The 119,807-nt window shown below is 51.8% G+C and overlaps 3 protein-coding genes across 11 annotated transcripts in view; 1 reads left to right on the forward strand and 2 right to left on the reverse strand.

Moving 5' to 3' along the window:
* The first annotated feature begins 6,498 nt into the window (after positions 1 to 6,498).
* Positions 6,499 to 51,315, forward strand: RCBTB1 (RCC1 and BTB domain containing protein 1). 2 transcript variants are annotated; one of them, XM_068165288.1, is made up of 14 exons: positions 6,500 to 6,666; positions 7,103 to 7,171; positions 17,677 to 17,847; positions 18,887 to 19,037; positions 19,959 to 20,125; positions 26,810 to 26,968; positions 29,229 to 29,336; positions 30,485 to 30,627; positions 37,024 to 37,214; positions 41,662 to 41,788; positions 42,850 to 43,001; positions 43,697 to 43,827; positions 50,350 to 50,499; positions 50,592 to 51,315. In XM_068165288.1, exons 3-13 carry the CDS (start codon positions 17,704 to 17,706, stop codon positions 50,488 to 50,490), a joined length of 1,614 nt encoding a protein of 537 aa, XP_068021389.1. In that variant the 5' UTR covers positions 6,500 to 6,666; positions 7,103 to 7,171; positions 17,677 to 17,703; the 3' UTR covers positions 50,491 to 50,499; positions 50,592 to 51,315. The 2 variants fall into 2 exon arrangements, with proteins under 2 accessions (XP_068021390.1, XP_068021389.1); XM_068165289.1 differs by lacking the exons at positions 50,350 to 50,499; positions 50,592 to 51,315 and adding an exon at positions 48,502 to 50,343 and having other exon boundaries at positions 6,499 to 6,666.
* A 3,290-nt stretch (positions 51,316 to 54,605) lies between these two features.
* Positions 54,606 to 95,575, reverse strand: PHF11 (PHD finger protein 11). Of its 8 annotated transcripts, none has more exons than XM_068165290.1 (12): positions 95,477 to 95,575; positions 91,968 to 92,133; positions 86,314 to 86,424; positions 82,904 to 83,038; positions 81,596 to 81,703; positions 79,981 to 80,114; positions 73,022 to 73,068; positions 68,563 to 68,621; positions 67,439 to 67,505; positions 65,883 to 66,005; positions 64,918 to 64,989; positions 54,609 to 55,500 (listed from the first exon to the last, which is right to left on the reverse strand). In XM_068165290.1, the coding sequence occupies exons 4-12, from the start codon at positions 83,009 to 83,011 to the stop codon at positions 55,361 to 55,363; spliced, it is 858 nt and encodes a 285-aa protein (XP_068021391.1). In that variant the 5' UTR covers positions 83,012 to 83,038; positions 86,314 to 86,424; positions 91,968 to 92,133; positions 95,477 to 95,575; the 3' UTR covers positions 54,609 to 55,360. The 8 variants fall into 8 exon arrangements, with proteins under 8 accessions (XP_068021398.1, XP_068021391.1, XP_068021392.1 ...); XM_068165291.1 differs by having other exon boundaries at positions 86,272 to 86,424; XM_068165296.1 differs by lacking the exon at positions 54,609 to 55,500 and adding an exon at positions 62,984 to 63,077.
* Positions 95,576 to 98,535: 2,960 nt separating this feature from the next.
* Positions 98,536 to 119,807, reverse strand: part of SETDB2 (SET domain bifurcated histone lysine methyltransferase 2) — a gene marked incomplete at its 5' end in the record, with an annotated part of 260,530 nt that continues 239,258 nt past the window's right edge. The window contains 14 exon segments of the mRNA XM_068165279.1: positions 98,536 to 98,587; positions 98,677 to 98,872; positions 101,961 to 102,049; positions 103,174 to 103,496; positions 105,563 to 105,671; positions 105,954 to 106,038; positions 108,238 to 108,466; positions 110,208 to 110,377; positions 112,837 to 112,956; positions 115,084 to 115,166; positions 115,168 to 115,461; positions 115,463 to 115,658; positions 116,758 to 116,842; positions 118,470 to 118,528. Of these exon segments, the coding sequence (XP_068021380.1) occupies positions 98,755 to 98,872; positions 101,961 to 102,049; positions 103,174 to 103,496; positions 105,563 to 105,671; positions 105,954 to 106,038; positions 108,238 to 108,466; positions 110,208 to 110,377; positions 112,837 to 112,956; positions 115,084 to 115,166; positions 115,168 to 115,461; positions 115,463 to 115,658; positions 116,758 to 116,842; positions 118,470 to 118,528 (1,960 nt within the window).

Consider the following 119,807-nt stretch of genomic DNA (forward strand, 5'->3'; position numbering starts at 1 on the left):
CTGGATGAGGTGCTTGGTGCCATGGTTTAGTAGTCAGAGGTCTTGGGTGACAGGTTGGACTTGATGATCTCTGAGGTCTTTTCCAACCTGATTGATTCTATGATTCTATGAAAACACTGAGTCCAGCCCAGACAGAGTGCACAGCATTGCACAGGATTCTCCCAGACAACATGTGACAGAATGAGAGGACACAGTCTCAAACTGTGCCAGGGGAGGTTTAGGCTGGATGCTAGGAAGAAATTCTTCCCAGAAAGAGAGATTGGCCATTGGAATGTGCTGCCCAGGGAGGTGGTGGAGTCACCATCCCTGGAGGAGACTGGATGGGGTGCTTGGTGCCATGGGTTAGTTGATCAGATGGTGTTGGGTGCTAGGTTGGACTCGGTGGTCCCTGAGGTCTTTTCCAACCTGGTTAATTCTGTATTCTGCTTCTGGAGAAGAAGAGAGGAAAAAAAGAAAGAAAGCAAAAGAACTAAAGCCAGAATAAAGAACACCACTGGGGCACAGTGTTCCTGCAGACTGCTTCCAGGGTTTCTGTGGCACAGAGCAGAGTGGTTAATGGGCAAACAGATGCCAGTGCCTCTGTGTGTGTGTGTGTATATATGTATAAATGTATGTATGGTTTTCCATTCTCCTTCTCTATGTACTGAAGTGCAGCCTATCTTCTCTCTTCAGTGGAAAGAAGCTGGAGGTGGGGAGGAAGTTCTTCCCCATGAGAGTGGTGAAGCCCTGGAATGGGTTGTCCAGGAAGGTGCTTGGGGCTCTGTCCCTGGAGGTGTTTAAGCCCAGGCTGGCTGAGGCTGTGGCCAGGCTGATGTAGTGTGGGGTGTCCCTGCCCATGGCAGGGGGGTTGGAACTAGCTGATCCTTGTGGTCCCTTCCAACCCTGACTATGATTCCTGCCAATTATGGGGTGCAGACTGTGCCTACAGAGCCTGCTCCACCCACGGCCACGTTACAAAAGCAGAGTGTTTCCAATAAATAATACATGGGGAGCAATTGCAGGGCTGGTTTAAGGGAGAATGAAAGGAAAGAAAGTAAAAGCAGATGAGATGAGCTCTGAGTGAGTCTATTGCTGGAACAAAGAGGCTGGCTGCTAAATAATTCAGGAATTGTGCTGAGAGATGAGCACAGCCCCTACTCCAGCTACATCTTATCTGGGCAGAAGAAATGTTCCTGCCTTGTGTTTCACATCTCCACATTCACAGGAGCAGAGCCAGTGGCCACTAATTCCAGTTATAATGTCACAGAATTTCAGTGAATGTATTTGTTTCAGTTTCTTAGGCAGATATTCCCCTGTTTCCTAGGTATGACAGTATCAGTCAGGGTTGGAAGGGACCACAGGGATCAGCTAATTCCAACCCCCCTGCCATGGGCAGGGACACCCCACACTACATCAGCCTGGCCACAGCCTCAGCCAGCCTGGCCTTAAACACCTCCAGGGACAGGGCCCCAACCACCTCCCTGCACAACCCATTCCAGGGCTTCACCACTCTCATGGGGAAGAACTTCCTCCTCACCTCCAGCCTCAATCTCCCCACCTCCAGCTTCATTCCATTCCCCCTAGTCCTGTCACTACCCGAGATCCTGAGCAGTCCCTCCCCAGCCTTCCTGGAGCCCCCTTCAGATACTGGAAGGCCACAATGAGGTCACCTGGGAGCCTTCTCTTCTCCAGACTGAACAGCCCCAACTCCTTCAGTCTGTCCTCACAGGAGAGGTGCTCCAGCCCTCTGCTCATCCTCCTGGCCCTGCTCTGGACACCTTCCAGCACCTCCAGATCCCTCTTGCAATAGGGGCTCCAGAACGGGAGGCAGGACTCTTAGCCCTCAGAGTCGAAGGTTTTGGATGCAAGATTTTGTTTGATTCTTTGCTCTTAGCTTTTGTCTTGGCTTACATGTTTGGGACATTTTATAACCTAAATTAAATGTTTTAAAAGGATACCAGAAATTATAGAAAGAGAGATTGGCCACTGGGATGTGCTGCCCAGGGAGGTGGTGGAGTCACCATCCCTGGAGGTGTTTAGGAAGAGCCTGGCTGAGGCACTTGGTGCCATGGTTGAGTTGATTAGATGGTGCTGGGTGATAGGTTGGACTCAATGATCTCTGAGGTCTTTTCCAACCTGGTTAATTCTATTCTAGTCCAGTCTAGTCTAGTCTATCCACAAGAACAAAAGCTACAAACTGATCTTTGCTACCTCTCTGGTAAAAGGGGTTAAAACCAAGCAAACAATCGAACCCCTGAAACTAAAGCAAACAAAACCCAGCACCAAATTGTGGCTGTTCAGGATCTGCATTTTACCTGGCTGGCCACCGAGTGTCACCCTCGCCCCGCACGTTTCCCAGTGCAGAGCCTCTCTCCATGGGAATCAGAGCCCCTGCCAAACCACACAGGTCAGAGCTCCTGCTTTGATTAAGGGCAGGACTTCCCCCTGTAGAGCCCTCAGGCCTGTGGCACCCTTTTGCGGCTGGTTTGCTTTGAAACAGGTTTTGCCGAACACGGGACCAGGGCTGTGGCTGTGCTTTGTGTCCCTGTTCTTTCACAACACAGAAAGCTGATGGTGAGGACTGCAGGGCAGAAAGGCAATAAAATGGCTACTGCTGGCAGGTGACATTAGAATCATAGAATCAATAAGGGTGGAAAAGACCTCAGGGATCATCAAGTCAAACCTGTCACCCAACACCTCAGGACTAACTAAACCATGGCACCAAGTGCCACCTCCAGTCCCCTCTTGAGCACCTCCAGGGATGGTGACTCCACCACCTCCCTGGGTAGCACATTCCAATGGCTAACAACTCTGTCAGTGAAGAACTTTCTCCTCACCTCCAGCCTAAACCTGCCCTGGCACAGCCTCAGACTGTGTCCTCTTGTTCTGGTGCTGCTTGCCTGGGAGAAGAGACCAACCCCCACCTGGCCACAATCTCCCTTCAGGTAGTTGTACAGAGCAAGAAGGTCTCCCCTGAGCCTCCTTTTCTCCAGGCTAAGCAACCCCAGCTCCCTCAGCCTCCCCTCACAGGGCTGTGCTCCAGACCCCTCCCCAGCCTCCTTGCCCTTCTCTGGACACCTTCAAGTGTCTCAATATCCTTCTTAAACTGAGGGGCCCAGAACTGGGCACAGGACTCAAGGTGTGACCTAACCAGTGCTGAGTCCAGGGGCAGAATGACCTCCCTGCTCCTGCTGGCCACACTGTTCCTGATGCAGGCCAGCTCCAGATTATTTTCCTGTCAGATTTAGCTGGCATCATACCCCAGGCCTCTGCAGTTTGAATGAAAACAGTTACCCAAGGGATGGGGAAAATAACTCTGAATGAGGAGGAGAGAAACACTCCAAAGAGTTCTCTTCTTTTAATCTCCTTTAACAGGTCACTGAGAGCTGCCACCATGACTCTTCACTGTGGTCATGTGTAGAGCTGTAGATACAGAATGGACTTCATAATCTGCAACTGCCAAGACTATAAACTCTCCTGAGATTAGATTTATCTGTGATCATACACACCTTCCTTATCTCCAGCTTCAACAACCTAGGGAGAAGAGGAGACTCAGGGGTGACCTTATTGCTCTCTACAACTACCTGAAGGGAGGCTGTAGACAGGCAGAGGTTGGTCTCTTCTCCCAGGCAGCCAGCACCAGAACAAGAGGACACAGTCTCAGGCTGCACCAGGGGAGGTTTAGGCTGGAGGTTAGGAGGAAGTTTTACACAGAGAGAGTGATTGCCCATTGGAATGTGCTGCCTGGGGAGGTGGTGGAGTCACCATCCCTGGAGGTGTTCAGGAGGAGACTTGACAGGGTGCTTGGTGCCATGGGTTAGTTGTTTAGGTGGTGTTGGATGATAGGTTGGACATGGTGATCTTGAAGATCTCTTCCAACCTGGTTTATTCTATTCTATTATTCTATTCTAAATGCACCTGGCTGGGTGCTTGTGTTCCAACACAAGGATTAGGTTTCCATGGAATGTAACTAACACAAGCCTGTTCTACCTTACTGAATGGGATCAACCTTATGTTAGCACAGCTTCCCCTTTGCACTGTTTCCTAGCAATGCCAGGAAAGGCACTTGTCCTTGACAGATGATGCCTTTGCAGCCCCACAAACAACAGCTGGCAATAAGTGTTGTGTATGTTGAGTGCACCCTCAGCAAGTTTTGAGTGCACCCTCAGCAAGTTTGAGTGCACCCTCAGCAAGTTTGCTGATGACACCAAGCTGTGTGGTGCAGCAGACAGCTGGAGGGAAGGGAGGCCATCCAGAGGGACCTGGACAGGCTGGAGAGGTGGGCACAAGCCAACCTCATGAAGTTCAATAAGAGCAAGAGCAGGGTCCTGCATCTGGGTGGAGGCAATCCCAGGCACAAATGCAGGCTGGGCAGGGACTGGCTGGAAAGCAGCCCTGAGGAGAGAGACTTGGGGGTGCTGGGGGAGGAGAAGCTCACCAGGAGCTCTCAGTGTGCACTTGCAGCCCACAAAGCCAATCAGATCCTGGGCTGCATCAGGAGAAGTGTGGCCAGCAGGGCAAGGGAGGTGATTCTCCCCTCTGCTCAGCTCTGGGGAGACCCCACCTGGAGTCCTGCCTCCAGTTCTGGAGCCCCTATTGCAAGAGGGATCTGGAGGTGCTGGAAGGTGTCCAGAGAAGGGCCAGGAGGATGAGCAGAGGGCTGGAGCACCTCTCCTGTGAGGACAGACTGAAGGAGTTGGGGCTGTTCAGTCTGGAGAAGAGAAGGCTCCCAGGTGACCTCATTGTGGCCTTCCAGGATCTGAAGGGGGCTACAGGAAGGCTGGGGAGGGACTGCTCAGGATCTCAGGGAGTGATAGGACTAGGGGGAATGGAATGAAGCTGGATTGGGGAGATTGAGGCTAGATGTGAGGAGGAAGTTCTTCCCCATGAGAGTGGTGAAGCCCTGGAATGGGTTGTCCAGGGAGGTGGTTGGGGCCCTGTCCCTGGGGGTGTTTAGGAGCAGGCTGGATGAGGCTCTGTCCAGCCTGATCTAGTGTGGGGTGTCCCTGCCCATGGCAGGGGGGTTGGAACTAGATGATCCTTGTGGTCCCTTCCAACCCTGAATGAAACTATGATACTATGAAACTATGTCCCCATTCTGGCCCTTTCAGAGCTTCCCATGGAGACTCTGATGACCCTTGTCCACCTATCTTCTCATTTATGCCTTCTCTTTGTCTTGGCCCAGAATCTGCACAGCCTATTCAGCAGTCCCTTCCTGATGCCAGCTAAAGTCACTCAACAGCACAGCGAGCAGGAACTTGGCAGGGACAAATCTCATTTTGCCCTGGACCTACTGCTGTGCTTTCCATGTCTCACATTCCAGGGGAGAATGTCTTCAGCATCAATGATTCCTTCTCGGAGCAACCCACCCAGACTTGGTTCCTGGATACTGACATCGATGTTTCTTTCCTCCTTTTTATTCCTAAAATAGTTTTCTCCCAGATTTTACTACCCCTGGATGCAGAGTGACACTTCCAGTGGGCTCTGTGCTGCTGCTTTGTTTCAGATTGATCAGCTCCTTACTTCTCTGTGCTTAGTACACATCTCAGTTGCCTTCTGACCCTGTGCACAGCCAGGAAAAGAAGCAAACGTTAAGGCAAACGGAAGCTACTTCCTGGTAACATTGTGCAACAAAAGAGCTCTCTGGGGACTGCTGGGCTTCAGCCTTCTCTTTCCTGGATCCGTCTCCACCGCGCTGCGTCCTGCTTGACCTGCGGGTACAGACACCGAGCTGAGGAGAGACGAGATTATGGCAATGCTAAATTCTAGCGAGTGCTTATGTGCTGGCTAACCCCCTTTGAATCGAGAGCAGACTTGATGGTGACTGTCAGGAGACCGCTAACGCAACCTCGTAAGCTGCAGCTGCTTCCAGGAGCCAGCCGGAGGTACACCCAGCCTGAGTCCTGCCGCAGCCCTGCCAGATTCCGTCTGCTTGCAGGCAGGGGTGGCTGCAGGGGAACTTCGACCAGGACGTGGGGGCAGAACGCTGCCATCGGTCTGCCCCTGCCACGACTCCTCCGTGCGAAGCCAGGCCGTGGAGCCGCTGGCCAGGCCCTGTCGGCCAGGGCGTTCCGCCCCGAGGCCTCATAGGAGGTGGCGACGGAAGAAGCCCCCGGGCGCGTTTCAGCGCCGGTGTGGATGCCAGCCGGGGCAGGGGAGCTGCGCCAGGAGAGAAGCCGCAGCGGAGGCTTTGTGACCAGCTGGGGCAAGCCTCGGCGGCGCTGCCGCCCCAGGGCACGGAGAGGGCAGAGGCCACGCCCGCAGCGGCTCCGCCCTCTGGGCAGGCCAGGGGAGGGGAAGAGGGGCAAGGGCAGGGGTGTCTCCACGTGGCCCTGTTTACGGCGTCCAATAAGCGGTGAGGAAAGGGAGGGAGAGCCGCCGACTGCCGGTGACGTCACGGCGCGCGCGAACGGTCAAGCGGGGGGGCGGCCCTCCAGGGGCTTTGCGTCACGTGACGCGCTTCTCTGCCCCCCCCCTCCCCCCCCCCTCCCTCCCCCCCGCCCCCTTCCCTCCCTCGGCTTCGCCTCCTCCCGATCTCGCCGCAGTCACATGCGCGGCGCCCTCCGCGCACTGCCTCAGCGCTCTGACGTGCGGCGCGCTGGCGGCCGCGGGGGGTAGCGGCTGCAGCCAGGCTCCTTCGGAGGCAGCCGGAGCTCCCAGCCCGCCCGAGGATGCTGCCGCGGCTGGGTGAGGAGCGCTTGGTGCGGGTAGCTTCGGGCAGCGGGGATCCTCCCGCTCCTTGCGTTTCCGTTAGGCTGCGGTTTGGCGTGGGCGGGAGCAGTCGGCAGGGGGAGCAGCTGGGCTGGGGGCACCGCAGAGCCCCCCGGTGAGGGCGCGCAAGGCTGGGTGCTCTCCATCCGAACGGAGGAGGGGGAAAGGTCTACTCCATCTGAACGGGGCTCGGCTGGGGATCCTCCCCCGGTGGCTTGGCGGAGCTTCCTCTCGGTCTGCCCGTGGCTTTCTCCCCCGCAGCTGGCAGGGTCCCTTCCTGCCTGGCGTAGCGCAGTGTGCTGCTGCAGTTGCTTGGGGGTTTTTGTTTCGTTTTTTTGCCGTGGTTTGGGTTTGTTGCGGTTTGTTTTCCCTGATTCACAGGGTTTCGTTTCATCCCTCCCTTTATTGGCAGCTTCCTGAGGACTGGCAGCTGGCTTACCGAAAGAAGAGCTCAGTAAGGCTGAACTTGAGGATCTCTGAGGTCTGTTCCATCCTTATTGATTCTGTGATTCTCGGACTTTTTTTTTCCCCTTCTTCTTCTTCTTCACAGGGCTTTTTGTGAATAGCTTTTCCTCAGTTTTCCATGCAGCTCTACTGCATAAAATTAGTGATTGAGCGTTTGCTCTTTTAAAGGACCTTTCAGAGCTCCAGTTTGGACACTTTAAGTGAGCTCTTTGGGGAAGCACGTTGTCATGTCAGAATAGAATAGAATAGACCAGGTTGGAAAAGACCTTTGAGATCACTGAGTCCAACCTATCACCCAACACCATCTAATCAATTAAACCATGGCACCAAGTGCCTCATCCAGGCTCTTCTTAAACACCTCCAGGGATGGTGACTCCACCACCTCTGTGGGCAGCACATTCCAATGGCCAATCTCTCTTGCTGGGAAGAATTTCTTCCTCACATCCAGCCTAAACCTCCCCTGGCACAGCTTGAGACTGTGTCCTCTTGTTCTGCTGCTGGTCCGTCATCTGGTGGCTGAAGGTAAAAGGGACTTTAAGTCATTAAAGCTCGGGGAGGACTTATGAGGAAAAGATGCTGAACATCGGAGCACAACGTCTTTTAACAACGTTTGGAAGATGCAATAAGTATTTAGAGCAATCCCAGGCACAGATCCAGGCTGGGCAGGGACTGGCTGGAAAGCAGCCCTGAGGAGAGAGACTTGGGGGTGCTGGGGGAGGAGAAGCTCACCAGGAGCTCTCAGTGTGCACTTGCAGCCCACAAAGCCAATCAGAGCCTGGGCTGCAGCAGGAGAAGTGTGGCCAGCAGGGCAAGGGAGGTGATTCTCCCCCTCTGCTCAGCTCTGGGGAGACCCTACCTGGAGTCCTGCCTCCAGTTCTGGAGCCCCTATTGCAAGAGGGATGTGGAGGTGCTGGAAGGTGTGCAGAGAAGGGCCAGGAGGATGAGCAGAGGGCTGGAGCACCTCTCCTGTGAGGACAGACTGAAGGAGTTGGGGCTGTTCAGTCTGGAGAAGAGAAGGCTCCCAGGTGACCTCATTGTGGCCTTCCAGGATCTGAAGGGGGCTCCAGGAAGGCTGGGGAGGGACTGCTCAGGATCTCAGGCAGTGCTAGGACTAGGGGGAATGGAATGAAGCTGGAGGTGGGGAGATTGAGGGTGGAGGTGAGAAGGAAGTTCTTCCCCATGAGAGTGGTGAAGCCCTGGAATGGGTTGTCCAGGAAGGTGGTTGGGGCCCTGTCCCTGGAGGTGTTTAAGCCCAGGCTGGCTGAGGCTGTGGCCAGGCTGATGTAGTGTGGGGTGTCCCTGCCCATGGCAGGGGGGTTGGAGCTAGATGATCCTTGTGGCCCCTTCCAACCCTGACTGATACTATGATACTATGAATGCTTTCCTTTCCTTATCTATGTAGGTGTAGTAATCATGAGGTCTTGGGTGACAGCTTGGACTTGATGACCTTTGAGGTCTTTTCCATTCTGTGATTCTGTGTCTCAGACTGAAATACAGGCATTGCTTTAGGAGGTATCTTTTCCTGAGTGAATGAATAAGTTTCAGAGGTGTTCAAGAGGGGATTGGATGTGGCACTTGGTGCCATGGTCTAGTCATGAGGTCTGTGGTGACAGGTTGGACTTGATGATCTTTGAGGTCTCTTCCAACCTTAGTGATACTGTGATACTGTCTTGTTTTGGTTGGTGGATGACAACATCCTGCTTTTGGGCATGCCTAAACCAGCTTTGTGTTCAATAGTATTCTTCTGTGTGGTGTGTTTTGTTGCTTCTATCTCTTTCATTTGGTGTCTCAAAGCAAATAGATCTGGCTGTCAGTTCTTAGACCAGCAGGTTTCTCTTTTGCTCATAAAAGGCATCTGATAATGAATCCTGCAGTGGTTTGAACACAGATTTTTGTCACAGAAATCTTGCCTTGTGTAAGGCCTAAGGAAAGTAAGTTATCATAGTCAGGGTTGGAAGGGACCACAAGGATCAGCTAGTTCCAACCCCCCTGCCATGGGCAGGGACACCCCACACTGCATCAGCCTGGCCACAGCCTCAGCCAGCCTGGCCTTAAACACCTCCAGGGACAGGGCCTCAACCACCTCCCTGGACAACCCATTCCAGGGCTTCACCACTCTCATGGGGAAGAACTTCCTCCTCCCCTCCAGCCTCAATCTCCCCACCTCCAGCTTCATTCCATTCCCCCTAGTCCTATCAATACCTGAGATCCTGAGCAGTCCCTCCCCAGCCTTCCTGTAGCCTCCTTCAGATCCTGGAGTTAAGGCATTGCAAGATCTTTTTGTTGACAGGGGGAAAGCTGCACAAATACCACTTGGTTCATGCCTCTGATCAGTGGCAACAGTAGGTATTCAGTTCTAAATGTATTAATCTCTTCACAGCTTTCTGAAAATGTTGTCTTAGGGAAAAGTAACAAATGTTAGAGGTTGTGGCAGTGATGCTTACGATTCTCACAAGGTGGAAACAGAGTTTCAGTAATAATGCAGTCTCAAGCTGTGCCACGGGAGGTTTAGGCTGGAGGTGAGGAGAAAGTTCTTCCCAGCAAGAGAGATTGCCCATTGGAATGTGCTGCCCAGGGAGGTGGTGGAGTCACCATCCCTGGAGGTGTTCAAAAAGGGACTGGACGTGGCACTTGAAGCCATGGTTCAGTTAGTGCTGAGGTGTTGGGTGCTAGGTTGGACTTGATGATCTCTGAGGTCTTTTCCAACCTCATTGATTCTATGATTCTGTTGTTCCCAAGGTTTTTCTTAGTGCTGGAATATGAGATTAAAAAACCAAAAGCTGAGGAAACATGAGGGAGATTGGGGTTATAGCTAGAATTTAGTTTGTTTTTTCTTGGTTGGGATGTACTTAAAAAGAGATCTAGTGTGCTAGTCACTTTGTGTGGTGCTGAAGCCAGATAGCCCAGCAGGGAGGTCATTCTGCTCTTGGACTCAGCACTGGTTAGGCCACACCTTGAGTCCTGTGTCCAGTTCTGGGCTCCTCAGTTCAGGAAGGAGGTTGACTTGCTGGAAGGTGTCCAGAGAAGGGCAACAAAGCTGGGGAGGGGTCTGGAGCACAGCCCTGTGAGGAGAGGCTGAGGGAGCTGGGATTGCTTAACCTGGAGAAGAGGAGACTCAGGGGAGACCTTATTGCTCTCTCTAACTCCCTGAAGGGAGGTTGTAGACAGGCAGAGGTTGATCTCTTCTCCCAGGCAGCCAGCACCAGAACAGGAGGACACAGTCTCAGGCTGCACCAGGGGAGGTTTAGGCTGGAGGTTAGGAGGAAGCTCTATACAGAGAGAGTGATTGCCCATTGGAATGGGCTGCCTGGGGAGGTGGTGGAGTCACCATCCCTGGAGGTGTTCAGGAGGAGACTTGATGGGGTGCTTGGTGCCATGGGTTAGTTGATTAGATGGTGTTGGATGATAGGTTGGACATGGTGATCTTGAAGGTCTGGTCTATCCTATCCTATCCTATCCTATCCTATCCTATCCTATCCTATCCTATCCTATCCTATCCTATCCTATCCTATCCTATCCTATCCTCAGGGCTGTTTATAGTTCCTGCAGGCAAATGGGAGAAACGAAGGCCTGAGCCTGCAGTTCCTTTCCTGTGTAAGTCTGCCCAGCTAGAATAAGCTGCAGCACTGGAGCCTGAGGAAGGAGTGAAGCAAACAAACATGTGATTGTATTCCCACAGCCTTTGCAAATCAGGAGATAATCTTTGAGGAGCTAACTGTAGTTGGTTTGTTGCAATGACAATCGGTACTGTTTCCCTGGTAGGATGTTGTGTTAGGTGCTATTGTTCTCTGCAGCCAAGCTTTGTTTAGCTGAACTATAAACTCTGTTAAGCTTTATCTAAAATCATCTCACAAAGCATTTTGTAAGCACAGCTTGGAATTTTATTATTATTGGCGTGTTTTTTTTTGGTAGTTTATTTCCTTGGGGGGTAAGGAAGGGATTCCTGTTCACCTGCAAGCATGGCTGAGAGCTGGCCTGCACACTTTGTGTTTGGAAAGCAAATTAGTGAAAAGGGAAGGGGATGGATTGGAATGGGATGGATTGGAATGGGATGGATTGGAATGGGATGGATTGGAATGGAATGGGATGGATTGGAATGGAATGGAATTAACCAGGTTGGAAAAGACCTTTGAGATCGAGTCCAGCCTATCACCCAACACCATCTAATCAACTAAACCATGGCACCAAGTGCCTCATCCAGTCTCTTCCTAAACACTTCCAGGGATGGTGACTCCACCACCTCCCTGGGCAGCACATTCCCATGGCCAATCTCTCTTGCTGGGCTGAATTTCTTCCTCACCTTCAGCCTAAATCTCCCCTGGCACAGCTTGAGACTGTGTCCTCTTGTTCTGGTGCTGGTTGCCTGGGAGAAGAGACCAACCCCCACCTGGCTACAACAAATTTCCAAGCTCACTAGCCTGAGTTGGTAATTGGACTTGAAATTAAGAAGGCTTGAGGTGCATTCAAATCTGTTTAGGTTGGACTTGATGATCTTTGAGGTTTCTTCCAACCTTAGTGATACTGTGGTTGTGCCCCAGGACTCTGCACTGGTTAGGCCACACCTCGGGTCCTGTGTCCAGTTCTGGGCCCCTCAGTTTAGGAAAGATGTTGAGTTGCTGGAAGGTGTCCAGAGAAGGGCAACAAAGCTGGGGAGGGGTCCCTGTGAGGAGAGGCTGAGGGAGCTGGGGTTGCTTAACCTGGAGAAGAGGAGGCTCAGGAGAGACCTTCTTGCTGTCTACAACTCCCTGAAGGGAGGTTGTAGCCAGGTGGGGGTTGGTCTCTTCTCCCAGGCAAGCAGCACTAGAACAAGAGGACACAGTCTCAAGCTGTGCCAGGGGAAGTTTAGGCTGGAGGTTAGGAAGAAGTTCTTCACAGAACAGTAATGTGCTATTGGAATGTGCTGCCCAGGGAGGTGGTGGAGTCACCATCCCTGGAGGTGTTTAGGAAGAGCCTGGATGAGGCACTTGGTGCCAGGGTTTAGTTGATTAGATGATGTTGGGTGATAGGTTGGACTCGATGATCTCAAGGGTCTTTTCCAACCTGGTCTCTCCTATCCTTTCCTCTCCTATCCTTTCCTCTCCTATCCTTTCCTCTCCTATCCTTTCCTCTCCTATCCTTTCCTCTCCTATCCTATTCCTATTCTATATACAGAGCCCCAAGTTTGATCTTATGCCTTTTATACTAGTAATGAATTTCAGGTCTGAGTGCTCTGTAGGTGACAGATAATCCTGAGGAGGGCTGCTGCCGTGTTGCAGGATGTCCAGTGCAGAATGTCCACAGCAGCTTGAGAGGTGATACATTGAGGCAGCTATTTGTGTACAGGTTGAAGCCACTTAATTACTGTTGACTCCCTCTGTGACATTTGCCACTGTGTTGCTCTTGCAAACTTGCAGTGAAGGGGCAGTGATTGCCCAGCAGCAGGGTCCAGGCTTCTGTGCCACTATCAGGAAAAAGTAAACAATAAGCTGAGCTCTCCTATTGGTGCAGTAAAGGAAGGGTGAGTGAAGGACGCTGCTTCTTTGTGCCACTACTTGCAGTGACATGACTGAAGCTCCTAGAGCAGCCTTCCATAGCAAGGATTTGCCCAGGGGACAGTCTGGCCCCCATGATTAGCCAAACCTTACACAAGGATAAAGTTTTGAGTGTGGTTGGTGTGAGAGGTCTGCTGTTGATGGTGTCTGCTCGTGTCTGGAAAGCCTCTTGTGCTCGAAAGCCTTTCTTTTAGCTGCTGGGATTGGGTTGTGTGACAAATATACTGGGTTTGTGTGACAGATGTACTGGGTTTGTGTGACAGGGTTTGAGGGGTGGGAGGGGGTTGCTATAGTGGTGTAAGAAGCTGCAAGCAGCTTTCCCTGTGTCTGATGGAGCAAATGCCAGCCAGCTCCCCAGCAGGCCTGCTGCTGGCCCAGGCTGAGCCCATCAGCAGTGGTTGTAGTGCCTCTATGATAACATATTTAAGACAGAGAACTCTGCAGCTGTGTCCAGAAAGGAATAGAATAAACCAATATTTAGAATAAACCAAACCAGGTTGGAAGAGACCTTCAAGATCATCACCTCCAACCCATCAACCAATCCAACCCACCCAAACAGCTAACCCATGGCACCAAGCACCCCATCAAGTCTCCTCCTGAACACCTCCAGGGATGGTGACTCCACCACCTCCCTGGGCAGCCCATTCCAATGGGCAATCACTCTCTCTGTGTAGAACTTCTTCCTAAATGGAGTGAGAGTGTGGGAGAAAGCAGCTCTGCAGCCACCAAGGTCACTGAAGAAGGAGGGGGAGGTGCTTCAGCCCCTGGAGCAGAGATTCTCCTGCAGTCTGTGGTGATGACTATGGTGAGGCAGGCTGTCCCTCTGCATCCCATGGAGGTTAGGAGAGGAGCAGATGACCATGAGCTTTTTGTTTGATTTCCTTTCCCCTGCCCAGCTGGGGAGGGGAGGAATAGAGCAGCTTCAGTGTACACCCAGCAGCCAGCCAGCCATGATACCCAGCTGAGGAGTAGGAAATGCAGCATGACTTGCATAGGTCCTGGAAGTGTTTGGAAGGGTTTTGCCAGAGAGGAGTGCTTAACTGAGCCATCCAGTAGTGGGAAGTAAGCCAAGCTGATTGAAGGCCTGGTGCAAAGATCAGCAAAGGAGGGGTGACTGGTTTTGTACTGGTGTTGTCTGGGCTAGAGTCAATTTTCTTCACAGCAGGTGTTGTGGGGCTGTGGGTTTTGTTTGTGCTGAGAGCACAGGTATGATTTTGTTCCTGCTAAGCAGGACACAGGCTGGTTCTCATCCCACCACACCAGCTGGGAGTGCACAAGGAGCTGGGAGGTGGCACAGCCAGGACAGCTGACCTCAGCTGACCAGAGGGATGGTCTGTGCCATGTGACATCATGCTTAGCACACAAAGCTGGGGAAGAGGAAGAAGAAGGGCAGGGACAGGCAGAGTGATGCCATTTTTTCTTCCCAAGTAACTGTTATGCATGGTGGAGCCCTGCTTCCCTGGAGGTACTCAGAATCATAGCATCAGGCAGGGATGGAAGGGACCACAAGGATCAGCTAGTTCCAACCCCCCTGCCATGGGCAGGGACACCCCACACTACATCAGCCTGGCCACAGCCTCAGCCAGCCTGGGCTTAAACACCTCCAGGGACAGGGCCCCAACCACCTCCCTGGACAACCCATTCCAGGGCTTCACCACTCTCATGGGGAAGAACTTCCTCCTCCCCTCCAGCCTCAATCTCCCCACCTCCTGCTTCATTCCATTCCCCCTAGTCCTAGCACTCCCTGAGATCCTGAGCAGTCCCTCCCCAGCCTTCCTGTAGCCCCCTTCAGATCCTGGAAGGCCACAATGAGGTCACCTGGGAGCCTTAAGGGACTCCTAATGACTGTGCTCAGAAGAACAAGTCATTGCTCTCTCCTTTTAGTTGATTAATAGTGTCCCACATTAAAGCATTTGCCCAAGTGAGGTAACAAACTTCCCAGCTCACTAGCCTGAGTTGGTCATTGGACTAGAAACTAAGAAGGCTTGAGGTGCATTCAAACCTGTTTAGCTGTGTAGGATGCTCAGTGGCCTTGGCATCAGGCAGGCTTTCAAAGTCTGTTCTCCAAAACAATCAATTATGGATGTGCAGTCTGGAGCCTGGATGCTTTCAAGGCCTGCTTCAAGTGTGGAACAGAGCAAAGTTAGGCTCTTAGTGAGGGAGGTGCCTGCAGAGCAGAGCTGGCTTTGTTGGAGCAAGCTTGTGAAATCAGATAAGGAGACAAGCCTGGGGTTTGTCTGCATTGTTGGTACACATGCTTGTAGTGTGACCTCAGCACTCCTGGAAACAAACCCAACCGACCAAAAAAAGCCCCAAAGCAGAACAAAAACCCAACCAACCAGCCAAAAAAACCCACAAAACAAACCAAAACCCCAACCAACCAAACCCCACAAAACCCAACCCCCAAAACTGCTCTTCCAAAACCATCTGTGCTGAGCAGCCTGTGTTTTAGTAGAGACTGCTGGTCTTGAGCTGCTTTTCTCTTCATAGTATCAGTCAGGGTTGGAAGGGACCACAAGGATCATCCAGTTCCAACCCCCCTGCCATGGGCAGGGACACCCCACACTACATCAGCCTGGCCACAGCCTCATCCAGCCTGGCCTTAAACACCTCCAGGGACAGGGCCCCAACCACCTCCCTGGACAACCCATTCCAGGGCTTCACCACTCTCATGGGGAAGAACTTCCTCCTCCCCTCCAGCCTCAATCTCCCCACCTCCAGCTTCATTCCATTCCCCCTAGGCCTAGCACTACCTGAGATCCTGAGCAGTCCCTCCCCAGCCTTCCTGGAGCCCCCTTCAGATCCTGGAAGGCCACAATGAGGTCACCTGGGAGCCTTCTCTTCTCCAGACTGAACAGCCCCAACTCCTTCAGTCTGGCCTCACAGGAGAGCTGCTCCAGCCCTCTGCTCATCCTCCTGGCCCTGCTCTGGACACCTTCCAGCACCTCCAGATCCCTCTTGCAATAGGGGCTCCAGAACTGGAGGCAGGACTCCAGGTGGGGTCTCAGCAGAGCTGAGCAGAGGGGGAGAATCACCTCCCTTGCCCTGCTGGCCACGCTTCTCCTGCTGCAGCCCAGGATCTGATTGGCTTTGTGGGCTGCAAGTGCACACTGAGAGCTCCTGGTGAGCTTCTCCTCCCCCAGCACCCCCAAGGCTCTCTCCTCAGGGCTGCTTTCCAGCCAGTCCCTGCCCAGCCTGCATTTGTGCCTGGGATTGCCTCCACCCAGCTGCAGGACCCTGCCCTTGGTCTTGTTGAACCTCCTGAGGTTGGCTTGTGCCCACCTCTCCAGCCTGTCCAGGTCCCTCTGGATGGCCTCCCTTTCCTCCAGCCTGTCTGCTGCACCACACAGCTTGGTGCCATCAGCAAACCTCCTGAGGCTGCACTCATCTCTTGGTTGTCATCACAGTGTTGAGAACCAAGCATCCAAAGCAAAGGGAAGAGGCTCTCCTGTGGTTTTACTGATGTCCCTACCTGATACCCAGGCATCCTCAAGAAGCCTGACTTGGAAGCATCAGAGCAAATAAGGGGATGGGGTAGGACTGGAGCAAACAAAGGAAAAGGAAAGAGCTGGATGCTGATGGGGAGGATGGCATCTGGATAGAGACTGCTTGTCTTACTCACTGAATGATTCCTTAGCCTTTGTTTGTTTGCTGTGGGGTTCATTTGGTTGGTTTGTTTGGTGGTTTCTTGTGATTTGTCTGATGTCAGTGACACTCTGTGACATTCTCCACCTCCTTTCTACGTTTCACAAAACCTTCTGGCATCCCTGAGCATGGATCATAGATTATGAATGGCACAATCCCTTCAGAGTGTGAGCAGTTCTTATGTGCAGGCCTGAAGGCTTAGATAAGCTCTGGATGTTTGTGTTGGTTGCCAGCCTGGTTCTTGAGCTGGTGCAAATGTCCTGAGGAGAGTGGGAAGCAGGAGCATTGTGGAAGGATGGGTTGTGCACAGCTGTCTTCACTTGCAGGTGATGTCTGTACCCAGCCATATTCTCAACCTTTAATGTGCTCCAGCCTGGTTCCAAGTAACTGATGATGACAGCTTTGCTTAATCACTTTTCCTCTGATGTGCTTCACTGCTTAATTTTACACACACATGAGTGGAAGGGAGTGGAGGGGAGTGGAAGGGAGTGGAGGGGAGTGGAAGGGAGTGGAGTGGGAGTGGAAGGGAGTGGAGTGGAATGGAAAAGAGTAGAATGGAATGCAATGGAATGGAGTGGAGTGGAGTGGAAGGGAGTGGAATAGAATTAACCAGGTTGGAAAAGACCTTTGAGATCATCAAGTCCAACCTATCACCCAACACCATCTAATCAACTAAACCATGGCACCAAGCACCCCATCCAGGCTCTTCCTAAACACCTCCAGGGATGGTGACTCCACCACCTCCCTGGGCAGCACATCCCAATGGCCAATCTCTCTTGCTGGGAAGAATTTCTTCCTAACCTCCAGCCTAAACCTCCCCTGGTGCAGCTGGAGACTGTGTCCTCTTGTTCTGGTGCTGGTTGCCTGGGAGAAGAGACCAACCCCCATCTTGCTACAACCTCCCTTCAGGGAGCTGTAGAGAGCAATGAGGTCTCCCCTGAGCCTCCTCTTCTCCAGGCTAAGCAACCCCAGCTCCCTCAGCCTCTCCTCACAGGGCTGTGCTCCAGACCCCTCCCCAGCTTTGTTGCCCATAGAATAGAATAAACCAGGTTGGAAGAGACCTTCAAGATCATCATGTCCAACCTATCATCACCTTCTCTGGACACCTTCCAGCATCTCAACATCTTTCCTAAACTAAGGGGCCCAGAACTGGACACAGGACTCAAGGTGTGGCCTAACCAGTGCAGTGTCCAGAGGCAGAATGACCTCCCTGCTCCTGCTGGCCACACTGTTCCTGATCCAGGCCAGGCTGCCTGGAAACTCTTTTACTGCATGTTGATGAAAAGTGCAAAACTAAACTTTCTAATAAACTTCTGTTTTGTTTTGTTGTTTGTTTTTTTTACAGCCATGCCATCTTGCTTGTAGAAACATCATGACCCACAGCAGCATCATGGTGGATGTAGGCAAGTGGCCAATATTTACCTTGCTGTCCCCTCAGGAGATCGCCTCCATTCGCAAAGCCTGCGTCTTCGGGACCTCAGCCAACGAAGCCATATACATTACCCACAGTGATGAGGTAAGGTGCAGCACAGTGGGACATGCAGGCTCTGTCATCTTTATTGATGATCTGGATGAGGGCATTGAGTCCATCAGCAGTAAATTTGCAGATGACACCAAGCTGGGGCAGGAGTTGATCTGCTGGAGGGTAGAGAGGCTCTGCAGAGGGACCTGGACAGGCTGGGCAGATGGGCAGAGGCCAAGGGCAGGAGATTGAACACCTGGTGCTCTGGACACCTTCCAGCACCTCCAGATCCCTCTTGCAATAGGGGCTCCAGAACTGGAGGCAGGACTCCAGGTGGGGTCTCCCCAGAGCTGAGCAGAGGGGGAGAATCACCTCCCTTGCCCTGCTGGCCACACTTCTCCTGCTGCAGCCCAGGCTCTGATTGGCTTTGTGGGCTGCAAGTGCACACTGAGAGCTCCTGGTGAGCTTCTCCTCCCCCAGCACCCCCAAGTCTCTCTCCTCAGGGCTGCTTTCCAGCCAGTCCCTGCCCAGCCTGCATTTGTGCCTGGGATTGCCTCCACCCAGCTGCAGGACCCTGCCCTTGGTCTTGTTGAACCTCCTGAGGTTGGCTTGTGCCCACCTCTCCAGCCTGTCCAGGTCCCTCTGGATGGCCTCCCTTCCCTCCAGCCTGTCTGCTGCACCACACAGCTTGGTGTCATCAGCAACCCTGCTGAGGGTGCACTCAGTGCCACTGTCCATGGCACCCACAGAGATGTTGAACAAGCCTGGTCCCAGGAGTGATCCCTGAGGGACTCTGCTTGTCCCTGGCCTCCACTGGGCCATGGAGCCATGGACAGCCACTCTTTGGGTGCAGCCATCAAGCCAGTTCCTTATCCATCTAGTGGTCACCCATCACACCCATGTGCTACGAGCCTGGAGACCAGGATGTGGTGTGGGACAGTGTGGAAGGCTTTGCTGAGCTCCAGGGAAAGGACAGCAGTTGCTCAGAGTCCATGGCAAAACTCTGTCCTGGCTTTATGGAGCCCTGAACATTTCCACCTTGGTACATGCATATGTTTCAATCACTTGAAATGAATATTCCTCTGTTTTCCAGGTATTTGTTTTTGGACTGAACTGCAGTAACTGTTTGGGCACTGGAGACAACCAGAGCACCATTGTACCAAAGAAATTAGAAGCCTTGTGTGGAAAGAAGATTTGCAGCCTCAGTTATGGAAGTGGCCCCCATGTTGTACTGTGCACTGAAGGTAGGAAATGCACAGTTAGCACAGAAACAGGGCTTGAGTTCCACTTGCATTCAGCCAGAATGGATTAAGGTGTCATTGCAGTGGGTTAACAACTGGGTGATGTGCACTAAGAAATTCTCTTCAGCCTTAAGTGGGACTGAAGGTATTCTCTGAGAGGTAAAGTGAGCTTTGATTTCCATTATCTTGCAGCTGTAGGGTTTGACTCTTGTAATTTATGACCTACCCCTCTTGCCTGTGCACCTTCAGGTATCTCCACAGCAGATCTAGAGGTGAAGCTGTGACATGTTGATGCAAACTGCTTATCATAGTATCATGGTATCTGTCAGGATTGGAAGGGACCACAAGGATCATCTAGTTCCAACCCCCCTGCCGTGGGCAGGGACACCCCACACTACATCAGCCTGGCCACAGCCTCAGCCAGCCTGGGCTTAAACACCTCCAGGGACAGGGCCTCAACCACCTCCCTGCACAACCCATTCCAGGGCTTCACCACTCTCATGGGGAAGAACTTCCTCCTCACCTCCAGCCTCAATCTCCCCACCTCCAGCTTCATTCCATTCCCCCTAGTCCTAGCACTCCCTGAGATCCTGAGCAGTCCCTCCCCAGCCTTCCTGTAGCCCCCTTCAGATCCTGGAAGGCCACAATGAGGTCAGCTGGGAGCCTTCTCTTCTCCAGACTGAACAGCCCCAACTCCTTCAGTCTGGCCTCATAGGAGAGGTGCTCCAGCCCTCTGCTCATCCTTGTGGCCCCATACAGCAATATGTGATTTCTTTTAGCCTGCAGGTGATGCTTGTAACAGTTTCACCCTTTGTTAATGTCCTCTCCCTTGCATGTTGCCATTTGCTGATTACTTAAGAGTTCTGTCTCAGCCTCTTTGGGTTTTGCTGTGGCTTTTCTCACAAACCTCACATGTTTTTGCAGATGGTGAAGTGTATGCCTGGGGACACAACGGTTACAGCCAGCTGGGGAACGGCACAACCAACCAGGGCATTACTCCTGTTCAAGTTTGCTCAAATGTGTTGGTAAAGAAAGTCGTGGAAGTGGCTTGTGGCTCTCATCATTCCATGGCACTGTCCTTTGATGGGGATGTAAGTTGAAACCTCTTCACAGTCTCACAGTATAACGTAGGTTGGAAAGGACCTCGAGGATCATCGAGTCCAACCTATCAACACAGACCCCATGGCTAGACCATGGCACCAGGTGCCACATCCAATCCCCTCTTGAACACCTCCACGGGTGGGGACTCCACCACCTCCCTGGGCAGCACATCCCAATGATGAATGACTCTCTCGGTGAAGAACTTTCTCCTCACCTCAAGTCTAAACCTCCCCTGGCACAGCTTGAGACTGTGTCCTCTTGTTCTGGTGCTGGTTGCCTGGGAGAAGAGACCAACCCCCTCCCGGCCACAGCCACCTTTCAGGTAGTTGTAGAGGGCAATGAGGTCACCTCTGAGCCTCTTCTTCTCCAGGCTAAGCAACCCCAGCTCCCTCAGCCTCTCCTCATGGGGCCGTGCTCAAGGCCTCTCCCCAGTGTTGTTGCCCTCAATGTCTCTCAATGTCCTTCTTAAACTGAGGAGCCCAGAACTGGACACAGGACTCAAGGTGTGGCCTAACCAAAGCAGAGTCCAGGGGCACAATGACTTCCCTGCTCCTGCTGGCCACACTATTCCTAATGCAGGCCAGGATGCCATTGGCCCTCTTGGCCACCTGGGCACACTGCTGGCTCATATTCAGGTGGCTGTCAATCAGGCACCCCCAGGTCCCTCTCTGTTTGGCAGCTCTCAGTCACTCTGACCCCAGCCTGTAGCTCTGCCTGGGGTTGCTGTGGCCAAAGTGCAGCCCCTGGCACTTGGACTTGTTGAATGCCATCCTGTTGGCCTCTGCCCACCTGTCCAGTCGGTCGAGGTCCCTCTGCAGAGCCTTTCTGCCCTCTAACTGACCAACCTCTGCTCCTAACTTGGTGTCATCTGCAAACTTGCTGATGACTGACTCGACCCCCTCATCCAGATCATCAATGAAGTTGTTAAAGAGGTCAGGGCCCAGCACTGATCCCTGGGGCACACCACTGGTGCCTGGCTGCCAGCTGGCTGTGGCACCATTCACCACCACTCTCTGGGCTCAGCCTCCAGCCAGTTCCTAACCCAGCTCAGAGAGCTGCTGTCCAATCCACGAGCTCACAGCTTGGCCAGGAGTTTGCTGTGGGGGACAGTGTCAAAGGCCTTGCTGAAGTCCAGGCAGACCACACCCACAGCCTGCCCCACATCCACCAGGCAGTCACCTGGGCATAGAAGGAGATCAGGTTGTTCAGGCAGGATCTGCCCTTCCTAAATCCATGCTGGCTGGACCTGAGCCCTTGGCCATCCTTCAGGTGCAGTTATTGCCCCCAGGATAATCTGCTCCATCACTTTCCCTGGCACTGAGGTCAGGCTGCCAGGCCTGGAGTTTCCAGGTTCCTCCATCCGACCTTTCTTATGGATGGAGACCACATTGGCCAGTTTCCAGTCATCTGGGACCTCTTCTGTGAGCCAGGACTGGAGGAAAATGATGGAGAGTGGCCTAGCTAGCACATCCGCCAGCTCTCTCAGCACCCTAGGATGGATCCCATCTGGTCCCATGGACTTATGAGTGTCCAAGTGGCTCAGCAGATCTCTTCATCTCCTTCTCAAAGTGGATGCCCCATGTGACCTTGCTGGTTCTTTCTCTGCAGTGTACTTGCACCACAAGCTTTTCTCTTGCTGCCTCAGACTAGCTCAGAAAAATCACTGCCTGCAAACCTCAACCAAAAACCCCTGACCAACCCAACCACATAAACAAGGCAGCAAAACTCCGTGGCTTTCACTTATTGTATGTCCCAGAGGGAAGCTTGTGTCACTTACAGGTGGAAGAATGGTTTGTAAGGTGCACAGTGGAATGTTGTTACTGGCTTGCAGGAGTTGATCTGCTGGAGGGTAGAGAGGCTCTGCAGAGGGACCTGGACAGCCTGGACAGATGGGCAGAGGCCAAGGGCAGGAGACTGAACACATCCAAGTGCCAGGTTCTGCACAGTGACCACAACAACCCCATGCAGTGCTACAGGCTGGGGGCAGAGGGGCTGGAGAGCAGCCAGGCACAAAGGGACCTGGGGAGACTGGTTGAAAGCAGGCTGAACATGAGCCTGCAGTGTGCCCAGGCAGCCAGGAGGGCCAATGGCATCCTGGCCTGCATCAGGAACAGTGTGGCCAGCAGGAGCAGGGAGGTCATTCTGCCCCTGTACACTGCACTGGTTAGGCCACACCTTGAGTCCTGTGTCCAGTTCTGGGCCCCTCAGTTTAGGAAGGAGGTTGACTTGCTGGAACGAGTCCAGAGAAGGGCAACAGAGTTGGTGAGGGGCTTGGAACACAGCCCTGTGAGGAGAGGCTGAGGGAGCTGGGGTTGCTTAACCTGGAGAAGAGGAGACTCAGGGGAGACCTTCTTGCCCTCTACAGCTACCTGAAGGGAGGTTGTAGACAGGCAGAGGTTGGTCTCTTCTCCCAGGCAGCCAGCACCAGAACAAGAGGACACAGTCTCAGGCTGCGCCAGGGGAGGTTTAGGCTGGAGGTTAGGAGGGAGTTGTACACAGAGAGAGTGATTGCCCATTGGAATGGGCTGCCTGGGGAGGTGGTGGAGTCACCATCCCTGGAGGTGTTTAGGAAGAGACTTGATGGGGTGCTGGGTGCCATGGGTTAGCTGTTTAGGTGGGTTGGATTGGTTGATGGGTTGGACATGATGATCTTGAAGGTCTCTTCCAACCTGGTCTATCCTGCTCTCTTCTATTCCTCTTCTATTCCTCTTCTATTCCTCTTCTATTCCTCTTCTATTCCTCTTCTATTCCTCTTCTATTCCTCTTCTATTCCTCTTCTATTCCTCTTCTATTCCTCTTCTATTCCTCTTCTATTCCTCTTCTATTCCTCTTCTATTCCTCTTCTATTCCATTCATTAGGGGGTATATTGAGTTGTTTGTATTTGCTGGTTAGTGCTTAGTCTGTTTCTTGCAGTCTTCATGATTTCCACACTGTTGTTATGAAAGAATGTTGCTCTGCACACCTCTAAATACCTTTGTGTGTAGCTAATGACAGGTTTGGTTTACATCCAAGCCTGCTTTGTGCTCTTTGTTTCCATGGATGAGGCTGTGTGTCCTGGGAAGCATGCACCATTAGTTTCCAGTTAGTCAGATTTGACCAGTCTGTGTGTATCTGATTTCAGCTGCATGTTACTGCGTGGAGGGAAGCCTGGATTCAACAAAAGCAGAGTTGTCATGTTAAAACCTTCTGTAAGGAGAAAGTTCTCCATAGAGAGAGAGATTGGCCATGGGAATGTGCTGCCCAGGGAGGTGGTGGAGTCCCCATCCCTGGAGGTGTTCAAAAGGGGGTTGGATGTGGCACTTGAAGCCATGGTTTAGTTAGTCCTGAGGTGCTGGGTGCTAGCTTGGACTTGATGATCTCTGAGGTCTTTTCCAACCTTATTGGTTCTATGAAATGGAATTAAAATGGTTACCACAATGAAAAATGGATCCCACAGTGCTTTCCATCCTGATAATGGGAACAGGTCTGTGTTATGCTTCAGTATGGAGTCATCATACCACAGGATTAAAAATTAGCCAAGCACTATTTTGAGCTTGGGGTAGAGGCATTGACTTAAGTGATCTGTCTTGTATCTGAGCCCACACTTGGGGAGGAACTTAATGTTGTCACATTTAGCTTGGGTGAACTCAAAAATTTGGTGCATGTGAGGGAAGGAGAGGGTGTACATGTATCAGTTCTGCCCCTGGACTCAGCACTGGTTAGGCCACACCTTGAGTCCTGTGCCCAGTTCTGGGCTCCTCAATTTAAGAAGGACATTGAGACACTTGAAGGTGTCCAGAGAAGGGCAGCAAAGCTGGGGAGGGGTTTGTAGCACAGCCCTGTGAGGAGAGGCTGAGGGAGCTGGGGTTGCTTAGCCTGGAGAAGAGGAGGCTCAGGGGAGACCTTCTTGCTCTCTGCAACTGCCTGAAGGGAGGTTGTAACCAGGTGGGGGTTGGTCTCTTCTCCCAGGCAACCAGCACCAGAACAAGAGGACACAGTCTCAGGCTGTGCCAGGGGAGGTTTAGGCTCATAGACAGAGAGATTGACCATTGGAATGTGCTGCCCAGGGAGGTGGTGGAGTCACCATCCCTGGAGGTGTTTGAGAAGAGCCTGGATGAGGCACTTGGTGCCATGGTGTTGGGTGATAGGTTGAACTTGATGATCTTGAAGTTCTCTTCCAGCCTGGTTTATTCCTTTCCCTGTCCCCTTTCCCTGTCCCCTTTCCCTGTCCCCTTTCCCTGTCCCCTTTCCCTGTCCCATCTGTCCCCTTCCCCTTCTGTCCCCTTTCTGACTTGATGGGGTACTTGGTGCCATGGGTTAGTTGTTTAGGTGGTGTTGGATTGGCTGATGGGTTGGGCACGATGATCTTGAAGGTCTCTTCCAACCTGGTCTGGTCTATTCCATTCTCATGAAGTATCTGAGCCCACACTTAGGGAAGGTCTTAATGCTGTCATGTTTAGCTTGGTTGAACTCAAAGTTTTGGTGCATGTGTGGGAAGCAGCGGGTGTTCATGTATTAAGCTAGTGACCAGCTGCTGCATGTTAGCTGCCTGTCATGGCCATGCTGTCTCTTGTGATAAATGTAATGTGCTTCAAACCTCAACGGGAGCAGAGATGTTCCTTTGTATTTACCATGGGTATATGCAGCTTGCTGGCCATTGTGGCTGGTTAATGTACTGTAAATCCACCCCCAGTGTACTTTCCAGTAGCTTACTCTCTTTGTGCTGTGGGATTTTATCTCTGCCAGGATCAATAATGCTAAAAGCAGCAGAACTGTGTTAAGCAGAGCTTGATTTGCAGAAAGAATGGTCTGCAGAAAACATTCTCATGGTATAGTATCATAGTATAGTATCACAGTATCAGTCAGGGTTGGAAGGGACCACAAGGATCATCCAGTTCCAACCCCCCTGCCATGGGCAGGGACACCCCACACTACATCAGCCTGGCCACAGCCTCATCCAGCCTGGGCTTAAACACCTCCAGGGACAGGGCCCCAACCACCTCCCTGGACAACCCATTCCAGGGCTTCACCACTCTCATGGGGAAGAACTTCCTCCTCACCTCCAGCCTCAATCTCCCCACCTCCAGCTTCATTCCATTCCCCCTAGTCCTAGCACTGCCTGAGATCCTGAGCAGTCCCTCCCCAGCCTTCCTGTAGTTCCCCTACCCAGGGCACAAGCCAACCTCAGGAGGTTCAACAAGACCAAGGGCAGGGTCCTGCAGCTGGGTGGAGGCAATCCCAGGCACAAATGCAGGCTGGGCAGGGACTGGCTGGAAAGCAGCCCTGAGGAGAGAGCCTTGGGGGTGCTGGGGCAGGAGAAGCTCACCAGGAGCTCTCAGTGTGCACTTGCAGCCCAGAAAGCCAATCAGATCCTGGGCTGCAGCAGGAGAAATGTGGCCAGCAGGGCAAGGGAGGTGATTCTCCCCCTCTGCTCAGCTCTGGGGAGACCCCACCTGGAGTCCTGCCTCCAGTTCTGGAGCCCCTATTGCAAGAGGGATGTGGAGGTGCTGGAAGGTGTGCAGAGAAGGGCCAGGAGGATGAGCAGAGGGCTGGAGCACCTCTCCTATGAGGACAGACTGAAGGAGTTGGGGCTGTTGAGTCTGGAGAAGAGAAGGCTCCCAGGTGACCTCATTGTGGCCTTCCAGGATCTGAAGGGGGCTCCAGGAGGGCTGGGGAGGGACTGCTCAGGATCTCAGGGAGTGCTAGGACTAGGGGGAATGGAATGAAGCTGGAGGTGGGGAGATTGAGGCTGGAGGTGAGGAGGAAGTTCTTCCCCATGAGAGTGGTGAAGCCCTGGAATGGGTTGTGCAGGGAGGTGGTTGAGGCCCTGTCCCTGGAGGTGTTTAAGGCCAGGCTGGCTGAGGCTGTGGCCAGGCTGATGTAGTGTGGGGTGTCCCTGCCCATGGCAGGGGGTTGGAATTAGCTGATCCTTGTGGTCCCTTCCAACCCTGACTGATACTGTGATACTATCATCAAGTTCAACCTGTAATATCTGAAAGAGGTAGACTCTGTGAAGACATTCCATAACAGATCATTAAAGTTGTTGTTCTTATGGTGACTGAAAGGAAGAAGACACAGACCTGCCTAGAACTGAAATTTTCACAGCATCACCAAGGTTGGAAGAGACCTCAAAGATCATCAAGTCCAACCTGTCACCACAGACCTCATGACTAGACCATGGTACCAAGTGCCACATCCAATCCCCTCTTGAATACCTCCAGGGACGGTGACATCCTGGCCTGTATTCCTTTTCCCAATACTATTTAGACAGCCCAGCACTGTGCTCTTTGTCTTACAGCCTGACATATTTAATATGGAAGTATTTGCCTTTTGTTTCCTGCTGTAGCCAGATGCTCTGATGCTGTAGCAAGCAGCTGAACAATGTGCTGTGTTCATATAGAATAGAATAGACCAGACCAGACCAGGTTGGAAGAGACCTTCAAGATCATCGCGTCCAACCTATCATCCAACACCACCCAACCAACTAAACCATGCAACCAAGCACCCTGTCAAGTCTCCTCCTGAACACCTCCAGCTAGATCAGCCCTTTTTTGCTGTCTTGAAAGTGAATTTAAAGCATTTTAGCTTCTTAAACAGTGTGTGCACTGATGTTGGCTGTAGCTGGGTCAGCATTTGTTACCATTACTGTTATGAAGGCTTCAACTGCAGTTTGTTTGTTTCTTTCTGTGGACAGCTGTATGCTTGGGGCTACAACAACTGTGGTCAAGTTGGATCTGGATCTACAGCAAACCAGCCAACTCCTCGGAGAGTTTCCAACTGCCTGCAGGGGAAAACGGTAGTCGGCATTGCTTGTGGCCAGACCTCCTCCATGGCTATAGTGAACAATGGTGAGGTAAGCTTTGCTGCAGTCTGCTCTTCTCTTCCCCAGCCCTGGGAGGTTAAGGTCTGAACATGGAGAAGTGTTGACATGGAGAGGTCAAGTTATAGAATGGAATAGAATAGACCAGGTTGGAAGAGACCTTCAAGATCATCGTGTCCAACCCATCAACCAATGCAACCCACCTAAACAACTAACCCATGGCACCAAGCACCCCATCAAGTCTCCTCCTGAACACCTCCAGTGATGGTGACTCCACCACCTCCCCAGGCAGCCCATTCCAATGGGCAATCACTCTCTCTGTGTAGAACTTCCTCCTAACCTCCAGCCTAAACCTCCTCTGGTGCAGCCTGAGACTGTGTCCTCTTGTTCTGGTGCTGGCTGCCTGGGAGAAGAGACCAACCCCCACCTGGCTACAACCTCCCTGCAGGGAGTTGTAGAGAGCAGTAAGGTCACCCCTGCGCCTCCTCTTCTCCAGGCTAAGCATCCCCAGCTCCCTCAGCCTCTCCTCACAGGGCTGTGCTCCAAACCCCTCACCAACTTTGTTGCTCTTCTCTGGTCTCGTTCCAGCAAGTCAACCTCCTTCCTAAACTGAGGGGCCCAGAACTGGACACAGGACTCAAGGTGTGGCCTAACCAGTGCAGTGTCCAGGGGCAGAATGACCTCCCTGCTCCTGCTGGCCACACTGTTCCTGATGCAGGCCAGGATGCCATTGGCCCTCTTGGCTGCCTGGGCACACTGCTGGCTCATGTTCAGCCTCCCATCAGCCAGCACCCCCAGGTCCCTCTCTGCCTGGCTGCTCTCAGCCACTCTGACCCCAGCCTGTAGCACTGCCTGGGGTTGTTGTGGCCAATGTGCAGCACCTGGCACTTGGATGTGTTCAATCTCCTGCCCTTGGCCTCTGCCCATCTGCCCAGCCTGTCCAGGTCCCTCTGCAGAGCCTCTCTACCCTCCAGCAGATCAACTCCTGCCCCCAGCTTGCTGTCATCAGCACATTTACTGCTGATGGACTCAATGCCCTCCTTCAGATCATCAATGAAGATGTTAAAGAGCACAGGGCCCAGCACTGCTCCCTGGGGGATGTATCAGAGTTATTGATAACTTCTGTGAGATCACTTGTGATAAAACTCAGTAATTAACTGGAAGTGGTGGCTTACAAGCATCCCTTCTCATGGCAGAGACTGTGCTGGGAGGTAATTCTTAGTGAGCCTCCAGCTGCAAGGACTCAAACAGCTGTATTAAGCATGTCTGTCTTCATGTTTCAATACATTGCTCAACATGTGTCTTAGTTAGATCTTTGGAAAGTGAGCACCATTAAACACTTGTTCTACAAGAATACACTGATTGAGCTGGCTTCCTAAACATACTGCTTGAGTGGCAGCCCCAAAACCAAACCAAGCTCTTGAGCATTTCCCTAGCACTGCACAACTACTTTGTTTCATCTGAGTTTATGGTGTTGTCTTCTCTTGTTTGCAGGTATGAGCTGTGGCCTAGATTTTACTGCATTTCACTAATCTGACTACTTTTAACCAAGCATTTTCTGCTTGGCTAGGCCACTCCTTGAGTCCTGTGTCCAGTTCTGGGGCCCCTCAGTTGAGGAAAGATGTTGAGTTGCTGGAAGGTGTCCAGAGAAAGGAGCAGGGAGGTCATTATGCCCTGTGCTCAACACTGGTTCTGGCCCCCTCAGTTTAGGAAGGAGGTTGAGCTGCTGGAAGGTGTCCAGAGAAGGGCAACAAAGCTGGGGAGGGGTTTGGAGCACAGCCCTGTGAGGAGAGGCTGAGGGAGCTGGGGTTGCTTAGCCTGGAGTAAGAGGAGGCTCAGGGGAGACCTTCTTGCTCTCTACAACTCCCTGAAGGGAGGTTGTAGACAGGTGGGGGTTGGTCTCTTCTCCCAGGCACCCAGCACCAGAACAAGAGGACACAGTCTCAAGCTGCACCAGGGCAGGTTTAGGCTGGAGGTGAGGAGAAAGTTCTTCCCAGCAAGAGAGATTGGCCATTGGAATGTGCTGCCCAGGGAGGTAGTGGAGTCACCATCCCTGCAGGTGTTCAAGAGGGGATTGGATGAGGCACTTGAAGCCATGGTTTAGTTAGTGATGAGGTGTTGGGTGACAGGTTGGACTTGCTGATCTCTGAGGTCTTTCCCAACCTCACTGCTCCTCTGAAATAGCATACTTCCTTAATAAGATGTACCTTTTGACTTGTGCTTGCTACTAGGTCTTAAGTGCTCTACCCATCTGGAGAGCAGTGGCTTAATTTTGTTCTCCTTTTGCACCCAGGTCTATGGCTGGGGTTACAACGGGAACGGCCAGCTGGGACTGGGCAACAACGCCAATCAGCTAACACCCTGCAGGGTGGCAGCCTTACATGGGGTGTGTGTGCTCCAGGTATGTCTGACACAGAAATGGAAACCCACTTCTGTTCATGTGGTTAGCATCTGCTGAAGCTGTAGCTTGAAGGATCTTACATCTACTTCCAGATTGCACAGTCCCAATACTGAGCTTCTTTGGCTCTTGTAAATCAAGATACTAGGCTTGCAAACAGTGCAGTTCAACTGCTAGATGCTTACCTTGGTAAATAGTCTGATTGATTTCAGGCAAGCTGGTGTAACTACCACTGAACTGTGCTTGGGACACAAATGACATAGTATCATCATAGTAGCAGTCAGGGTTGGAAAGGACCACAAAGATCATCTAGTTCCAACCCCCCTGCCATGGGCAGGGACACCCCACATACATCAGCCTGGTCACAGCCTCATCCAGCCTGGGCTTAAACACCTCCAGGGATGGACCCTCAACCACCTCCCTGGACAACCCATTCCAGGGCTTCACCACTCTCCTGGGGAAGAACTTCCTCCCCACCTCCAGCCTGCACCTGCCCACCTCCAGCCTGCACCTCCCCACCTCCAGCTTCATTCCATCTTGGTTACAAAGCTGAATGAATTCAATGCACTTGGCAAACCCAAGAAACACAGGGGTGTTCAAAATGGCTTCTACATCATTGTTCTAATGAGCTCTTCAGAAGGGAGTGGAGAAGAAGGGCCAGGAGGATGAGCAGAGGGCTGGAGCACCTCTCCTGTCAGGACAGACTGAAGGAGTTGGGGCTGTTCAGTCTGCAGAAGAGAAGGCTCCCAGGTGACCTCATTGTGGCCTTCCAGGATCTGAAGGGGGCTCCAAGAAGGCTGGGGAGGGACTGCTCAGGCTCTCAGGGAGTAATAGGACTAGGGGGAATGGAATGAAGCTGGAGGTGGGGAGATTGAGGCCCCATCCCTGGAGGTGTTTAAGCCCAGGCTGGCTGAGGCTGTGGCCAGGCTGATGTAGTGTGGGGTGTCCCTGCCCATGGCAGGGGGGTTGGAACTAGATGATCCTTGTGGTCCCTTCCAACCCTGGCTGATACTATGATACTTCACATCAGCCAGAGTAAGGTAATGAAGAATGCCTGGGATATTTCACATCAGCCCTAGCAAGGTCCTGTGGGGGATGGTTTTGTTCCTCACCTCTGTTTTGTTTCGTAACCCTCCTGCATTTGCTTGCAGATTGCCTGTGGCTACGCGCACACGCTAGCACTAACAGATGAGGGTTTGCTCTATGCCTGGGGAGCTAACACTTATGGGCAGCTGGGAAATGGCAATAAAAGCAACCAGCTAAGTCCGGTGCAGATCATGATGGAAAAAGAAAGGTAATCCTCCTGAAGCTGTCTCTGGATTGATAAGTGTGTGTCATGCAGTCTCCAGCACTGAAAGCCTGTGTGTGTAGGCCTTGCTGAATGGTTTGTCTCTTGTTCATGTTAAGGGCATAAGAAAGGATGGTAAGGTCTTGTTTGCTGTGGGCTGAGTGCTGTTCCATGTCTGTAATGGTTACTGAAAGCAAATATACTTTGTGTGTGCCTGGTTCTGAAAGATAAAGAGTGTTAGGCTGTTCTGAGTGTGAGTCCTTTGATTCTGAATTTGGAGCCCAGAAATGGGTAAGGCAAGCTTTAAAACTGTGTCAAGCTCTGCACTGAAGAGAAGAAAAACAGTTTAAAAGCAAAAGGTGAGGAAGGAAGCATCACCTCTGTAAGAAGTGACATGTAAAGAAAAAAATCCCCAAACACTTCCTGAAAGGCTGATAACAGCCTTCCAAGTGCAGGCCAGGGATGAGAGGAATCCCTCAGGCATTGGTACTGGGACCAGGCTTGTTCAACATAGGATAGGATAGAATAGGATAGGATAGAATAGGATAGGATAGGATAGAATAGGATAGGATAGGATAGAATAGGATAGGATAGGATAGAATAGGATAGGATAGAATAGGATAGGATAGAATAGAACAAACCAAACCAGGTTGGAAGAGACCTTCAAGATCATTGTGTCCAACCCATCAACCAATCCAACCCACCTAAACAACTAACCCATGGCACCAAGCACCCCATCAAGTCTCCTCCTGAACACCTCCAGTGATGGTGACTCCACCACCTCCCCAGGCAGCCCATTCCAATGGGCAATCACTCTCTCTGTGTAGAACTTCTTCCTAACCACCAGCCTAAACCTCCCCTGGTGCAGCCTGAGACTGTGTCCTCTTGTTCTGGTGCTGGCTGCCTGGGAGAAGAGACCAACCTCTGCCTGTCTGCTAACTCCCTTCAGGGAGTTGTAGAGAGCAAGAAGGTCTCCCCTGAGCCTCCTCTTCTCCAGGCTAAGCAACCCCAGCTCCCTCAGCCTCTCCTCACAGGGCTGTGCTCCAAACCCCTCCCCAGCTTTGTTGCTCTTCTCTGGACACCTTCCAGCACCTCAACATCTTTCCTAACCTGAGGGGCCCAGAACTGGACACAGGACTCGAGGTGTGGCCTAACCAGTGCTGAGTGCAGGGCAGAATGACCTCCCTGCTCCTGCTGGCCACACTGTTCCTGATGCAGGCCAGGATGCCATTGGCCCTCTTGGCTGCCTGGGCACACTGCAGGCTCATGTTCAGCCTACCATCAACCAGCACCCCCAGGTCCCTCTCTGCCTGGCTGCTCTCAGCCACTCTGACCCCAGCCTGTAGCACTGCATGGGGTTGTTGTGGCCAATGTGCAGAACCTGGCACTTGGATGTGTTCAGTCTCCTGCCCTTGGACTCTGCCCATCTGTCCAGCCTGTCCAGGTCCCTCTGCAGAGCCTCTCTACCCTCCAGCAGATCACTGAATGCACCCCCAGCAGGTTTGCTGATGACACCAAGCTGTGTGGTGCAGCAGACATGTAGAGGGTAGGGATCTGTCCTGAGGGACATTGACAGGCTGGAGAGGTGAGCCCATGACAACCTCAGGAGGTTCAACAAGGCCAAATGCAAGGTCCTGCATCTGGGTTGGGGCAATCCCAAGCACCGATATAGGCTGGGCAGGGACTGGCTTGAGAGCAGCCCTGAAGAAAAGGACTTGTGCATGCTGGTGGAGGAGAAGCTCAACAGGAGCCAGCAGTGAGCACTTGCAGCCCAGAAAGCCAATCAGATCCTGGGCTGCATCAGGAGAAGTGTGGCCAGCAGGGCAAGGGAGGTGATTCTCCCCCTCTGCTCAGCTCTGGGGAGACCCCACCTGGAGTATTGCCTCCAGTTCTGGAGCCTCTATTCCAAGAGGGATCTGGAGGTGCTGGAAGGTGTCCAGAGAAGGGCCACAAGGATGATCAGAGGGCTGGAGCACCTCTCCTATGAGGACAGACTGAAGGAGTTGGGGCTGTTGAGTCTGGAGAAGTTGACTCTCAGGAGACCTCATTGTGGCATTCCAGTATCTGAAGGGGGCCTGCAGCAAAGCTGGGGAGGGTCTTTCATGGCTGTCAGTTAGTGATAGGGCTGGGGAGAATGGAGCAAAACTAGAAATGGGTGGATTCAGATTGGATGTTAGGAAGAAGTTGTGCCCCATGTGGGTGGTGAGACACTGGCACAGGTTGCCCAGGGAGGTGGTGGAAGCCTCATGCCTGGAGGTGTTTAAGGCCAGGCTGGATGTGGCTGTGAGGAACCTGGTGCAGTGTGAGGTGTCCCTGCCCATGGTAGGGGGCTTGGAACTAGATGTTCCTTGAGGTCCCTTCCAACCCTAACAATTCTATGATTCTGACAAGCAGGCCTGCAAACAGAGCTGCATGTGCAAGTTTGCTGGAGCTGAGGGCAGGTGGTGCCACTTCTACTGGCATTAGCAGTTAGTAGTCTGCAGTTTCAGTTTCCTGGTCTCATAAAAGAAAAACACCAAGTCTTCTCCACTCCATTTCAGCACCCTTCTCATTTTCATATTTGGGATGACTCTTCTGTTGTTTACCTGCAAACTTGGACCTCAGTCCCGTTCTCTGGGCCCCTGTGTATGCCTACAGCTTAATGTACCTCAGTTTGGAAACCTCTTAAGTCTATAAACCTCTTAACCTGTAAATCTCTTCATCTGTAATCTCTTAACTGGGAAATGCTTGAGGTTTAGCTTTCTCCTCCATTTCTGAGCTGTCTGGGAAGTCATCCCTCTCTTTTTGCCTATTTTTCACACTTAATGGCTGCACAGGACTGAGATGATATAAAAATGGATGGGGGGAAAAGGAGAAACCACTGAGGTGAGGCTGACCTGTTTGGGAGTTGGGAGACCCAGTTCTGGGCCCCTCAGTTTAGGAAGGAGGTTGACTTGCTAGAATGAGTCCAGAGAAGGGCAACAAAGCTGGGGAGGGGTTTGGAGCACAGCCCTGTGAGGAGAGGCTGAGGGAGCTGGGGCTGCTTAGCCTGGAGAGGAGGAGACTCAGGGGTGACCTTATTGCTCTCTACAACTACCTGAAGGGAGGTTGTAGACAGGCAGAGGTTGGTCTCTTCTCCCAGGCAGCCAGCACCACAACAAGAGGACACAGTCTGAGGCTGCACCAGGGGAGGTTCAGGTTGGATATTAGGAAGAAGTTCTACACAGAGAGAGTGATTGCCCATTGGAATGGGCTGCCTGGGGAGGTGGTGGAGTCACCATCACTGGAGGTGTTCAGGAGGAGACTTGATGGGGTGCTTGGTGCCATGGGTTAGCTGTTTAGGTGGGTTGGATTGGTTGATGGGTTGGACACGATGATCTTGAAGGTCTCTTCCAACCTGGTTTGGTTTATTCTAAATAAAGGTTATTCTAAAGGAGGAAACTGACACAAGCAAAGCAAAAGTAAATACTCCTAAAGCTGCTGAAAGAGAAATGTGTGTGTTTGCAAATCCAGCAACTGTGTCTCCTGAGTGATTTAGTTCTTGAGAGAACTAAGGGCAGCTGCTGCACTTAGAGTTGTCTCTGAACTCAAGCATAGCATTATAATGATATCGTATTTATAGTAATATAGAGAAGGCCAATGGCATCCTGGGCTGCATCAGGAAGAGTGTGGCCAGCAGGAGCAGGGAGGTCATTCTGCCCCTGGACTCAGCACTGGTTAGGCCACACCTTGAGTCCTGTGGCCAGTTCTGGGCCCCTCAGATTAGGAAAGATGTTGAGGTGCTGGAAGGTGTCCAGAGAAGGGCAACAAAGCTGGGGAGGGGTCTGGAGCACAGCTCTGTGAGGAGAGGCTGAGGGAGCTGGGGTTGCTTAGCCTGGAGAAGAGGAGGCTCAGGGGAGACCTTCTTGCTGTCTGCAACTCCCTGCAGGGAGGTTGTAGCCAGGTGGGGGTTGGTCTCTTCTCCCAGGCAGCCAGCACCAGAACAAGACGACACAGTCTCAAGCTGTGCCACGGGAGGTTCAGATTGGATGTTAGGAAGAAATTCTTCCCAGCAAGAGAGATTGGCCATTGGGATGTGCTGCCCAGGGAGGTGATGGAGTCACCATCCCTGGAGGTGTTTAGGAAGACCCTGGATGGGGTGCTTGGTGCCATGGTTTAGTTGATTAGATGGTGCTGGGTGCTAGGTTGGACTTGATGATCTCAAAGGCCTTTTCCAACCTGGTTAATTCTATTCTATTCTAAACCTGGCATCTGTTCAATGACTAAAGGAGGAAGAAAATGTCATAGCACTTCTGCTTGGAATCTAAGGGAGGAATAAGTCACTTGAACTTACTCATCTTGCTTGAGCTGGCTCCCTTGGAAACAGTGCTGTGAGTGCTGCCAGCTCTCACTTCCAATGAAGCATATTAGTGCTGCTTCTCCTGCTTGTTTCATTTCTATCACTCTTGGGTCATCTATATGTAATGCTGGTGATAGTTCCTTAAAAGGTGCTGGTTTGTATCTTGAAGGATGTTGCACATACAGCTTGCAAGGACATTTTGGACTATATTTTGTGCTAGCTGAGAGGCCAAAGTCAGCTTCCTGAATTGTGGTGTTAGGTATATGCTTAACATGTTGTCCTGCACATGTACTGTATGTATATGGTGCATGTGCTGTACATGTGATATAGTCTGTGTTCTACTATGCTTTTTAGGTGTAGTATAGTTACTCTGAGGAGAGGAGAGGAATGGAGAGGAGAGGAGAGGAGAGGAATGGAGAGGAGAGGAGAGGAATGGAGAGGAGAGGAGAGGAATGGAGAGGAGAGGAGAGGAATGGAGAGGAGAGGAGAGGAATGGAGAGGAATGGAGAGGAGAGGAAAGGAATGGAGAGGAATGGAGTGGAATGGAATTAACCAGGTTGGAAAAGACCTTTGAGATCATCAAGCCCAACCTATCACCCAACACCATCTAATCAACTCAACCATGGCACCAAGTGCCTCATCCAGGCTCTTGCTAAACGCCTCCAGTGATGGTGAGTCAAAATAAGGATCTGTTCTGCTCAGGAAAGAGAGTTTGGGGAAGGAATTAGTCTAGGGGGTCCATAAAATAATTGCTTTGTGAAGCCTCTTGCTGAGATGCTGAAAAATGTCACTGTTGCATAGGAGTTAGCAAATTGATACTGGTGGGAAGCAGCCTGTTTGTCTTTTGCCTGCCAGCAATTATTGCTATGCATGCTGAAAAGGATTGTAGATGATTTCTGTGCTTCCCTTTGAAATAGTTCTTGCACTTGAATTACAGGCTGGGTGTTAAAAACAGCTTTTTGCCTAAAAAGCTAAGTCTTCATGCATGCTGTTATGTAGAGGAACAAACATTCTGCTGTGTCTGTTCTCAGATTGCTTGGAAGGATACTTTATTTGTCCCAGTTGATCTGTTCCTGGCACAAAAGCAAGAAATCCTCTGGTGCATTTTTAGCATGGAGAGTAAACAGGAAAGCACAGCTTTTATGTTGAACTCATGCTGGAACTTCCTCTGGGTTTTGCATGTTCTGTGAACAGAGCCCCTGGAAATGCTTCTTTTAATGGAAGTAGAATAGGATAGGATAGGATAGGATAGAATAGAATTAACCAGGTTGGAAAAGACCTTTGAGATCGAGTCCAACCCATCACCCAGCACCATCTAATCAACTAAACCATGGCACCAAGCACCACATCCAGTCTCTTCCTAAACACCTCCAGGGATGGTGACTCCACCACCTCCCTGGGCAGCACATTCCAATGGTCAATCTCTATTTCTATGAAGAACTTCTTCCTAACCTCCAGCCTAAAGCTCCCCTGGCCCAGCTTGAGACTGTCCTCTTGTTCTGGTGCTGGTTGCCTGGGAGAAGAGACCAACCCCCACCTGGCTACAACCTCCCTTCAGGGAGTTGGAGAGAGCAAGAAGGTCTCCCCTGAGCCTCCTCTTCTCCAGGCTAAGCAACCCCAGCTCCCTCAGCCTCTCTTCTCCATTCTTGTAATGTTTCAGCTAGCAAGATAGGGATTGTCTGAGCAGTGGGAGAATTCCTATTCCTATTCCTATTCTATGAGTCACCATCACTGGAGGTGTTTAGGAAGAGCCTGGATGAGGCACTTGATGCCATGGTTGAGTTGATTAGATGGTGTTGGGTGATAGGTTGGACTTGATGATCTCAAAGGTCTTTTCCAACCTGGTCTGGTCTATATTCTATCCTATCCTATCTTATCCTATCCTATTCTATCCCATCCCATCCCATCCCATCCTAATATCTGACTGCAATCTCCTCTAGAGGCATTGTGGGAATGTCATTGCAGTGTCACGTTCACGCCAGACGAAGCAGTGCAGCAATGTAGATGCATCGTGTCCTTGGTTGTTATTGCGATGAGGCCTTGGGAAAGTCATTTCATTCTGTACCCTTGTCTTCTCTTTGCAGGGTTGTGGAGATAGCAGCCTGCCACTCCGCTCACACCTCAGCTGCCAAGACCCAGAGTGGGCAGGTGTACATGTGGGGCCAGTGCCGCGGGCAGTCGGTGATCCTGCCCCACCTGACGCACTTTGCCTGCACTGACGACGTGTTCGCTTGCTTCGCTACCCCTGCTGTCATGTGGCGGCTTCTCTCAGTAGGTGAGAGCCAGTTCCAGTGGGGCAGCTGGGGCTGCAATCTCTGTGCACCTTTGTAGTGACCAGTACAGTGTTCTGCCCCTGTGGCAGGATGGATCTTGCTTTAAGGACAACCAATGACTATAACTAGTCCTTTTGCCTAGGGTTTTTTCCTTCTTGTTAAGAAAGCAGGCTGCTTCAGCAGCTAAGGATAGGCTTAACTAGATTGCTTTTGGTTACCTCTATACATCTGGAGAGGACCCAGTTGTCCCATTGCACTGTGAGTGGTGGGGATTTCCTATATATGGATAGGATAGGATAGGATAGGATAGGATAAACCAGGTTGGAAGAGACCTTCAAGATCATCGAGTCCAACCTATCATCCAACACCACCTAATCAACTAACCCATGGCACCAAGCACCCCATCAAGTCTCCTCCTGAACACCTCCAGGGATGGTGACTCCACCACCTCCCCAGGCAGCCCATTCCAATGGGCAATCACTCTCTCTGTGTAGAACTTCCTCCTAACCTCCAGCCTAAAGCTTCCCTGGTGCAGCCTGAGACTGTGTCCTCTTGTTCTGGTGCTGGCTGCCTGGGAGAAGAGACCAACCTCTGCCTGTCTACAACCTCCCTTAAGGTAGTTGTAGAGAGCAAGGTCTCCACTGAGCCTCCTATACTCCTCTTCTCCAGGCTAAGCAACCTCAGCTCCCTCAGTCTCTCCTCATAGCTGCACCTTGGGAGGTTTAGGCTGGAGGTTAGGAAGAAATTCTTCCCAGCAAGAGAGATTGGCCACTGGAATGTGCTGCCCAGGGAGGTGGTGGAGTCACCATGCCTGGAGGTGTTTAGGAAGAGACTGGATGAGGCACTTGGTGCCATGGTTGAGTTGATCAGATGGCGTTGGGTGATAGGTTGGACTTGATGATCTCAAAGGTCTCTTCGAACCTGGTTTGTTCTGTTCTGTTCTATTCTGTTCTGTCCTGTTCTGTTTTCTGTCTTGTTTTGTTTGTACAACTTTGAACCCTCTCTTTTTCCTTGTCATGTTTTTGTTTGTTTGTTTTGTTGCATGTTTTGTCTTGGGTGAGGGCTAACTCTTCCTGAAGGTTGTTGTTCTACTTCCAGTTATGATTGCTCTGCCAAACCCAAACCAAACCAAGGCTCAATCACTCAGGATTGGCTGTGGGGAAGTAGAAATCTGCAGGCTTTCTTAAAGGAAAGAATGTAAGGTATTTGGAGTGAAAGTTGATCTGCTGCATAGCTCAAGTTAAGCTGATGGCCTAGAAAACAAAATCACATGAGCAAATGGATGGGGATTAGAGCATGGTTTAATCAGCCCTGATGAGACACAGGTTCTGGGAATGATCCATGCATCAGAGAAATCTTTTGTGGCACCAACATGACATCTCTGTTGCAGCAGCTTGTTGTAGCAGTATTCCTTTTGAAGTGCCAACTGATTCAGCTGTCTGTAATGGTGAGGAGTAAATCATGGATTGTATGTGCTTGAGCAGTATGTGGGCCTGTGGGACACAGGAGCCATCCTGTTCTAGTGGCAATCCATTTCTTTTCCATACCTTGCTGCTTAGAAGCCAGGTGGTGTGAAACACCCTTTAGAGGTGCAGCAACAGAGGCTTCACATAGTGGGTCAAATGAAATTGTCTAAAACCTCAGAGCTCTTCTTTCACCAGAAGCCTTAGCCTGCTTCTGCTGCAGACTTCCAGAGGCACAGAATGGGACCTCTGTAGGGCCAGTGCCATAGCCTTTAATACAAAGAACTGCCAAAGAGCTGTGATATCTCATCTTTAATCCACTTCTGAAACTGCTGAGGTCCTGTGTCCTTGTTTGTACCAAACCCACATGATCTGCTGTCTCTCACCTTCATCAGCCCTGATATTGGATTTTGTGTTGTCATAACTGACTGTAATGCTGTGAGTGATAGTTCATGATGGTGAGCTCTGGCAAAGACCTTAATCATACCTACCTGAAGGGAGGTTGTAGACAGGCAGAGGTTGGTCTCTTCTCCCAGGCAGCCAGCACCAGAACAAGAGGACACAGTCTCAGGCTGCACCAGGGGAGGTTTAGGCTGGAGGTTAGGAGGAAGTTCTACACAGAGAGAGTGATTGCCCATTGGAATGGGCTGCCCAGGGAGGTGGAGGAGTCACCATCACTGGAGGTGTTCAGGAGGAGACTTGATGGGGTGCTTGGTGCCATGGGTTAGTTGATTAGGTGGTGTTGGATGATAGGTTGGGCATGATGATCATGAAGGTCTCTTCCAACCTGGTCTATCCTATCCTATCCTATCCTATCCTATCCTATCCTATCCTATCCTATCCTATCCTATCCTATCCTATCCTATCCTATCCTATCCTATCCTATCCTATCCTTTCCTATCCTTTCCTATCCTCTATACCCAGTCTGCCAGCACAAGAAAGGGGCCAACTGGTGACATGTTTCCTTATTCTTTAGGCTCAGATCACAGTGTGTCAGTGTGGCTGAAGTACTGCACACTGTGCCTCCAGTGAGTTGCAGCTGAGGCTGTAGGCTCACTCCCATTACCTGCAGAGACCACTTAGCAGGTCGAGGTTGCAGACCTGGGCTGACCCAGCACTAGTGCTGGCAGTTTCACTGGTGGTGCCCAGGAGGAACAGGAGAAAGGAACTTCTCTAGGTACTTTCCTGGGTGCTCTGCTACCTTTGTGCAGTGAGCTGAATCACACAGTGGAAGGGATCTCCGGAGGTCATCCATTCCAAGCCCTCTGCCAAAGCAGGATCACTCAGGGTAGTCCACACAGGTATGCAGCCAGGTGGGGTTTGAAAGTCCCTAGAGAAAGAGACTCCACAGCCTCACTCTGCAGCCTGTTCCAGTGCTCTGTCACCCTCACTGTAAAGAAGTTTCTCCTTATGTTGTGGTGAATCTTCTGTGTTCAAGTTTGCAACCTTTGTTCCCTGTCTTATTACTGCCCACCCCCAAAAAGGGCTGGGCCCCCTCCACTTGACACTCACCCCTCAGATATTTATAGACACTGATCAGACTCCCCTCTCAGTCTTCTCAAGACTAAACAGCCCCAGGTTTCACAGTCTCACAGTATCACTAAGGTTGGAAGAGACCTTGAGGATCATCAAGTCCAACCTATGAACACAGACCCCATGACTAGAGCATGGCACCAAGTGCCACATCCAATCCCCTCTTGAACACCTCCAGGGATGGGGACTCCACCACCTCCCTGGGCAGCACATTCCAATGGCCAATCTCTCCTTCTGGGAAGAACTTTCTCCTCACCTCCAGCCTAAACCTCCCCTGGTGCAGCTTGAGACTGTGTCCTCTTGTTCTGGTGCTGCTTGCCTGGGAGAAGAGACCAACCCCCACCTGGCTACAACCTCCCTTCAGGTAGTTGTAGAGGGCAATGAGGTCTCCCCTGAGCCTCCTCTTCTCCAGGCTAAGCAACCCCAGCTCCCTCAGCCTCTCCTCACAGGGCTGTGCTCAAGGCCTCTCCCCAGCCTTGTTGCCCTTCTCTGGACATCTTCAAGTCTCTCAATGTCCTTCTTAAACTGAGGGGCCCTGAACTGGACACAGGACTCAAGGTGTGGCCTAACCAAAGCAGAGTCCAGGGGCACAATGACCTCCCTGCTCCTGCTGGCCACACTATTCCTAATGCAGACCAGGATGCCATTGGCCCTCTTGGCCACCTGGGCACACTGCTGGCTCATATTCAGGCAGCTGTCAATCAGCACCCCCAGGTCCCTCTCTGTTTGGCAGCTCTCAGCCACTGCCCCCAGCCTGTAGCTCTGCATGGGGTTGCTGTGGCCACAGTGCAGCACCTGGCACTTGTTGAATGCCATCCTGTTGGCCTCTGCCCATCTGTCCAGTCTGTTGAGGTCCCTCTGCAGAGCCCTTCTGCCCTCTAACTGACCAACATCTGCTCCTAACTTGGTGTCATCTGCAAACTTGCTGATGACTGACTCGACCCCCTCATCCAGATCATCAATGAAGATGTTAAAGAGGTCAGGGCACAGCACTGATCCCTGGGGCACACCACTGGTGCCTGGCTGCCAGCTGGCTGTGGCACCATTCACCACCACTCTCTGGGCTCAGCCTCCAGCCAGTTCCTAACCCAGCTCAGAGTGCTGCTGTCCAAGCCAGGGGCTGACAGCTTGGCCAGCAGTTTGCTGTGGGGGATAGTGTCAAAGGCCTTGCTGAAGTAAGGCCTGTTTCTCAGTCTCTCTTCACAGGGGCCATGCTGAAGTCCCCTAATCATCCTTGTGAGATGGGAAGCACTGCTGCCTTTGGCTTTTGTAGAGCCCACAGGAAGGGGTGTTGGATTAATTCATTCTCACCACCTTACCCTTTCAGCCAATGGAGCTGACCCATTCTCTTTGGCATGCTCCTAGCTGATCTGCCAGCCTTAGCTGTTGATGTGTGTGTGCCACTCAAGATGTTTAATCCAGTTGGAATTGTTTCTTTGCTTTGAAACTGCAGAACACGAAGAGTTTTTAACGGTGGCAGAGTCCCTGAAGAAAGAGTTTGACAGCCCTGAAACCTCAGACCTAAAGTTCCGGGTGGATGGGAAGTACATCCACGTCCACAAAGCTGTCCTGAAAATCAGGTAGTGGTTGTGTTTCACAGCTCTTCTTTCTGCTGAATAACCTTTCAGTGTCACACCTAAAGGGGGAAGGAGAAAGTGAAGGCTAGGGAGGAACCCCTGAACCTGTGCTATGCAGCATCTGAGTAGCCACAGTCACTTTGAATGGGTTGTGAAAGGAGCTGGATCAAAAGTCGTGGCTCAAAGTGCTCCATGTTCAGTTGTCACTCAGCCTGTTTGTGGTTCCCAGGGTAGGATCTTCTCTTAAGTGTGTCTGATTGCAATGTAGACACAGGTGTTCCTGCAGCGTAGCTCAGATGAAGAGCTTTATCTTTCTGCCTAAGGATAATGCTGCCCACAGTATTAGAAGCTGGGATGTGGAGCACTGGCTGTGATGGGGTGTGGCAGAATCATAGTATCACAGTATCAGTCAGGGTTGGAAGGGACCACAAGGATCAGCTAGTTCCAACCCCCCTGCCATGGGCAGGGACACCCCACACTACATCAGCCTGGCCACAGCCTCAGCCAGCCTGGCCTTAAACACCTCCAGGGACAGGGCCCCAACCACCTCCCTGGACAACCCATTCCAGGGCTTCACCACTCTCATGGGGAAGAACTTCCTCCTCACCTCCAGCCTCAATCTCCCCACCTCCAGCTTCATTCCATTCCCCCTAGTCCTATCACTCCCTGAGATCCTGAGCAGTCCCTCCCCAGCCTTCTTGTAGCCCCCTTCAGATCCTGGAAGGCCACAATGAGGTCACCTGGGAGCCTTCTCTTCTCCAGACTCAACAGCCCCAACTCCTTCAGTCTGTCCTCACAGCAGAGCAGCTCCAGCCCTCTGCTCATCCTCCTGGCCCTGCTCTGGACACCTTCCAGCACCTCCAGGTCCCTCTTGGAATAGGGGCTCCAGAACTGGAGGCAGTACTCCAGGTGGGGTCTCAGCAGAGCTGAGCAGAGGGGTGAATGATATATGTCATATACCTGTGAGCATCGCAGAGTGCCCCAAGAACGCATTGCAGGAGGGCTGTGATGTCACACTCATGTGTTCATATAACAGTGTTCCAGATGCTGTCTTTGTCTCTTAGGTGTGAGCACTTCAGAACCATGTTCCAGTCATACTGGACTGAGGATATGAAGGAGGTGATAGAAATAGACCAGTTCTCTTACCCTGTGTACCGTGCCTTTCTTGAGTACTTGTACACAGACAGCGTTGACCTCCCGCCGGAAGATGCAATAGGTATTGCCTGCACTCCAACTGTGTCACAAAGCAGCACCCAAAGCCTGAGGTGGGGACCCAGAAGAAGTCTGTCAGTACAGGCTTCCAGTCTAGCCTGCAGGGGATTTTACTGGTGATTGATGAAGCTGTCATTAAAGAAGCTGCTGTGGCAGACTGCAGCAGAAGCGTTGCCTAGAAGCAAGCCCTGGGTGGCGTTTTCAGTCCTGGGAGAGGAACTCTTTCTGTGGGTTGAAATGCTGGCATGTTTTTCCTACATTGAGTCTGTCACTGTTTATAATAGCCAAGAGGATAATAGGGTAATGTGCAAGAATCCCTGCAGGTCTAATAGGGGAAACTTGGACAGCAAAGGGCAAGCTGTAACCCAAGCAGGGGTTTTTCCCCGGGCAGCCTTTGCTTGTGCCGTGGCCCTCGTTCTGTGGCAGCAGCACCCTTGCAAGCAGTGAGCTGTGCAGCTCCATGGAAGAGCTTGCCTGTTTGCAGAGATGAAGGTGATTGCAGCATGAGGTAACAAGAGGCCTTTCTCCCTGTGTAATGGTGAAATGCACTTCTCTGAGGAGCAACCTGCTTGCAAAAAGCATGTGGCAGAGCACTGCCTGTAGAATACAGCTGCAGTCTGTGCTCCAGGGGGCACAAAGTGGTGTTGAAGGACCAGAGGCTGTTCACACAGGCTAATGAAGATGCTGTTTCAATTGCAGGGCTTTTGGACTTGGCTACTTCATACTGTGAAAACAGGCTGAAAAAGCTCTGCCAGCACATTATCAAGAGAGGAATTACTGTGGAAAATGCATTTTCCTTGCTCTCTGCTGCTGTCAGATACGATGCAGAGGTAACTTCTAAACTTCAGTGCCTTCAGTAGTTGGGCTGCTGTCTGACAGACTGTGGGGAAAAGCAGCCCACTGTGTTCTCCTGCAGGGCCTCACTCACTAGCAGATAATACTGCTGCCCACTTTTAGAGGCTTAGAACGTTGGACTGTGTTTGCCATGAGAGGTAAATAGACTTTTTGGGGGGGGGTTCCCCATAAACCAGTACTGGGAAGGTGATATCTATAGATTACTTTAGTCCCAGGCTGAGGCCTGGTGTCTGTAAATGTTTGCCTTGCTTGATATTTCTGAAACTTCTGGGTGGGAAGCAGGCTTGGAAGCTTGAAGTCAGATGTTTTGCAACAGGAGAGGAAGGACTGTTCAATGCCTTCACTGATGGTCTGGATGAGGGGATTGAGTCAGTCATCAGTAAGTTTGCAGATGACACCAAGCTGAGAGCAGGAGTTGATCTGTTAGAGGGTAGAAGGGCTCTGCTCTGCAGAGGGACCTTGCCAGGCTGGACAGATGGGCAGAGCCCAACAGGATGGCATTCAACACGTCCAGGAGCTGGGTGCTGCACTTTGGCCAAAGCAACCCCATGCAGTGCTACAGGCTGGGGTCAGAGTGGCTGAGAGCTCCCAAACAGAAATGAACCTGGGGGTACTGGCTGACAGCTGCCTGAACATGAGGCAGCAATGTGCCCAGGTGGCCAAGAGGGCCAATGGCATCCTGGCCTGCATTAAGAACAGTGTGGCCAGCAGGAGCAGGGAAGTAAATTCTGCCCTTGTACTCAGCATTGGTTAGGCCACACCTTGAGTCCTGTGTCCAGTTCTGGGCCCCCTCAGTTTAAGAAGGACATTGAGAGACTTGAATGTGTCCAGAGAAGGGCAACAAAGCTGGGGAGAGGCCTTGAGCACAGCCCTGTGAGGAGAGGCTGAGGGAGCTGGGGTTGCTTAGCCTGGAGAAGAGGAGGCTCAGGGGTGACCTTATTGCTGTCTACAGCTCCCTGAAGGGAGGTTGTAGCCAGGTGGGGGTTGGTCTCTTCTCCCAGGCAAGCAGCACTAGAACAAGAGGACACAGTCTCAAGCTGTGCCAGGGGAAGTTTAGGCTGGAGATGAGGAGAAAGTTCTTCACTGAGAGAATTGGTAGCCACTGGAATGTGCTGCCCAGGGAGGTGGTGGAGTCACCATCCCTGGAGGTGTTCAAGAGGGAATTGGATGTGGCACTTGGAGCCATGGTTTAGTAGTCATGAGGTCTGAGGTGACAGGTTGGACTTGATGATCTTCGAGGTCTCTTCCAACCTTATTGATTCTATGATTCCATTCTATGGTTTCATGGTAAAAGGTTGTGATGCTTTGCCAAGCCTCATGAATTCCTATTTCTGTGGAGGTGAAAGGAAAACCAAATGTAACAAAAAGCTCCTGCAAGATGCAAACCCTAACTCTGAAACAAGGGCTTCACTGCAAAACAAAGCCCATGGCATTATGGAAGGCAGTCTCCTCAGCCTTAAGCTGATCATTTGTAAGGCTGTGTGTTGTGTGCAGTGCCAGAGGATGGTAGGGTTGAGGGTTGAGTGCACTTGAGGTGGGTGTTTTTTTGGTTGGCAGGCTGGTTTTCTGTTGGCTTTTTCTGCTCTGTTTTGGCTACAGTGAAGTACACTTGCAGTCCTTATGGTGTGCTAATGCAGTGGCAGGGTAGGGCCAGGGGAAGTTTAGGCTGGAGGTGAGGAGAAAGTTACTCACAGAAAGAGTTATTGGTCATTGGAATGTGCTGCCCAGGGAGGTGGTGGAGTCACCATCACTGGAGGGGTTCAAGAGGGGATTGGCAAATTTGCAGATGACACCAAGTTAGGAGCAGATGTTGGTCAGTTAGAGGGCAGAAGGGCTCTGCAGAGGGACCTCGACCGACTGGACAGATGGGCAGTGTCCAACAGGATGGCATTCAACAAGTCCAAGTGCCAGGGGCTGCACTTTGGCCACAGCAACCCCATGCAGAGCTACAGGCTGGGGGCAGAGTGGCTGAGAGCTGCCAAACAGAGAGGGACCTGGGGTTGCTGATTGACAGCTGCCTGAACATGAGCCAGCAGTGTGCCCAGGTGGCCAAGAGGGCCAATGGCATCCTGGCCTGCATCAGGAACAGTGTGGCCAGCAGGAGCAGGGAAGTCATTGTGCCCCTGGTTAGGTGGCAGAATTCTGCATTGGTTAGGCCACACCTTGAGTCCTGTGTCTAGTTCTGGGCCCCTCAGTTTAAGAAGGAGGTTGAGACACTTGAAGGTGTCCGGAGAAGGGCAACAAAGCTGGGGAGGGGTCTGGAGCACAGCCCTGTGAGGAGAGGCTGAGGGAGCTGGGGTTGCTTAGCCTGGAGAAGAGGAGGCTCAGGGGAGACCTCATTGCCCTGTACAACTCCCTGAAGGGAGGTTGTAGGCAGGAAGGGGTTGGTCTCTTCTCCCAGGCACCCAGCCCCAGAACAAGAGGACACAGTCTCTGGCTGTGCCAGGGAAAGTTTAGGCTGGAGGTGAGGAGGAAGTTCTTCACTGAGAGAGTGATTGCCCATTGGAATGTGCTGCCCAGGGAGGTGGTGGAGTCCCCATCCCTGGAGATGTCCAAGAGGGGATTGGATGTGGCACTTGGTGCCATGGTCTAGTCATGAGGTCTGTGGTGCCAGGTTGGACTCGATGATCTCTGAGGTCTCTTCCAACCTTGGTGATACTGTGAGACTGGATGTGGCATGTGGAGCCATGGTTTAGTTGGTCCTGAGGTGTTGGGTGACAGGTTGGACTTGCTGATCTCTGAGTCTTTTCCAACCTTATTGATTCTATGATTCTGTGACCTGCTTTGTGGTCCTGATAAATGCTGAAGACAAACCATGTGTGAAAGGAGGGGAAGGCAAGTGAAACTCCTCTGCTGTCCAGTGTCTGGCCTTACTGCTGGGTCCCTAACCTGAGCTAAGGGGGAAATGCTCCTGGCTGGGCTTTGGCTGTGTGGATGTGGCACAGGATCTGTGCATCATCTCTGCAGCTTTGTGTTTGGGTAGTTTTGAACTTGCTGCTTATGCTTGCAAAGCAATTTTCATAGAATCAATAAGGTTGGAAAAGACCTCCAAGATAATCAAGGCCAACCTGTCACCCAACACCTACCTCATCACCACTAAACCATGGCTCCAGTTTTGGCTCTCAGTAAATCAGCTTAGTGTTTTTCCTTCTATTTAATACCCAGAAATTGGCTTGCAGGTGCCCTGACTTGTTTCAGAGCCCTGCAGTGTGTTGCTTGTGTGATACACTTTTACCCAAGGGGCTGTGTTAGTGCCTGCATTGTGGCTTCAGCTCTGCTGTGAGAAGCAGTTTCTTGGGGGGGAGTTAATGGAAAGCAGGAAGATTTCCAGGGATTAGCCTTAGAAGGTTGTTTGCCTGGTGGGTCTTCAGTGTGTGATTGATTCTGCATGTTCAGGGTGGGGGAAAGCCAGTTCCTATGCCTTGGCTATGCCTCACTAGCTAAACAGAACTAGAAGTAGTTAGAACCCTAGGCATGAATAGAATAGAGTAGAGTAAGAGTAGAGTAGAGTAGAATAGAATAGACCAGACCAGGTTGGAAAAGACCTCAGAGATCATCAAGGCCAACCTATCACCCAACACCATCTGATCAACTAAACCATGGCACCAAGTGCCTCATCCAGGCTCTTCCTAAATGGTTCCAGGGATGGTGACTCCACCACCTCCCTGGGCAGCACATTCCAATGGCCAATCTCTCTTGCTGGGAAGAATTTCTTCCTAACCTCCAGCCTGAACCTCCCCTGGCACAGCTTGAGACTGTGTCCTCTTGTTCTGGTGCTGGTTGCCTGGGAGAAGAGACCAACCCCCACCTGGCTACAACCTCCCTTCAGGGAGTTGGAGAGAGCAAGAAGGTCTCCCCTGAGCCTCCTCTTCTCCAGGCTAAGCAACCCCAGCTCCCTCAGCCTCTCCTCACAGGGCTGTGCTCCAGACCCCTCCCCAGCTTTGTTGCCCTTCTCTGGACACCTTCCAGCAACTCAACATCTTTCCTAACATGAGGGGCCCAGAACTGGACACAGGACTCAAGGTGTGGCCTAACCAGTGCAGTGTACAGGGGCAGAATGACCTCCCTGCTCCTGCTGGCCACACTCTTCCTGATGCAGGCTACATCAGGGAGAGAATGAGGAGAACGAAGGGTTGGTTGTTAGTAAAAAGTGGGTTGTACATGCAGTGACACTAGATGGGAGCTTGACATTGCTTGGGTGATGTAGAATAGGATAGAATTAACCAGGTTGGGAAATACCTTTGAGACCATGGAGTCCAACCTATCACCCAACACCATCTGATCAACTCAACCATGGCACCAAGTGCCTCATCCAGGCTCTTCCTGAACACCTCCAGGGATGGTGACTCCACCACCTCCCTGGGCAGCACATCCCAATGGCCAATCTCTCTTGCTGGGAAGAATTTCTTCCAAGTGCCCCCTCCAGTAGCTCATTTGAAGGGCTGTGCCTCTGGAAGGCAGCAGTTAAAACCAGCTGCTTCACCAGGTTTAAATTACCTTCCCTACCTGACCATCCCCTGGCCTTTCTGTTGGTGACTGAACTGAAGTGCCTGCAGTTAGGTCAGCTCTGTCTTCTCAGTGTAGCATTCCAACTTAACAACTGGATGTACTTTGGTGCCTTTATTCACTGCAGCCAATATCCAATACAGGTTGCTGGGAGTGCCTCCCCTGCAGCTCAGACTCAGCCTTTGCTTACTCAGGACTGAAAGTCATCCCGAGTTCCTGGCCAATCTTGCTGTTTGTTGTATGCTTCTGTTGCACTGGAGCTTGGAATATGATTTAAAGCAAGCAAACAAATAAAGCAGTGCCAAATGTTGTCCTGTGTATGATCTAATTCTGTTTCCCATAGTGGTTTGTTGTGTTACTCCAGAGCAAAGAGCAAAGCAAGCCATCAGTGTTCAGTTCTAATGAGCTTGTCTCTTTCTGTTGCACAGATGCCACACAAGCCAAGATCTGCAGCTTCAGAATGCCTGCCTTTAAGGCCAGGATGTCTTTAATACTGTTGCTGTGTCAAGAACTCTCCCTGGCACACAGCTGCTCTAGCTCTCAGTATTGACCTGAAGTGCAAAGCATGAGTATCAATCAGTCTCTCACACCTCATGTGGCTTGAAGAGCTCTGCAAGGTGGTTGTGCTTCGCTGCAGTGCTGCTGAGCAGCTGAGGAAGGCTGTGCCCTCTCCTCAGGGCTAGCCTACAAACACAGAATACAGAAAGGAGAAGGGAGAGGGCAGCTGCTGTTTTGTAAGGGCTGCAGCAGCCTCCTTATGGCAGCTTAGATCTGCACTACAAAGTAAATTTCCTCCTTGAAAGAGGAGCTGGGAGCAGTCACTCTGAGTGGGAAGCATCCTGTGGTCAACCTTAGCTTGACAGTGCCTGTGTCTTGTTTGTTTGGACATCCTTTCCCTGTGACATCATGGGGGGGTGCAGTGATGACTGTGAGGCCTTCCCAATCCTGACATGGAAAGCACTGCCAGACAGGCTCAGATACCTGCAGCAATTACTGTGCTGTACTCTGCTGCAGCACTTCTTTCTGACTCCTTCTGGGGACCCCTGTGCAATACTGTGTGTAACACTGAGCCTGTTTCTAATGCACAGCAAGGCCTTCTGCCTAAGCTTGGCTTTAAAGCTACCCAGTGGGCACACACTTGCATGGAGTGTGATGATGTGCAGCTTCAAGGCTTTGCCTCAGACCTTAACTAAGCAGAAAGCCAAGCTGCCTTACACACAGAGTTTACACAGTCTCAGGCTGCACCAGGGGAGGTTCAGGCTGGAGGTCAAGAGGAAGTTCTACACAGAGAGAGTGATTGCCCATTGGAATGGGCTGCCTGGGGAGGTGGTGGAGTCACCATCACTGGAGGTGTTCAGGAGGAGACTTGATGGGGTGCTTGGTGCCATGGGTTAGTTGTTTAGGTGGTGTTGGATTGGTTGATGGGTTGGACACGATCTTGAAGGTCTCTTCCAACCTGCTCTGGTCTATTCTATTCTATTCTATTCTACTCTACTCTACTCTACTCTACTCTACTCTGTTCCATTCTATACCATTCTATTCCATTCTATTCCACTCTACTCTACCCCACTCTACTCTATTCTATATTATGGAACAAACCAGCTGCACTTCCTAACTCCACACAGCCTTCAGGGTGTCATCACTTGTCTTGGGTGCTCATAGCCGTCAGTGAATGCAGCTGAAACTCAAGTGGAAACCCTTCCTCTGTATGTATTGCTCAGAACAGCTGCCTGTTTGTGTCTGCAGCTGTGCAGTAGGAACCCATTGTGATTACTTTCCCCCCTGGTAACCATCTGGCACGGGCAGAATTCTTCCCTCTGTGTGTGTGTGTGTGTGTGTGGGGAGAAACGTTGACAGCCATTGGGTTTGCCAAGTTGTCTGCCAGAAGTGAAGCACAGGCAGGAATTTGTGGCTGCATGTGTGTGTCAGTGCTGAAAGCAAGGATAATAAGGTGTGTTTTCTCCATTTCATTTTGTTTCTTTTCTGCCTAGGACTTAGAGGAGTTCTGCTTTAAGTTTTGTGTCAACCACTTGACGGAGGTGACGCAAACCACAGCGTTCTGGCAGATGGACGGGCCCCTGCTCAAGGAATTCATTGCTAAAGCCAGTAAATGTGGAGCCTTTAAGAACTGAGATGAGGCTGTAAGTTACAGGTGCTGGTAGGGGGGTGGGGGGGTGGGGGCTGCAGGTACAATAGGGCTGTCACAATCCAAGTGTCACCTGGTCTCTACCAGAGGATGCGGAAAGGCCGCAGTGAAAACCAACATCTTGTCTGCTGGAGGGCGAAGCGCTGCGAGAATGGGAGGCAGAACATCAGCTTGCTTGTAGCAGACCTGGATGGGGGAACCAGCTCCACATTCAAGGTGGAGAGAAGAAGCACTGCAGTGTGCAAAGGATACCAGCTGGGGGCCAGGACTTGTCTTTTTAGCTGTAGGAAATCTTGGTTCTAGCACCACCTGTTCATGCTTTCAGTTCGCTTCTGGGGGTTGGAGAATAGTCTGACCCGAGCCCCTGAATCATGTCACTTAAATCATGAACCCCCTGTGGTTGTAGGAAGGCAAATGGCATGGATCTCTTACTGCAGTTGCAGGGCTGTGAATGAAACCTGCCATTTGCTGTGTGTAATTTAGCCAAGTGTAGTCAGTGCTTAGGAGAGTGTGCAAAAAGAACACAGCCTTGCCTAAGCCAGGGGCTCTGAAGGAAGGGGTGGCAAGCAAATCCAATTGGAAGTAAACCTTCGTGTTTGATTGTACTTTAAGTTGTAAGATGTGCTGTGTGTAATCTGTTCAAGCATATTCACCATGGCTAATGGAGAAAATTCCCTCTCCCCTGACTGCAGATGCCATTGGTTCCCTTGGAGGGGCAGGGATACCCTGGTCTGAGAGTGAGGGGTGTGCAGCTTTTCAGTGTTGTTAGAATTTAAAGCAGATGTAATAAATGTCACTTTTTTATACCTGGTCACTGGCAAACTTCTTTGGGCTCCTGAGAAGGTCACAGGCTGCAGATGTCGACCACAGCGTGCAAGGTGCTTCATAAGAACCAAACAACCACCCACCCACCAAAAAACAAAGCCAAGACCAACCCAGCCCTACAGGTCATGTATTACTGAGCCTTGCTCATTTCACTGGGCTTGACAAACAGCCATGGGCTTAATAGAATATAGAATAGACCAGGCTGGAAGAGACCTTTGAGATCATAGAATCAATAAGGTTGGAAAAGACCTCAGAGATCATCAAGTCCAACCTAGCACCCAACACCTCAGGACTAACTAAACCATGGCTTCAAGTGCCACGTCCAGTCCCCTCTGGAACACCTCCAGGGATGGTGACTCCACCACCTCCCTGGGCAGCACATCCCAATGGCCAATCTCTCTTGCTGGGAAGAACTTTCTCCTCACCTAGAGCCTAAACTTCCCCTGGCACAGCTTGAGACTGTGTCCTCTTGTTCTGGTGCTGGCTGCCTGGGAGAAGAGACCAACCTCTGCCTGTCTGCAACCTCCCTTCAGGGAGTTGTAGAGAGCAATGAGGTCACCCCTGAGTCTCCTCTTCTCCAGGCTAAGCAACCCCAGCTCCCTCAGCCTCTCCTCACAGGGCTGTGTTCCAAGCCCCTCACCAACTTTGTTGCCCTTCTCTGGACACCTTCCAGCATCTCAACATCTTTCCTAAACTGAGGGGCCCACAACTGGACAGAGGACTCAAGGTGTGGCCTAACCAGTGCAGTGTACAGGAGCAGAATGAGAGTTGTTCACCATTGGAATGTGCTGCCCAGGGAGGTGGTGGAGTCACCATCCCTGGTGGTGTTCAAGAGGGGATTGGATGTGGCACTTGGTGCCATGGTCTAGTCATGAGGTGTTGGGTGACAGGTTGGACTTGATGATCTCTGAGGTCTCTTCCAGCCTTGGTGATACTGTGCTGCTGCTGGCCACACTGCTCCTCACTTCCAGGAAAGAACAAATCTGTGTTCAGGCAGAGATTTAGACCCTGGTCTCTACCATCTGTGGATTTGGGTTTCTTTCACTAAGCCATCCCTGTGTGACTGCAGCCTTGCAGCAGGTCAGTACAGCCATACACACCTGCTGCTTGTGTTGGTTCTACAGCAGAGAACCTGCAGCTTCAGGCTTGCACCTTAGGTTTAACTGCAGCTCTAATTTGGTCTCTAAGTCTGGCAAAGCCTGGATTTTTGTCTTGTTGATTGAGGCCAGGGAGCACAGCATTAGGAGTTCAGTCTGGGATAGTCTGCCAAAACACTTCCAAACCTGTCATCAATGTTTCTGATCAACAGCCTGGCTTCTGTTGCAAGCTCTGGGCCAAAGGTCTAGCTTGGCAGGGATGCCTGAACAGAAATGTTCAGGACTTGTCCTCAAAGCTTCTCTGAAGCTTTTCAGCTTGTTGCTGCACAGAATCAGAGCTCATGTGAGCTTCCATGTCTTTCCCATGCCAGCAGAGTTGCACTTCTTTGTCCCCTCACAACAGGATAATCCATGCTCCATGTCCATACACTTTTGGTCTAGGTGGGAGTTTTCTAGGCTGAATGACTGAGTGGCATGTGAGTCCTTGGCTCAAAACTGGTTGTGTTTGTAGTCCTGCACAGCCAGCAGGCCTGAGCTGTATAAGCAGGTAAAAACACCAGTGTTGTGTTCTGTGGGCAAAGCTAACAGCTCTGCCCCAAGATCTTCTGTTCTGGGAGCTTGAGGTCTCTTCCAACCTTAGTGATACTGTGATGCTGTTGTTCAGGGCTTGCTTATCTCCACCTTCACACAGGACAATCTCTAGCTATGGATAGCCAGGGAGAGTACAGCTGCTTTGAGAGGGTGGGGCTGCACCCTGTCATGAGCTGGGTCTGATGGTGATTAGGAGAATGGCTGAGGCAAGGTGTGGTAAATGGTGGAAAGGTGATGCAGCAGCTCCTCTGTAACCATAAAAGAGGGTTATCAGGAGTAGCCAACATGGATTTACCAAGGGGAGATCTTGTGTGACTGAGCTGATCACCTTCCATGTAACTATGCCCAGCAGAGCAGTGGCTGCCATATAGCTTACCTTCAGTGAGGCTTTTGATACTGTCTCCCATAACAGCCTCGTGGAAGAGCTCAGGAGATGTGGCACAGAGGGCTGGTCAGTGAGGTGGGTTGAAAAGTGGCTCCACAGCAGAGTTCAGAGGGTTGGCAGCAGTGGGATTGTCAGAGGGTTGTCAGAGGGTTGTCAGCAGTGGCACAGAGACCTTGGAGGCCTGTGGCCTAGTGGTGTTCCCCAGGGATCAGCACTGGGTCCAGTTTTGTTCAGTGTCTTTATCAGCAATCTGGATGAGGGGATTGAGTGTAGCCTCAGCAAGCTTGCTGATGATACAAACCTGGGGGGTGGCTGACACCCCATAGGCTGTGCTGCCATCCAGTGAGACCTGGACAGGCTGAGAGCTGGCTGCAGGCAAACCTCATGAAGTTCAATAAGGACAAGTGCAGGGTCCTGCATCTGGGGAGGAATAACAGCAGGCACCAGGACAGGCTAGGGGCTGCCCTCCTGGAAAGCAGCTCCACAAAGACCTTGGAGTGCTGGTGGGCAGCAAGTTCTCCATGGGACAACACTGTGCCCCTGTGGCCAAGAGAGCCAATGGTATCCTGGGGTGCATCAAGACAAGTGTGTGCAGCAGCTCTAGGGAGGTTCTTCTCCCCCTCTGCTCTGCCCTGGTGAGTATGGTGAGTATTGATGAGTACCTGGAGTACTGTTTCCAGTTTGGGGCTCCCCAGTTCAAGAGAGACAGGGATCTGCTAGAGAGAGTCCAACAGAGAGCCACAAGGATGATGAGGGAGCTTGAGCACCTCCCCTATGAAGAGAGGCTGAGAACCCTGGGGCTGCTTGGTCTTGAGAAGCCTGAGAGGGGATCACCTGAGGGGTGGGTGTCACGTGGAGGGGGCCCAGCTGTTTTCAGTGATGCACAGTGATAAGACAGGGCACAATGGATGCAAGCTTGAACACAGAAGGTTTCAGCTCAACATGAGGAGAAACTTCCTTACAGTGAGGGTGACAGAGCCCTGGAGCAGGCTGCACAGTGGGGCTGTGGAGTCTCCTTCTCTGGAGAGTTTCAAACCCCACCTGGCTGTATTCCTGTGCAGCCTACCCTGGGTGATCCTGGTTGTGGCAGGGGGGATGGGACCCAGTGATCTCTGGAGGTGCCTTCCACCCTCTAACACTCTGTGTGACAGCACACTCCCTCCTCCACCCTGCCCTGTGCACCAGTGCTGCCAGTGAGCAGCAGCAAAGAAGAGGGTTTTAAGAAAGTGATGTATTTGGGTGAGTTACCCTTTGGTAGCTAAACAATGCTTGCTTCTCTTGGTATTCAAACAGTTTTGCTAAGACAAAACACAGGGGAGTGGAATCATTATCATGTCTTAATGGAGTAAGGAAGACACAGTCCACTGCTTGATCCATTTTACATGTTGTCTGGAGCATGATGCTCAACCATGTCTGGTCTGCCTGCCAACACTGTCTCATCACTGCCACTGCAGCAGAACTAAGTGATCCCTGAAGCAGTCACTCAGGGACCACCACCACCAGAAGACATTCCTGGTCATGCTTCAGGAGCCTTCTGATTTAAGTGCAAGCTCTGCTAATTTATCCTCTTTGGAAAGCCAAAGCAGCAGTGTGGTCCTTAAGCCACCACTGGAGACAGTGAAGCAGCCAGCAGCCAGTCAGGAAGGTGCTCCCATGGTTAAACTGGCTGTGGGAAGTGTTCTGTGGCAGTTCACGCTCCCTTGGCCTTGGAGAACGAAGTCTTGCTGAGCATTAAAAGGAAGAAGCCCCAGGTGGGGTAGGAGACTCACTGATCCATGATTCAAGCTGAAGGGACAACTTACAATTATTGCAACTGTGAGGTATAAAAAGGAGTAGAACACCCAGTCCTTGCTCGTGTCCTTATCATGGCAGGGGAGGAGAGGAATTAGTGCAGACACCAACCAGCTGTGCTCTATGGTTCCTATCATGAGAAGACACTGACACCGTTCCAGGGAGGGTTACTCAGACACGGTGCTGGATGTACTGGCACTGCTCTCTGGGGGGGGAAGGACGACCTCCTTCAAGTCCTGCAGGAGCTCAATCTTGTTATCCAGACTTTTCCTGCTTTCCAGAAGCTCCTGGATTTTCAGCTCTGCTCCTATTAGGAAAGAGGAAAGGGACAAAAGCTTTTATTCATATGCAACTATTAGCAATTCAAAAGGCAGCTTACATCCTGATGAACGCTGCAGAGGCTACCACTGCTTTACTTTAACCCACAGAACAGCTCTGCCTTTCTGAGGGAAAGTCTTTAGTATCATAGCATCAGTATCACAGTATCAGTCAGGGTTGGAAGGGACCACAAGGATCATCCAGTTCCAACCCCCCTGCCATGGGCAGGGACACCCCACACTACATCAGCCTGGCCAGAGCCTCAGCCAGCCTGGGCTTAAAACACCTCCAGGGACAGGGCCCCAACCACCTCCCTGGACAACCCCTTCCAGGGCTTCACCACTCTCATGGGGAAGAACTTCCTCCTCACCTCCAGCCTCAATCTCCCCACCTCCAGCTTCATTCCATTCCCCCTAGTCCTAGCACTACCTATTCTCTAGTTTTACACCCTTGTATGTTTGGTCTCCTCCTGAAGAGATGAGCTGTGTGCTGTGGGAAGGAGACCAGGTGAAGTATCAGAGAGTCAAAAGAAAACACAAGCAGTAGAGCTGCACACTCTGTTCAGCCAGGTACTGTGAGCTGACAGTAGCACAGTATCAGAGTATCATTCAGGGTTGGAAGGGACCACAAGGATCATCCAGTTCCAACCCCCCTGCCATGGGCAGGGACACCCCACACTAGATCAGCCTGGCCAGGGTCCATGGAAACCATCGCAGCAGATGTGACAGTCATAGAATCAACCAGGTTGGAAAAGACCTCAGGGATCACAGCTCACAGGATGTTAGGGGTTGGAAAGGACCTCTGCAGATCTCCCAGTCCAAGCCCCCTGCCAGAGCAGGAGCATAGAATCCAGCACAGGTCACACAGGATCATCAAGTCCAACCTATTACCTAATACCTAACACCTCCTGACAACTAAGCCATGGCTCCATGTGCCACATCCAGTCCCCTCTTGAACACCTCCAGGGATGGGGACTCCACCACCTCCCTGGGCAGCACATCCCAGTGGCCAATGACTCTTTCTGTGAAGAACTTTCTCATCACCTCCAGCCTGAACCTCCCCTGGCACAGCTTGAGACTGTGTCCTCTTGTTCTGGTGCTGGTTGCCTGGGAGAAGAGACCAACCCCCACCTGGCTACAACCTCCCTTCAGGTAGTTGTAGAGAGCAAGGAGGTCTCCCCTGAGCCTCCTCTTCTCCAGGCTAAGACATGTTTTGACAGCACATCCTGTCCTTTACAAATGAGGTTAACCCCCCTGCCTGAGGTACCCCCCCCTGCCTGCCTGTGTTTCTGCTTCCCTTTGCTGCATTCACCTTCCACATGTCACAGACTGTTGCTGGGAACTCACTCAAAGGCCTTGCTAGAATCCAGAAGCATTACCACAACCTTGCACTGCTAACGGCAAGGTTTAAATGAAGCACTTGCCTTGGTCACAGAACACAAGAGGTGTCTGTGACCTCCAAGCAGGGTAGTGAACAAGTTTTCCCTCACAGTGGGGTGGGACCACAAGAGTTTGAGTTAAAAAACAAAAGTCTTGGTTGTTTTTCCCTCTCCCAAACCTGAATGTGCTGTTTGCTTTCTGTGTGGGAGGGAAGACATTGAAGGAGAGCTCCAAGGTTGCGATGGGTGGAGTGGGGAAAGTAACTCCAGCCATTTACTCCTCTTCATTCTGAACTGCAGAGCCTGAGCCATCCTGTCTTGGTTTAAGGAGCAAGACAGCATCTTGTTATACCACAACATCCCCACCCCCAGCCCAGGGAGCAAAAGAAAATGCTCTCACAGAATGGGAGTGAAATACAGACTTGTGTTCAAAATTATAGAGAGAACACAGAATGTATCCCTCCAGAATACACACTGGGCTGCATCAGGAGAAGTGTGGCCAGCAGGGCAAGGGAGGTGACTCTCCCCCTCTGCTCAGCTCTGCTGAGACCCCACCTGGAGTACTGCCTCCAGGTCTGGAGCCCCTATTCCAAGAGGGATGTGGAGGTGCTGGAAGGTGTCCAGAGCAGGGCCAGGAGGATGAGCAGAGGGCTGGAGCACCTCTCCTGTGAGGCCAGACTGAAGGAGTTGGGGCTGTTCAGTCTGCAGAAGAGAAGGCTCCCAGGTGACCTCATTGTGGCCTTCCAGGATCTGAAGGGGGCTACAGGAAGGCTGGGGAGGGACTGCTCAGGCTCTCAGGCAGTGATAGGACTAGGGGGAATGGAATGAAGCTGGAGGTGGGGAGATTGAGGCTGGAGGGGAGGAGGAAGTTCTTCCCCATGAGAGTGGTGAAGCCCTGGAATGGGTTGTCCAGGGAGGTGGTTGGGGCCCCTGTCCCTGGAGGTGTTTCAGGCCAGGCTGGATGAGGCTGTGGCCAGGCTGATGTAGTGTGGGGTGTCCCTGCCCATGGCAGGGGGGTTGGAAATGGATGATCCTTGTGGTCCCTTCCAACCCTGATACTACTGGTACTATGATACTATGAAATAGAAGGCACAGTGTATACACTGTACTGATACTGTGATACTACAGAAATCCACACTGTCTGCTACACACCAAGAAAAACCTCCCCTCCCATCCATGCCTGAATACTCAAGGCCTTAGTGCTCTGTTCTCCTCCCTCCACCACCAATACATCCCCTACATTAAACCTCACAAGGCCAAGATTGTGTCTGTAAAACCACCCTGGCCTCTCAAGGTCACAGTGAGACCCAAAATCCTCCCCCACGCCTGATAAGCACTCAGGCCTTCCCGGGAGGAGAGGCAACAGAGAGCCAGACAAGAGTATAGCTTGCTGATGAAGGGAGAGCTGAATCGTGGGGCAGAATAAACAATCTACGCTTTCCAGGCCTCCTCTCAACCCTTCTGGACCTCCTGGGGGTCTTTCACTCTGTGCTCCTTCAAGGCATCTAGCCTCAAACCATAACACAACCTGAACTGGGACTGGAAACAGCCCAGCCCCAAAACACACCACAGAAAACCAACAGGTCAAAAGAGCAGCAGCAGCAGCAGGAGGAGCAGCAGCCGCAGCAGCCGCCGCCTCCTTTGGACTTCTGCCTCCCTCCTGCTGCAGCTCCTTGGTGCAGAAACCCCAACGCTGCTGCTGTTGTGTGTGCAGGTGGGGGCTGTGTGCAGGTGGGGGCTGTGGGTGGGATCCTGGCCTGTATCAGGAAGAGTGTGGCCAGCAGGAGCAGGGAGGTCATTCTGCCCTGGACTCAGCACTGCTCAGGCCACACCTCGAGTCCTGTGTCCAGTTCTGGGCCCCTCAGTTTAGGAAGGAGGTTGACTTGCTGGAAGGTGTCCAGAGAAGGGCAACAAAGCTGGGGAGGGGTTTGGAGCACAGCCCTGTGAGGAGAGGCTGAGGGAGCTGGGGTTGCTTAGCCTGGAGAAGAGGAGGCTCAGGGGAGACCTTCTTGCTCTCTACAACTCCCTGAAGAGAGGTTGTAGCCAGGTGGGGGTTGGTCTCTTCTCCCAGGCAACCACGACCAGAACAAGAGGACACAGTCTCAAGCTGTGCCAGGGGAGGTTTAGGCTGGAGGTTAGGAAGAAGTTCTATACAAGAGAGAGAGATTGCCCACTGGAATGTGCTGCCCAGGGAGGTGGTGGAGTCACCATCACTGGAGGTGTTTAGGAAGAGCCTGGATGGGGTGCTTGGTGCCATGGTTTAGTTGATTAGATGGTGCTGGGTGAAGATGTTGGACTTGATGATCTCTGAGGCCTTACCCAAGCTGGTTAATTCTATTCTATTCTGTAAGGCTTAAGGCCAGCCACCCCCATCAAGCCCCAGCCCAACATACCAGACACAAGACTGGAGTATGTGGCAACTTATATCGGCCCTTTGAAACCCTCTCATGGGAAAGCTACATTCTGGCAGCAAGTTTCAGGGTTACACATGGCCATGGCTACCAGTCCTGCCACAGGAGCTCTGAAGCAATGGTTCAGTATCCTACCTATGCCTGGTTGTATCCAGAGTGACAATGAATCACTTCACAGCACCCACAGTGCAAGACTGGGCACAAGAAGAAGGAATTAAAGGGTGTTGCATAGCCCTGTGGTAGCCTCAGGCTCATGGTGCAGTCGAGTGGAGCAATGGTCTGATTGAAAGACACGCTGCTGTCTCAAGGGACAGCTGGGACACATGGCTGGCACCAGCAGTTGTCACTGTCAGCAGCTGGTGGGGAGCATATGGAACCCCCCAAATCCAAGCATTTTGTCCCATGGAACCAGTAATGGGTACTGGCCATGCACCAGATGCACAAAGCAGTAACTCCCTACCACAAAGAGAGGTGAACCAACCTGCACTCATGAAGTCACCATCCACTGGCATTGTGCCCATGATGCTGGCAAACCCTAGAGGCTTACAAGCCTGAGGAGCCTCAGGTGGGAATGAGGCAACACACTGCATGAAGTGTTGGGTGGCTAGTCTCCACTTCCTAAGTGTGAAGCCTGGTTTCTCCGAGGCCAGCTCTTTGTCTCCTTACAGAACAGAGACCACCTTGAAGCTCTGTGGGTAGCAACAGAGTCAGAAGCTAAGGCACTGAAGATTCAGCCTGAAGAGCGAGATGAATTTGCATCACAAGGGGGCGATGCAGACCACCACCACTGACCCTGAATGTCTGTGACTTCAGGCAGAGCACTCAGAGCAAGTGTTGCTCGGCCAGGATTGAAGTGGGGATGAAGAGTTTGGGGGATGCTGCTGTGTGGGATGGTGATGGGCACTGTCTTGGCCCCTGTACACTGCACTGGTTAGGCCACACCTCGAGTCCTGTGTCCAGTTCTGGGCCCCTCAGGTTAGGAAGGAGGTTGACTTGCTGGAAGGTGTCCAGAGAAGGGCAACGAAGTTGGTGAGGGGTTTGGAACACAGCCCTGTGAGGAGAGGCTGAGGGAGCTGGGGCTGCTTAGCCTGGAGAAGAGGAGGCTCAGGGGTGACCTTATTGCTCTCTACAACTACCTGAAGGGAGGCTGGAGACAGGCAGAGGTTGGTCTCTTCTCCCAGGCAGCCAGCACCAGAACAAGAGGACACAGTCTCAGGCTGCGCCAGGGGAGGTTCAGGCTGGAGGTGAGGAGGAAGTGCTACACAGAGAGAGTGATTGCCCATTGGAATGGGCTGCCCAGGGAGATGGTGGAGTCACCATCACTGGAGGTGTTGAGGAGGAGACTTGATGGGGTGCTTGGTGCCATGGGTTAGTTGGTTGGGTGGTGTTGGATGCTAGGTTGGACACGATGATCTTGAAGGTCTCTTCCAACCTGGTCTGGTCTATTCCAGTCTATTCCATTCTATTCCATCTTCTCTTCTCTCTTCTCTTCTCTTCTCTTCTCTCTTCTCTTCTCTCTTCTCTTCTCTCTTCTCTTCTCTCTTCTCTTCTCTCTCTCTCTTCTCTCTTCTCTTCTCTCTTCTCTTCTCTCTTCTCTTCTCTCTTCTCTTCTCTCTTCTCTTCTCTCTTCTCTTCTCTCTTCTCTTCTCTCTTCTCTTCTCTCTTCTCTTCTCTCTTCTCTCTTCTCTTCTCTCTTCTCTTCTCTTCTCTTCTCTTCTCTTCTCTTCTCCTCTCTTCTCCTCTCTTCTCTCCTCTCTTCTCTTCTCTTCTCTTCCCTTCCCTTCCCTTCCCTTCCCTTCCCTTCCCTTCCCCTTCCCTTCCCTTCCCTTCCCTTCCCTTCCCTTCCCTTCCCTTCCCTTCCCTTCCCTTCTCTTCTCTTCCACACAAAGTCCTAGGTTAAGATTGTTCTTGAGTGCAGTCTGGGAAATGATGACTGACAACGAGCATGAAACCTCACTGGGACTGTACCCCTTTTAAGTTTGGAGGCAAGAGGTGACTGCCCACCCCTTCAAGGAGCCCAGTCAAGTTATGACTGTGGGCACCAGGGGGATGGGGGCAGATTCAATCAGACACCTCCTCCCCAGCCGCATCGGCAGACAGCGGTGCCCCTGCCCTGTCCCAAGCTGCATGCTGACGCCAGGTGCAGTAAGGCAAAGCCCCATGCTGAGAGGCAGGAAAGGAGGCCAGCCAGAAAGATCACCTTTGTCTCTTTTGTCGGCTTGAAGTGCTCTCTAATGACTGTGATCACACAGTATCACTTAGGTTGGAAAGGACCTCGAGGATCATCGAGTCCAACCTATCAACACAGACCCCATGCCTAGACCATGGCACCAAGTGCCACGTCCAATCTCCCCTTGAACGCCTCCAGGGATGGGGACTCCACCACCTCCCTGGGCAGCACATCCCAATGACGAATGACTCGCTGGGTGAAGAACTTCCTCCTCACCTCGAGTCTAAACCTCCCCTGGCGCAGCTTGAGACTGTGTCCTCTTGTTCTGGTGCTGGTTGCCTGGGAGAAGAGACCCAACCCCTTCCTGGCTACAACCTCCCTTCAGGTAGTTGTAGAGAGCAATGAGGTCTCCCCTGAGCCTCTGCTTCTCCAGGCTAAGCAACACCCAGCTCCCTCAGCCTCTCCTCACAGGGCTGTGCTCAAGGCCTCTCCCCAGCCTTGTTGCCCTTCTCTGGACACCTTCAAGTCTCTCAATGTCCTTCTTAAACTGAGGGGCCCAGAACTGGACACCGGACTCAAGGTGTGGCCTAACCAGTGCTGAGTCCAGGGGCACAATGACCTCCCTGCTCCTGCTGGCCACACTATTCCTGATGCAGGCCAGGATGCCATTGGCCCTCCTGGCCACCTGGGCACACTGTTGGCTTATATTCAGGTGGCTGTCGATCAGCACCCCCAGGTCCCTCTCTGTTTGGCAGCTCTCAGCCACTCTGCCCCCCAGCCTGTAGCTCTGCATGGGGTTGCCGTAGCCAAAGTGCAGCACCTGGCACTTGGACTTGTTGAATGCCATCCTGTTGGCCTCTGCCCATCTGTCCAGTCAGTCGAGGTCCCTCTGCAGAGCCTTTCTGCCCTCTAACTGACCAACATCTGCCCCTAACTCTGTGTCATCTGCAAACTTGCTGATGACTGACTCTACCCCTTCATCCAGATCATCAACGAATATGTTGAAGAGCACAGGGCCCAGCACTGATCCCTGGGGCACACCACTGGTGCCTGGCTGCCAGCTGGCTGTGGCACCATTCACCACCACTCTCTGGGCTCAGCCTCCAGCCAGTTCCTAACCCAGCACAGAGTGTAGTGGTCCAATCCACGGGCTGACAGCTTAGCCAGCAGTTTGCTGTGGGGGACGGTGTCAAAGGCCTTCAAACTCGACTGGGAAGGGAAAACCAGAGTACTGCAGAGGGTTTGACCCCATTGCTTTTGCGCTCTCACTCCACGTGGGAGCAGTTTCCAGCAGGCAGGAGCAATCTCCCTGCTGACACGGGAACGTAAAGAGAAATCTCAGCCCTCTGCAAAACAGCTTTTGGGGAGTACAGTGCTGGGTCCCCGGGGAGACTTTTTGCCTTCCCTACATTGAGTGCCCAGGGAGTTTTGGTTCATCTTTCCACCTGCTGTACTACTCCAGGTCATCTCTCACCTGCCCAGCTGTAACAGAATTTCTCAACCACCAACCAAATTTGTAGTTTTTATTACAGATCTAAAGGTAAATAAAATCCGAGTTTGTTTTTATAACTCTCCTGGTTGCTCTCTCTCCTTCATAACAGGGTGACCTACAGGTGGCAGAAAAAAGGTGGTTAATTTCCTTCCCCCCTCCCCCTGCAGCGCCACTTGTAACCAGCACGGGTTTCATTTCCTTTGCACAGGCTCATTTGAAAGGCTCCTCCTCTTGGAGCAGTTTGGGAAGCAACCTTGAGGTGTTTCTGTTGCTGACCTTGCCATTGAAAGCAGGCCAATGGTGTCAGAAAAGAAGAACCTCAGCATCAGCTAATTAAAACCCATTTCCCTTTTCACAGGGACAAAGTAAATCAGAAGTCAGAGCAAGGTTGCTGTTGGGCAAGTCTCCCTCATTTCCCATTCCGTCTTAGCATTCACCTTGTTTATAGCAGCTGAGAAAGGGGTCCAAGCCCCAGAGCCTCTTTCCACACTGCTGCTCCTAAGGAGGTGAGGAGAAGGAAGGTGAGGAGAAGGAAGGTGAGGAGAAGGAAGGTGAGGAGAAGGAAGGTGAGGAGAAGGAAGGTGAGGAGAAGGAAGGTGAGGAGAAGGAAGGTGAGGAGAAGGAAGGTGAGGAGAAGGAAGGTGAGGAGAAGGAAGGTGAGGAGAAGGAAGGTGAGGAGAAGGAAGGTGAGGAGAAGGAAGGTGAGGAGAAGGAAGGTGAGGAGAAGGAAGGTGAGGAGAAGGAAGGTGAGGAGAAGGAAGGTGAGGAGAAGGAAGGTGAGGAGAAGGAAGGTGAGGAGAAGGAAGGTGAGGAGAAGGAAGGTGAGGAGAAGGAAGGTGAGGAGAAGGAAGGTGAGGAGAAGGAAGGTGAGGAGAAGGAAGGTGAGGAGAAGGAAGGTGAGGAGAAGGAAGGTGAGGAGAAGGAAGGTGAGGAGAAGGAAGGTGAGGAGAAGGAAGGTGAGGAGAAGGAAGGTGAGGAGAAGGAAGGTGAGGAGAAGGAAGGTGAGGAGAAGGAAGGTGAGGAGAAGGAAGGTGAGGAGAAGGAAGGTGAGGAGAAGGAAGGTGAGGAGAAGGAAGGTGAGGAGAAGGAAGGTGAGGAGAAGGAAGGTGAGGAGAAGGAAGGTGAGGAGAAGGAAGGTGAGGAGAAGGAAGGTGAGGAGAAGGAAGGTGAGGAGAAGGAAGGTGAGGAGAAGGAAGGTGAGGAGAAGGAAGGTGAGGAGAAGGAAGGTGAGGAGAAGGAAGGTGAGGAGAAGGTTCTTCACTGAGAGAATCATTAGTCATTGGGATGTGCTGTCCAGGGAGGTGGTGGAGTCACCGTCCCTGGAGGTGTTCAAGAGGGGACTGGATGTGGCACTTGATGTGGCACTTGGTGCCATGGTCTAGTCATGAGGTCTGTGGTGACAGGTTGGACTCAATGATCCTCGAGGTCTCTTCCAACCTTGGTGTTACTGTGATACTGTAACTGCTCCTGCCTTCATTTCCATTTCACCCCAAGCATGCTCAGCTTGCTTTCCAAAGCACTCCACAACTGTCCCTCGGTCCAGGTAAGCTCTGCTCAGAGTGCTTAATGCTCTTAATTGAAACACAGCATCTGGCCTGAACGGCGTTCAGCAGACAGCAGCAAAGCTGTGCTGCAGGCAAACTGCCAAAGGGAGGCTGTGGAGAGCAGGAAACAGCCTGCAGAAACGGGAGAGCAGAGCACCCTCGTGGAGAGGGAAGTTCCTGCTCTCTGGGGCAGAGGCCTTTTGGTCTGCTAAAGCTGTGTAGCTGTGACTTGCCTCCCCGTTCAGGTCAGCCAGATCTGACACTCTGCACTTCTAGAGATCCAGGCAGGAACGGCTTTAACTCGATTGTTTACATGATGCTGAGCAAAAAGAAACCTCCTTGGAACATCCATTTTCCACAGTCATGCTATCACAATCCAGCTGGCAGTGCTTTGGGGCTGCTCTGACCTACCTGAATGAACATTGGTGAGGATGTTCTCAAAGAGGCCGCAGTCGAAGAGCGACGTCACTGTCTCCTCATACTCTGCAGGAAAAGGAATTGGACTTGAAATACTCAAGAGCAAAGGTTTACAGAACCCTTGTGTTAACATCAACCTCTGAAGAACTGCAAAACAGTAATCACTTTCAGCACACAGAATTAACCAGGCTGGAAAAGATCTCTTGAGACTTAAGGATACAAATAAAACCTCAGAGTTTTCTTCAGGACCTCTCTCCAGTGCCTGGGAGAAGAGGTCAGGCTAAGGACAGGCTGAAGGAGTTGGGGCTGTTCAGTCTGGAGAAGAGAAGGCTCCCAGGTGACCTCATTGTGGCCTTCCAGGATCTGAAGGGGGCTACAGGAAGGCTGAGGAGGGACTGCTCAGGATCTCAGGGAATAATAGGACTAGGGGGAATGGAATCATAGTATCAGTCAGGGTTGGAAGGGACCACAAGGATCATCCAGTTCCAACCCCCCTGCCATGGGCAGGGACACCCCACACTACATCAGCCTGGCCACAGCCTCATCCAGCCTGGGCTTAAACACCTCCAGGGATGGGGCCTCAACTACTTCCCTGGACAATCACCACTCTCATGGGGAAGAACTTCCTCCTCACCTCCAGCCTCAATCTCCCCACCTCCAGCTTCATTCCATTCCCCCTAGTCCTAGCACTACCTGATATGAATTAAATCCTATCACTACCTGATATGAATGAAGCTGTAGGTGGGGAGCTTCAGGCTGGACATGAGGAGGAAGTTCTTCCCCATGAAAGTGGTGAAGCCCTGGAATGGGTTGTCCAGGGAGGTGGTTGAGGCCCCAGCCCTGGAGGTGTTTAAGCCCAGGCTGGATGAGGCTGTGGCCTACAAAAGTGACCCACAGCCAAGTGCCTGGCACTCAGATCAGCATTCCTGCTCTGAGAGCTAGGTGCCCCATCTCCATACCTGTTTCTGAAGTGTTGTCATCCATCAGTTTTTCCTGTGCCAGGTGAAGGGTGTCCAGCATCTCTTCAAAGATGTCATCCAGCAGCCCAGCTTGCTTGCATTTCCTAACAAAGTCTATCTGAACTGTTAAAACAGAAAACCACACTCTTACACAGAAGTCACCTGCAAAGTGGGCCTCACAGCCTTGCTTCAGAATGAGCTTGCTAAACCCCTCTCTATTATATTTCAAAAGTCCTGGCAGCCTGGGGCAGTCCCCACAGACTGGAAAGGGGGAAACATTGCCCCCATTGGCAAAAAGGGTAAGAAGGAGGAACCAGGGAACTGCAGGCCAGGCAGTCTCACCTCTGTGCCCAGAAAGATCATGGAGCAGATCCTCCTGGAGGCACTGCTGGCTCAGAAGAATAGTGAAGAGGTGATTGGGAACACTCAGCATGGCTTCACCAAGGGCAAATCCTGCCTGACCAACCTGGTGGCCTTCTATGAGCAGGTGACAACATCAATAGCTGAGGGGAGAGCAACTGATGTCGTTTACCTGGAGCTGAGCAAAGCCTTCAACACTGTCCCACACCACAGCCTGGGCTCCAGGCTGGTGACACATGGGTGTGATGGGTGACCACTAGATGGATAAGGAACTGGCTTGATGGCCGCACCTCCAGGGACAGGGCCTCAACCACCTCCCTGGACAACCCATTCCAGGGCTTTACCACTCTCATGGGGAAGAACTTCCTCCTCACCTCCAGCTTCATTCCATTCCCCCTAGTCCTAGCACTCCCTGAGATCCTCAGCAGTCCCTCCCCAGCCTTCCTGTAGCCCCCTTCAGATCCTGGAAGGCCACAATGAGGTCACCTGGGAGCCTTCTCTTCTCCAGACTGAACAGCCCCAACTCCTTCAGTCTGTCCTCACAGGAGAGGTGCTCCAGCCCTCTGCTCATCCTCCTGGCCCTGCTCTGGACACCTTCCAGCACCTCCAGATCCCTCTTGCAATAGGGGCTCCAGAACTGGAGGCAGGACTCCAGGTGGGGTCTCAGCAGAGCTGAGCAGAGGGGGAGAATCACCTCCCTTGCCCTGCTGGCCACACTTCTCCTGCTGCAGCCCAGGATCTGATTGGCTTTGTGGGCTGCAAGTGCACACTGAGAGCTCCTGGTGAGCTTCTCCTCCCTCGGCACCCCCAAGTCTCTCTCCTCAGGGCTGCTTTCCAGCCAGTCCCTGCCCAGCCTGGATTTGTGCCTGGGATTGCCTCCACCCAGCTGCAGGACCCTGCCCTTGGTCTTGTTGAACCTCCTGAGGTTGGCTTGTGCCCACCTCTCCAGCCTGTCCAGCTCCCTCTGGATGGCCTCCCTTCCCTCCAGCCTGTCTGCTGCACCACACAGCTTGGTGTCATCAGCAAACCTGCTGAGGGTGCACTCAGTGCCACTGTCCATGGCACCCACAAAGGTGTTGAACAAGATGTTGAATAAAAGAGCATTTGCAGCACCACTGCTCTCAGGCACCTCCTAGCTCTGCCCCTCAACACAACAAACCACAGCATCTCTTAGCTGCTCTGTGCATGAGTCATACCTTGATGCCTGTTGTTTTTCCTCTTCAGTATTCGTAAACTGCTTTCTTCTGCTGTCTCCTCTGTGCCCTGCAGGGAGATCAAAACAGCACAGCTGTACATCATGCTGGCATTTAAGGCTTTGTTCTCATTACTTTACCTCTGTATCAGTAGAAAGGTAAAAAGCACCTGTATTTCTGTGCATACAGTGTGCCCAGGTGGCCAAGAGGGCCAATGGCATCCTGGCCTGGATCAGCAACAGTGTGGCCAGCAGGAGCAGGGAGGTCATTGTGCCCCGGGACTCAGAGCTGGTTAGGCCACACCTCGAGTCCTGTGTCCAGTTCTGGGCCCCTCAGTTGAGGAAAGATGTTGAGTTGCTGGAAGGTGTCCAGAGAAGGGCAACAAAGCTGGGGAGGGGTTTGGAGCACAGCCCTGTGAGGAGAGGCTGAGGGAGCTGGGGTTGCTTAGCCTGGAAAGAGGAGGCTCAGGGCTCACAAACAAGTAAGCACCAGTTTGAAAGGCCAAGTGGGTTGAAGTTTCCCATCCCATTGATTCAGCATCCATCAAAAGCATTTTCAATGGAAGCTTTGCCAAGCCCTAAGCAAATCTGAGGGCCATGCTACTTCCAAAGGAGAGAAGCCTCCAAAGGGAAGCTCTTTCTGGTCATGTGAGGAGGAAGTTCTTCCCCATGAGAGTGGTGAAGCCCTGGAATGGGTTGTCCAGGGAGGTGGTTGAGGCCCTGTCCCTGGAGGTGTTTAAGCCCAGGATGGCTGAGGCTGTGGCCAGGCTGATCTAGTGTGGGGTGTCCCTGCCCACGGCAGGGGGGTTGGAACTGGATGATCCTCGTGGTCCCTTCCAACCCTGGCTGATATTATGATACTATGTCAAGACCAAAGCCACTGAGTCAGCCTGGTTTGTGAGTTCTCCCTGCATTTGTGCCTGAAGGCAGCACTGGCTCTGCCTGAGGCAGGTCCAAAGGCTGCTTTGACAGAGTGAGCAGAGCAAAACAAAGCAGCTGTAAGGGAAAAGCTCTTGCTTCTGGGAGGAAGCCTCTTCCTGAACACAGTGTGAGATGATTCCACTGCATGAGTCCTCTGCCTCAGCAGATGGGGGCTGCTGCTTCAGACCTGCTTAAACTCAGAATTACCATTTGTGTGGTGAGGGAGGAACAATTCAGTGTGTGTCGTCTTCTCTTGGTAGCTGCACCTGTGAATCAAGAAGCAAAGCAACACAAGCATCAGGCCAACAGCTTCACATCACTCCAACTCCCTCTTGTCCCAAGAAGCTACAACACTGAAGCACTTTGGGTGTCAAGGCAATAGGATTTCAGCTTCTTCCCCAATCACCTGACATCTCAGGGGAATTCACACTACTCCCACCCCACTGTGGCAGTTTTAGGCTGGGCCTTTAAAATGTAGCTGCAGATTTCCAGCAGGAAAGTAGGCAAACACAAACCATTCCCTGCTGGGTGTGAAAAGGAAACCAGGAGATGACTCTAAACAAATTCATTGGACAAAATGTGTGGGATGGACACAGCTGTACCCCAGCAATCTTTCACACTTCACTTCCATTCCCATTCCTTTTCTTTTCTCCTGTGGCTTTAGCTGCTTTCTGCCTCACTCTGACTGGAAACTGGCCAATGTGGTCCCCATCCCCTTGCAACTGCACAGCAGAGCCCTGGCAATTCAGCACAGGAATGTTTCCCAGACTGAGAGCAAGGGGTTGTTCCTTGAGCTCGTTTTCTCCAAGCTACCATGGAAAACAGGCCTGGAGAGGAAGTACAAGCTCCTGCTCCTTCAGAGCCCAGCACCAGCTCAGCCTGTGCCAGGCAACAGCTGAGCTACTTCAACCAAGATGGATGTTGGAAGTCAAAACTCTACCATGGAACCACAGCACTTCCATCTCAGCCCATCTCCCTCCCTGCCCCGTGCAGACCTGCACAGGCAGTCAAGGCAGGTGTCCTCTGCCTGCCCAGATAGGCCAGAACTGGGCCACAGCACCTGCTGCCTCAGCCAACTCACCAGTATCACAGTATCACCAAGGTTGGAAGAGACCTCGAGGATCATCAAGTCCAACCTGTCACTACAGACCTCATGACCAGACCATGGCACCAAGTGCCACATCCAATCCCCTCTTGAACCCCTCCAGGAATGGGGACTCCACCACCTCCCTGGGCAGCACATTCCAAAGGCCAACAGCTCTCTCTGTGAAGAACTTTCTCCTCACCTCCAGCCTAAACCTCCCCTGGCACAGCTTGAGACTGTGTCCTCTTGTTCTTCTGCTGCTTGCCTGGGAGAAGAGACCAACCCCCACTTGGCTACAACCTCCCTTCAGGTAGTTGTAGAGGGCAATGAGGTCTCCCCTGAGTCTCCTCTTCGCCAGGCTAAGCAACCCCAGCTCCCTCAGCCTCTCCTCACAGGGCTGTGCTCAAGGCCTCTCCCCAGCCTTGTTGCCCTTCTCTGGACACCTTCAAGTGTCTCAATGTCCTTCCTAAACTGAGGAGCCCAGAACTGGACACAGGACTCAAGGTGTGGCCTAACCAATGCAGAGTCCAGGGGCACAATGACTTCCCTGCTCCTGCTGGCCACACTGTTCCTGATGCAGGTCAGGATGCCATTGGCCCTCTTGGCCACCTGGGCACAATGCTGGCTCATGTTTAGGCAGCTGTCAATCAGCACCCCCAGGTCCCTCTCTGTTTGGCAGCTCTCAGCCACTCTGCCCCCAGCCTGTAGCTCTGCATGGGGTTGTTGTGGCCAAAGTGCAGCCCCTGGCACTTGGACTTGTTGAATGCCATCCTGTTGGGCTCTGCCCATCTGTCCAGTCGGTCGAGGTCCCTCTGCAGAGCCTTTCTGCCCTCTAACTGACCAACATCTGCTCCTCACTTGGTGTCATCTGCAAACTTGCTGATGACTGACTCGACCCCCTCATCCAGATCATCAATGAAGATGTTAAAGAGCACAGGGCCCAGCACTGATCCCTGGGGCACACCACTGGTGCCTGGCTGCCAGCTGGCTGTGGCACCTCACCACCACTCTCTGGGCTCAGCCTCCAGCCAGTTCCTAACCCAGCACAGAGTGTAGTGGTCCAAGCCACGGGCTGACAGCTTAGCCAGCAGTCTGCTGTGGGGGATGGTGTCAAAGGCCTTGCTGAAGTCCAGGCAGACCACATCCATAGGCCTCCCCATGTCCACCAGACAGGTCACCTGATCATAGAAGGAGATCAGGTTGGTCAGGCAGGACCTGCCCCTCCTAAATCCATGCTGGCTGGACCTGAGCCCTTGGCCATCCTTCAGGTGCGCAGTTATTGCCCCCAGGATAATCTGCTCCATCACTTTCCCTGGCACTGAGGTCAGGCTGCCAGGCCTGGAGTTTCCAGGTTCCTCCATCCGACCTTTCTTATGGATGGAGACCACATTGGCCAGTTTCCAGTCATCTGGGACCTCACCAGTGAGCCAGGACTGGTGGGAAATGATGGAGAGCAGCTTGGCAGCTCATCTGCCAGCTCTCTCAGCACCCTAGGATGGATCCCATCTGGCCCCATGGACTTGTGAGTGTCCAAGTGGCTCAGCAGGTCCCAATCTCGGCCCTGTCTAGTAGGCAGGAGACAACTCAGGACCACAGAGAGATCCAACAGCCTGACAACTGTTAGAGTACAGAACTCAAATGAGTTCCCTGTACAAGAAGGGAATGCCAGGACTCAGAACTGAGGGCAAACTAAAAGCAAAACTACTCTGTAAAATAAGAAGCTGCATTTGGTTAGTGAACCATAGCAACACCAGATGTTAAAGATACTCTCTGTTCTGTTCTGAGTCCCAGGCTGGTTCTAAGACTAGAAGTTTAAATAATCATCACCTAACCCACTCCTTGTGGGGCATCAGGGTAGAGCCAGACTGTCAAAGTTTGCCACACTTGACTGGGAGCACACCACTAATGGCAAGCCAGCAGGGCTCACACTCTGACCAGGCTGAAGTTCCAAGTGAAGGCCAGCCCAGGACCCACTCTGTTCTGAGTAAGAACTACAGTAGGTTAACAAAGTCACAGCATTGGTTAATTCAATGAGATTTCTGACTACCTGAATCAACCAGGACTGTCAAATGAAGCTGTGTGTCTGTAACAACTGTATCAGAGGGCTGGAGCACCTCTCCTGTGAGGACAGACTGAAGGAGTTGGGGCTGTTCTGTCTGGAGAAGAGAAGGCTCCCAGGTGACCTCATTGTGGCCTTCCAGGATCTGAAGGGGGCTACAGGAAGGCTGGGGAGGGACTGCTCAGGATCTCAGGGAGTGCTAGGACTAGGGGGAATGGAATGAAGCTGGAGGTGGGGAGATTGAGGCTGGAGGTGAGGAGGAAGTTCTTCCCCATGAGAGTGGTGAAGCCCTGGAATGGGTTGTCCAGGGAGGTGGTTGGGGCCCTGTCCCTGGAGGTGTTTAAGCCCAGGCTGGCTGAGGCTGTGGCCAGGCTGATGTAGTGTGGGGTGTCCCTTCCCATGGCATCGGGGTTGGAACTGGATGATCCTTGTGGTCCCTTCCAACCCTGACTGATACTATGAACAAAGGAAGCAATCCTTTAACAGGGGCTGTACAACCCTTTTGTTAGGCTCAGCAAAGCTCTCTGGGATCCTTCAGGAGGAAAGGCCCTGCTGCTACCAGTGAATACACAAGATGAAAATGGGAATGCTGCAACAAAGCTGGAGAGGGGTCTGGAGCATAAGCCTAGGAGGAGAGGCTGAGGGAGCTGGGGTTGCTTAGCCTGGAGGGAAGGAAGCTCAGGGGAGACCTTCTTGCTCTCTACAACTACCTGAAGGGAGGTTGTAGACAGGCAGAGGTTGGTCTCTTCTCCCAGGCAACCAGCAGCAGAACAAGAGGACACAGTCTCAAGCTGTGCCAGGGGAGGTTTAGGCTGGAGGTTAGGAAGAAGTTCTTCCCAGCAAGAGAGATCAGCCATGGGAATGTGCTGCCCAGGGAGGTGGTGGAGTCACCATCACTGGAGGTGCTTAGGAAGAGACTGGATGAGGCCCTTGGTGCCATGGTTTAGTTCATTAGATGGTGCTGGGTGATAAATTGGTCTTGATGATCTCAAAGGTCTTTTCCAACCTGGTTAATTCTATTCTATTCTGTATCTACCAACAGAAATCCCCAAGTGCCCACTCCTGTACCAGCACTCTCTGCTCATCCAGTGAAAGCCTGGACACCCCTCATGAGCATGGATTTTACAAGCTGCTTAAGCCCACCTGCATGCACAGAGTCAGAGCAATTCCAGGAAAGATCAGCTCCATAATGTTTTGAGTCAGTTCTGAGGGAGGTTTGGGGGAAGACCAAATACAGACACTTCCTACTTCCTCAAAAAAGTCCTCTTGAGGCTGGCTGAGGCTGTGGCCAGCCTGATCTAGTGTGGGGTGTCCCTGCCCATGGCAGGGGGGTTGGAACTGGATGATCCTTGTGGTCCCTTCCAACCCTGACTGATACTATGATACCCAGGGAGCTCAACCAAACCACTCCTGGAGGGTTAGCAATCCACCATTCAGTACAGAGGTGGAGTTAACTTTTTTGTTCAAATGAGTTACTGACTGCAAAAGAAAGGAAAGCAATGAAGCCATGAAAAGAAACTCACCATAGTTATTGGTCCTATTGCCTGGGTCATGCTTTGGGCAGAACACTCTAAAATGCAAGTTCAATTGTGGAGAAAAAGAGAACAGATATTAATAAAGCTGCAAACAGAGTTATCCTGATTTATTTCCACAGATGCTTTCCCCCCCTCTTCTCATCAAACAAACTGAAAAGCACTTAGAAAAAGTTACCAGGATTTTTTGCTCCCCATCAGCCACCTAGGAAAGCACCTCCTGGAAAGTCACACACACACACAAGAAGCTTATGTCTTGACTTTCAGAGCTTCAGTGGCCTCTGAACATCTCTGAATTACCACCTGCATTGCTCTGCTCTGCTTGGACTTGTTCACTGTTAATAATAATAATAAACCAGGTTGGAAGAGACCTTCAAGATCATCGTGTCCAACCCATCAACCAATCCAACACCACCTAAACAACTAACCCATGGCACCAAGCACCCCATCAAGTCTCCTCCTGAACACCTCCAGGCATGGTGACTCCACCACCTCCCCAGGCAGCACATTCCAATGGGCAATCACTCTCTCTGTGACTCTCTCTTCTTCCTAACCTCCAGCCTAAACCTCCCCTGGTGCAGCCTGAGACTGTGTAAACTCTGTGTGTAAGGCAGCATGGCTTTCTGCTTAGTTAAGGTCTGAGGCAAAGCCTTGAAGCTGCACATCATCACACTCCATGCAAGTGTGTGCCAACTGGGTAGCTTTAAAGCCAGGCTTAGGCAGAAGGCCTTCCTGTGCATTAGAAACAGGCTCAGTGTTACACACAGTATTGCACAGGGGTCCCCAGAAGGAGTCAGAAAGAAGTGCTGCAGCACAGTACAGCACAGTAATTGCTGCAGCAGAGTACAGCACAGTAATTGCTGCAGGTACCTGAGCCTGTTTGGAAGTGCTTTCCATGTCAGGATTGGGAAGGCCTCACAGTCATCATTGCACCCCCCCATGATGTCACAGGGAAAGGATGTCCAAACAAACAAGACACAGGCACTGTCAAGCTAAGGCTGACCACAGGATGCTTCCCACTCAGAGTGACTGTTCCCAGCTCCTCTTTCAAGGAGGAAATTTACTCTTTGTAGTGCAGACCTAAGCTGCCATAAGGAGGCTGCAGCAGCCCTTACAAAACAGAATACAAATAGAACAGAATAGACCAGGTTGGAAGAGACCTTCAAGACCATCCTGTCCAACCTATCATCCAACACCACCCAACCAACTAACCCATGGCACCAAGCACCCTGTCAAGTCTCCTCCTGAACACCTCCAGTGATGGTGACTCCACTACCTCCCCAGGCAGCCCATTCCAATGGGCAATCACTCTCTCTGTGTAGAACTTCTTCCTAACATCCAGCCTAAACTTTCCCTGGCACAGCTTGAGACTGTGTCCTTTTGTTCTGGTGCTGCTTGCCTGGGAGAAGAGACCAACCCCTTCCTGTCCACAACCACCTTTCAGGTAGTTGTAGAGAGCAAGAAGGCCTCCCTTGAGCCTCGTCTTCTCTAGGCTAAGCAACCCCAGCTCCCTCAGCCTCTCCTCACAGGGCTGTGCTCAAGGCCTCTCCCCAGCTTTGTTGCCCTTCTCTAGACACGTTCAGGTGTCTCAATGTCCTTCCTAAACTGAGGAGCCCAGAACTGGACACAGGACTCAAGGTGTGGCCTAACCAATGCAGAGTCCAGGGGCACAATGACTTCCCTGCTCCTGCTGGCTACAGTGTTCCTAATGCAGGCCAGGATGCCATTGGCCTTCTTGGCCACCTGGGCACACTGCAGGCTCATGTTCAGGCAGCTGTCAATCAGCACCCCCAGGTCCCTCTCTGTTTGGCAGCTCTCAGCCACTCTGACCCCAACCTGTAGCTCTGCATGGGGTTGCTGTGGCCAAAGTGCAGCCCCTGGCACTTGGACTTGTTGAATGCCATCCTGTTGGCCTCTGCCCATCTGTCCAGTCAGTTGAGGTCCCTCTGTAGAGCCCTTCCTTTCTTACAGAAGGATCCCAAGTAACTTTGTTAAAGGAGAACTGCAGGGTCAGGAGTGTGGTTTAGCTGATCTCTCACTTCACCAATCTATTGGCCAAGTGTTAGGAAGCAACCTTTGGAAGGGAACTGCACTGGCTAGGCCATGCCTACATTATTGTCAGGCTTTTATGTTAACAAAAGAGCATCACTGGCTTTAGAGATGCAGTCTGGTTCCTTGGCAAGCCAGCTTGTTTTGGTGGAAATTAATTATGATGCACACAACACCCACAGATTTATGCACACCTAACAATTCAAGCAGAAAAAGAAGTACTGGATCCACCTTATTTACATCCCTGAACTTCTAGTATTACCCTTTGGAGATCTGAGAATGCTTTTCCCTACCCTCTTCTCTAAGTCTATGATATCCCAGATAAAAACAACCTTTATAAGTAAACTTATAAAGAACAGGCTGTATTTTGCAAGGCAGCAGGACAAATTACACTTGTTTTCCCATCCTTGCCAGGCTGGACAGATGGGCAGAGTCCCAAGGGCAGGAGATTGAACACATCCAAGTGCCAGGTTCTGCACATTGGCCACAACAAACCCATGCAGTGCTACAGGCTGGGGTCAGAGTGGCTGAGAGCAGCCAGGCAGAGAGGGACCTGGGGGTACTGGTTGATGGTAGGCTGAACATGAGCCTGCAGTGTGCCCAGGCAGCCAGGAGGGCCAATGGCATCCTGGCCTGCATCAGGAAGAGTGTGGCCAGCAGGAGCAGGGAGGTCATTCTGCCCCTGTATACTGCACTGGTTAGGCCACACCTTGAGTCCTGTGTCCAGTTCTGGGCCCCTCAGGTTAGGAAAGATGTTGAGATGCTGGAAGGTGTCCAGAGAAGGTCGACAAATCTGGGGAGGGGTTTGGAACACAGCCCTGTGAGGAGAGTATGGGGTTGCTTAGCCTGGAGGAGACTCAGGGGAGACCTTCTTGCTCTCTCCAACTCCCTGAAGGGAGGCTGTAACCAGGTGGGGGTTGGTCCCTTCTCCCAGGCAACCAGCACCAGAACTAAGAGGACATAGTCTTAAGCTGTGCCAGGGGAGGTTTAGGCTGGAGGTTAGGAAGACGTTCTTCCCAGCAAGAGAGATTGGCCATTGGAATGTGCTGCCCAGGGAGGTGGTGGAGTCACCATCACTGGAGGTGTTTAGGAAGAGCCTGGATGAGGCACTTGGTGCCATGGTTTAGTTGATCAGATGGTGTTGGGTGCTAGGTTGGACTTGATGATCTCTGAGGTCTTTTCCAACCAGGTTAATTCTATTCTATTCCATTCTACTCTTACTAGCAGCCACTTCCAGAGCAGTGTAGCCTTCCCTTTCTTTCCAGCTCTGTGTTTTGATAATTACTGCTCACCATCACAAAGATGGCAACTCAGAACTAAAAACCTGCCTCCCCTCCCTCTGAGGAACTGCCTCTTTGGATGCACTTCTCGGTGTGTTCTATTTCACCAGCAGAAGGCTGTCAATCCACACTCACTGTTTTTGTTCAAGCCTTGTTTGTTTGTGTTTTCCTCCAGTACTTTCAGGCTACCTACACATGTTGTGCTACATATTCAACCACCTCTTTACCAGTTTGTATCTAGACTGTTATCTGTCCTGTTCATTTCTCAGCATCTTGCTTTCAGCCTTCTTCAGCCTAAGGTATCCTTCCTAAAGCTATGATGAGAGCCACTTACTCTGCTCACAGAGAATCTCCCCTGTGCCCAGCTCCATACTTTGATGAGCTCTGCCAAAGATGTTGTGAGCATTAACTAAACACATCTTCACTATACAGCTGAGCTTACAGACATGCAAAAAGCTGCATCTATATTGGACAGAGAGCCCTACTGAAGCATCCAGGAGTGCAAGTGTTTTGGCACTGATGGTGTTTTGCCTGATCAAGTGTGGGGTGTCCCTGCCCATGGCAGGGGTGTTGGAACTGGCTGATCTTTGTGGTCCCTTCCAACCCTGACTGATACTATGATACTATGACACAAAAGGCCCCATCCTCCACTGCTGTGCCAGTCCAGCTCTTCCTGAAGGAAGTAGATTAATGTGGCAGACCACATCAAAGGTTTTTTCCAGCATGGTTAATTCAAATCCTAATAATCCTAATCCCAATCCAACCCTAATCCTAATCTAATCCCAATTCTAATCTAATCATAATCTAATCCCAATCCTAATTTAATACTAATCTAAACCCAATCTAATCCTAATCTAATCCTAATCCCAACCCTAATCCTAATCCCAATCCTAATCCAAAACTAATCCAATCCCAATCATAATCCTAATCTAATCCTAACCCCAATCTCAATCCCAATCCCAATCCCAGTCTCAATCCCAATCCTAATCTAATCCCAATCCTAATCTAATCCCAATCCTAATCCCAATCTAATCCAATCCTAATCCTAATTCTAATCCAATCCTAATTCCAATCTAATCCTAATCCAAATCCCAATCCCAATCCTAATCTAATCCCAATCCTAATCCTAATCCCAATTCTAATCTAATCCTAATCTAATCCCAATCCCAATCTAATCCCAATCTTAATCTAATCTCAATATAATCCTAATCCTAATCTAATCCTAATCCCAATCCTAATCCTAATCCAAATCCAAATCCTAATCTAACCCTAATCCTAACCCCAATCTCAGTCCTAATCTCAATCCCAATCCTAATCCAATCCCAATCTAATCCTAATCCTAATCCAATCCTAATCCTAATCTAATCCCAATCCTAATCCTAATCTAATCCCAATCTAATACTAATCTTAATCTAATCCTAATCCCAATCCCAATCCCAATCTAATCCTAATCCAATCCAAATCCTAATCTAATCCCAATCCCATCCTAATCCAATCCTAACCCCAATCTCAATCCCAATCCTAATCTAATCCCAATCCTAATCCTAACCTAATCCTAATCCCAATCTAATCCAATCCTAATCCCAATCCAATCCTAATCCCAAACTAATCCTAATCCAAATCCCAATCCTAATATAATCCTAATCCCAATCCTAATCCAAACTCAATCCCAATCTAACCAATCCTAATCTAATCCCAATCCTAATCTAATCCTAGTCCTAATCCCAATCCTAATCTAATTCCAATATAATCCTAATCTAATCCTAATCCCAATCCTAATCCAAATCCCACTCCCAATCCTAATCTAATCCTAACCCCAATCTCAATCCCAATCCTAATCGAATCCCAATCTAATCCTAATCCAATCCTAATCCTAATCTAATCCCAATCCTAATCTAATCCCAATCCTAATCCTAATCTTAATCTAATCCTAATCCCAATCCTAATATAATCCTAATCTAATCCTAATCCCAATCTAATCCTAATCCTAATCCAATCCAAATCCTGAAGGGAGGTTGTAGCCAGGAGGGGGTCGGTCTCTTCTCCCAGGCAACCAGCACCAGAACAAGAGGACACAGTCTCAAGCTGTGCCAGGGGAAGTTTAGGCTTGAGGTAAGGAGAAAGTTCTTCACAGAGAGAGTTGTTAGCCATTGGAATTTGCTGCCCAGGGAGTCCCCATCCCTGGAGGTGTTCAAGAGGGGATTGGATGTGGCACTTGAAGCCATGGTTTAGTTAGTCCTGAGGTGTTGGGTGCCAGGTTGGACTTGATGATCTTTGAGGTCTCTTCCAACCTTATTGATTCTATTATTCCATTCTATTATTCTCTAATCATAAACATTGCCTGGTATTTCTCTGACCTTGCAGAGAAATGGAAATCAGAGCTTTTATGCACTTGATGCTTATCTAACTTCAACATTTCAAAAGGTCTCTGCAGTCAGAGGTGCTGTGGCCCTTTGCCTGCATCCTACAAACAACTCATTTTATCTACCAACAGCAACACAGGCAGCCCAAGGGCAGCAGATGCCAGGAATAGCACAATGAGGTCCAAAATTTACTTAGCCTCAATGTGTTAACTCTAGTAACATACTTGACATATAAAGTCTTTGGCAGGAACACAAAACTTTCTGCTAGCACATGGAGATAATATCACAAGAATTTGCCTAATATAAACAGATCCAGAAGTGCTACAGAGTGCCCTGTGCTCAGATCACAGTTAATGCAGCTTCTGAAGCAACAAAACCTGAGAGTTTGAGCTACATTAATAGCAATTTGGTCCCTGAAGACCAGCTAGCTAGCTAGTAAGGACTCCTCTTCTCAGTTTTGGCCTAGTGATCACTCAGGGGTGTTGCAGGCTCAAACACTGAAGAGATTCCTTCCTAATGCTGTGATGAAAACACTTCCCTGCTGCTTATGAACAGAGGATCAAGCATCACCTGAGAGGAGCACGGTGAGGGGTTTGGAGCACAGCCCTGTGAAGAGAGGCTGAGGGAGCTGGGGTTGCTTAGCCTGGAGAAGAGAAGGCTCAGGGGAGATCTCATTGTGGTCTACAACTCCCTGAAGGGAGGTTGTAGCCTGGTGGGGGTTGGTCTCTTCTCCCAGGCAAGCAGCACCAGAACAAGAGGACACAGTCTCAAGCTGTGCCAGGGGAGGTTTAGACTGGATGTTAGGAAGAAATTCTTCACAGAAAGTCACCATCATTGGAGGTGTTTAGGAGGAGACTTGATAGGGTGCTTGGTTTAGTTGATTAAGTGGTGTTGGATGATGGGTTGGACACGATGGCCTTGAAGGTCTCTTCCAACCTGGTTTACTCTGTTCTACCCTCCTCTGTTCTAATTAAGAGGGACTGGCCATTGGAATGTGCTGCCCAGGGAGGTGGTAGAGTCACCATCCCTGGAAGTGTTTAGGAAGAGCCTGCATGAGGCACTTGGTGCCATGGTTTAGTTGATCAGATGGTGTTGGGTGCTAGGTTGGACTCTATGATCTCTAAGGTCTTTCCCAACCTGGATAATTCTATTTTTAGCAAAAACCACCATTAAAATACACAGAGTTTTTAAGCCTGTGCTCCTGACACCACCCCCAAAAGCTTGGGAGTAGCTAGCTGGCACAGAGTGGGTTCAATACCTGTAGATTCCCTTGGCCTGGTCGGTCTCTATGGCGGCATCGTCGCAGAGCGCACAGAAGTAGTGGTAACTGCGGCGGCAGGCTCGCTCCTCGCAGCCCACGGTGGCTCCCTTCTTGCGACAGAAGCTGCACACCTAGGGCAGGGGGAGGAGCAGCAGGTCAGCATTGCACACATCTACTGTTAAAGAGGTTGAATATTATATCATAAATACAGAAAACAAAGGGTTTCCAGAGAAGTCCAGACCGCAGGAGGCTGAAAAGGTACTACACACAACCAACCTCATCCCATCCCGTTCGCCTGCACATGCTGCATGTGGTTAGGCCTTGAGTCCTGTGCCCAGTTCTGGGCCCCTCAATTGAAGAAGGATACTGAGACACTTGAAGGTGTCCAGAGAAGGGCAACAAAGCTGGGGAGGGGTTTGGAGCACAGCCCTATAAAGAGAGGCTGAGGGAGCTGGGGTTGCTTAGCCTGGAGAAGAGGAGACTCAGAGGAGACCTACTTGCTCTCTACAAGTCCCTGAAGGGAGGTTGTGGACAGGTGGGGGTTGGTCTCTTCTCCCAGGCAACCAGCACCAGAACAAGAGGACACAGTCCTCAAGCTGCACCAAGGGAGGTTTAGGCTCAAGGTGAGAAGAAAGTTCTTCCCAGAAAGAGTAACTGGCCACTGGAATGTGCTGCCCAGGGAGGTGGTGGAGTCACGGTCCCTGGAGGTGCTCAAGAGGGGATTAGACATGGCACTTGAAGCTATGGTTTAGTTACTCATGAGGTGTTGGGTAATAGAGGTTGGACTTGCTGATCTCTGAGGTCTTTTCCAACCTTATTGATTCTATAGAACAGAATAAACCAGGTTGGAAGAGACCTTCAAGATCATTGTGTCCAACCCATCAACCAACACCACCCAACCAACTAACCCATGGCACCAAGCACCCCATCAAGTCTCCTCCTGAACACCTCCAGGGATGGTGACTCCACCACCTCCCCAGGCAGCCCATTCCAATGGGCAATCACTCTCTCTGTGTAAAACTTCCTCCTAACCTCCAGCCTGAACCTCCCCTGGCACAGCCTAAGACTGTGTCCTCTTGTTCTGGTGCTGGCTGCCTGGGAGAAGAGACCAACCCCCACCTGGCTACAACCTCCCTTCAGGGAGTTGTAGACAGCAAGAAGGTCTCCCCTGAGCCTCCTCTTCTCCCGGCTAAGCAACCCCAGCTCCCTCAGCCTCTCCTCACAGGGCTGTGCTCCAAGCCCCTCACCAACTTTGTTGCCCTTCTCTGGACACACTCCAGGAAGTCAACCTCCTTCCTAACCTGAGGGGCCCAGAACTGGACACAGGACTCAAGGTGTGGCCTATCCAGTGCAGTGTCCAGGGGCAGAATGACCTCCCTGCTCCTGCTGCCCTACATGATATGAAACACAGCAATAAAACCCCAACACTTTTTAATACAATATTAACCAAATATAAAGTTAGCTCAGTGTTTCTATCTCTTAGTTTCCATAATCTTAGTAGATCAGAAGGACCAAGCAGTCCCCTGCATTGTTTTTCCAGCACACAGCAGGCCAGACAGCCTTCAGTCTGTTGGGACAAGACCAGGAGCAGATTCAGAAGGTCAGTCCTTACCAGCCGCCTTCCTCTCTTCAGTTCTTTCAACACTGATGCCACATCAAACCTTATGTCCAGGTTCTCTGGGTTATACTCTTCAGTTTCCACAAATCCTGAGGAAAATAACTAAAGAAAGAGGTGATGTTAAGAATTAAAAGAGAAATTCAGTCACCAGTGCAGAACAGACAAGAGTGCACCTTCTCTACAAGGTGGTCAAGAGGGGATTGGATGTGGCACTCGGTGCCATGGTCTAGTCATGAGGTCTGTGCTGACAGGTTGGACTTGATGACCTTTGAGGTCTCTTCCAACCTTGGTGATACTGTGATTTTTCTTCTTGCATCTGTCCTACCTAAGAGGTAAAGCTGATTTTTCTCTGTTTTTAGGATGTTTCACCTGCAATGAGCAAGTTGTGCTTAAACCTTTCCCTAGTCAAAAGAACTCACCCTGTCTGTGCAGCAGATTTCACATGATCTGAATGTGAACTAAGAAAAGAGAAGGTGAGAATCAGAGCCTGGGCTGCAGCAGGAGAAGTGTGGCCAGCAGGGCAAGGGAGGTGATTCTCCCGCTCTGCTCAGCTCTGCTGAGACCCCACCTGGAGTCCTGCCTCCAGTTCTGGAGCCCCTATTGCAAGAGGGATGTGGAGGTGCTGGAAGGTGTCCAGAGAAGGGCCAGGAGGATGAGCAGAGGGCTGGAGCACCTCTCCTGTGAGGACAGACTGAAGGAGTTGGGGCTGTTCAGTCTGGAGAAGAGAAGGCTCCCAGGTGACCTCATTGTGGCCTTCCAGGATCTGAAGGGGGCTACAGGAAGGCTGGGGAGGGACTGCTCAGGATCTCAGGGAGTGCTAGGACTAGGGGGAATGGAATGAAGCTGGAGGTGGGGAGATTGAGGCTGGAGGTGAGGAGGAAGTTCTTCCCCATGAGAGTGGTGAAGCCCTGGAATGGGTTGCCCAGGGAGGTGGTTGGGGCCCTGTCCCTGGAGGTGTTTAAGCCCAGGCTGGCTGAGGCTGTGGCCAGGCTGATGTGTGTGGGGTGTCCCTGCCCATGGCAGGGGGGCTGGAACTAGCTGATCCTTGTGGTCCCTTCCAACCCTGATTGACACTATGATACTATGAACAGACACAGACCCAACTGTGCAGCCAAGTCCTCTTCCTCTCAAAACTCTGGCTAAGCCCTGCTGCTTTTCATAGCTTTTCAACCTAATGTAAGTTTGCTGGTTCAAGCAATCAACTTTTTAATTCAGACACTCAAAAGCAGACAACCAGAGGAAACTTCTCCTTTAGCCCTTTCTCCATTCCTCTCAAGCCCCAGCCAACCAAAGGCCACTCACCAGGCAGTTCTGATGTGCTGCAATGTTTCGGTCCTTGGCAATATACATCACAGAACCAGCCTCCTCCTCTGGGCAAAATGCACATGTTCTTCTCACCATCTTTGCCATTATCTGGAGAACCTAGAGCAGAAAAAACTGGGGCAAAACCCAAGGCAATTAATACAACTATCACACACCAAGCAGGATGAATTGCTCTCCAACTGCTCCTTCACCGACATGCCCTGAACCTTGGTGCTTCTATCCTCCAGAAACTACTGGTAGCAAATGCAAAGCCTGCTCTTGGGCAGGCAGTGGGGTGGGAATCAGCTCTTGCAAGCTCCAGCAGTTGGCACTAACTAAAGAGTGACTGACCATTGAATGTGCTGCCCAGGGAGGTGGTGGAGTCACCATCACTGGAGGTGTTTAGTAAGAGACTGGATGGGGTGCTTGGTGCCATGGTTGAGTTGATCAGAGGGTGTTGGGTGATAGGTTGGACTCAGTGATCTCAAAGGTCTTTTCCAATCTGGTTCATTCCAAGTGCAGGGTCCTGCAGCTGGGTGGAGGCAATCCCAGGCACAAATACAGGCTGGGCAGGGACTGGCTGGAAAGCAGCCCTGAGGAGAGAGACTTGGGGGTGCTGGGGGAGGAGAAGCTCACCAGGAGCTCTCAGTGTGCACTTGCAGCCCAGAAAGCCAATCAGATCCTGGGCTGCAGCAGGAGAAGTGTGGCCAGCAGGGCAAGGGAGGTGATTCTCCCCCTCTGCTCAGCTCTGGGGAGACCCTACCTGGAGTCCTGCCTCCAGTTCTGGAGCCCCTATTCCAAGAGGGATGTGGAGGTGCTGGAAGGTGTGCAGAGAAGGGCCAGGAGGATGATCAGAGGGCTGGAGCACCTCTCCTGTGAGGACAGACTGAAGGAGTTGGGGCTGTTCAGTCTGGAGAAGAGAAGGCTCCCAGGTGACCTCATTGTGGCCTTCCAGGATCTGAAGGGGGCTACAGGAAGGCTGGGGAGGGACTGCTCAGGATCTCAGGGAGTGCTAGGACTAGGGGGAATGGAATGAAGCTGGAGGTGGGGAGATTGAGGCTGGAGGTGAGGAGGAAGTTCTTCCCCATGAGAGTGGTGAAGCCCTGCAATGGGTTGTCCAGGGAGGTGGTTGAGGCCCTGTCCCTGGAGGTGTTTAAGGCCAGGCTGGCTGAGGCTGTGGCCAGGCTGATGTAGTGTGGGGTGTCCCTGCCCATGGCAGGGGGGTTGGAACTAGATGATCCTTGTGGTCCCTTCCAACCCTGACTGAAACTATGGAACTATGAAACTATTCTAACAAGTTGTAAGGGGTAATAAAAGAGTTTTCAAGCTTGCTCAGCAATAGCTGCTCCAACAACAGGCCCAAGAGCAGGCCAACAAGTCATACCCTAGACCAGAAACCCCTTTTATTTGGGGGAGGTCAGTCATTCAGAACAGTGCATTCTTTAAGCTAGATCTGCCCCATGTGGGTGTCCAAGTCGACCAAAGAGAGAAAAAACTGTCCCCACACTCCTCCAGTCACTCCAGAAGCTCACAAAACAATAAGGAAGAACCAAGCATTCCTACTGCAAAAAGGACATAGTAAAGAAGCCCAGGAAAAGGGGGTGCAAGACACAGTCACAGTGAGGTTTGACCATTCTCTCTCAATGGAGTGGAGCACCAACATGAGAGAGGATTTTCCCTACACCGTGGGATGTGCTCTTCTGCTGGCCAGAGCCAATCAGATCTTAATTGCTCATCTTCACACAGTCTCTTCTCCCCCAGCAGCTGCAAACCCAAGGTTAGCTATATGCATCACAAAGCAGTCTCATTGCTCCTGGATAAGCCTTTCCCCTCACTTTATTTAGAATAAACCAAACCAGGTAGGAAGAGACCTTCAAGACCATCGCATCCAACCCATCAACCAATCCAACACCACCTAAACAGCTAACCCATGGCACCAAGCACCCCAGCAAGTCTCCTCCTGAACACCTCCAGCAATGGTGACTCCACCACCTCCCCAGGCAGCCCATTCCAATGGGCAATCACTCTCTCTGTGTAGAACTTCTTCCTAACATCCAACCTGAACCTCCCCTGGCACAGCCTGAGACTGTGTCCTCTTGTTCTGGTGCTGGCTGCCTGGGAGAAGAGACCAACCTCTGCCTGTCTACAACCTCCCTTCAGGTAGTTGTAGAGAGCAAGAAGGTCACCCCTGAGTCTCCTCTTCTCCAGGCTAAGCAACCCCAGCTCCCTCAGCCTCTCCTCACAGGGCTGTGTTCCAAACCCCTCACCTACTTCGTTGCCCTTCTCTGGACACCTTCCAGCAACTCAACCTCCTTCCTAACCTGAGGGGCCCAGAACTGGACACAGGACTCAAGGTGTGGCCTAACCAGTGCAGTGTACAGGGGCAGAATGACCTCCCTGCTCCTGCTGGCCACACTCTTCCTGATGCAGGCCAGGATGCCATTGGCCCTCCTGGCTGCCTGGGCACACTGCTGGCTCATGTTCAGGCTACCATCGACCAGCACCCCCAGGTCCCTCTCTGCCTGGCTGCTCTCAGTCACTCTGCCCCCAGCCTGTAGCACTGCCTGGGGTTGCTGTGGCCAATGTGCAGCACCTGGCACTTGGATGTGTTCAATCTCCTGCCCTTGGCCTCTGCCCATCTGCCCAGCCTGTCCAGGTCCCTCTGCAGAGCTCTTCTACCCTCCAGCAGATCAACTCCTGCCCCCAGCTTGGTGTCATCAGCAAATTTACTGATGATGGACTCAATGCCCTCATCCAGATCATCAATGAAGATGTTAAAGAGCACAGGGCCCAGCACTGATCCCTGGGGCACACCACTGGTGCCTGGCTGCCAGCTGGCTGTGGCACCATTCACCACCACTCTCTGGGCTCAGCCTCCAGCCAGTTCCTAACCCAGCTCAGAGTGCTGCTGTCCAAGCCAGGGGCTGACAGCTTGGCCAGAAGTTTGCTATGGGGGTGGTGTCAAAGGCCTTGCTGAAGTCCAGGCAGACCACATCCACAGCCTGCCCCACATCCACCAGGCAGTCACCTGGGCATAGAAGGAGATCAGGTTGGTCAGGCAGGACCTGCCCTTCCTAAATCCATGCTGGCTGGGCCTGATCCCTTGACCACCCTGTAAGTGCTGTGTGATTGCTCTCAGGATGACCTGTTCCATGATCTTGCCTGGCACTGAGGGCAGGCTGACAGGCCTGGAATTCCCTGCACCGTGGGATGTGCTCTTTTGCTGCCCAGAGCCAATCAAATCTTCATTGCTCATCTTCACACAGTCTCTCTTCTCCCCCAGCAGCTGCAAACCCAAGGTTAGCTAGCTGCTTCACAAAACAGTCTCATTGCTTCTGGATAAGCCTTTCCCCTCACTCTGTGCTCACAGATTAGTGTGGTGTCATGCTCATTAGTAGCAGTAGTTTTACTTTGTCCGTGGCTTCTCTTCAAGTCCACTGCAGGTATCTTCAAGGACTTCCCACTCCCACAAGATGTGATACTTCAAACTGCTGGAGATGTCACCTCTGACAGCACAAACTCTGCAGTACAAAGGTAAGAAAAGTCTGCTCTTTCTTTCAGGAGATAAGAAGAGTTGAAGTTAACTTATTCTAGTGAGAGAGAGGCAGCAAGATACAAGCACAAAACACGTAGGAAATCCCACAGTTCAACCAATCCCACAACCTTCCTGAGGCTTTCAACAGCCAGCCTCTGGTTTCATCTGTTCTCACATCCCTTCCATAAAACAGAGCAGGTATTCTCAGGTGAGAACACCAGGGTGCTCTCTGCATCTCTGGGAACTGAGAATTTATTTATCTCTCAGCAGCAAGCTGCTTTGCCTCCACACACATCCAGGTTCCTCCCCCCACCTCCCCATCCTTCTATCTCTTGCAAGCAAGGCAGGGTAGGGACTAATTCCCACTACCCACCTACATCATGACTATCAGATCAGTCTCAGAGCTTAAACATTGAACAAATATGACAGAAACAAACAGAAATGCAAATAGAAAACAAAGGCAAAGAGAAATTAAAAGCAGAATGAGCTAAAGTTTGCATTGTCCAGAACTCAAGGAAAGCTCTCTGCAGCAAGCTAACCCCTGGAGTTGATGCAGATACATAAGCCCTGCTCAGGCCTGATCAGAAGACACAGCTGGAATTGATGCAGATACATAGGCTCTGCTCAGGCCTGACCAGAAGACACAGCTGGAATTGATGCAGATACATAAGCCCTGCTCAGGCCTGATCAGAAGACACACCTGGAGGTGATGCAGATACTTAAGCCCTGCTCAGGCCTGATCAGAAGACACAGCTGGAATTGATGCAGATACATAGGCCCTGCTCAGGCCTGATCAGAAGACACAGCTGGAATTGATGCAGATACATAGGCCCTGCTCAGGCCTGATCAGAAGACACAGCTGGAATTGATGCAGATACATAAGCCCTGCTCAGGCCTGATCAGAAGACACAGCTGGAGTTGATGCAGATACATAGGCTCTGCTCAGGCCTGATCAGAAGACACACCTGGAGCTGATGCAGGTACATTGGCCCTGCTCAGGCCTGATCAGAAGACACAGCTGGAATTGATGCAGATACATAGGCTCTGCTCAGGCCTGATCAGAAGACACACCTGGAGCTGATGCAGGTACATTGGCCCTGCTCAGGCCTGATCAGAAGACACAGCTGGAATTGATGCAGATACATAGGCTCTGCTCAGGCCTGATCAGAAGACACAGCTGGAATTGATGCAGATACATAGGCCCTGCTCAGGCCTGATCAGAAGACAGAGCTGGAGGTGATGCAGATACATAGGCTCTGCTCAGGCCTCATCAGAAGACACAGCTGGAGGTGATGCAGATACATAGGCTCTGCTCAGGCCTGATCAGAAGACACAGCTGGAATTGATGCAGATACATAGGCCCTGCTCAGGCCTGATCAGAAGACACAGCTGGAATGGATGCAGATACATAGGCTCTGCTCAGGCCTGATCAGAAGACACAGCTGGAATTGATGCAGATACATAGGCTCTGCTCAGGCCTGATCAGAAGACACAGCTGGAATTGATGCAGATACATAGGCCCTGCTCAGGCCTGATCAGAAGACACAGCTGGAATGGATGCAGATACATAGGCTCTGCTCAGGCCTGATCAGAAGACACAGCTGGAATGGATGCAGATACATAAGCCCTGCTCAGGCCTGATCAGAAGACACAGCTGGAATTGATGCAGATACATAGGCTCTGCTCAGGCCTGATCAGAAGACACAGCTGGAATTGGTGCAGATACATAGGCACTGCTCAGGCCTGATCAGAAGACACAGCTGGAGCTGATGCAGATACATAAGCCCTGCTCAGGCCTGATCAGAAGACACAGCTGGAGTTGATGCAGATACATAGGCTCTGCTCAGGCCTGATCAGAAGACACACCTGGAGCTGATGCAGGTACATTGGCCCTGCTCAGGCCTGATCAGAAGACACAGCTGGAATTGATGCAGATACATAGGCTCTGCTCAGGCCTGATCGGAAGACACACCTGGAGCTGATGCAGGTACATTGGCCCTGCTCAGGCCTGATCAGAAGACACAGCTGGAATTGATGCAGATACATAGGCTCTGCTCAGGCCTGATCAGAAGACACAGCTGGAATTGATGCAGATACATAGGCTCTGCTCAGGCCTGATCAGAAGACACAGCTGGAATTGATGCAGACACATAGGCTCTGCTCAGGCCTGATCAGAAGACAGAGCTGGAGGTGATGCAGATACATAGGCTCTGCTCAGGCCTCATCAGAAGACACAGCTGGAGGTGATGCAGATACATAGGCTCTGCTCAGGCCTGATCAGAAGACACAGCTGGAATTGATGCAGATACATAGGCCCTGCTCAGGCCTGATCAGAAGACACAGCTGGAATGGATGCAGATACATAGGCTCTGCTCAGGCCTGATCAGAAGACACAGCTGGAATTGATGCAGATACATAGGCTCTGCTCAGGCCTGATCAGAAGACACAGCTGGAATTGGTGCAGATACATAGGCACTGCTCAGGCCTGATCAGAAGACACAGCTGGAGCTGATGCAGATACATAAGCCCTGCTCAGGCCTGATCAGAAGACACAGCTGGAATTGATGCAGATACATAAGCCCTGCTCAGGCCTGATCAGAAGACACAGCTGGAATTGATGCAGATACAAAGGCTCTGCTCAGGCCTGATCAGAAGACACAGCTGGAATTGATGCAGATACAAAGGCTCTGCTCAGGCCTGATCAGAAGACACAGCTGGAATTGATGCAGATACATAGGCTCTGCTCAGGCCTGATCAGAAGACACAGCTGGAATTGATGCAGATACAAAGGCTCTGCTCAGGCCTGATCAGAAGACACAGCTGGAATTGATGCAGATACATAGGCCCTGCTCAGGCCTGATCAGAAGACACAGCTGGAGCTGATGCAGATACATAGGCTCTGCTCAGGCCTGATCAGAAGACACACCTGGAATTGATGCAGATACATAGGCCCTGCTCAGGCCTGATCAGAAGACACAGCTGGAATTGATGCAGATACATAGGCCCTGCTCAGGCCTGATCAGAAGACACAGCTGGAATTGATGCAGATACATAGGCCCTGCTCAGGCCTGATCAGAAGACACAGCTGGAATTGATGCAGATACATAGGCTCTGCTCAGGCTGATCAGAAGACACAGCTGGAATTGATGCAGATACATAGGCTCTGCTCAGGCCTGATCAGAAGACACACCTGGAATTGATGCAGATACATAGGCCCTGCTCAGGCCTGATCAGAAGACACAGCTGGAATTGATGCAGATACATAAGCCCTGCTCAGGCCTGATCAGAAGACACAGCTGGAATTGATGCAGATACATAGGCTCTGCTCAGGCCTGAACAGAAGACACAGCTGGAATTGATGCAGATACATAAGCCCTGCTCAGGCCTGATCAGAAGACACAGCTGGAATTGATGCAGATACATAGGCCCTGCTCAGGCCTGATCAGAAGACACAGCTGGAATTGATGCAGATACATAGGCTCTGCTCAGGCCTGATCAGAAGACACAGCTGGAGGTGATGCAGATACATAGGCTCTGCTCAGGCCTGATCAGAAGACACAGCTGGAATTGATGCAGATACATAGGCTCTGCTCAGGCCTGATCAGAAGACACAGCTGGAATTGATGCAGATACATAGGCTCTGCTCAGGCCTGATCAGAAGACACAGCTGGAATTGATGCAGATACATAAACCCTGCTCAGGCCTGATCAGAAGACACAGCTGGAGCTGATGCAGATACATAGGCCCTGCTCAGGCCTGATCAGAAGACACAGCTGGAATTGATGCAGATACATAGGCTCTGCTCAGGCCTGATCAGAAGACACAGCTGGAATTGATGCAGATACATAAGCCCTGCTCAGGCCTGATCAGAAGACACAGCTGGAATTGATGCAGATACATAGGCTCTGCTCAGGCCTGATCAGAAGACACAGCTGGAATTGATGCAGATACATAGGCTCTGCTCAGGCCTGATCAGAAGACACAGCTGGAATTGATGCAGATACATAGGCTCTGCTCAGGCCTGATCAGAAGACACAGCTGGAATTGATGCAGATACATAGGCTCTGCTCAGGCCTGATCAGAAGACACAGCTGGAATTGATGCAGATACATAAACCCTGCTCAGGCCTGATCAGAAGACACAGCTGGAATTGATGCAGATACATAGGCTCTGCTCAGGCCTGATCAGAAGACACAGCTGGAATTGATGCAGATACATAAACCCTGCTCAGGCCTGATCAGAAGACACAGCTGGAATTGATGCAGATACATAAGCCCTGCTCAGGCCTGATCAGAAGACACAGCTGGAATTGATGCAGATACATAGGCTCTGCTCAGGCCTGATCAGAAGACACAGCTGGAATTGATGCAGATACATAGGCTCTGCTCAGGCCTGATCAGAAGACACACCTGGATTGATGCAGATACATAGGCCCTGCTCAGGCCTGATCAGAAGACACAGCTGGAATTGATGCAGATACATAGGCCCTGCTCAGGCCTGATCAGAAGACACAGCTGGAACTGATGCAGATACATAAGCCCTGCTCAGGCCTGATCAGAAGACACAGCTGGATTGATGCAGATACATAGGCTCTGCTCAGGCCTGATCAGAAGACACAGCTGGAATTGATGCAGATACATAGGCTCTGCTCAGGCCTGATCAGAAGACAGAGCTCTAGAAACCTTTTGAGGAAGAGACTAAAGCTGAGTGTCTAGTCCCTGGTGCTCTCACAGGCTCAAGAGAAATCCTGGCCTGGGGGTTACTCCAGTGCCTTTGCAGGAACACTGGAGCAGTAGGACAGCTCTTGGCTGTTGGTCACTGCAGAAGCAGCCAGGCTGCAGCCACTGTAGCTCAGCATCCTGTCCCCCCCAGGAGTACTGCTTCAGCCCTTTGCCCTTCCCTAGCTTTCTGCTGCAGATTGCTGTCAGGAAAAGGTTACTGACCTAACTGGGGCAATGGATCTGGCTGGCTCCTCTCAAGTGAGGAGAGGAGATACTAAGGGCAAGGTTCCAGTTTAACAGCTTAATCACATCTTGACTAAAAAGCTCCTTGCCTTCACAGGTCTTAAGACCACCACTCAGAGACTCCATCTGACACTCCAGAACCTGACCAGGCAAGAAAATATCGTTCCTTACTCAGCTCCTCCAGTAACACTTGTGACAACACAGACCAGCTCTACTCTCTCTACTTCCAGCTGATGAAACTGAAACCATTTAACTGCTCCTCACACAGAAGCTGCTCCACACCTTTGCCCTGTCCTGTCAAGCACTTCTCCACTCCTGCTATGCTCCCAGGAGAGCAAACAACCTTCAAAAGGGTGGGTTACCATGCACAAAGGTTATAACAGCACTCTGTGTTGTTCTTTTAACACCTCTAAATATCCCAACACCACTTCAGAACGTTTCTGAGCACAGAACTGATACTTTCCCAGAACTACCTATTGTAGCCCCCCCAGACCTTTTGCCTAAGCAGTTTCCAGGCAGGACATCAGCATTAGGGTGGTTGCTCTGACACATGCATCATTTTCACCTGCTATTTCATAGTCAAAGGACTTGCTGTCACAAAGGCCTTCTGCAGCTCTTCACAGCCAGCTTTCATTTTCACTGCCACAGAAGCAGACCACAGGCACCCAAGGCAACTAAATCATCTGCACCAGCTCTTCCACCGCCCTCTGCTACCGACAGGGCAAGCAAAGCTGCAAAACAGGAGACAAAGAGAAGCAGGTGAGGGGAAGGAAGTGTCATCACATCCCTCTGTCTGCTTCTTCAGTTATCTGTGCTCTTTTTCTACCAGAACACTTGGCTCTGGGTTTTTCCCCAACAGCAACAAAATGGGAAGGGAGGAAACGAAACAGAAAGTAAAACAGGACATGAACCTCACTGTAAGTGTGCAGGGACAGTGCCAACTGCAAACACATCTTGATGAAACATGACCAGCTTGGCTGTGCACTTCCTCTACAGAGCCAACTCTGCATGCAAATACACACATCTTACACAGCAGGCACAGAATGGTGCTCTGCACATCCATAGGAGAGTATGGAAGAGAACTCAAGTTGTCTGACTTCCTGTGTGCCACTGAAACCTCCTGCCACAGCTCCTGCTCTCCTCTTCACTCCAGGACTTGGAGCACAGCCCTGTGAGGAGAGGCTGAGGGAGCTGGGGTTGCTTAGCCTGGAGAAGAGGAGGCTCAGGGGAAAGCTTCTTGCTGTCTACAACTCCCTGAAGGGAGGTTGAAGCCAGGTGGGGGTTGGTCTCTTCTCCCAGGCACCCAGCACCAGAACAAGAGGACACAGTCCTCAAGCTGCACCAAGGGAGGTTTAGGCTCAAGGTGAGGAGAAAGTTCTCCCCAGAAAGAGTAATTGGCCACTGGAATGGAGTCACCATCCCTGGAGGTGTTTAGGAGGAGACTTGATGGGGTGCTTGGTGCCATGGGTTAGTTGCTTAGGTGGTGTTAGGTGATAGGTTGGACACAATGATCTCGAAGGTCTCTTCCAACCTGGTTCATTCTATCCTATTCTGGAGGATTTGATCTATTGAAGCAGTGGGACAGAAGGAAACTCATTACCTTACACTCACTGTGCTCTCCACCAGCACTTTGTGGGGAAAGCAGCACTGCTGGTCGTATCTTAGCTGGCCAAGGTACACAAGCCCAGCCCCCTAAACTCCTCCAAGCTCCCCTGAGTGATTAGCAGCATAAACTCATCCAGGCTTTGCAAGGTTTTCACAAGAAACCCAAAGCAATCTGTCTTTCTGACCACCTTTCACCTGCCACAGGGAGAGACTATTTTAAGACCATTAAAAATGAATTTAGAATAAACTTTATTTAGAATAAACCAAACCAGGTTGGAAGAGACCTTCAAGATCATCGTGTCCAACCCATCAACCAATCCAACCCACCTAAACAACTAACCCATGGCACCAAGCACCCCAGCAAGTCTCCAAGCACCCCATCAAGTCTTCTTTCACAAAGGCAGACTCAGGGGATGACTCTTAACTGGAGGGCTCCTCATCAGACCTTAACTCTTGTCTGTTCTCAGGATCATAGAATGCCTGAGGCTAGAAGGGACCTTTGAAGACCATCTCCCTGCCATTGCTCCAGGCAGCTTTGACTAGATCAGACTGCTCAAAGCCCCATCCAAGCTGACCTAAGACACATCCACAACTTCTCTGGGCAAGCTGTGCCAGGGTCTCACCACTCTCAACATTAAATAAATAAATATACTCCTTCCTTCTGTACAATCTAAACCAATCCTCTTGCACCATAAAGCCACTGCCCCTTGTCCTGTCACAACAGGGCCTGAGAAAAAGTCTGTCTGTGTTGATCCACCTCTATATACTGAAAGGCCATACAAGTTCTCCCCTGAGCCTCCAGGTTTCCAGGCTGAACAATCTCAACTCTTTTAGCCTTCCTTCAGAGGAGAGTCCATCAGCAGTAAATTTGCTGATGACAGCAAGCTGGGGGCAGGAGTTCATCTGCTGGAGGGTAGAGAGGCTCTGCAGAGGGACCTCAACAGGCTGGACAGATGGGCAGAGGCCAAGGGCAGGAGATTGAACACATCCAAGTGCCAGGTGCTGCACATTGGCCACAACAACCCCAGGCAGAGCTACAGGCTGGGGTCAGAGTGGCTGAGAGCAGCCAGGCAGAGAGGGACCTGGGGGTGCTGGTTGATGGTAGGCTGCACATGAGCCTGCAGTGTGCCCAGGCAGCCAGGAGGGCCAATGGCATCCTGGCCTGCATCAGGAACAGTGTGGCCAGCAGGAGCAGGGAGGTCATTGTGCCCCTGGACACTGCACTGGTTAGGCCACACCTCGAGTCCTGTGTCCAGTTCTGGGCCCCTCAGTTTAGGAAGGAGGTTGAGTTGCTGGAAGGTGTCCAGAGAAGGGCAACAAAGTTGGTGAGGGGCTTGGAGCACAGCCCTGTGAGGAGAGGCTGAGGGAGCTGGGGTTGCTCAGCCTGGAGAGGAGGAGACTCAGGGGTTACCTTCTTGCTCTCTACAACTACCTGAAGGGAGGTTGTAGCTAGGTGGGGGTTGGCCTCTTCTCCCAGGCAAGCAGCACCAGAACAAGAGGACACAGTCTCAGGCTGTGCCAGGGGAGGTTTAGGCTGGAGGTTAGGAGGAAGTTCTACACAGAGAGAGTGATTGCCCATTGGAATGGGCTGCCTGGGGAGGTGGTGGAGTCACCATCACTGGAGGTGTTCAGGAGGAGACTTGATGGGGTGCTTGGTGCCATGGGTTAGCTGTTTGGGTGGGTTGGATTGGTTGATGGGTTGGACATGATGATCTCGAAGGTCTCTTCCAACCTGGTTTGGTTTATTCTAAATAAAGGTTTATTGTAAATAGAGAGGCATCCCAGCTTCGTGGCCATCCTCATGGCCCATCTCTGGGCACTCTGATAGCTCTGTGTCTGCTCTGTACTGGGCACCCCACAGCTGGATGCAGTACTCCAGGGGGGAGATGTCTGAACTTACATTGTTAGAGGTTCTCAGTCACTCCCTGATATTATTCCTAGAGCAACACCTTGCCCTCTTCCAACAGGCTGCTGCCAGCCCCTTAAACAAAGCAGTATCATTTTTAAGAGACCTACGGCTCCTGCCTCGCTCAGACTGCCACATGGCACACAGCAGAACCTGGAGGAACGAGGAAGCTGATCGACTCTGCACCGAGACACTGAGGCACAGCTGGAATGAGGCCTGCTGAGATGATGCCTTCCCTCCAAGGCCTAGCAGGGCGAGTTGTGACCTAGTGACTCAGTCTTGAGTCTTCTGGGCCGGCCCGGAGTCTCCCGGGGTGGCTCTGCCTGAGCCTCCCCGCATGGAGGCCCGGTGCGGGGAGACCTCCGTGACAACGGCCACCATTTCTGAGGGAAATGCGGCGGCGGCGGCGCAGCCCCTCCCCCAGCCCCCCTCCCCCAGGCCCTCTCCTCCAGCCCCTTCCTCCCCCGAACTCCAGCCGGGCCCATTCACCGAGAGGCCGGGCGGGGAGACGAAGCCTGGTGTGGCTTCAGCTCCTGCTTCCCCGGTGCCGCAGCGAGACTTACCGAGGCGCGGCAAGCCCACGCGCGCTCTCCCGGCCCGGCCCGGCTGGCTCCCGCCGCCACTTCCGCTGTCGTCCCCGCTCCTTCCCCCCGGCCCCTCCGTTCCACCACGCGGACCCGCGCAGCGCGCACGCGCCCGGCTCACCGGCAGCGGCGTTCCGATTGGTGCCTCCTCCCCGCCGCTGATTGGCTGCGGTGCCGGCGCGGGGAGGAACGGGGCGGGGCCGGGGCGCGCCGCCGCCTGTCACGTGGTACAAGAGATGCGCCCCCCCCAGCCCCGCTGGCGTGCCGGGGGGTCGGGGACCGGCGTTTTGCTGCCCATGTCTAGCGCTCCCCCTGGCCGCTCTCAGGCAGCCACTTCCAAAGGGATTTCCTCACGAGGAAGGGAACATCTTGCACCTTCTCATGGACTCCGTTCATTTTTTGCATGTCCCTCAACCAGGACTGGGATGGCAGGTGAGGAGCCCGATGTGAGGGGGAGGGAGGCCATACAGGCGCCCACCCCGGGGCTGGCAGGGTGACATCTGACTGAGCAGCTGATTCAAGAGATGAGCAGGAAAGAGCTGGACAAGAAGATATGTGTCCCACAACAATCATACCCTTTCACTCACTCAGGCTCTCCCTGGTGAAGGAGGCAGCCACAGCGCACTAGCTTCGTACCCAGCCTCAGTGGTGCTCACCCAGCACATGGAGGACTTCTTTGTATCTCTCTGTACTGCTGCAGGCTCCTCAGAAGCTGCAGACCACTGAGGCCCCAGAGCAACTCAGGGTAAAGGAGTTTGTCTTGGTTCATAGAACTGAGTTAGGGATCAGTTAAACAATCTGGACATCCATGAATCCACATGTCCTGATGAAGTGCACCCACAGGTGCTGAGGAAACTGGTGGAAGTCATTGCTGTGTGACTGACCATCATCTCTGGTAAGTTATGGGCAACAGGACAGGTGCCTGAAGACTGGAGGAAAGCAAATGCCACTCCAGTCTTCAAAAAGGGCAAGAAAGAGGACCCTGGTAATTATAGACCAGTCAGCCTCACCTCCACCCCCAGAAAGGTGATGGAACAACTCATTGGCACTGTCTCAAGGCATATCAAGCATAAGAGGGTCATTAGGATCAGTCAACATGTTTTCACCAAGGTGAAATCATGTTTGACCAACCTGATAGCGTTTTGAGGACATAGCCAGGTGGAGAGATGATGGTAGAGCAGTGGATGTATCACAGTATCGCTGAGGTTGGAAGAGACCTCGAGGATCATTGAGTCCAACCTGTCACCACAGACCTCATGACTGGACCATGGCACCAAGTGCCACATCCAATCCCCTCTTGAACACCTCCAGGGATGGTGACTCCACCACCTCCCTGGGCAGCACATCCCAATGACAAACGACACTCTCAGTGAAGAACTTTCCCCTCACCTCCAGCCTAAACCTCCCCTGGCGCAGCCTGAGCCTGTGTCCTCTTGTTCTGGTGCTGGCTGCTAGAGAGAAGAGACCAACCCCCTTCTCTCCTGCAGCAGGGGCACTTGCATGGTTCACTCTACAGCATGAGCACACCTCTGCAAGTGTTCCAGTTAGTCTCATTTCTGTTCAAGATGACCTGTCCCATTGGACCATCAGGCTTAGGTATATTGTAATAATAACAACAACAACAACAACAACAACAATAATAAACCAGGTTGGAAGAGACCTTCAAGATCATCCTGTCCAACCTATCATCCAACACCACCTAATCAACTAACCCATGGCACCAAGCACCCCATCAAGTCTCCTCCTGAACACCTCCAATGATGATGACTCCACCACCTCCCCAGGCAGCCCATTCCAATGGGCAATCACTCTCTCTGTGTAGAACTTCTTCCTAACATCCAGCCTAAACCTCCTCTGGCACAGCCTGAGACTGTGTCCTCTTGTTCTGGTGCTGATTGCCTGGGAGAAGAGACCAACCTCTGCCTGTCTACAACCTCCCTTCAGGTAGTTGTAGAGAGCAATAAGGTCTCCCCTGAGTCTCCTCCTCTCCAGGCTATGCAACCCCAGCTCCCTCAGCCTCTCCTCACAGGGCTGTGTTCCAAACTTCTCACCAACTTTGGGCCCAGAACTGGACACAGGACTCAAGGTGTGGCCTAACCAGTGCAGTGTACAGGGGCACAATGACCTCCCTGCTCCTGCTGGCCACACTGTTCTTGATGCAGGCCAGGATGCCATTGGCCCTCTTGGCTGCCTGGGCACACTGCAGGCTCATGTTCAGCCTACCATCAACCAGCACCCCCAGGTCCCTCTCTGCCTGGCTGCTCTCAGCCACTCTGACCCCAGCCTGTAGCACTGCCTGGGGTTGCTGTGGCCAATGTGCAGAACCTGGCACTTGGATGTGTTCAATCTCCTGCCCTTGGCCTCTGCCCATCTGTCCAGCCTGTCCAGGTCCCTCTGCAGAGCCTCTCTACCCTCCAGCAGATCAACTCCTGTCCCCAGCTTGGTGTCATCAGCAAATTTACTGCTGATGGACTCAATGCCCTCATCCAGCTCATCAATGAAGATGTTAAAGAGCACAGGGCCCAGCACTGATCCCTGGGGGATGCCACTGGTGCCTGGCTGCCAGCTGGCTGTGGCACCATTCACCACCACTCTCTGGGCTCAGCCTCCAGCCAGTTCCTAACCCAGCTCAGAGTGCTGCTGTCCAAGCCAGGGGCTGACAGCTTGGCCAGGAGTTTGCTGTGGGGGACAGTGTCAAAGGCCTTGCTGAAGTCCAGGTAGACTACATCCACAGCCTGCCCCACATCCACCAGGCAGTCACCTGATCATAGAAGGAGATCAGGTTGGTCAGGCAGGACCTGCCCTTCCTCAATCCATGCTGGTAATGATTCTTACCCCCCAGAACAAGCAGACTTGCATTGATAATGGTTTTCAGAAAACAGTTCTGCTAGCTCAGCACTATGGAAGGACACAGAAAACATCAATTAACTGCTGGTCTGGTATCACTCAGGGCAGCCCTGCAGTTGGCACAGAAGCACCAATTCTTTCAGTGTGCTGTGAAAAAGGGTGGAGGGGAAAACCAGGAGCAGAGAAATTACCTGGGAAACATTTGCTGCCCGTTGTGACAACAAAAGACAAAGAGTTCCAGTTCTGCAAAGTAGAAAAGTGACATTTAAATATACATGTACAGAATAATCAGGTGAAAGGCATTTGAGTTTAATGCAGTTAGCACCACTGACTTAAGCTCACTGCTCAGCAGCCCCTTCCAGCATATCCATCTCCAGGTCCCAGCCATGCTGACAGTAGGGCTGCCTTGCCTACAAGGTTTTTTTCCTGCACTTCTGAGCTCCACAGTGGCAGGAAATCTCTGTCCCTGGCATGCTTCCAGCTTCATAACCATAATCCCAGGTGAGTTCTGTGCCAGCTTTCACAAGCCTAAGAAATAAAACACTCAGTCAATAAAGAGCACACTGCTTACAGTTGGTCACCAGTCACACACATACAAACCCCAAAACTTCAGGGGGGGGCAGCTTGTCAGGAGACAACCAAGTGCCTCTGGCACACACCTTCTGCTTTGCCTAGCAGAGCTATGGAGAGTGCAAACACCCACACCCCAGAGGAAAAACACAAACAAAGGAGAAATGTGAAGGGGTCTGAGTCTAAACAATCTGCTCTACCTCTGAGGCTCAATCTAGGAAACAAAAAGAAAGCAACAACAAAAAAAGAGAAAACCCCAAAGTGAACACAACCCATGGAGAACACCCCCAGTTCTGTTCATCTCTACTATGCACAGGGCATCACTGAGGTCTGACCAGCTCTCTAGATGCACTGGTGATGAAGACTATCATGTTTGAGCTGGCAAACTGTGTTTTAATGCAATTGCACTCTGTGCACAAAGCCTAAGACTCAGAATTAAGCACACACTCCCCATGAACCAGCTTCTCTAACAGTACCCAGAAGAGATGACTAAGGTGTAGGAAATTAATTGCCCAAAGTGAATGACAATTTACATCCCTGGAGGTGTTTAAGCCCAGGCTGGATGAGGCTCTGGCCAGGCTGATCTAGTGTGGGGTGTCCCTGCCCATGGCAGGGGGAGTGGAACTGGATGATCCTTGTGGTCCCTTCCAACCCTGAATGATACTATGATGATACTATGATACTTTAGACCAAGATGCTGAGGGACAGCTGAGGGAAAATAAAACACAACTACTTCCTTCTTTGTCATACTCATACAGTATTTCACACTGGATATTATATAAAGGACATCCAATGAATTTACCAGGCAGCAAACTGAGACTCTGCAAACAGCACACAGCTGCAATTGCACTTGCTGCTTCAGGGTGCTCTGGAAGCCAGACATGTAGAATTAATAAGGAAGGGGCAATTTAATGGGAAATACACAACTAAGCTTGATGGTCTACAGGCAGCTCTTACTGTAGAGAAGCTGTGAAAGGGTGACTGCCAGAAAGCAAGAGGGCCAGTGAGGGGAATATTCCTTCTTCCCCAAATACCTTCTGCTGATCATGATCATGGCCTGCATCAGGAACAGTGTGGCCAGCAGGAGCAGGGAGGTCATTCTGCCCCTGTACACTGCACTGGTTAGGCCACACCTTGAGTCCTGTGTCCAGTTCTGGGCCCCTCAGTTTAAGAAGGACATTGAGACACTTGAAGGTGTCCAGAGAAGGGCAACAAAGCTGGGGAGAGGCCTTGAGCACAGCCCTGTGAGGAGAGGCTGAGGGAGCTGGGGTTGCTTAGCCTGGAGAAGAGGAGGCTCAGGGGAGACCTTCTTGCTGTCTACAACTACCTGAAAGGTGGTTGTAGCCGGGAAGGGATCATTCTCCTCTCCCAGGCAACCAGCAGCAGAACAAGAGGACACAGTCTCAAGCTGTGCCAGGGGAGGTTTAGACTCGAGGTGAGGAGAGAGTTCTTCACCGAGCGAGTCGTTTGTCATTGGAATGTGCTGCCCAGGGAGGTGGTGGAGTCCCCATCCCTGGAGGTGTTCAAGAGGGGATTGGACGTGGCACTTGGTGCCATGGTTTAGTCATGGGGTCTGTGTTGATAGGTTGGACTCGATGATCCTCGAGGTCTCTTCCAACCTTAGTTATACTGTGAGACTGTGATACTGTGATGATTACCTCTCTCCACTGGCCTTAATCCTCATTACATGTTTCTTTACAGAGTACTTGAGCAGGACAGACTAGCTAAACCAAAACCTTTTCCTGGTAAATTTCAAAAGGTTGCCTCCACAGTTCTTGGAAGCCCTCCTCAGAGAAGGGCCAGGAGGATGAGCAGAGGGCTGGAGCACCTCTCCTGTGAGGACAGACTGAAGGAGTTGGGGCTGTTCAGTCTGCAGAAGAGAAGGCTCCCAGGTGACCTCATTGTGGCCTTCCAGGATCTGCAGGGGACTACAGGAAGGCTGGGGAAGGACTGCTCAGGATCTCAGGGAGTGCTAGGACTAGGGGGAATGGAATGAAGCTGGAGGTGGGGAGATTGAGGCTGGAGGTGAGGAGGAAGTTCTTCCCCATGAGAGTGGTGAAGCCCTGGAATGGGTTGTCCAGGGAGGTGGTTGGGGCCCTGTCCCTGGAGGTGTTTAAGCCCAGGCTGGCTGAGGCTGTGGCCAGGCTGATGTAGTGTGGGGTGTCCCTGCCCATGGCAGGGGGTTCGAACTAGCTGATCCTTGTGGTCCCTTCCAACCCTGACTGATACTGTGATACTATGATACCTGTGTCAGTGCGGGCTCACAGCACCTGTGTCAGTGTGGGCTGTCCAACCCTGTGCAAGGTTCCACAGAGGGTCAGTGCTCCCTGGGGTCACTTTGTCTGGAGCATGTTCCCTCCTCTCTACACTAACTTTCCAGCTAATACTCCTGGTGTCACATACATCAGCTAGCTTCATTTACCCAATTTGTCTTCCCTCTCTTGGGAGAAGCTGCTGCATTCCTGTGTCTCGCTGGCACCAGCTCTCTCTATCTCCCTTTCTGTCATCCCCTAATGGAAGACCTGTATCCTTTGCTTTCAGAGCAAGTTTTTACCTCTTAGTATCCTAATGCCACCTCCCTAGGACATGCTGGGCTACATAAATTCCTCCTTCTTGTGATAGCTGTGATGAGAAGGCGTGAAGCCAGTTTGGCTCACAAAGTGTCTCATCCTTAAGAGCCTGAAGGGTGCAATCCTGCCCTATGGAAGCCAGACACAACACTGGGATCAGTGAATCTCTGCTTTGAGAATGACTATGCTGAGTTAAGCCTGGTTTTCCACTGAAGATTATCACTCAAGTGGGCACAGCAGAACTAAGCTTTTCCACTTTACACTTCAGTGCAAAACAGAAGAAAAACTCCTTGGGGGTAATCAACAGCTGCATCCCTTCAGTCTTTGTGCACAATGAGGTCACCAATAACAAGGCAGTTTTGTGGTGATATAGTCTAAGCATCTGCCCCTCCTTCACACAATTATTTCTTAGTAACTGAGCACTGCTTTTCCTCCTAGTGTCCTGAAGGAAGAACATTACAATCCCAGAACTTCACCTGTTTGTGAAGAATGCCACCCAGGGGAAGCTTCTGTTGTGAGTCTCCACAAACACGCTCTGGGCAAAGAGATTTGGGCAGCAGCTGTGCTGTAAAACAGAACATCTGGCTTAGAAAAGGTGAAACACCTCATCACTGGCTGGAGAATCCACTTTGTGTCAGGTATGTGTCACTACCTTCACAGATGATCTGGATGAGGGGATTGAGTCCACCATTAGTAAGTTTGCAGATGACACCAAGCTGGGAGCAGGATAGTTAGAGGGTAGAAGGGCTCTGCAGAGGGAGCTTGACAGGCTGGACAGATGGACAGAGTCCAATAAGATGGCATTCAACAAGTCCAAGTGCTGGGTGCTGCACTTTGGTCACAACTACCCCAAGCACCAATACAGGCTGGAGGCAGTGTGGCTGAGAGCAGCCAGGCAGAGAGGGACCTGGGGGTACTGGTTGAGAGCAGGTAAACATGAGGCAGCAGTGTGCCCAGGCAGCCAAGAAGGCCAATGGCATCCTGGCCTGCATCAGGAATAGTGTGGCCAGCAGGAGCAGGGAGGTCATTCTGCCCTGTGCTCAGCACTGGTTAGGCCACACCTTGAGTCCTGTGTCCAGTTCTGGGCCCCTCAGTTTAGGAAGGACATTGAGACACTTGAAGGTGTCCAGAGAAGGGCAACAAAGCTGGGGAGAGGTCTCAAGCACAAGCCCTATGAAGAGAGGCTGAGGGAGCTGGGGTTGCTTAGCCTGGAGAAGAGGAGGCTCAGGGGAGACCTTCTTGCTCTCTACAACTCCCTGAAGGGAGGCTGTAGCCAGGTGGGGGTTGGTCTGTTCTCCCAGGCAACCAGCACCAGAACAAGAGGACACAGTCTCAAGCTGTGCCAGGGGAAGTTTAGGCTGGAGGTGAGGAGAAAGTTCTTCCCAGCAAGAGAGATTGGCCATTGGAATGTGCTGCCCAGGGAGGTGGTGGAGTCACCATCCCTGGAGGTGTTCAAGGGGGGATAGGACATTGCCCTTGGAGCCATGGTTTACGTAGTCCTGAGGTGTTGGGTGCTAGGTTGGACTTGCTGATCTCTGAGGTCTTTCCCAACCTTACTGATCCTGCAGGGAGCAGCACACAGCCTGCCCTCTTGTGTGCCTACCACATGAACGGCCTTTGTACAAAAGCTTTCTGTTTTGTTTTACCTAAGCTAAGACAACCAAGAGAAAGATGCAACTTGTTACTTACATTGAGAAAACGAGCCACATTTCCTTCTTTTGTGGCATCCAGTGCATAAAGAGTCTCTTGGCTGGTGTTCTGCAGAAGCATCCTGTCCTCAGCAGGCTCCTCACAAGCCGCGGCGTGTTTCGACCGCCTGTGGTTTTCCTCCTTGCAGTCAGGTTTCAGGGGTACATTTTTGGATGGCCTCACAACCCAGGTGCCATCCAGCACAGCTGACTTGCCACAGTCACCACCCTGCAGGGACAGACTCTTTCTTTTGCATTCTGCTTCAGCAGATTCAGTTCTTCCAGTGTCTAGCAGGTCTTCTTCCTTCTCCTGCTGGTGGGGTTCTGTCAATGCACATGGAAGTTATTTCTCCAACACCACTTTAAGGCCAAAGCATTTCCTTTGGTTGGCTCTGAACTCTTATCCACCCACCCTGCATTCTCCAAAATGTACACACAGCTTCCTTGGTACTCACAAGCCTGTAACACAACTGCCCTTCTCCAGGCCTCTCTCAACCCCCCCACAAATGGCCATTCCCTGCTGTGATGCCTAGCACACTTGCTCAAGCCCACAGTGAGGGACAGAGTCTCCCAAGGCTTCTAAAATCCCACTGCAGATTTATTTCTTCCACATAGCTTTTCAATCACCACTCTCCACATTAACCCTTGAGAGAATCACATACTTGTCATTAAGACAGAAACAAGATGCATGTGCCAGTAAGATCAGTCTCACACTGTCTCTCCAACTTGAGGTCCCCCTGCATCACCTCCTGTTCAACTTTCCTTGACTGGAACATCCACTGGGTGTGACACAGTTAGATTTGCATGCCTGACTTTCCCACAGCTGCACTGTACTTGAGAAGCTGCTCCTAGGAGTGTCTAAGGAGGAATCCCCCAGGGATCAGTGCTGGGCCACATCCTCTTTAACATCTTTATTGATGATCTGGATGAGGGCATTGAGTCTATCATCAGTAAATTTGCTGATGACACCAAGCTGGAGGGTAGAGAGGCTCTGCAGAGGGACCTGGACAGGCTGGACAGATGGGCAGAGGCCAAGGGCAGGAGATTGAACACATCCAAGTGCCAGGTGCTGCACATTGGCCACAACAACCCCAGGCAGTGCTACAGGCTGGGGTCAGAGTGGCTGAGAGCAGCCAGGCAGAGAGGGAGCTGGGGGTGCTGGTTGATGGTAGGCTGAACATGAGCCTGCAGTGTGCCCATGCAGCCAAGAGGACCAAGTGCTTAAGTGCCAACAATTTCACCAGCATTTTAACACTGTGTAAGTTGCTGAACCAAGTGAGGAGCAGATGTTGGTCAGTTAGAGGGCAGAAAGGCTCTGCAGAGGGACCTCAACCCACTGGACAGATGGGCAGAGGCCAACAGGATGGCATTCAACAAGTCCAAGTGCCAGGGGCTGCACTTTGGCCACAGCAACCCCATGCAGAGCTAAAGACTGGGGTCAGAGTGGCTGAGAGCTGCCAAACAGAGAGGGACCTGGGGGTGCTGATTGACAGCTGCCTGAACATGAGCCAGCAGTGTGCCCAGGTGGCCAAGAGGGCCAATGGCATCCTGGCCTGCATCAGGAAGAGTGTGGCCAGCAGGAGCAGGGAGGTCATTCTGCCCCTGGACACTGCACTGGTTAGGCCACACCTTGAGTCCTGTGTCCAGTTCTGGGCCCCTCAGTTTAGGAAGGAGGTTGACTTGCTGGAAGGTGTCCAGAGAAGGGCAACAAAGCTGGGGAGGGGTTTGGAGCACAGCCCTGTGAGGAGAGGCTGAGGGAGCTGGGGTTGCTCAGCCTGGAGAAGAGGAGACTCAGGGGTGACATTATTGCTCTCTACAACTCCCTGAAGGGAGGTTGTAGCCAGGCAGAGGTTGGTCTCTTCTCCCAGGCAGCCAGCACCAGAACAAGAGGACACAGTCTCAGGCTGTGCCAGGGGAGGTTCAGGCTGGAGGTTAGGAGGAAGTTCTACACAGAGAGAGTGATTGCCCATTGGAATGGGCTGCCTGGGGAGGTGGTGGAGTCACCATCACTGGAGGTGTTCAGGAGGAGACCTCACAGGATGCTTGGTTGCATGGTTTAGTTGGTTGGGTGGTGTTGGATGATAGGTTGGACTTGATGATCTTGAAGGTCTCTTCCAACCTGGTCTATTCTATTCTATTCTATTCTAAACATGTCCCAGGATCAACTCTCCAGACACAAGACTGCCCTGTAGCAGTTAAGGCACTGCACTATGCAGGGCAGCAATACTTTCTTCTGCTGATCTCTCTTAAGACAGCTTGAGCATTATGCAGGCATCATTCTACTCTGAGAACAGACACCCCCCCAAAGGTCAGTTTCTACATTTTCATTCCATCACCTGCTGGGCCATAACTGTACTGAGAGTGCAGCATTTACAGCTCTGCAAACCTACTTTCTTTTCCTTTCTGTGTTCCACTGGTTAGCTTTGCATTGCTGGACTGATGCAGCTGAGAACTGCTGTCTTCATCTGAGCTGGCACTGTGCACCACTGCATCAATTTCCTTCAAACAGAATAAAAGACAATGAAAAGGTTGTGATGTACTCCTGCTGCATGCAACTCTGGGTCAACACAGGACAGCAAGTGGCTTTGGGGACATGGACAGTGGCACTGAGTGCACCCTCAGCAGGTTTGCTGATGACACCAAGCTGTGTGGTGCAGCAGACAGGCTGGAGGGAAGGGAGGCCATCCAGAGGGACCTGGACAGGCTGGAGAGGTGTCAAATTTGACACATCTATCCAACTCAGCAAAACATCTGTACATTAAAGCCATTTACTATTCCTACCATTTTAAGCTGGTGGTCACGAAAAGCAACTCTTCTAGTTCCAGGGCTTCTTCTGCTTGTGATCCTTGAATTGCTGGGATGAACTCTGTACAGAAAGGTCAAAAGAAAATGATAGAAGACAGACCCTTAAGCAACTCTCACAACACACACTCTAGCAGATCCTGGGCTGCATGAGAAGTGTGGCCAGCAGGTCAATGGAGGTGATTCTCCCCCTCTGCTCAGCTCTGGGCAGACCCCACCTGGAGTACTGCCTCCAGCTCTGGAGCCCCTATTGCAAGAGGGATCTGGAGGTGCTGGAAGGTGTCCAGAGAAGGGCCAGGAGGATGAGCAGAGGGCTGGAGCACCTCTCCTGTGAGGACAGACTGAAGGAGTTGGGGCTGTTCAGTCTGCAGAAGAGAAGGCTCCCAGGTGACCTCATTGTGGCCTTCCAGGATCTGAAGGGGGCCTACAAGAAGGCTGGAGAGGGACTGCTCAGGATCTCAGGGAGTGCTAGGACTAGGGGGAATGGAATGAAGCTGGAGGTGGGGAGATTCAGGCTGGAGGTGAGGAAGAAGTTTTTCCACCATGAGAGTGGTGAAGCCCTGGAATGGGTTGTGCAGGGAGGTGGTTGGGGCCCTGTCCCTGGAGGTGTTTAAGCCCAGGCTGGCTGAGGCTGTGGCCAGGCTGATGTAGTGTGGGGTGTCCCTGCCCATGGCAGGGGGGTTGGAACTAGCTGATCCTTGTGGTCCCTTCCAACCCTGACTGATACTATGATACTATGCCATACAGCAGAGACAGAAGAAGCTGAAGCACAAAGGAACCTCACACCTTCACAGGAGAAGGTTCAGGAAGGACAGAAAACAGTGCTTGGCATGTGCATTCAAAACACCTAAGATCATATTCATTTGGGTTATGCCTGAGTGCAGTAGAAAAACAAGCAGTTTGGAAACTAATCACCTGTACAACATCTAGCAATAAGCAACATCTCCACTGCTCTAACTCCATAAAATGTCCAACACAACTTCTTGACACAAAGAACCATCAGGGTACTCCTGTGGGCTACTGATAACAGCAACAAATGCTACTCTTCCAGGCTTTCTTAACATTTAAAGCCCTCTGTAAATCCAAAAGGTGCAGCAGCCACAAGGAATTGTGACATTAACCTGTCTGTCCTTACAAAGGCAGCCCCTGTGGGTGAATGCCATTGTCATGCTTAGCACACAATCTCTCTTTCTGAGAAGGATTTGTTCCTAACCTCAAGCCTAAACCTCCCCTGGCACAGCTTGAGACTGTGTCCTCTTGTTCTGTTGGTGGTTGCCTGGGAGAAGAGGCCAACCCCCACCTGGCTACAACCTCCCTTCAGCCCTCTCAAAGGTTTCTCAGCCCAGCTTGACTGTCATTTCTTGAGGCAGAATTAACAGGGTTAAAGCTGAGCTGTTGTCAGCCTCCTAATGGGAAAGGTTAAGACTCCTACCACAAAAGGTTCTGTTACAAAGCACAAGAGGTTTAGAGCAAAGGATAAGACAGTGAGTGGGTAATTTGTTACAAAAACCTTCATCAAACCAGTCAGGTACCTTTAAATCATTTATCTCAAGTACCTTTTATTAAGTCTTTCAAATCAGCATGGTGAATAATGCCCTGAACAGATGAAGTACACCCAGAGCCCAAGGCCTGTGAGGAGAGGCTGAGGGAGCTGGGGTTGCTTAGCCTGGAGAAGAGGAGGCTCAGGGGAGACCTTCTTGCTCTCTACAACTCCCTGAAGGGAGGTTGTAGCCAGGTGGGGGTTGGTCTCTTCTCCCAGGCAACCAGCACCAGAACAAGAGGACACAGTCTCAAGCTGTGCCAGGGGAGGTTTAGGCTGGAGGTGAGGAAGAAATTCTTCCCAGCAAGAGAGATTGGCCATTGCGATGTGCTGCCCTGGGAGGTGGTGGAGTCACCATCCCTGGAACCATTTAGGAAGAGCCTGGCTGAGGCACTTGGTGCCATGGTTTAGTTGATCAGATGGTGTTGGGTGAGAGGTTGGACTTGATGATCTCTGAGGTCTTTTCCAACCTGGTTAATTCTATTCTAGCAGATAATGTCCAGAAAATGCCAAGTGTAAAATCAGTAGTAAGTAAAATCAATATAGAGAAAAAAATCTGCCCTACTAGAAGAAATCATCAGGAATTAACCAAAAAGCTTGAGAAAGTCAAAACCACCCCCCTCAGCTGAGGACATCCAGTTCTACTCTTAACTATTATGAAGCACTTTGTGGAATAGCAGAACATTGACTTTGTGATGTTTCCATTTGCTTTGGCCAACTTACAGAATGGACTTCTTCTTGTTATCCACTGACTGAGACAAAGATTCCTCCTTCTCAAGACTGTCACTGTTGCCACTTTGCACTGGCTCAGTTACAGAGCCCGAAGGATCAGTCTCAAATTTCCTTTTCTTGGAAGAAAAGCCATGGCCTGTGTCATTCACAGCAGGCTTCTCTTTCAGTTCTTCACCAGTCTCCCCCAGTGCTTGGCCTTCAGCTTTGCTCATTAATCTGCCTGGAAGAAAACAAAAAAGGTTGTTTGTTTGCTAAGTGTGGCCAGCAGGAGCAGGGAGGTCATTCTGCCCCTGGACACTGCACTGCTTAGGCCACACCTTGAGTCCTGTGTCCAGTTCTGGGCTCCTCAGTTTAGGAAGGTGGTTGACTTGCTGGAATGAGTCCAGAGAAGGGCAACGAAGTTGGTGAGGGGCTTGGAGCACAGCCCTGTGAGGAGAGGCTGAGGGAGCTGGGGTTGCTTAGCCTGGAGAAGAGGAGGCTCAGGGGTGACCTTCTTGCTCTCTACAACTCCCTGAAGGGAGGTTGTAGACAGGCAGAGGTTGGTCTCTTCTCCCAGGCAGCCAGCACCAGAACAAGAGGACACAGTCTCAGGCTGTGCCAGGGGAGGTTCAGGCTGGAGGTTAGGAAGAAGTTCTACACAGAGAGAGTGATTGCCCATTGGAATGGGCTGCCTGGGGAGGTGGTGGAGTCACCATCCCTGGAGGTGTTCAGGAGGAGACCTGATGGGGTGCTTGGTGCCATGGGTTAGTTGTTTAGATGGGTTGGATTGGTTGATGGGTTGGACACGATGATCTTGAAGGTCTCTTCCAACCTGGTTTATTCTCTTCTACTCTAAGACGGGTCATACCCACCAGAGCAAAATAAGAACAGACTTATACTGAAGGAAGACTAGCCCCAGCACAGGATGCACAAACCTGTGTGGAAAAATCAACAGTCTGAGATAGGCTTTGCTCCAGAACATTTTGATTGCTTGTCTGGCACCATCAGGCTGCAGAGTTCTTAAAGGCTCTCTGTCTGCTTGATCATCTTTTCCACCCTTACATTACACTGTTTGCTGGAGCGAAGAGAGGCCATCCAGAGGGACCTGGACAGGCTGGAGAGGTGGGCACAAGCCAACCTCAGGAGGTTCAACAAGACCAAGGGCAGGGTCCTGCAGCTGGGTGGAGGCAATCCCAGGCACAAATGCAGGCTGGGCAGGGACTGGCTGGAAAGCAGCCCTGAGGAGAGAGCCTTGGGGGTGCTGGGGGAGGAGAAGCTCACCAGGAGCTCTCAGTGTGCACTTGCAGCCCACAAAGCCAATCAGATCCTGGGCTGCAGCAGGAGAAGTGTGGCCAGCAGGGCAAGGGAGGTGATTCTCCCCCTCTGTTCAGCTCTGGGGAGACCCCACCTGGAGTCCTGCCTCCAGTTCTGGAGCCCCTATTCCAAGAGGGATCTGGAGGTGCTGGAAGGTGTCCAGAGCAGGGCCAGGAGGATGATCAGAGGGCTGGAGCACCTCTCCTGTGAGGACAGACTGAAGGAGTTGGGGCTGTTCAGTCTGGAGAAGAGAAGGCTCCCAGGTGACCTCATTGTGGCCCTCCAGGATCTGAAGGGGGCTCCAGGAAGGCTGGGGAGGGACTGCTCAGGATCTCAGGGAGTGCTAGGACTAGGGGGAATGGAATGAAGCTGGAGGTGGGGAGATTGAGGCTGGAGGTGAGGAGGAAGTTCTTCCCCATGAGAGTGGTGAAGCCCTGGAATGGGTTGTGCAGGGAGGTGGTTGGGGCCCTGTCCCTGGAGGTGTTTAAGCCCAGGCTGGCTGAGGCTGTGGCCAGGCTGATGTAGTGTGGGGTGTCCCTGCCCATGGCAGGGGGGTTGGAACTAGCTGATCCTTGTGGTCCCTTCCAACCCTGACTGATACTATGATAATTCAGGGCACAGGCCACAGCAGAGGGAGCATTATGCTCTCCACCTTCACCTTCTGTTACCTGAGTAAGTACAAACAAAGGTCCCCTTGTCGATATCATCCAGGCAGCGGACGCCCCAGCCTTTCTTCTCTGTGTTGAACACTTGCAACCTGACTTGAATGCCATGCTGTACCACTCTGTTCTGACACATCATCTTGTCACACCCACACAACACACTACACTCATAAATTCTGTCAAGAAGCAGCAAAACAAAACACAGTGTCAAAGAAGGCATCCCCCAACCCAATTTGCCATTGTTACTTTCCTTCCAGAGCATTCATGAAGCAGATGACTGGGAAAGGTAAAGACACTAGCTCTGAGTCTCATGATGCTCTTGACTGCTGACTCATCAATTTTATGAGCCTGTCAGCCTAGTTTTGGTGTATGCAGACAAGAAAATATAAATGCCACCTTTCTGTTTCCCCTGAGTCAATCAAAGATGCAGAAATCCATCTCAGTGCCTCATTCTGCCCTGGGACAGGTTTAGGCAAAGGCAACCTGTCTTCTGCCTGGGCCTCACTGCAGCTGTCAGGAGTTCTGCACTGAACAAAATATTTCTACAAGCACTCACAATTGTGCCTTCCCCTCCCCTCTCCACACCCCCATTTGCTTCTAGGTTCATTAGCAGCTTTAATTCTGTATGCCAACCATAAACATCACACAGTGACAAGGGACTGAAAGGGGCTCCTAAAAGCCAAGGTTCAGCCCTTGGCTACTGCAGAAAGCTGCCTCACACAGAGGTTGACTTGCTGGAAGGTGTCCAGAGGAGGGCAACAAGGTTGGTGAGGGGTTTGGAACACAGCCCTGTGAGGAGAGGCTGAGGGAGCTGGGGTTGCTTAGCCTGGAGAAGAGGAGGCTCAGGGGAGACCTTCTTGCTCTCTACAACTACCTGAAGGGAGGTTGTGGACAGGCAGAGGTTGGTCTCTTCTCCCAGGCAAGCAGCACCAGAACAAGAGGACACAGTCTCAAGCTGTGCATGGGGAGGTTTAGGGTGGAGGTTAGGAATAAATTGTACACAGAGTGATTGGCCATTGGAATGGGCTGCCCAGGGAGGTGGTGGAGTCACCATCACTGGAGGTGTTCAGGAGGAGACTTGATGGGGTGCTTGGTGCCATGGGTTAGTTGATTAGGTAGGTTGGATGTGATGATCTTGAAGGTCTCCTCCAACCTGGTCTATTCTATTCTATTCTATTCTATTCTATTCTATTCTATTCTATTCTATTCTATTCTATCCTAATCTGAAGGCTTTTGGCCCCTTCTCTAGGCCACACATTAATCCATGAGAAAGGACAAAGGGGAAGGGCACACTTGCAGCACTGGGATGGCTTTGGAGATTCTCAGAAGAAACTCACATCACCAAGCCTGGCAACAGCAGCTGGCAGACAGTTCTGTGGGACTCTGGTCCTACAGAGAAAATGAGTGGGCAAGATACAGGGCAAAACTCAAGGCTGGCCACTGCTACCCACTTCTTTGGTTGATATACACTGTGATGGTCTTATGAGAGATGACCTTCCCTTGTGGCAGGCTTCCTTGCCCTCTCCCTTCTTCCTTTTTCATGCTGGAATGAATGAGTACAGAGGCCAGATACAGCCAGAGCTCCTGCATCAACTGTGTTACTCTTCACACTGCTCCTGGACCTTGAAACAAGCTGCAGTACAAAAGCAGGTTTTTTCCTCCCCTTACTCAAGTCACATGCATTATTCTTCATCATCCTGCCCTGTCAGTAAAATTGTGACAGAGGAGAGGAGAGGAGTAAAGAAGAGGAGAGGAGAGGAGTATCACAGTCTCACAGTATAACTAAGGTTGGAAAGGACCTCGAGGATCATCGAGTCCAACCTATCAACACAGACCTCATGACCAGACCACGGCACCAAGTGCCACATCCAATCCCCTCTTGAACACCTCCAGGGACGATGACTCAACCACCTCCCTGGGCAGCACATTCCAATGACGAATGACTCGCTGGGTGAAGAACTTCCTCCTCACCTCGAGTCTAAACCTCCCCTGGCACAGCCTGAGATTGTGTCCTCTTGTTCTGGTGCTGCTTGCCTGGGAGAAGAGACCAACCCCTTCCTGGCTACAACCTCCTTTCAGGTAGTTGTAGAGAGCAAGAAGGTCTCCCCTGAGCCTCCTCCTCTCCAGGCTAAGCAACCCCAGCTCCCTCAGCCTCTCCTCACAGGGCTGTGCTCAAGGCCTCTCCCCAGCCTCGTTGCCCTTCTCTGGACACCTTCAAGGGGAAGGGGAAGGGGAAGGGGAAGGGGAAGGGGAAGGGGAAGGGGAAGGGGAAGGGGAAGGGGAAGGGGAAGGGGAAGGGGAAGGGGAAGGGGAAGGGGAAGGGGAAGGGGAAGGGGAAGGGGAAGGGGAAGGGGAAGGGGAAGGGGAAGGGGAAGGGGAAGGGAAGGGGAAGGGGAAGGGGGAAGGGAAGGGGAAGGGGAAGGGGAAGGGGGAAGGGGAAGGGGAAGGGAAGGGGAAGGGGAAGGGGAAGGGGAAGGGGAAGGGGAAGGGGAAGGGGAAAGGGGAAGGGGGAAGGGGAAGGGGCGAGACCAGGTTGGAAGAGTTTCATTAATCCAGAAACTGGCCTGTAGCACTTAACACTACAGGAGTGACATAAGAGCATATAAATAACAGTTAAGAGCTTGGTCTTTCTTACCCAGAAGGCACAGGTCCCTCCAGTCTTTTGTAACTGTATCCCTGGGGTGTTTTGCTACTTGGAGGTAGAGAAATTTTCCTACAGCCTCTTGCAGTTAGCTGTAGGCATGCACATTTTGACCTGGAAAGTAACAGTGAAACAAGTTCATTGGGTAAGTATCTGGAGTAAGAGGAGCTGTACCATAACAGTTTCTTCCCTTTTCTCTTCTGATCTCTGGCTGCTTTTGCTTTGCTCAGATAACCTGCATGCTTTTGGCTGGCCTTGGGCTAAGTCTAACTTCTCTGCTCCTTTCTCTTGTACAGGGGGGGTAAGGGAGGGAGAAGCTAATAGCTTCCCCTGGTCCTTGGCCAGGGGGGGGTCCTTGTGCTGTTTATTAATTGTGACTACCTGTGAATATTGTAACTCCTGTGTATTGTGTCCATGTTCATTGCAGTCCACTGCAGAGTGTAGATTTTGCCTGTAAATACAGCTTCACTCCCTCCTAACTGAGCTGGTCTGGCAAAGCCAATGTTGGGGGGGAAACTTCAACCCACCACACCACCCCAGCCTCATTCTTCCATCAAGCTCCTTAAAAGGTAGAGAGATCCAGATGTCTGAAGTACAACAAGGAACTGGCAAATGGATTGAATGAATTAATGGCACACTTAGAATCACAGAATCAATCAGGTTGGAAGAGACCTCAAAGATCATCAAGTCCAACCTGTCACCCAACACCTCAGGACTAAACCATGGCACCAAGTGCCACCTCCAATCCCCTCTTGAGCACCCTCCAGGGATGGTGACTCCACCACCTCCCTGGGCAGCACATTCCAATGTCCAACAACTCTCCCTGGGAAGAACTTTCTCCTCACTTCAAGCCTCACTTCTGGCACAGTATCCTGGCTTGTTACCTTCCTCCCACCCTGGCCCCAGGAAACTGAAGAGTTTCACACTGTGGAGTGGAAAACTTGAGCACTACTGCTGGTTGTCACCACCTTATGCCGTCCACAGCTCCAAACCCCCATAGCATTTGTGCAGACAGCAGTGGCCCAAATCCTGAACCCCCAAACTGCACATCAAAAGCATCTTGACTCTTGGGAGAGTTCAGTGCAAGGAAACAGCATCCTGTGTACTTTCTGTTCCCTGCTGCTCAGCTGAATCTAAGTAACCTAAATTGCTGAAGCTTTCATTACTCCAGGCTTGTAATGTCAAGGTTTTGTTAGGTCACAGTCTCAAGCTGCACCAGGGGAGGTTTAGGCTGGATGTCAGGAAGAAGTTCTATACAGAAAGAGTGACTGCCCATTGGAATGTGCTGCCTGGGGAGGTGGTGGAGTCACCATCACTGGAGGTGTTTAAGAAGAGCCTGGATGAGGCACTTGGTGCCATGGTTTAGTTGATCAGATGGTGTTGGGTGAGAGGTTGGACTGGATGATCTCTGAGGCCTTCTCCAACCTGGTTAATGCTATTCTATCCTATTGGTCTGTTGTTATTTCAGTATTCAGTATTCAGTATCACTAAGGTTAGAAGAGACCTCCAAGATCGAGTCCAACCTGTCACCACAGACCTCATGACTAGAGTAGGGAGGACAACTACTGCCCACTGCAGGCTTGTTGCCCTTCTCTGGACACCTTCCAGCAAGTCAACCTCCTTCCTAAACTGAGGGGCCCAGAACTGGACACAGGACTCGAGGTGTGGCCTAACCAGTGCAGTGTCCAGGGGCAGAATGACCTCCCTGCTCCTGCTGGCCACACTCTTCCTGATGCAGGCCAGGGATGCCATTGGCCCTCCTGGCTGCCTGGGCACACTGCAGGCTCATGTTCAGCCTACCATCAACCAGCACCCCCCAGGTCCCTCTCTGCCTGGCTGCTCTCAGCCACTCTCACCCCAGCCTGTAGCACTGCCTGGGGTTGCTGTGGCCAATGTGCAGAACCTGGCACTTGGATGTGTTCAATCTCCTGCCCTTGGCCTCTGCCCATCTGCCCAGCCTGTTGAGGTCCCTCTGCAGAGCCTCTCTACCCTCCAGCAGATCAACTCCTGCCCCCAGCTTGGTGTCCTCAGCAAATTTACTGCTGATGGACTCAATGCCCTCACCCAGATCATCAATGAAGATGTTAAAGAGCACAGGGCCCAGCACTGCTCCCTGGGGCACACCACTGGTGCCTGGAGTGCCGCTGTGCAGCTGCACTGTGCAGCTCTGTGCTAACCCCACCACCCTGCTAGCGAGGCACCGCGCACCACGCTGCCCGGGCTCAGCTTCCTCTACCCTACCTATCGACGCAGCCGTCGGTGCAGTCGCAGGACGCCAGAAACAGGCTGGAGAGGTTGTTGAGGCAGTAGCCGCGCGGGCGGGCCAGGAGGCGCGCGCCGGTACTTGAAGTAAGGCAACCTGGCGTGGTCCAGGTCGTTGGAGAAGGAGATGGGCACCACCTCAGCCCCGTTGCTGATATCAAACTCGAAGACCAGGGGCTCGGGGCTGCCGGCGCTCCGGCCCAGCAGGACGTAGGTGTTGAAGGAGAAGTGATCGACGCAGAGGAAGTTGCAGCCCGTCTGGAACAAGTAATTCCGCACCTCCCCGAAGCTCCTCAGGCTGCGGCCGCAGGGCGCTCTGTAGGTGACGTCCAGCGGCTTGGAGAGGCAGTCTGCTTTTGGCGTGGCGCCTCTGGAAGTCAAACAGCATGGGGATGCGCAGGGGGTTTTCCCCCCTGAAGGGCCCCGCGGCGCTGCGGGCCAGGCAGGCGCTGGAGCACTGATGGCTCCGGTACGTCAGGCTTAGAGGGGATCCCTGCGGTTCACTGGGCTCTTCTTCACTCCTCGAACCTGCTTTTGCCATCTCCTCCTTTCTGCTGTTTGGAATTAAAAGAGAAATACAGAATTAAAAGTGTGAGTAAAGAAGGCACTAAAAACACCAGCAGCAGCCTCTGAGACAAGCAGTAAAACACTCAGGCTGGTAGTGGCTCAGTGTTAGCAGCACAGGAGAGAGACAGCCCAGTGCTGGAAGGCCACGGGTTTCACTGAGTAACTGCTTGCATGGGGGGGAGGGGAGGGGAGGGGAGGGGAGGGGAGGGGAGGGGAGGGGAGGGGAGGGGAGGGGAGGGGAGGGGAGGGGAGGGGAGGGGAGGGGAGGGGAGGGGAGGGGAGGGGAGGGGAGGGGAGGGGAGGGGAGGGGGAGGGGAGGGGAGGGGAGGGGAGGGGAGGGGAGGGGAGGGGAGGGGAGGGGGAGGGGAGTAGAATAAACCAGGTTGGAAAAGACCTTTTAGATCATCAAAGCTAATCAACAAAACCATGGCACCAAGTGCCATGTCCAGTCCCTTCTTGAACACCTCCAGTGATGGTGACTCCACCACCTCCCTGGGCAGCACATTCCAATGGCCAATCTCTCTTTCTGGGAAGAATTTCTTCCTAACATCCAGCCTAAACCTCCACTGCACAGATTGAGACTGTGTCCTCTTGTTCTGGTGCTGGTTGCCTGGGAGAAGAGACCAACAGTAAGGCTGGGAGCACAGCCCTATGAGGAGAGGCTGAGGGAGCTGGGGGTTGCTTAGCCTGGAGAAGAGAAGGCTCAGGGGAGACCTTCTTGCTCTCTACAACTACCTGAAGGAAGGTGGTAGCCAGGTGGGGTTTGGTCTCTTCTCCCAGGCAACCAGTACTAGAACAAGAGGACACAGTCTCAAGCTGTGCCAGGGGAGGTTTAGGCTTGAAGTGAGGAGAAAGTTTCTTCCCAGAGTGATTGGCCATTGGAATGTGCTGCCCAGGGAGGTGGTGGAGTCACCATGCCTGGAGACGTTCAAGAGGGGATTGGATGTCGGCACCATGATTTAGTTGGTCCTGAGGTGCTGGGTGCTAGGTTGATGATCTCTGAGGTCTTTGCCAACGTTATTGATTGTATGATTATAAGAGTGAATGTCAAACAAAGAACTGGAAGAAACTGTTAGGTGCACTGACCTTTGAGAGCCTTCAGCAGAGGTTGCAGTGTTGTCCCCTGGAAGATGCTGTGCCTCTGTGCCATCTTCATCAAACACATCACTTACTGAAAAGAAATGAATGCAAGAAAAGAGCTTCAGCAACCCAGGTTTCAGTTTGTAATGGAGCTTTACAGTTACTAAGGAGGTAACTGCCAAAATGCATCCAACATCCAAGTCATAGCAGTGACTTGCTATGAACTAGAGTGAATGAAGAGCATGCTACAAGTGTCCACCAGAAAGAGAAGCTGCCCTTTGTAACTCACACTCAAGTCAGGTGCTTGCACACAGGTGAGTGACCAGCTGACACATAACACACACTCTTGCACTTTTGCTCCAATTCTTCCTTTCCTTCCCCCAAGAGGGTAAATTCAGGCGTGCACTGACAAGCTTGACAATGCAGAGATGCATCAGGAAGGCTTAGCTGTTTGCACAGAGCACCAGGAGACCTGCACAGGAAAAGCCTTCTGCACTGTCCCACACCACAGCCTGGGCTCCAGGCTGGTGACACATGGGGTGTGATGGGTGACCACTACATGGATAAGGAACTGGCTTGATGGCTGCACCCAAAGAGTGGCTGTCAATGGCTCCATGTCCCAGTGGAGGCCAGGGACAAGCAGAGTCCCTCAGGGATCACTCCTGGGACCAGGCTTGTTCAGCATCTTTGTGGGGTGCCATGGACAGTGGCACTGAGTGCACCCTCAGCAGGTTTGCTGATGGCACCAAGCTGTGTGGTGCAGCAGACAGGCTGGAGGGAAGGGAGGCCATCCAGAGGGACCTGGACAGGCTGGAGAGGTGGGCACAAGCCAACCTCAGGAGGTTCAACAAGACCAAGGGCAGGGTCCTGCAGCTGGGTGGAGGCAATCCCAGGCACAAATGCAGGCTGGGCAGGGACTGGCTGGAAAGCAGCCCTGAGGAGAGAAACTTGGGGGTGCTGCGGGAGGAGAAGCTCACCAGGAGCTCTCAGTGTGCACTTGCAGCCCAGAAAGCCAATCAGCTCCTGGGCTGCAGCAGGAGAAGTGTGGCCAGCAGGGCAAGGGAGGTGATTCTCCCCCTCTGCTCAGCTCTGCTGAGACCCCACCTGGAGTCCTGCCTCCAGTTCTGGAGCCCCTATTGCAAGAGGGATGTGGAGGTGCTGGAAGGTGTCCAGAGAAGGGCCAGGAGGAAGAGCAGAGGGCTGGAGCACCTCTCCTGTGAGGACAGACTGAAGGAGTTGGGGCTGTTCAGTCTGGAGAAGAGAAGGCTCCCAGGTGACCTCATTGTGGCCCTTCCAGGATCTGAAGGGGGCTCCAGGAAGGCTGGGGAGGGACTGCTCAGGATCTCAGGCAGTGCTAGGACTAGGGGGGAATGGAATGAAGCTGGAGGTGGGGAGATTGAGGCTGGAGGTGAGGGAGGAAGCTCTTCCCCATGAGAGTGGTGAAGCCCTGGAATGGGTTGTGCAGGGAGGTGGTTGGGGCCCTGTCCCCTGGAGGTGTTTAAGCCCAGGCTGGCTGAGGCTCTGGCCAGGCCTGATCTAGTGTGGGGTGTCCCTGCCCATGGCAGGGGGGTTGGAACTAGCTGATCCTTGTGGTCCCTTCCAACCCTGACTGATACTGTGATACTATGAGTTCAGTGAAAGGAAATAAGCTCCTGGTGAGTAAAACATGGCAAATTAAATCCCATGCACCCAAATCAATCCAATTGAGATGCACATACCATTGAAGAGATCACCCAGATTAGCTTCATTCACCAGTGTCCAGGCCTGCCAGCACTCTGTGCAAAGAAAAACCCCAAAACAAAACAGATGTGAAGTGTAACTTAAGATGAGAGGGACAATGGCAATGGGGAAAACAAAGTGCAAGTCCTCCAGAGATGCTTGGTTCCTTGGTATGCTAACCTGGATCATTGCAAGACTGAAACCTTGCACCAGAGTCCTTAACAGAGGCATCTACAACTGACAACAAACTTACAACTCTTGTTGGTAGCCACAAATCAGCATTGGATATCCTCCATCTTTTGGAAAGCTGCTGGTATGGTCCCAAACACAGCAGCCTCCAGTGACAGCAATACCTGGACACAGCTCAGGGTAAATTTCTCTCTTTCCACTGTCATCAGATTAGCCATCTTCCACCTAATAGGGCTGGATCTTGGCAGACCAAATGAATAGAATAGAATAGACCAGACCAGACCAGACCAGACCAGGTTGGAAGAGACCTTCAAGATCATTGAGTCTAACCTATCATCCAACACCACCTAAACAACTAACCCATGGCACCAAGCACCCCATCAAGTCTCCTCCTGAACACCTCCAGGGATGGTGACTCCACCACCCTCCCCAGGCAGCCCATTCCAATGGGCAATCACTCTCTCTGTGTAGAACTTCCTCCTGACCTCCAGCCTGAACTTCCCTGGTGCAGCCTGAGACTGTGTCCTCTTGTTCTGGTGCTGGGTGCCTGGGAGAAGAGACCAACCTCTGCCTGTCTACAACCTCCCCTTCAGGTAGTTGGAGACAGCAGTAAGGTCACCCCTGAGCCTCCTCTTCTCCAGGCTAAGCAACCCCAGCTCCCTCAGCCTCTCCTCCCAGGGCTGTGTTCCAAGCACCTCACCAACTTTGTTGCCCTTCTCTGGACACCTTCCAGCAACTCAACCTCCTCCCTAAACTGAGGGGCCCAGAACTGGACACAGTACTACAGTGCTACTGCCACTGGTAGAAATGGCCTTCAGATAGCATGAACATAAAGAGACCAACCTTGCATAGGGGGATGGGATAGGATGGGATAGGATGGGAGGAAGTTCTATACAGAGAGAGTGATTGCCCATTGGAATGGGCTGCCTGGGGGAGGTGGTGGAGTCACCATCACTGGAGGTGTTCAGGAGGAGACTTGATGGGGTGCTTGGTGCCATGGGTTAGTTGTTTAGGTGGGCTGGATTGGTTGATGGGTTGGGGCAGGATGATCTTGAAGGTCTCTTCCAACCTGGTTTATTCTATCTATAGGATAGGATAGGATAGGATAGGATAGGATAGGATAGGATAGGATAGGATAGGATAGGATA

This window comes from Melanerpes formicivorus, unplaced genomic scaffold (genome assembly GCF_026170545.1).
Source record: "Melanerpes formicivorus ecotype bairdi unplaced genomic scaffold, bMelFor1.0.p_v2 SCAF_87, whole genome shotgun sequence".
Taxonomy (NCBI): Eukaryota; Metazoa; Chordata; class Aves; order Piciformes; family Picidae; genus Melanerpes; species Melanerpes formicivorus.

What these genes read in the sequence shown, in the direction of transcription:
- RCBTB1 (XM_068165288.1), top strand. Translation starts at nt 17,704, where the DNA reads ATGACCCACAGCAGCATCATGGTGGATGTAGGCAAGTGGCCAATATTT. An exon ending in TGTTGTACTGTGCACTGAAG is followed by an intron (nt 19,038 to 19,958) that starts GTAGGAAATGCA and finishes ATGTTTTTGCAG; the next exon opens with ATGGTGAAGTGTATGCCTGG. An exon ending in CTGTCAGATACGATGCAGAG is followed by an intron (nt 43,828 to 50,349) that starts GTAACTTCTAAA and finishes TTTTCTGCCTAG; the next exon opens with GACTTAGAGGAGTTCTGCTT.
- PHF11 (XM_068165294.1), bottom strand. Translation starts at nt 83,011, where the DNA reads ATGGCAAAGATGGTGAGAAGAACATGTGCATTTTGCCCAGAGGAGGAG. An exon ending in CAGCACATCAGAACTGCCTG is followed by an intron (nt 81,704 to 82,903) that starts GTGAGTGGCCTT and finishes CTCTTTCTTTAG; the next exon opens with TTATTTTCCTCAGGATTTGT. An exon ending in CAATAGGACCAATAACTATG is followed by an intron (nt 68,622 to 73,021) that starts GTGAGTTTCTTT and finishes CTTGATTCACAG; the next exon opens with GTGCAGCTACCAAGAGAAGA.